The following is a 127,589-nucleotide window of genomic DNA, read 5'->3' as shown; positions in this document are numbered from 1 at the left end:
AATAGACCAGATTACTCATATAACAGAACAGTAGCAGAATAGAATGGACGTAGAATAGCATGGGAGCAGAATTGAGTATACATGGAATAGAATCAATTTGTGTAGAACCTAGAATAGGAGCATAACAGAGAAGAATATAGAATATAAAAAGACTGTAACAAAAATAGAAAACAAGAAAAGAACAGAAAACAAATATAGCTGAATAGAAACAGTACACAATAAAGTTAATAATAAAGAGTAGAATAGAATAGAAGCAGAATAGGATAATGATCATAATAGAACATTTATAAGAAGAATAGAATAAAAATAGAACAGAAGAAGAATAGAAGAGAAATGGAGAGGAACAGAGTAGAATGGAGTGACACCAGTGCAGAACAGAATAGAAGAGAATAGATTAAATTAGAAACAAGCCAAACAAAGCAAAACAGAATACAGCAGAATAGAACATAAACCAAGTAGGAGCAGAATATGAGAAATCTGATTGGAACATAAGAGAACAGATTACTCCTATCATGGAACACAAGCAGAATAGAATAGAATCAATCTGTGATAGACCTAACCTAATAGAATCATAACAGAGCAGAATATAACCAGAACACAACATAAATAGAATACAAGAAGAATAGAATAGTTAATGAGATAATTAAGAAATTGATTAAGTGATGATGGACCATTAGTGATGACACCTCGTGATAACAAGCAGAATCACTGACGGAAAGAGTCACCATTATGGAGATCAGTGTTTGCTTTAGTTGGGCTCTTGACCATTGACTTTTTAACATTTGTTGTTTTTCTGGCTGCTTCATCTCTGTGTTTAGAACACACATTTTGGCAAAGAAAGCACAGAGAAAATCTGTTCAGGAGTTGATGTTTTGGTTAACATTGTTAACATAATCATAATTTAGTGGCTTGATGAACTAATATCGTTCTGAGACAAATTATAACAAACTATATGAGGCATGTGTTGATTTTACATTATTGATTACAACAGCTCTGTAAAATTAATAAAGTTCAGAAAAAAGCTCACACACAGACATCAGGAATCAACGTATGAATCTCAACAATGGTGATCAACAGCATATCAGATAAACAGATCAACTCTGAACATCGCAGTACAAGATACTAAAAAGTCTCATAAAACAACAAAAGTAAAATGAAAATGAATCAGTTTAGGAATCAAAAGAAAATAGTAAGAATAGAAAGAAATCACTAAATCAGTTCATCTTATAATTTATTCATGCTGCAATGCATGCTGGGAGCCATGGGTGAGTTTTGATTGGTGCACCCAGAATGCACTGCAAAAGCTTTTTGATGGGCACCAATGCTGAGATTTATACGCTGATTATTGATGTCTCTGTGTGTCTAAATGACAGAGATTCAACCTTTATTTTTTTTTTATTTTTTTTACAACAGAATAACTTTCCCTTTGATTATATTGAAAATACCAGATCTTATGCTGTAGAATCATGGCTGCTTTAACTAGAAAAGTAAACCTAACTCAAAGATTAGGCTCTAAATGACACCAGTGACTCAGCTCAGGATGATTATGTCAAAACATAACCAACAACACCTGATCACATTTTCTCTTTAAAGCAGCCAGACAAAAACTAATGTCAAGAGCCCAACTAAAGCAAACACTGATCTCCATCATGGTGACTTACAATTGTGACTCTTTCCTTCAGTGATGCTGCTTGTTATCATCAGGTGTCAGCACTAATAGTCCATCATCACTTAATTCATCTCTTAATTATCTCATTAACTTTAACACTTCTTCAGAGTTACTTTTAACACACTTGAGTGTGGAGCCAAATTAACTCTGAGGAGAGTTAATTTAACACTGAAGGTTTTTGCTGTGAACTTTAATAAGAACAGTATAAAGCTGAGTAGAGTAGAATAGAATAGAAGCAGAATATGATAGGAGCATAAAAGAACATGTATGAGCAGAATATAATAAAAACCGAACACAATATAAATAGAACAGTTGTCTGGCTATCAGCAGACCAAGCTCAATTTAAGATTAAACATTGGTCTGGGGAGTCTGCTCTGTATGTTCTACTGCACAACAGGTGTGATCAAAGGGCATTATTCAAATGATTCTGTTCGCAATTGGATAGTCCTTCAATCAATCAGACCGCAAGAGGTGTGATCAACAGGCAACGACCCATCGTTTCTCTATCTGCCATCGTGTTAAACCCGCCAGTAGCACGCCAGGTGGATAAGCAAGTCTGTGATTGGTTCCTGCAAAAGTGTAACAGAAGCAGTAGAAATGAATGTACAGGTTTCCAGACTGAGTTGCCGGGCGAAATCAAATCCCAGTCTAGTTTACCCAGTCTAATAGAACAGAACAATAGAAGAGAAACGGAGAGGAACAGAGTAGAATGGAATAAAAACTGTACAGAATAGAATAGGAGCCGAGCGGAATAGAACTGAGCAGAAAGTACAGTACAAAACAAATAGGAACCGAACTGAATAGAGTAAAGCGGAGCAGAATAGGACTTGAGGTAGAAAGCTTTTAAACTGCATCCGACATCACACATTTACAAGGTTTGTTTCTTATTACGCTGGAGACACGGTTCAGTTACGCTTCCATGTACAGTCCACTTTATATTTGTGTTAATACAAGTGTCTGTAATTATAATACCATAATTATTAAACAATAGCTATGACATTCTCATTCCATCATGCGGTAGTTAATAATGTATGTCCAGCAGCACACACGCAGAGTAAAGCGAACACTCACTGTCACCTTTATGCACACACTGCCTACATGTGTGACAAAGAGTGAGATCAGCATGCAAACTCATTTAAGCTCTATTCAGAGCTGCTGCCAAGGAAGCCAGCAGAGTTTGTTCTCCACTTCCCTTTTTTCCCTCAATGAACAAGTGACGTGCTTCTGCCTCTCTCCACCCAAACCCCCTCCCCACAGGGAACAGAGCGGCTCATTCATACGGCCGCTCAGCCAATGGGCTGCCAGGAGGAAGCGGGGGTGGTCTGTGACGAATAGGTCACCTGTATTACATCACTGGGCTCCAGGAGCAGCGAGCGAGAAAATCAGAATGAAGAGCGAGCCCTCCCCACTCGCTCTTTCTCTCAATTTCTCCGGCATGAGTCAGAGGCAGTCTGATTCCCTTGATGCACTGCGGAAGCGTAGCATGACGTCTCCTCGCTCTTTCTCTCTCTCTCTCTCTGTGTGTGTGTGTGTGTGTGTGTGTGTGTGTGTTTGGGGGGCGGGTGGTTGAATAAGTCCTCTTTAGCCAATCGCAGCATTCAATATCTCCCCTCATTCATAAAAATATGAAATGTGGATGAAGATGGCTGGATAATAAAGCTGGCCAGCATTTCAGCATCTCAAAGACTCTGTAGGACACTCGCATCACTTTATGACTCTATCCCCATAGAAGTATTTCCCGTCAGGGGTAAATTTTTTAATGTTTGTTAATGGAATAGCTCACGAAAAGATTAAAATGACATAATTTACTCTCATACCCTCATGTCCTTATTCTGGAACAGATAGGCCTATGATTAAAATCAGTGGCTTCTAATTTTGTTTTGGAACTAACTGAATTTCATTTCATGGACAAACAGTTGAAACATTCCAAATATCTTCAAAATTCAAAGTAAAAAAATAAAATTAAGTTGGGAACAACATGAGGGTAAATAACAGAATGTTTGGGAAAATTATTCCTTTGAATCTAGCCCGGATGCCAGCCGAACGTAGCCCCACCCACAACATTTTTAGGTCGGGCGGTTCGGTCTGGCCTTGCTCCATAGAGGAGTAATTATCCCCGAACAGAAACTGTTTGGACCAATGAAATCATCAGGGCGGGCTTTAGACGATTTAGACGAACACCGGCAAAGATTGTGTATTTCAGCGCGCGCGCAGACAGGGTTGCCAAGTTTTTACAACAAAACCCGCCAACTACTACTCCTAAACAATAGCTTCTCGGGGGGTTCTCCGGAAAAAAAAATGGCGTTTGGGGGGTAAAATGTGTGTTATTTTGGCAATGTTGCCTGCTAAAATTCACACTCATGGGTCTATATATCACATAATAGTCGCTTCAACCCGCGGACATAGAAAACAACCCGCGGAAAAACGCGGACTTGGCAACACAGTGCAGTTGAACTTTGTTGACATTTGACAATGCGTTGCTTCGTTGCTCTTTGTTGTAGCTCTGTCCAATTGAGGTCTTTCCTGGTTGGGTTGAAACACACCCCATAATCACAGCCCAATGGGGCAGTTTCAGACTCATATTCTGATTAGAATTGAGTATGACCACGTCAGGCTACTTTGAATCTGTAAAAAAATTGAAATTCATATAAAATATGGTATATTTGCTCGAATTCATACTTTCTTCTGGTATCCCTTGTCTAGCTATCACCAGACCAAGCTCATTTTAAGATTGTCTGGTGAGTCTGCTCTGCTACACAAGAGACGTGATAAACGAGCATAATTAAAATGACTCTGTATGCAATTGGATAGTCCTTCAACCAATCAGACCACAAGAGGCGTGATCAACGGGCAACGACCCCATAGACAGTAAAAGAAATGGACACAGCGACCCCATAGACAGTAAAAGAAATGGACACAGCGACCCCATAGACAGTAAAAGAAATGGACACAGCGACCCCATAGACAGTAAAAGAAATGGACACAGCGACCCCATAGACAGTAAAAGAAATGGACACAGCGACCCCATAGACAGTAAAAGAAATGGACACAGCGACCCCATAGACAGTAAAAGAAATGGACACAGCGACCCCATAGACAGTAAAAGAAATGGACACAGCGACCCCATAGACAGTAAAAGAAATGGACACAGCGACCCCATAGACTTCAACAGAGAAAAGTTAAGTCACTTTGAACCACTCACTTCCTGATGGCTGAGCATGGCGACGTAGATGTGATGTGAGCAACCTGTCTGACAGTTGTAAGTCTTGTAGTAGTTGTGCAAAATGTAATCTGAATCACCGAATCTTGCAGAGACGAGATATTTTGTCCTGTTGCTTATGGCTCTCTATGGGCTTCTCTCCTGACTTTATCAGACTTTATGCCTCCATTAATACTTTTAAATGTTCAGTTATGTTGGAATTATTAGAACATCTTTAAATACATTGGGTTAACATTTAAGATGTTAATGCGTGCTATTGTTAGCTTAAAGTTTGTCAACTTATAGTCTTATAATTCAGTGACATTAAAATATATAAAAGTGAACATTCCAAAAAGGAATAGCGCACTTCAATTGTCAAATAATGCTGTTATTTTACCTAAAAAAAAGTGTGGAATGTTCTCTTCATGCTCTCATCTGTCACAGCTTGAATTACTATGCTGTTGAATGACTTCATAACCTTATAAAATATAGAACAGGGGTTTTCAAATCTGTCTTGCAGCACCTTTTAGGTGCGATCACGCCATGTCGTAATTACGTAACGATTCGGAAGCCTTCACATGATTGTAGAACTTGTACATGTAAGTTTGTAATTTTCTGAGAGGTACGGCTGCTGTACCACCTGACTATAGAAGCATATGAGAGCAATATTCAAATTGAAATGTTATAGGAAAAATGGCTATGAATGTCTGCATTTAAAATGTACATTTTCCATACAAAATGTGCAACGCTTGGAGCAAAATGCTAATTTGAAATTGAATTATATCATTTAAAATGGCTAGTTCCTACACTAGTTTTAATATAATTTTAACACATATTATATTTGAACATTTTATAAGTTCCAAGATGAATTTTTTTACAGAAATGATTACATATATTTTAAATGTTCAAGCAAAAATTGTAGCAAAATGATCATTTAAATGTTTTTTTTCACTAAGACACAATTGCGATAGCATTTTCATTAAATGTACCACAATTAATGTGGCAAAATGTTTAGAAAAATATTTATATAAAAATAAGATTCTTATGTGTGTTTGCCAAATGGTAGACATTTGAACTTGGAAATAAATGTCAAATACTTTATAACAGTGTTAAATTTGATTTTCCATGTATATTTCCTTGTCAGGAAATATAGAGCGGGTTTCGGAGCACAAGCAAACGAGACGTTGCACATGTGAAGTATAACGTCGGCGCACATCCAAATAAGCTTATTTTAAATGCAAAATTGATTTTCGTTCGCTCAAAATATTTTCTTATTTGCGAGACGAACATATCTCCGCAAAACTCAGTTCAGTTGCGCAGAGTTGTGGCAGAATAGTAACCCCATACCCTTCTGGCACACTCGGGGCCCTATCACACACCTGGCGCAATGCAATGCCAGGCCCAAGTGTTTTTTGCAAGTTTTCACCATAATTTTCACGCACTCGCGGCCATCTCGGCCAGGGTCTGAAAATGAGGTGTGTTCAGGCGCATTGCAATTTTGAGGAGCTGAAAACGACTGCGCCATTGACCAACAAAAACCTGCTCTAAAGTCAAGAGCACAGTATTTTTTGTGTTATTTATAGAGTGCCTTAGTAATGTGTGCCTATAGGCGGAACACAACACATGTACACTCTGATTATTACACACACAGGGATGCGCAGCAGCGCACAAACATTTTGAAATATTACAACTAAAATAATTCCTCTCTGGAAGAGCGTGCAGGCTTTCCGAGCGCAACTGGCTTTTAAAGGGAATGGGAGATAAGACTCTGATTGGTTTATTGCACATTACGCCTAAAACACACCAATGGCTCATTAAGACACTAGGGACAACCTCTTCGGACCATGTGCCTGGCGCCGAACGTTGTTAAACTAGCAAAAGTGGATTCGGAAACGTCCTAAATGCACCTGCGCTTCAGACCATGCGCTCAGATTGGGCCCTCAGTGTCTGAATTCATCACTTGTTTTCATTCACTTCTTCAACTGGACCAATGTATGGAATAGTGAATGAGGGTGTAAGGGTAATTTCGGACACAGCCCTGAATTGGGCGTCAGATAAAATGCTGTGGTGCTCCAGGACAGGTTTGAAAACCCCTGCACTATGTAGTAGAGTACATAGTGTATTTGGGACACAATAATAATAATTATGATGCTATATTGATATCCCATATAATATGACTCAAAAGTTGCATATTTTTGGTTCAGTGTCGATGAAGTGATTCTTGAGCTTTATTTATGGTGCTGTGGTGCCTCATAAAACCAAAAAGGTAAGGAAGCGCTGATCTATAGTCACGGCAGCAGTTTATATGACGGTCATTGACTGCTGGAGTGGAATTCAGGTGATATAAGATTAGCAAAAATAGAGAGTGTGAATGAACACCATTCACAAACAGAGGAATGACAGAGAGAGGTGCCGAAAGCAAGTGTGAGCAGAATACATTAGACTCATCAGCGCCAGCAGCAGCATCAGCCGCCGATGAGTCACCGATCACTTGGCCGTCACTCCCGGTAACTGGTCCGCCCTCGCCACGGTAACCAGTCAGAGAGAGTCCTTGCGCCGTTCGATTGACTTTATCAGCACAGAGGCAGAGACAGAGACACACACCAACAAAACATCTATGCCAAATGTGTGTTTATGGGGAGGGGGTGGGGGGCTGTATGAGTCATAAGTGACTAAATCCCCCGCCCCCACCTTTTCTAAGTGCTGAGGCGGTGCCATGGTACAGTGATTGTGTCTGATTGTAATAGCATGGTTCTTTCATTTTTATATCACGGTACTAGATGATTACCATAATATATCAGTGCATTTACATTGATAACAATTACTGTATACATGTAATTCAATAAGAAACATTGTATGTACATGTAACTTAAAGGGTTAGTTCACCCAAAAATTACATTTATGTCATTAATGACTTACCCTAATGTCGTTCCACACCCGTAAGACCTCCGTTCATCTTCAGAACACAGTTTAAGATCTTTTATATTTAGTCAGACAGCGTATGCAAGTGAATGCACACTATACTGTCCATGTCCAGAAAGGGAATAAAAACATCATCAAAGTAGTCCATATGTGACATCAGTTAGTTAGTTAGAATCTCTTGAAGCATCGAAAATACATTTTGGTCCAAAAATAACAAAAACTACGACTTGATTCAGCATTGTCTTCTATTATGCATTTGTGTTCAAATCTCAAATAAAGATTCAAATGGTTGTGACTCAGTGAATCGATCAATGATTCGGATCGCATGCCAAACTGCTGAAGTCACGTGAAACTGACGATCCGAATCATTGAGCGATTCACTGAGTCACAACCATTTGAATCTTTATTTGACGTTTGAACTAAATAAAAAGTTCGGACTAAATATAAAATATCTTGAACTGTGTCTGAAGATGAACGGTGGTCTTACGGGTGTGGAACGACATTAGGGTGAGTCATTAATGACATCAATTTCATTTTTGATGAAATAAGAATATGTGTAAAAAATAGTATAACAACAATAAATGTGTAAAAAAAAAAACAGTGCTGTCATAGTACGTTCAAAATAAATCTTGGCATTACCATGTACGTTCTAAAATTACCATGGTATGTGTATGTACCTTAGGTTGCGTCCGAAATCGCGTACTTCCATACTATATAGTATGCGAAAAACAGTACGCGAGCAGAGTAGTATGTCCGAATTCATAGAATTCGAAAAACAGTATGCGAAAAGTACCCGGATGGCATACTACTTCCGGCGAGATTATGAAGTGCGCATACGATGGACACTTTACTATCCCATGATGCCACGGGAGAGAGGAGCTGGCGTTATATTTGAAAATGGCGGAAAACGGAGATGCAGCTGTTTTCAAGTGTAAGTACTTTATAAACAACTTTTTGTTTATTTGTGGTTAAATTGTATTTGTTTAACATCATATAAGTAAACGACTGTCTTGTTAGAAGTTTATATGATGTAAAGTAAGGGTTTCCTTTTCCAGCCAATTCAGAAAAATTATAGTTTTATCATTAGTAGACTAATGTAAATCAGCTACCGATAGCACTGTTTTCACAAAACAAAGACGTTCGTTGTTTAGCAGTTTAATGAGATAATTACACAACTTCAGTAAATTAAAACGATGTATTTCTCCTTTACCAGTGTTGATATTATCAAAATGTTGTTGGTTACACAGCAAACTGCTGTTAACAAGTTTAAGTTACCTCAGCTTGTCCATGTACGTTACCGTTAGCATTAATAGACTGACCATGGCTCATCACATGTTAATCTCTGTGTTGATTTTGCAGGGGCTGATGAACACACCCACCCGTGTTTTAACCAAGAAGTGAGAGAAAGAAAAGATTCCTTCGGCTACTAGAAATAATTGCTAAACAATGATGTTAATAAAGAAATCAAATGATACAGTGTCTCCTTTCATTTGTTTGTAAATTCACCGTCATGCTGTTTAGCAAGTTATATTACAAAACACTTAATTCCTAGGGCTTTATAGTAGCTAGATTGTCAGTGGTAAATTGCTAATATATGGCCTTGAGTATTTTTTTTAAAGCGTTCTGTATGTGTTGCTGGTTTTTGAAACAAGCTAATTGCACGTTTATCTGAAAAATATGCTGTCTAACTCTGAATACGAGTGCTGCACTATAGAGAAAAACACACTCCAGACACCATTAAAATGTATTTGCTTTATTTTTGTGTATTTAACTTTCAAATGGATACGTAGGATACAAAGCTTAAAATAAAATCACATAATTTTGCCGTACATAGCGTAAAACACCACCAAAAGGAAAGGTATTAAAATGTTTTTTATTATAGTGTCATCACGAGGAAAGAAGTTTAACTTAAGCAGCTTCGGTAAGTAACTTTCACAGGTTTCAAAAAGATCTAAAAGGACTTTGATAACTAGTAATCTCATTTATAGGGCATCACTTTAAAATAGTTCAATAACGGTAAAGTTATGTTTCTTTTAAAACGTGTACAAGATGAAGACTTTACGATCTCGGTAATTTTTGGATTTACTCTTGAAGTAAATAATTTGTAAAACATGAAGCTCAAATATGTGATATGTAACTATAATTTCAAATGTTTGGCACACAAATTCACACTCAGCTTAAGCCATTGTGCCAGTGGTTGGTGGGTGTCGCCTCTAGGGACCACTGTAGTTCCATTAATAGAGACACGCACACACATTTGTTTCTGAGGTAATATTTAAAAGCTAAATACATTATAATACTTGCATTATTTGAGAAATTCCGCACAAGCTCTCGACGTAGGCGTGACCTGCGAGGAGCTGACCGACGCCTCCTCTGGATTGTGAGCTCGAACGATGTAAAAACGCAGATAAAAGCGAAGCAGATCTAAAAACATCGCTGGCGAATGTGTGCAGTCGGTGGAATGGGCTCTTTAAATCTCCGCGCTGTCATGACGGCGTCTATCACGTGACAATTCCATCATGGCGCATGTAGTACGTCCGACTCCATTCATACTACCCGTATTCATACTATATAGAACGTACTTTTTTTAACGGTCGTGAAGTACGTTCTAATTCAAATGTAGTACCTACTCACATAGTACGCGATTTCGGACGCACCCTTAACTTATGCCGTGTTCCAGGCAACCCGTAACCCGTGTTTTTCCATCTACCCGCAGTGCACTGGAACGGCCGTTAAACCCGTGACTTCCCACTCGTGAACTCGTACTAGATCGATGTACTCCCAGTTTCGAGTTCTGACGTCACATAGCCCGCAAAACAACAATGGCAGCCCTTATAGATGCAACGTTTATGGAAGTCGTATGGGTGTCATTTTTCTCCTCTGATTCCCTCAAATTAGCAAGGAGTAAGCACCTTTGGCGATAGAAATTATTGTAAATGAGCATAAGCCCCTACAGTATGCTTTGTTTACATCTAGCTACCGCAATTATTGCTCGCGTTCAGGCAGTTTGCCGCGACTTTGGCTGGAACGCTACAAAGTCGTGAGTCGTGACTTATACCGACTCAAAAACCTGCCTGGAATACAGCATATTTCATATTTCTACAGCATATTTACTGTGGTATTTACATGTAATTCAATGAATATGTGTAAAAATGGTTTTACAACAATATATGTCTAAAAAAAAAGTACTGACATGGTACATCATGGTAATTCCTGGGTTTACCATGATCCATGTGATGGTAAAAGTGTGGTAAATACTATTATTCAAAGAATTGTGTCTTAAAACATAGATGTACAAAAATAGCATGTTCTACAATGTATGGCATAATTTGGTTACAAAGCAAAAACGATCACTTACATCGAACATCTTAAAACAAACAAACAAACAAGTGTGGTACTACCATGTTTTCTTTGGATATGTACTATTCCTCAAATGGAAATGAAAACTAAATATTAACAAAAAAAATAAAAGTCTATCAATGACAATAAAATAACACAAAATGTTCATTATAGTAAAAAAAAAAGTTATTTCGATTATTAAAGTGCCCCTATTACGCATTTCCGAGTTATTGTCTCCTAAAAGAAAGAATCGATTCTGAACGTCACTTAAACGTCACTCTGTGTATATGTCTGAGGGGTTTCAACCGCACCAGGAAAGAAAATGCCTCTGCACTCAACTGGATAGACCTACAACCCATCAGAGCAATGGAGTAAGTGACTTATGTTGAGTTGAGCGACATATAGTTGTCAACAGAACTCAACTGCACGCACACTGGAGGAAGTAGAAGAAGAAGATGAGTGTAAACGATCTTTGACGGTGTTGTAAAAGAATTTCAGGATACACGATACTTACCAACACGATCATCATTTTTTGGAGAAATAGTTAAGGTGAATGGATATCCGAACAAGTTCTCTATTTAGTAAATTAATAATCGTCTGTCCATCATCATCTAAATCCCGCCCTGACAATTGAATTGGTCTAAACAGCTCTGGTTCGAGCATAGTTTTTGCACAACGGATCAAGTCTAGATCGAACTTCCCGACCTCAAATGTTGGGGGTGGGGCTAAATTCGGCTGGCATCCAGGCTAACATCTAGCTTGAATTGACTTAGGTTTGTGACTAATTTTCATAATGCCAGCCTATGGTCTTCACTGGCTCACGAACAACATTGACCCGCCCTCAGTTATAGACGGAAATAGATCTGAAAGAGATCGTGTTCTGGAAGAGATTTGTGTTGTCGACATGTTGAGAAGATGCTGTTTTCTCAATTATTTCTTACAGTTTCATTATCGGACTTGGGCTCGAATTGATATGGAAAACGCCGCCATCATTACTGTTCATATCACTATCCACGTTTCCATTACCCTTCAAACTGAATTTTGCGAATTAAATATATGCCCAATGGAAATGTCTATTTCGCTAAAACTTTCATATATCGCTAAAGAAAAGTTGTTATGCTTGCATGAGGTGGTGGAATATTTCACAAAACTGCAATGGAAACAGTTTTTCCGCCTTTACAGGTCATCTGGCGTATGTAAAAGTCAATTATTCTTTAAAGATGACGCACCATATTTTCTTTAAAAGTTCTTTATTAAACTCATAAAAGACAAAAGAATTAAGGGAATACTGGATTCTAAAAGAAATGCCATAACTTATTAAGACCTGGAAGCAGAAAATGCTCATAGATGGCCCCTCCAAAGCTTTCCTTGCCATTAATACTTGGATAACGGCTAGTGATAATGGCTAGCGGTGGCTGGGTTATACTTAATTCTACTAACATCTGTTGGCATGATTTCTGGAATGACTTATCGATAGAAGAAAAAAACATGTTTTAGTCGCATTACATCGGTTAATGTAAACGCATCAGTTTAGAAAATATCGCAAATGTTGAATCAATGTACAAATCTGTAATGGAAACAAGGGGACTGTTGAAATTCAGATAATGTTATAGGAGTTTTCGGTAGTAGACCAATCACAACAGACTGGGCCATCTGACCAATCAGAGCAAAGCAGGCTCTCATTAAGGAGGGGTTTAAAGAGATTGAATCCAAATCTGAGGAAAACGGCAATGCTGCAATGTACATTACGAGAAAATGTAAGTTTTTTGACATTGGATGTATGTAAATTGCAGGAGACCTCCCAGACAAAACTGGGAACCTTTAAAATGGCACTTTAAAAATGGTGTTCATGCAAATAAAAAAGGTTCTTTTTAGTAGGGTTCACTGAACCAAAATTGGTTTTATATGCTATAGCTGCAAAACCCCCTTATAGTGAGTGTAGCCTACGTTCCGACAAAAAAAAAAAATATATATACATATTGCCATGAAGATGTGGAGGAAATGTGTTAATTTTTGCAAATACACACAATTGTCACAGTCCCTCCAAACACCTCCCTCAAAATTCAAATGGGACTCTGGTCACCTTCTTGGAAAGCTATCCTGGGATATATTTAGGACCTCAGAGCATGAGCGTGTTTGTGTTTGCGGAGATGATTGTCAGTGGTAGGAGAGTGTTAGGTTATTAAATGCTGTGCGCTTCCCCCAGGAAGTCACACCAGAAGGAGGAATGAGAGCTGTTGGCTTCACACCTCAAATGGACGGCACAAACAGGCAATAACAGGAGACAGCCTGTGCCTGCTCCTCAAACCCACACTCACATACTCAACTATACTGCATTCACGAGCTATTAGATAGGCATCGGCGAATATCACCGATGCGCAGGCCACAAAAAATATCATTGTATTCGAAACCAGCTGTTTATATTCTACATTCCACATGATTCATTACTTTCATTTCGCTGACATGATATATTGCCTGTCAATAGCCTCCAGCTGCAACCACAACAGAAATTTGCCCTTGTTGACATGAATATTTTTCCTCCACATCCGACCAAGGAAATCAGGTCAGACTAGTTTTATAGGTTCAGCAACTCTGGCTAACAGCTGAAAAACAAACCTTTGCTAACAGATAATTCTTTCCAACGTTTGCAGAGGCTTTTGCTGTTGGAAAATGGTCAATGACAGATAAGGTTGTGCAAAACTCTAGTTTAATATGCTGGTGCCAGGTATTTAGGGGTTTGTTAATTTGATTCATATGGGATTGAAGAGCTTTCATACCACTTTTAGCAAAAGTTTCATTTAATGAGTCTAAACGTCAGGCAAAAAGTAATAAATTAAATACTACTAATAATTAAATATTTTGTAGACATTAAATTTTTTTTTAGAAATAAGTACCGATTCACTAATACCATGCCACCTTATATCTAACATAAAAGTTTGTGCTTATGTTTATATATTGTGTATATATAATAGACACATACCTGTGTGTGTGTATATATCTATATCTATATCTATATATATATATATATATATATATATATATATATATATATATATATATATATATATATATACATACATACACACACACACACACACACACACAGAGGTAAATATGTGTGCGTATGTGCATATTTTATACACGGTAGTCTACTGGTCAAAAATGGAAACACTACAAGTGTTAACGTTTAAAAAAAGTGTTTCTCTTTAAAAAATACAGAAAAAACTCTACTGTAATATTGTGAAACATTATAACAATTTAAAATAATGGTTTTCCAAGTTTTTTTATATACTTTAAAATATCATTTATTTGTGCTGAATTTATCAGACATTATTCCAGTCGTCACGAGTTGTCAATAATTTAAAAATGTTAGTTTATTATAAAAGGATTCTCTGATGAATAAAAAGTTTTACAAGAACAGCATTTATTTATAATATAAATGTTTATAACAATATACACTACTGTTCAAAAGTTTGGGGTAAGTCTTTTTTTTTATTTTTATAATTAATATTTCATTTAGCAAGGCTATGTTAAATTGATAAAAAGTTATAGTAAAGATATGTATTGTTTGAAAATCTTTCTATTTTGAATACATAATGTTCTTTTTAACATTTTATTCATCAATGAATCCTGAAAAAGTATCACAGGTTATAAAAACAATTAAGCAGCACAACTGTTCCCAACATTGATAATAACCGACTACAGATTATCAAATCCTCATATTAGAATGATTTCTGAAGGATCATGTGACACTGAAAACTGGAGCAATGACGCAGAAAACTTAGCTTTGCATCACAGAAATAAATGATATTTTAAAGTATATTACAATAGAAAACACTATTTCACTATATTACTATATTTTCCATCAAATAAATGCAGGCTTGATGAGCATAAGAGACTTCTTTCAAAAGCATACAAATAGTAATGTTTCCAAACATTTTAGTTTTTATAATAAGTTCTAAGTTTTGCATTTAATTTATGCTTCTCAAAGCTGACTGTAAATGTTTAATCGTATTTGTACTCATACCCTATGACAAAGACGCACCAAAAACATTACCACCAAACATTGAACACCAGAGACATTTAATAGCAGTATCTTATTTACAAGCAAATACATGTGCACATCCACTGGAATTCAAAGGGTGACCGCAAAGCTGCATGGAAAACAGAGCACAAAAGAGTAACTTCCTGTGTCATGGACGAGACCCAAGGTGACAAGAGCAGACAAGCCAAAGCAAAATCATGCATGATTAGACAGAGAGAGATCAAACGGGCCCCTATCATGGCCACTGCGCAAGGTGGGGGAGAGGCATCCGGCTAAATGTATATTCAAAGGAAAAATGTGCAGTGCCATCAGCCTCATAGTATAAAAGGAGAAAGGTTTGAATGCTTGAACAGCCACGCAGATAATATCAGGGGTTTTGTCTTTGCAAAAAGTTGCAAGTACTCAAACATGGTGCTCTTGCAGACGCCAAATGTTCAGTGTAAAAACAGAATTTGCTTTCGCTGATGCAAAATGCTATTCATATGCCTTCTGGATCTTAATAAGCTATTTCAAATAACTACACAGCCAATAAAACATGTCTAAACCACATCAAAAGCGACAACCTAAAAACAGTAACTTTAATTTCATGTCATGTAGGGAGGCAGAGAGAGAAAGAAAGAGAAACAGTAGAAGAGAATAGAAGAAAAGAAAAGCATTGACTGTTTTAGATTCAATTCATTTCACTGCCATTCACAAAGAGAAAAGCTCTTCATGAATGGTGACCAGCAGTGACTGGTTGCCTTCTTGTCAAACGTGACTGAATGAGGGAAGAAAAAAAAGAAAAGAAAAAAAAAACAGACTGAAATAAAAAAAGCAAGACTTCCCCCTACTGGTTAACAGGGAGCACAGCACATGTCGTTACTACAAACAAGATCTCATACATAAGGCTTTTCTTAAATACATTAGACTTGAAAATAGCCAGTAGCACTCAACATCAACCCACGAATGATTTCAGAACAGGTACAAAGCTGTTAGCGTCCACTACTTTACATTAAGAAACAGAAAAAGAGTATCTTGCTATCTGACAGCATTTCCAAAAGCAGAGGGTGGAAAATAAAAGTTCTTCCTCCATCGCTCTGGAATTCCGCGGTCCTCCGTTCAGATGAGTAGATTATAGATGGAAGGTTTTTTTTTTAAAATAAATTTTCCCTGCTGGGTCAATGGCTCAACACAGGCCCATACATGTGGTTTCTTTTCCAGCAAGAGACTAGAGCAGATAAAAAAAACAAAAAAAAAATTGATTTTTTTTTTTTTTGATATCTCATTATGGGTTTACTTTACTTTACTGACCAATCATTATTTTCAACTTATGAAGTCTAAAATTTACATACATATACACACACACACACACACACACACACACACACACACACACACACACACACACACACACACACACACACACACACACACACACACACACACACACACACAAATATAAATAAAAGGGCTGTCACCTTTATTAATCACATCTATAATATATGAGTGTGTATTTTTTATATACATATATAGGGCTTGACATTAACTTTGTAAAATTAGCCAGTGGCTGGTGACCAAAAAGTTACTAGCCACTCTAGCCCCATTTTCACAGGTCACATTTTTGACATCGTACCATTGGGAAAAACGTCCATGTAGATATTTTTTTTAATATTAATATTATCTTAATTTTGACATCAGGTAAATTAGGCTGTAATTAAGACAGAGAGATGTTTTATAGTTATACATGTGTTTTCTTTCTGTTTACAGGAATACTCACCAAGACGAGCATATTGATTTTATTTTGTGCGTATTTGACTGTTTAAAATCGAAACTAAATTTAATAGTGAGAAGCTGCTTAGGAGGTGAGCACAAAAATCTACGGGACAGCTTCACCCAACGGCTCTGTGTAAACACCCTTAACAACCACTCTTATCGACGTAAACATTATAGTTCTCAACTGATATTGTTCATTGAAGCTTACTGTATTATGTAGAGTATTGTGAGAGATCGAATGACCGAGTGTGTTGTTACGTGTATTATTTAGCCTTTTCCTTCAGGTCATTCCTATGTTCATTTAAAAAAAAATCAGTTTGAATGTCCGCTGCAATATCTTGTCCTTTTAACAAGGGGTTTTCCTGCTTCCTGACAGTGCTAGTCAAAGCATTTGTCAGATGCTTCTTGTTCTTACTCCATGTTCACAAGTTTCAGTCCTTTTAATATAAAAGTATTTGTCTTTGCCGTCGACCGTCTTTGCCGTCATCTAATGGCATAATGCTATAACTTCTGTTGCCGTTCATGGTCAGGGAGGGACTATTTTTTGCTTTAGTGATTTTACTTCAAGAATTTTTTATTGATACATATTTTGTGGTTTTAATATTTGAATTGTGTGGTAACCTTTTTAAAAGCAATAAGGCATTCGAGGCTAGTGATGTAAGTCAGCATAGCCTCTCTTACTTATAAACATATTATATAAACACAAACTTTTATTTTAGATGCAATTGATCAATTGACAGCCTGTATTACTATAATTATATAAGGGGAAATACTTCATCAGGAATTCATTAGACACTGAAAAGAGGGTTCATAACAGAATAGGAAAAAGGGCTTTTAATTTAGTACATTTTTAAATATTAATATACACACACACATACGTATGATAAAAATGAACCTAGATGAAGAGAACTCTGGTCCGTGGATGAGAAGAAAAGGAGTCGGCCATTTTTCTGATCTTTGCATAGTTGATAAAGCCTCTGAGGAAGAGCAGGAAGCCTGTAGGTCATGGAAACTCAAATCAACACCTCTTGCTCCTTTTAATTACTCCAACAATGTAATTTTTTTTTGGATGCTTAAAGGGTTAGTTCACCCAAAAATGACATTTCTGTCATTAATGACTTACCCCAATGTCGTTCCACACCCGTAAGACCTCTGTTCATCTTCAGACACAGTTAAAGATATTTTATATTTAGTCCGACAGCGTATCTAAGTGTATGCACACTATACTGTCCATGTCCAGAAAGGGAATAAAAACATCATCAAAGTAGTCCATATGTGACGTCAGTTGGTTGATTAGTCTCTTGAAGCATCGAAAATACATTTTGGTCCAAAAATATCAAAAACCAAAAAAAAAAGATTCGGGTCGCCAATGTCACGTGATTTCAGCAGTTCTGAACTGCCAAACTGCTCTAATCACATGACATTGGCGACCCGAATCTTTGATCGATTCACTGATTCATTAACCGTTTGATTCTTTTTGGAGGCACATGGAGGAGAAGACAATGCTGAATAAAAGTAGTTTTTGATATTTTTGGACCAAAATGTATTTTCGATGCTTCAAGAGACTCTAATCAACCAACTGACGTCACATATGGACTACTTTGATGATGTTTTTATTAGCTTTCTGGACATGGACAGTAAAGTGGGCATTGACTGCATTATGCTCTGGGACTAAAATATAAAATATCTCAAACTGTGTTCCGATGATGAACGGAGGTCTTACGGGTGAGGAACGACATTAATGACTCACCCTAATGACATCAATTTCATTTTTGGGTGTACTAACCCTTTAAGCGGCGCTTACATTTTTAAAATGTCATTATACTAAATAAACTTCAATAATACGTTTTATTGAAATTGAAACTTAAAGGGTTTGTTCATCCAAAAATTAAAATTCTGTCATTAATTCCTTTCCCTCATGTCAATCCAAACCCTTAACACCTACATTCATCTTCAGAACAAAAATTAAGATATTTTTAATGAGAGCTTTCTGACCCCTCCATAGACAGCAATTTAATTAACACTTTCAAGGTCCAGTAAGGTAGTAAAGACATTGTTAAAATTGTTCATGTGACTCCAGTAGGGTTGGGTACCGTTCTCATTTTAACTGGTACCTTTTTTTCTTTACTTTAGGGATACATCAACGACTGTAAAGAAACTAAGTCATTTATAGGAGTGTTATTGACATTATGGCAGAGCTGCCTCGGTCAGCCAATGTCTGTAATGTTTATTCACTGTAATATTTGCCAGTAAATAGTACGCTACTAGCTACTTAATTGAGTTAATAAAAACAACCATATTATTATATTTTCTTTTTAATTAAATTTCTATGAAAAGATTTCCCACTAATTCTGTGTTGAGTATTTTGTGGTGATAAAATGAAGATATAAATATTCATTTATCTTTTAATTTAATTAAACTTTTTTGTCAAATAAAGCAGCACAACTGAGCTTTTATACTGCTAAAATTAAAACATGGAAGAAAAATTGCAATATATTACTTAAAAGATAAAGTTTTGCTAAGTTATTATTACTACATTAGTGTTAGTATTATTATTACACTGAGACATATCTAAATTCTACTGTACAACAGTAATATAGTTGTCAAGTTAAACCAAACTTTTATTTTGAGGTTGTCATGAAGACCTTTGAGTTTCTGTGTGTGTTTATGACACAAAGGTAGTTTCTCTCAAATGAAACCGTAAAATGATCATGAAGTGACTCTCAGAGCGGCTCTGGAGATGACGGACATGCATTCATATCCTCGTATGAGATGGAAACACGTGACTGTCACGCGCAATTCAGTGTGTGTGTGTGTGTGAGAGAGTGTGTGGTAAATAAACTGCAGGTCAGTGCCCATTCATTCATATAAACACGCAGTAAACGTATTTAAATAGTCTTTTTGGTGTTAATATTCACAGACACTAGTCTACAATCACCAGATACGTTCTCAGGTACCAAAATTTGGTACTGATTAATTTAATGTGAATGGGTACTCGGCCGGCGCTGTTCAAGTGAGCACCACGCAGCATGTGCACAAGTCGCTCTGCTCTGCGAAGTTTACACTACGTCAACAGTGCAAGAATTTAAACAAGTTAGAAGAAATTATTGAATCAAATCAATTTTTTATTTTGTATTCTCGTCGTCGCTTTATAAAATTAAGGTTGAACCACTGGAGTGGTTCCAGTGTGTGTGTGTGTGTGTGTGTGTGTGTTTGTGATGTCTTTACTACCTTTCTGGGCCTTGAAATTGTTAATTAAATTGCGGTCTATGGAGGAATCTGAGATCTCTCGGATTTCATCCAAAATATCTTCATTCGTGTTCCGAAGATGAACGAAGGTCTTACGGATTTGAAACGACATGAGGGTGAGGAATTAATGACAGAATTTTCATTGTTGGGTGAACTCTAAACCTACTTTACAACCAAAACATTTCACACAAAGACAATCAACTGATATCATTCATGTCTTTCAACTGGAAAGCAGGAAAAACGAAACAAAAAAAGTTGTGTTTACTTACCAAGCACCAGAAACACCCACCACAACCAGTACTGTCCATCGAAGTAACCAGGGAAATAAGTGGAAAACTAAGAATGCAAAGAGTGAGAAAGAGGAGCATGAATAAAACACCAGTCATGTTCAGGCTTGTAATGTCATGAAGACGTAAAGAAAAAAACAAACATTACAATACATCACAGCCTGATTAACTCATTTACGCCCCTTTCACACTGCGATTCTGGCAAATACATGGATAATGCGACCCGGCATTTGTTCCCAGGTCTGTGGTCTCGACTTGTGTCCAGTTTGCGCACATTTCTGCTTGTTTAATTTTAGTTTCTTTTGTATACGAACACTCTCTGCGTTTAAAACACCGACTAAAACACCGATAGTTCTTCTGGCACTGCAGGGTTGCATTATTGAAAAAAACAAGCTCTATTGGGATCTAAGGGGTCGCACGATAACCACGGAAACGTTGCGGCATTAGTTTTGGCTTTTGTTCACACAGCGCTCGTCCCGGGTGAATCCCGCAATGTTACTAGGTCCCCGACCCGGGTTCAATTCGGTAATCAATTCCGGGACGTGGTTGCTTTCACACAGAAGGTGACCCGGCAACGTTCCGGGAATATTGCGGGTCCGACGTGCAGTGTGAAAGGGGCTTTAGTCAGATAAGCAGTGTAATGTTCTCAGAAACCCAACCAAGCCAAAATGGTTAACCAATAGATGTGTTAATTAGCTGGTTGGGGGTAGCATACCCGTACGATGAGGATCCATTTGATAAGTGACAGACCAAACCCAGATATGGCGCCATAACGCCCAGCTGCTGAGGTTGTAAGGCAGAATGACAGAAAGAAGCCAATCCAGTTGAAGAGGAATGCCACTGAGGAAATATAATGTATATAAAATTGTAATTATATCGGATTTTCTAAATGTCATGTGTAATTGTTTATTCTAGAAATCTTTCCTGCAGCATAATTACATTCCCAGAACTGAAACCAAAAAATAAAAATAAACATGACCCTCATCACCATCATTATTTCCTTTTAGTGTCTTTATTTGGCTGTCAACATTCATGCCTCAACTTATGTTTGGAAAGTCCCGCTTGATCGTAACGAGATAAAAGAACAAAAAGAACTGCAAAAACTTTTCTGAATCCTCCATCATCCCTGAAAATACTTACTAAAAAATGTCAACATGAAAATGCCATCGTTGCCTATCCGCAGCTGGTCAGCATCTTCAAAGTCATCTCTGGCCACAAAGTCATCATCCTGGAGGAAAACACAGACGGAGATGTGTATCACCTCTGAATGTACAACAGCGAAGGGAACGAGACTAAAACAACACAATGAGCAAAATATCTTTAAATAAGAAAGCAGAATTTCATAATGACAGAAAAGAAATGTGACTGGATGCACTGTGCAGACAATTCACAGAAACAAAAACCACAGACACACATAAACATACATGACCCTTGAGCAGCATTTTAACACTGAACTGGGTAGAAAGGCCCAGATATATTTTAAGCCAAATAGAAGAATGATCTGGTGTGACGTCATTTCGAAATTAAATCAGGCCAAAACAAAGTTCATTTGGAGTTTGTTTCTAGATTAAACATTTATTTAGAATTTTCTTGAAAAGTTTAGTTGGCCCCTTGTAAACACCTTTGTACTACAGGGTTCATACACATTTTTACCAATCAATTTCCATGACTTTTCCATGACTTTTAGACAAATATTCATGACCTAAGCTTCCATGAAACGTCTGTGTATACATGTAAAATAAGAAAAATCCATGTTTAAATGTCAAATCACAGCATATCTTTAACTAATTAATTAACGACAAGCTATGTGTTTTAATACAAAATACAAAAGATGCTTAGAAAAAAAATCGGACCCTAGCAATGAATTAAAGGGATAGTTCACACAAAAATGAAAATGTGATGTTTATCTGTGTGAGAAATCAATCCGTATTTATATAATTTTTTACCTCAAATACAACGCTATATCCAACAGCCTTCATGCACTTCACTTCCGTCAATAATACACACTCGGACTCATATACCCAGAGCGTGTATATTGACCTTACTGGAAGTGAAGTGCATGAAGGCTGTTGGATATAGCGTTGTGTTTGAAGTAAAAAAAAAAAAAAGTAAAATACGGCTCGATTTCTCACACAAACTGATCGTTTTGTGTCTTAAGATATCAGTGTGTCATCATGAGCCATAGGGCTCTTTGTGCATGTTGACTAAGCATGTTCTTTTTTTTGTTGCTATCATAGAATTGTAACCTATTCACATGATTATACGACCTACACACAGCAACAGTTGAGTTAAAAATCTTAATTTGTGTTCTACTGAAGAAACAAACACACCTACATGTTGGACGTACTGGGGGTCAGCAGATAAACATCACATTTTCATTTTTGGGTGAACTATCCCTTTAACACGCATCAATGGGAGGCAACAATGTTAAATAAGTGTCCAGTAACACTGACAGTAACTTTACAAGGTGGCAGGAGTGCCAGAGACAAACTCTTGGAACACAACATTTAATGAGATGAGAATTTAAAAAGATTTTAAAACAGCTTTGGCTCCTATTTACCATTCATCTCATTGGAAACCCATCAATCAATCATTGCAAATCATCATCCCTGGCTGAATTTTTTATTTTAAATTTCTGTAATTTACACCTAGGCCAATAACGTTACAAACTAAAAATGCTAGACGTTCCCCCATGCAAGGATCAGAAATTACATTTTCCATTAAAGGGGTCCTTGCAATTCATTTCCAGGAGCATATGTACAATTTTAATGATTACTTGTGTTGTCATTTGTCAAATACTCAAATTAAACAATTACTTAAATCAATCAGAATACTATATAGACTGTTATCAATAAAATATTATCATTTACAAAAGCCTGAAATCTAAAATAGCATAAATGTTTATTTACACAGACTGTTTAATGTTACTCAAATGATAAAAATTAATTAACTCTTTACAGAGTCATTATTGTCAGGTAATGCTCTTGATATTGTAATGATTATTAATGTCGTCGATTAATAGATACATAAAATGTTTTTTTGTGTATTTGGGGAAACTACACGTCATATAGGTGATTCTGACTACAAAGATAAAGGAATCTTACAACCTTTACGAGTTATATTAATGCTTTTTATGCATTAGAAAATTAATATGATCTTACCAGCAAGATGAATAAATTATATTAACCAGGAAAAATAACGTTATAAAGAAACAGGGTATCTGCAGGTTTCACCAAGTCAAATTTAAGACTTTTTAAGACCTTTTTAAGACCATTATGAATAAAATTTAAGACCTATATCACGCAATAAAAAAACGCATAGGAAATGCAGAATCACTCAATTAGGCTACTTAAAATTATATTATTTAATTTATTTAAATTGAACAAAGTATTAGTAAACGTATTATTCATAGCTCAATCCCACTAGGATTAGCTCAATTGACCAAAATTAGTTTTTATTTTGTGGTGGTCACTTCCATAGATTTGCAAACATTTTTTTTTTTTTTTTATAATTAGGATGCAACATTAACCATATTATTAAGTTAGATGCACAATAGTCACACATTGCAATAAAACTGACAAAATGCATGAATCTTGTTTTGTTATTATCAAAAAAGACTGGTCCAGTAGTGCACTATCTATCTTTAATAACACGATCGCTTGGGGTGGGAAATATGACCAACATCTTAAAAGTAAACCACAGCAATAATTGCTTAATATAAGTAAAACGTTTTCAAGTGATTACGTAATCAAGTAATCGGTCATTAATAAAATTTATTATAAACAAATGACAATAGGACAAATAAATACAATATAAAGATGCATATCTACAAAGAGCAACACCCATCCGTTTTTAGAAATAGGGCTTATTCAACTTCTTTAGACATTTAGATATGTGGGCAAATGCATTCGTCTCAGTACATGCATTGTTTTAGTTTGGCAGGGTCGCCGCTAGCTTACCTTAAAATGCATTTCCCCACATATCTAAATGTAGCAAAGTAGCTAAGTTGAATAAGCCCTATTTCTAAAACAGTTGGAGTGTTCCTTTAAGTGTAAGTGCTGTTTCCCCGTTTGTGTTGTGGTTATACTATATTAGTTTGCTTTCACTTTGAGAACATACTAATGCGCAGATCCAGCGCTTACTTACACGTCCCAAACTTTTTAACTCAAATCAGGATATAGACATATGGATAATGTGTATATTTGATCGTTCAAGAGTAAGCTTAGGCTAATGAGCCTAGAAATAACACATTCAATACACTCGCGCGAGCGCTGACAGGCAGCAAACACACGCAGCCTGACATCGGAGTTCAGAGTTTACATCACTGTTATTAACTCTATTAGTGCAATCGGGTATATTATACTTTTATTTGGTCATTAAGCAAGATGATGAGAAAGATTAGTCTTTGCGTTCACGATCGCGGAACTGGAACAACCGTCAGACTCAGCTGAAGAATAAAATCCGTTTTATGCGTCTGTAGGTACGATCAGAAAGAGGCTCGTGCCAATAACACGAAAGCTGATTGGCTGCAATACACGTGGCATGCTTCTCTAATTTGTAGTTGTAATAGAGCGAACAATAGTTGGTCTAGCGAAAGAAAGAACTACAAACACCACAGAACAAACACACACACACACACACGTGCGCGCGTGCTGCGGGAGGCGAGAGCATTTCAATGAGGTAGCGTTACATGGACGTAGGAAAATTAAGACCTGTTTAACATTATTTAAGACCTAGAACGCAATGCTTCCGCGAATTTAAGACTTTTTAAGGCCTTATATTTTGATTTAGAAATTTAATACTTTTAAGACTTTTTAAGACTCCGCGGGGACCCTGAGAAAGGGAGCAGAGACTGTGACCGATTGCGAGTCTATCCATAACTTGGGTCTCGCTTTAAAATCACGGAAGCTGACGATACTGCGACATTCATCTCTTACATCAATCTGGATTTTTTTTACCTTGATGATGACGGGAGAATTCGCGAGTTTCAGTCAGAATTCAGAGTGCGCGCGCACTGAACACAACGTTTGGTTTCAGCGTTGACTAATCTGAACGCTTCTGATTGGCCATCATGCTCGACAGAAACGCGTGTGATTGGTTGTAATACTCAACGCTGCAAAAGGATATCTGACAGAACGCAGCAGTCGGGTGGATCGAAGAAACGGCTCCGTACTCGTGTATGTTTACAAAGTTTGTTTAACCAATATTATCACATAAACATATCTTCTATTACATACATATTTTCAAATAAATTTCCTTGACTTTTCCAAAACTTTCAGGCTTATTTGTTTTTCCAAAACTTTTCCAGGCCTGGAAATTGCTATTTTAAAATTCCATGACTTTTCCAGGTTTTTCGTGACCGTACGAACCCTGGTACTACCATTGATCTGTTGCGATTATGTAATAGCCAGGTGTAGCTCTGAGGCTCCGCCTTTTTTGACATGGGAATTTTTTTTTTGGATTCACACGGGTTGTCTGAAGCTTGATGCTGAAGCGACTGCCATGTAGCCTAGAAATCTAGACGCACCCTAGCAGCAGCAAATTTAATCTGCCCGCAAGTGTCGTCTAGGAACTCTATGAGTTATACCTCTATGAGGTATACCCTTCTGAGCTGTATTTCCCTAACTCTTGCCGGACCAATCACATCGTGTATAGAGTCGGCGGGCGGGGCCATAATGACGACGGCCGAGTTGCGTTTGCGTGCTTCTAGTAAACACAGAAACTGGCAAACGGCGGTCTTTCGAATCAGCTTTGACTGCGATTCTGGAAGACTTGGAGTTAAGCTTTTCTCTGAGAAAAGAACAAAGAGCGGCACTGAAGTCATTCTTGAGAAGGGAAGATGTGTTCGGGGTTTTGCTGACCGGATACGGCGAATGTTTAATCTGTCAACAAGCTCCGTTTCACCTTCAATGCTCTGGTTGGTTGTAGCGCTATCCTATCGCGTGCAGAGGGAGTTTGAAAGACAACCGTTTATCCCGCCCCTCGGATTGAGCCCTGTCTATGGTGAGTTTCCAGACCAAACATCTTGATGTGGGTCTGTCTTGTCAGGCTAACTGCCATGGTGACAGCAGCCAATAATATTACTTTTCTGGTGTTGCATGAACACTATTGGCTAGCGTCTGCGCTAGGGTATATGCATAGGCGATCAGATTGGCTAATGCCTGTGCTTGAAAACTTTTTAACTTCTGTGCATGAGAAGGGTTAGAGCTGACGCACTGCGTGAATGCAGCGTTGAAGCCATATTGTATAAAGCGGTATAAACGTGACTTAATTGGAGAGCCAATTTGTAGCGCTTGTGCAAACGTATCCACATAGCTATGATCAGATGCTTTCTTATCTGCCGTTTTCTCACCTCTATCATTTTTGTTCTGTTTATTTTATTATCAATAAAAAAGTGTTCAGCACATGTTTACAAATACATCTAAATGCTGCTCCAAGCGGCGTTAGGATGATCGCTAACAGTATACCACTGCAAAAGTATTTTGAAGCAAAAACAAAATAGTATATCAGGGCCTTAATGGTGCTTTCATACTTGTTTGATTGCTTGACTAAAACCAGAGTTTGATTGCTCACTCCTTCCTCTGCCCTATATCGATTCTGTTTACACTCCATTTAATGGCTCAGTGGCACATTTGCATCAAAGTTAGTTTGCTCCCGTTGTGAGGTAATGCCTATAGAAAAGTCAGCAAAATAAAGTGTTGCTCATCTCACTTTTGTAATTGGGTTTAGTTTCAAAAACAGTCTATAGGGCTGCAATAACTAATAGATAAAAACTACTTATCTATAATGAAAGTAAAAAACAACAAATTTGAATATTAAACAATCCCATCTGCGCAATACACACAGAAAACAACTCCCAGTCCCGTCACTTTACAAATACAAAAAAAAACAGTAATATTGTGAAATATTATTGCAATTTAAAATAGCTGTTTTCTATGAGAATATATAGTAAAGTGTAATTTATTTCTGTGATCAAAACCATTTTCAGCATCATTACTTTAGTCTTCAATGTCCCTTGATCATTCAGAAATCTTTCTAATATGATGATTTGCTGCTCAAGAAACATTTATAATGATTAGCAATGTTGAAAACAGTTGTGAAAATCTTTTTGGGGGATTCTTTGAAAGCTTTCTATTTCAGATAAATGCTGTTCTTTTTAACTTTCTAATTATCAAAGAATCCTGGGCAAAGAATTTGCATATTGTGAAGATTTTCAGCATAAGAGACTTCTTTTTTATTTTATTTTTTTAAATCTTACATATCCCAGTTTGAACTGTAGTACTTTGAATATTAAAGTTTATATTAACACCTGACCACTCGTGGGTTTGCAACTGTTACAATTCAAAACCAGATAAGGGTAAAAACATGACAGGCAGACATGATGTAAGCAACACAGGTACAACTAGTACAATTAATAATGAGTGTGCAAATTAAAAATTCTGCCCAAATAAAATTCTGCTTAGAGCCCCAAAATGGCTTGGGACGGCCCTGACCTGCACCATCACACTTTACAATCTCACACACTCTGTTACTGTACCTCTAGCGCACAGCGAGTTACATCATCAAATGTGTCCAGTCGTTCCCTGTGCTGTACGCAAGCAGTGTGTGGCAGAGAAACAGAGCAGTGAACAGGGGAAACTACATCACATTAAAACAGTACTTCATGTAGTGATGTTAAGGACTTTAGTCCCAGAGCTGGTCCGATTCGTGGTACTTACTCGACCTGACACCAGTGGGACGGTAACCTCTGCTTTGGTTCTCTCAGCCTCATCGTACGATGGAAGCGAGGTGGCGACATTGTAAGATGGGGGCTTGGGAAATGCTGCATCGTCTTTGTAATCGAAATATGCTGAGAAGGGGAAGAAATATGAAGTGATTACTTAATACAGTGCACAGTGATGAAAAAATATGCAGAAAGTTTACAGGTCTCTTTTAATCAGGGCACTATGATTACAACAATGTGGATTCTTTTTTATATGGAAAAAAAAATAAAACAATTTTTTTTTTTCTTCAAAAGGGTTGTACACTTAAAGGGTCATGAAACCCTACAACATGTTAACATATGTACAGTTTGCACATCACTGAAAACAACAATAGAACCCGTTATGATAATCACAGTGAAAAGTGGTTATTTTTATTTTTCCTGAGGCCTCATTTATCGCTCCAGTCTTCAGTGTCACATGATCTTTCAGAAATCATTCTAATATGATGAGTTGCTGCTCAAGAAACATTTATGATTATTATCAATGTGGAAAGCCGCGTAAACAATTTTTTTAGGATTCTTTGATGAATAGAAAGTTCAAAAGTACAGCATTTATCTGAAATAGAAAGTTTTTGCAACATTATACTACTGTTCAAAAGTTTTGGGACAGCTTTGTATTTTTTGGGGGAAAGAACACAAAAATGAATACATTTATTCTGCAAGGATGCATTAAATTGATCAAAAGGGACTATATACATGTACAATGTTACAAAATAATTGATTTAAAAAAAATGTTGTTCTTTTGAACTTTCTATCCATCAAAGAATCCTAAAAAAAAATGTTTACACGCCTGTTTTCAACATTGATAATACATTTTTTTCTTTCCCAATCTTTTGCCATTAGTCTGATGGTCTGGTATGTTTTAGCTAAACCGTTAAATCGGAATCGAAAAAATGTAAACAGAAAACACGTAATTTGGGGAAAAAATTCAACAGATTTCATACAGCCATACAGATTTCAAAAGATCCATACCTGCATTGTCAGCTGCAATACTGCTGTAAGGGGGCGGAGCATCACTGGCCACCTGAGGCCCCTCCTCTGGCTCCTCCTCATTGGGCAGCTGGGGACACAAGAGACGTCTGCATGAAATCCTAAACTTTGCCTTCCAAGTTAGATTGTGACATGGTTGCACTGTAAACACAATCCTGGTGTAAAGGCGGGCGAGTGACCATTTTTGGTACAAGTCAAGCCTAAATGAATCGGTTTAATTTAGGACCGTCAATAAATTAAAATATTTAATCGCATGATTGTTATGAGTTAACTCGTGATCTTAAATTAAGTTTATATTAAGTTTTTAAATACTCTAATCAACATGGGTATGAACAAATATGCATGCTTTATGGAAATGTACATTTATTATTAGTGAAACCATACTTATTCAGTAATAATCAATAATACAGAGTGAAGACTAGACATGTATCGAAGGTCACAGGTGTTTATTAAAGAACTTTTTCATGTCTCTTAAGCCTAAGCATTTCTCTCATTTTAAGATAAAGAAAGTTTGCACTGGCAGTTTAGTTCAGAACAGGGCACAGTTCGTATGGAAAATTGGTCATGTGAAAGCTGTCATGCGGACCTGGGAGCGCACCAGTACCGCACCATACCTGGAGGAGGAATATAGCGTGGCCCCTTTAAGAGATGCGCGTTCCCTATTGAACTGCCGGTATTTTGTGTGTGTGTGCGCCAAACTGTGCCGCGATTCATGTGAACAGTGTGAGAAACACGAACTCAGGAGAGCTCTTGTTCATAAAAGTAACCTGCGTATTTGTTTTAGCCGACTGTAATGGATTTAGTTCAGTAAAACACGTACTGTAAGCGGTGATGGTGTTAATGATTTTCCATTTTGCAGAGAATGTGCTCAGTGTAAAAACGCACTTTTCTTTCGACCTGGAGTCTAATAAAAGTTAAGCCGAAAACATGGTAGCTTATAACTGCACTTGTTTCAGTATAGTAATGTTAATGTTAAAGTCCCTGTAAAGTAGGGCTAATATGCATTCGAAGATGACGTGAAATATCCATAATCGAACTATAAATAAACCATCCGGTTTTTAAAGTGCCATGTAGCGCAATTTTAACTGTCTGTGCTTTAACATGGAGCACTGTAATCGGTTTAAAAGTCCAATCTGAAGGAAAATGCTCCATATAAACACCTCAATCGTAATAAAAATGCCCAAACTGAATGAAATTGTAATCGTTTTGAGATAGGTGGGATAAACCTTTTCCTGAATCGATCAAACGAAACATATCACCATGTAAACGACCTGACCGGATTACTTTTGAGTGTGTGTCCTTATGTGACGTACACAGCGCACGCCTTCACCACTGAAGACCACGCATCGCGCTCATGCACCAAGCATGCTGACAAGAGAGGAAAGTACATTTTCCTGAGGGATAAACTTTTTATTTCATAAGAAGTTATGAAGATAATGTTGGCATAATGACACTGTCCCTAAACCTATGTAAGCAAACAATCAACCACTTCAACTGCGCCTGACATTAGAATTTATTTTTTCTGAGATGATTATTACACTTTACAACAAATAAAACCGTATAAATCCTGGTGGCCGTTGAGAGCTGCTATGGCATCCGTAAACACATTCCAGCTGCTGGAGAGATATTCGAATATATTCGAATGCATTGCTTGATATTTGATATCCATTCGAATTAGATTTTTTTCAAAAAAGACAGCCCTACTGTAAAGTCAAAATTAAGTATGTGTTCTGAGTTTGTCACACCACAGAAAAATATGTTTTGGATCACCCAGCCAAATTTGAATGATAAAAATGCCGCAAAGTAAATAAAATAAGAGATCAAAATCTTGAAAAAATTAGCAGTATTCTCTGTTCTCTTCTTACAGGGGGTGTTGTCTACTGGCTGTGCTGAAACCACGCCCACTCGCGGGTAGTGTTGTCACGATACCAAAATTATGACTACGATACGATACCAGACCAAAATACCTCGATAACGATACTAGATCGATACCCCGGTTAAAAACCCCAACAACAAAACAAAAAACCCAGATAATATGAATATGACAACAGAACTTATTATTCATTGTTTTATTTTTTTTACTAAAAAAATCACTTGGCCAGCATGTTCCTGCCCTGGTTTTTGCCCATTCCCTATTCTTATTGCTATAATAACTACATGCCAGTGTGAACATCATTACAGAGATCACATTATCAGTCATTATCATTCACTAACCTTTCACTTCTGTTGGGATAACAGGTTGGGATTACAAAAATCTTGGTAAGTGTAATTTTATAATTATAATATAGATTTTTAATTGTATCTTTGTTTGTAAAAATAATCAAAAAACCCAACTTACAAACAATATGACAAATGCAGTGCTTTATTTTTCAGTTACATTAGGTCTATTTAAAGGGTAACTAAACCCTAAACCAACTTTTTTTAGTTAATGATCTGCAAGACTGGGGCTTTATTAATGCTGTTTATTGATTAGAGTAAATATTTTGACATTTGGGTATAAAGTGTTTTAATTCTATAATATATGGTGTAAAAACGTCTTAGTGCTGCCCTCTTAAGGTTGAACGGTGGCTACTGCAGTTGAATTTTCCTATTGGACGTTGTGGTACTTCGTGACGTGGGCAATCCGAATCTGTGGTTTGTCTCATTTGCAAATGAATTGTGTTGCTTTAAAAATCTAATGTGAATACAGATTACAAAGCGTTCACCAAAACCATGTTTTGTATTGATTTACCATCTAACGAAGTTATCATTAATAGTTAAATGAAGTCGGTGTGCCATCTACAGGCCTTTTGGGTGAAGTGTAGGTTGGTAAACAACATTACCCTTTTTGAGCAAAACAATCGTGATTATCATTTTTACCATTATCGTGCAGCCCTAGTACCAACACACACACACACACATGCACGAATTCTTCACACTCGCTGTATTTTAGCTTGCCGTGTAACTTCATGAGAATACCGTTTCATTTGAGAAAACATGATATTGTCATATCATGAACACAAGATACTCAAAGCTCTTTACGTCAACCCGTTAAAATAAAAGTTCAGTTTAACTTAAAGAAATTGACCGAAATATATGAAGCCCCTCACATGACAAATTTTCGTCTGTTGTGTAGTGAATGGATTCAAAATGTTCATGCGTCCAACTTTGCGCAAATAACGCAATTTATTTGGGGCATTCACGTCCAGTGTGAACGCTACATTAGTCCTAGCCCAATTTTTTCCCACCAGCTTTGAGGTGAAGTGGTCTTGACGTGGTCCAAGATTCTGTGCTCAAACTTGGCATCGTCAAACTACGCCTTTGTTTTGAATAGGTGACGGAAAAGTTTCATAGTTCACCTTTAAAGGGGGGGTGAAATGCTGTTTCATGCACACTGAGCTTTTGACACTGGTAAAGACTTGGATTCCCATCCTAAACATAGACAAAGTTTCAAAACCTAAGTTGGACGTTTGATGGAGTATTTCGGTGTCAAAAATACTCCTTCCGGTTTCTCACAAGTTTCTGAGAGTTTTTTTCGAGTATGGGTCGGCTTGACGTCAACAGGGCGGAATGTCCTTGTATGGGCCGTAGGGGCTCTTCTCCCGGAAGGGTGCACGCGCGCGACCAGAGCAAGAGAGGGAATGCACGTCCATAAACGCTGCTCTCAAGGTGCAGATCCACTCGTCCGAGCAACACTTCTGTCCCGCCGCGGTCCACTTTATTCCCATGGGTGACGTCAAGAGACTTTAACGCGTCCGCATAGCATTCCAGGAAGGCTGCATTTGAACCGATTTTAACCCGCAAAAGACGGGAAGCTTCACAACATCACGCTTCAGTCGTGTCACAAAAGTGGATCTCAACGGTCACTGCTGTCACAGGAATTCACGAAATGAACAATGTCACCAAAGAAGTGTGTTTTTGACGGAGCAGTCCCAGCCATAAAGGTTCACGGTCCTGCTTAGGAAGCAGGCGGTGAGTAAAACTGCTTCAAATGTCTCTGTTGTTGGCTATCGTCGCATAAGTAAAGAACATGATCGTGTATAGTTAATTTATCAATGGAGCATGCGATGTATGGTGTGCGTTTAACATTTGTTTAGCTGACCACTATGTGTCTGTTTGTTTATTGTAAAACCACCCAAACATAAACCTAGAAGGACGCTCACAAAGCGTGCTTCTTCATTCAAATGCGCTAACTTACTCCATTGGTTTTCTATACACTAGTCTGACGTGCAAAACTGTTTTGCTTGCTACTGCTTAGGTTTAGTTGCATACAATAGTCCATAAACCACGAGTAAACCCACATTTATGTTGACAGGCCACTAAATACAGTACATATCACAGAGGCGGACGTCCTGGTGTTGCTGCTTCTCCTGTTCAATTTATTTCAGCCTCCGGATCTGATTGTAGTTGAATCTGATTGATAGCCATGGTTTATTTAGGGTAACGTTTTCTTTTCCACGCTTGAGGATGTCACAGCTTTCAGACGCTCTCATGCAATAGCTGTGCGCGCTGGTTATTCTTTAGCTCCGCCCACACGATACACCTCCATCCGCTCTGTTTTTTTCAAGAAAGACTCGGTACAGCCTATCTTTCTTTCATAAATATAATAAAACTAAAGACTTTTCGGAGATATGAATGATGCAATACTACTCTATAGGTACTCAAGATCGACATGAGATTGACTGAAACTGAGTGCCCCCCCCCCAACCCAACCCTGAAAACCTTACTGTACCAAATGCGATGCATTTATTTTTAAGATTTTTAAATTATCAACATGATCAAAACTTTGATCGGTCAATATCGTTTAACATAATTCAAAACAAACACACACACACACACACACACACACACACACACAAAAACATTTTGCAGTGACATTTTAATGTTTTATTAAATAATGTAGGACTAACCTTATTGTTAGTAATATTTCAAGATAGACATTTAAGAAACTTAGGACCTTTAAGTAGCTTTTATAATCATACTTTAGAAAAAAAAAACATTACATTGGTTTTCACTACAAGTGATATAACCAAATATATTGTCAACTTGTCAAAACTGGTTCTTTCTACATAAATATGAGCCAATTTGAAGTAACGGCAATAATTGTATTTGCTTGCATGGTAAATGAGATACGTGGCTTATATTACATGAATGAAAACTCTGACGTACGAAAGAAAGTAGTATTACCAAATATTTTAAAATAACGAAATGGTTAAACACTATGTTTTCAAATGTGCTCAATCTTCAGTGTTGTCATGTCGCAGTCATTTAAATGGCCCCGTTACTGATTTCAAAAGGCAGCGGCCTGCATTCTGTCAGAGCCTCGGTGTTTCATGAAAACACTGCCCGCCGTGCAAGCGCCTGCCGCTGGCCTGCTTTAAAAACAACCGCGTCGAGCTCACTCACCTGCTGATATCTCCCACTTGGCTCAGCCATCCTCAGCGAGCTTGAGAAGATAACGAAAATCCCCGTGTAGACACAATTCACGCAGCAAACTGTCTAAATGAAAATGTATAACTAGTTAATGGCAAAGCCACAACCCTCATCAGATCAGATTCGCCTTTGAGTTTGAGCTTCCTGTGATGTCAGTCAGATGGTTGTGATCTTTAGCGCCATCACAGGACAAAACGAGCATAAATCACCCCAAATTACTACAGATCCTTCTAAAAAAATTAGCATATTTTGATAAAGTTATTTTCCATAATGTAATGATAACAATTTAACTTTCATATATTTTAGATTCATTGCACACCAACTGAAATATTTCAGGTCTTTTATTGTTTTAATACTGATGATTTTGGCATACTGCTCATGAAAACCCAAAATTTCTGTCTCAAAAAATTAGCATATTTCATCCGACCAATAAAATAAACGTTTTTTTAATATAAAAAAGTCAACCTTCAAATAATTATGTTCAGTTATGCACTCAATACTTGGTCGGTAATCCTTTTGCAGAAATGACTGCTTCAATGCGGCGTGGCATGGAGGCGATCAGCCTGTGGCACTGCTGAGGTGTTATGGAGGCCCAGGATGCTTCGATAGCAGCCTTAAGCTCATCCAATGTTGGGTCTTGCATCTCTCAACTTTCTCTTCACAATATCCCACAGATTCTCTATGGGGTTCAGGTCAGGAGATTTTGCAGGCCAATTGAGCACAGTAATATTTGAAATATTGGGGGGTTACCTCCCCATAAACTACGCCCCTGTCCCGTTCCAACACATCCCAAAGATGCTCTATTGGGTTGAGATCTGGTGACTGTGGGGGCCATTTTAGTAAAGTGAACTCATTGTCATGTTCAAGAAACCAATTTGAAATGATTCGAGCTTTGTGACATGGTGCATTATCCTGCTGGAAGCAGCCATCAGAGGATGGGTACATGGTGGTCATAAAGGGATGGATTAGGGCGACTAGAAGTCCCGAAAAATTCGGGACCGTCACGAAATCTACACTGTTGTCCAGAATCCCAAGTGTGGTTTTGTTTTAATTGTCCGGAAAAATATACGAAAGCAAAATCTTGAGTAGTTGTTGTCTGATAAACATTAAAAACTGTCTGCGGAGGTTGAGGCGTCCTGCAACCACCCCCCGCCGGCTGCTCATTGGCTGCAGCATCTTTTTTCTAAGTTCTTAAAAAAATATAGGCGGCATGTGCTGACGTCGGGCCTCCACAACCTAGGTAGGCTATAGCTGTGTGAATTTGAAGTTTTATTGTTTCTATACATGCATCTTATTATTCTATATGCACAAACACAATACGACCTTGTTGTCCCCATTTTGTTTTAATCCTTGATGAAGAGAGCACAAGTTGCTGCAGCCGTGAGGAGGACGGTGATGTGATGCACACGTAAAGGATTAATTGATTGCTTGTGGCACTGTGTAAGAAAAAATACTTCACTAGACAATTATTTCTTTATATTCGTTTAAGATTATTATTGTTAGGCTATACAGAAAGGTCTGATTCATGCACTGTTATTACTTACAACAGTCATTGTTTGTTTTTTCTTTTCACAATAACATTTGAGTTTAATGTAGTGTTTTTTTATGGCAGACTAAAGACTAACAGACTGTTGATCTTTTAATAAAAATATGTTTTATCTTTTATTATAGGCTAGATCGAAACTAATCAGACCAGGCAACATTTTTCCAGTCTTCAACTGTCCAATTTTGGTGAGCTTGTGCAAATTGTAGCCTCTTTTTCTTATTTGTAGTGGAGATGAGTGGTACCCGGTGGGGTCCTCTGCTGTTGTAGCCCATACGCCTCAAGGTTGTGTGTGTTGTGTCTTCACAAATGCTTTCCTGCATACCTTGGTTGTAACGAGTGGTTATTTCAGTCAAAGTTGCTCTTCTATCATCCCACAGTTGGCCCATTCTCCTCTGACCTCCAGCATCAACAAGACATTTTCGCCTACAAGACTGCTGCATACTGGATGTTTTTCCCTGTTCACACCATTCTTTGTAAACCCTAGAAATGGTTGTGTGTGAAAATCCCAGTAACTGATCAGTTTGTGAAATACTCAGATCTACCTGTCTGGCACCAACAACCATGCCACACCTAAAATTGCTTAAATCACCTTTCTTTCCCATTCTGACATTCAGTTTGGAGCTCAGGAGATGGTCTTGACCAGGACCACACCCCTGCACTAAAGCATCTGGCATGTGATTGGTTAATTAGATAATTGCATTCATGAGAAATTGAACAGGTGTTCCTAATAATCCTTTAGGTGAGTGTATATTAGGGCTGTCAAAATAACGCATTAATAACGCGTTAATGCAAAATCATTTTAACAACACTAATTTTATTAACGCGCGACCAGCTCGCATTCTGTTTGATCCATTGCCTGTAGTTGGAGAAATTGAGATCAGACGTAAAGGATGCAGCAGCAAACACACTGTACATTTTTTTGTTTGTTTGTTTAACTTAAAAAAGTAAGTAACCTCGATGCACTGCAAGCTCACTCTCGCTCATGTCCGAGGAAAATCATTAACACCATCACCGCTTACAGTACATGTGTTTTACTGAACTAAATCCATTACAGTCGGCTAAAACAAATACGCAGGTTACTTTTATGAACAAGAGCTCTCCTGAGTTCGTGTTTCTCACACTGTTCACATGAATCGCGGCACAGTTTGGCGCACACACACACACAATACCGGCAGTTCAATAGGGAACGCGCATCTCTTAAAGGGGCCACACTATATTCCTCCTCCAGGTATGGTGCGGTACTGGTGCGCTCCCAGGTCCAGGTATATATATATACATGCATCTCCTCCGACTCCAAGTAATACATCACCCAAACATCACCCAAACACCTAAACATGTAGACCTTGGACTGTTCTCACTCGGCCATTTACTACTTTTTACACATACTTTACCATTTTTACCTCATCTTTATATGGCAGAAAATGTAAGAGCTGTAGGCCTATGCTAGTAGGTGGATCTGAATTCAGCAAGTGCACTACACAATCTCGCTCATTATTCTCTATACTTCCATCTAGTGGTCAGTATAAATATGCTATATTCCCCACACCCCTTTGCTCTATGCCTGGTAAAGATTGTGTTGAATCTCTTTTGAAATGTTCAGTTTAACAAAAGCAGAATGCAAGGACGCTATAACTGCCACACTATATTCCTCCTCCAGGTATGGTGCGGTACTGGTGCGCTCCCAGGTCCAGGTATATATATATACATGCATCTCCTCCGACTCCAAGTAATACATCACCCAAACATCACCCAAACACCTAAACATGTAGACCTTGGACTGTTCTCACTCGGCCATTTACTACTTTTTACACATACTTTACCATTTTTACCTCATCTTTATATGGCAGAAAATGTAAGAGCTGTAGGCCTATGCTAGTAGGTGGATCTGAATTCAGCAAGTGCACTACACAATCTCGCTCATTATTCTCTATACTTCCATCTAGTGGTCAGTATAAATATGCTATATTCCCCACACCCCTTTGCTCTATGCCTGGTAAAGATTGTGTTGAATCTCTTTTGAAATGTTCAGTTTAACAAAAGCAGAATGCAAGGACGCTATAACTAATCTTTTACTAAAAGAGATGAATGAATTTGGGAAATGTAGATATTAAGGCCCCGTCCACGCGGAGACGCGTTTAGCTGTATACGTATACATTTTTTGTACCGTATCAGCGTTTCGTCCACACGGATCCGCCGTTTTGGAAGCATGAATCCGATATTTTCTGAAACCGGGTCCCAAAGCGGATAAATCTGAAAACGACCATCTTCCGTTTTCGTGTGTACAGCGAATCCGTATATTTTGTGAAACAGTGATGTCATCACACTACGTCCAGCACGGTGAAAGAGTTAAGGGATACAACTACGGGCACTGGGCATGCGCACATCAATATTGCATCATTTAATTACCATATTTGCATTATTGTAAGGGTAGGTTTAGGGTTGGGGTATAGACATTAATAAAACGCATCTGTTTAGTAGCAAATGTATTTATTGTTATTTTATTGTGAGATTGTGCCTCACTTCCAACTATTGCTTTACCCCTTTCTATCTATAACACTTCTTCTCCATTTTTAGTGTATTTCTGTGGGAGAATTACAGCGCCACACACTGGCCTGGCATATATACTACATCGTTTTGAGTCGTTTTCATAGCTCTCGTGTGTATGCAGATATTTTTTTGAAACAAGGAAAAAAAAAAAGATCGGATACGAAAAGCTCTGGCTTTGTGTGGCCGGAGCCTAAAGCTAAAGCTCCAACCACCTCCCGACAAAAGTCTGTTAGTGCCTCAGTGACAACTTCACTCAGAGAAGCCGTCAATCTAGCATCAAATAACTAACTATAACTAAACTTAAAAAAATTAACACTTGAAATGAAATCAGCGTGATAAAAAATGGCCTAAAATGACAGAAACCAACTTTGTGAAAAATGTGTGTAATTTGATTGTTTAGTGTGTCTCACGTCCATTAGAATACATGGATGGGTGGGTTATGAGCTATACTGGGACCAACCATCTGGGGGCGATCGAGGCGCGGAGGCTTCAGTTTTCAACATGAGTGCTGCAGGCTTGTAAGTATGGAGTTAGAAATATGACTAAATGATCTGAATTTGAATTGTATAAATCTGAATTATTAACAAGTGTAATATAACAAAATTGAATATTATGTTGCATTTTACACAGAACTGAATTAGATTTTTTTTTAAATGTAGAACCTTTGAAATTGAACACATCTGCAATGTTTGTATGTCGAAATTGAATAGACATGTATTGTCAAACAGCAGATATTTTGTTCTGAATTAATAAACTGTAAATATTCAGTTTTTGAAAATACAGATTCAAGATTTCAGATGAAGAAGAAATTCAGATCATCAAATTCTAAATTTTAAAATTCAGATGGCAGAAATTCAGATCATACAGAAAGTAGGCCAGAGGTCATCAGGGAAGAGTAAACGATGTCAGAAAAATCCAACGGAGCACCATCTGATCATTTCATTTCCTATTTGTAATGGAATAAAGAGAAAAGATCAAACAGCCCTTTTATACTTTTTTGTTTATTTTAGATTAATGCACGGGAAAAAATATTTTGGCTAGATTTCTCATTTTTCGTGCATGATTTACAAATCACTGATTAGTGAAAAAAATCTCAGCATTTGACGTCATCTGTCATTCTCCAGGGTTGAATCCAACGTCGCTCCCTAAACCCTCACTATTCCCTACTTTAGTCCACTAATACAGTTAACTTGAAGGAGTGAATGAATGTAGATCCGATGAGGTTTCTTTCGGGGTTGGGGGTGAAGTTGTTAACAATAATAAGGGGAAATGCTCTGATGTGGCGTGACCTATTTTTTAACAGTCTATGGCGTGACAGTCACAGATCACTGTAGCCCTCAGTTCAAGCAAATGGCGGCGCTCACGACATGAACCAATCACCTCTACAGCACGAGAGAAATCATGAATGAACACACAGGGCTGTCTGTAAGGGCTCCACATTATCTTTTTCTGGGACAAATCAAAGAGGGTTTTACTTTCCCGACCGGACAAAGTCGCGTTGAGGCTGGCGCTGCCTGTCTCTTTGTGAGACATTCGTGAAGAAATCAAAACAAGTGAGCAGTAATATAAACGGATCTGTTTTGCTGAACATTATCACGATTTCAAATACATTGCAATCGTGAATTGTGTAGCATAATTCATTATTAGGTACTTACATTTTAGACTCAAAAAACTTTTTTTGTTTTATTTCAACTACGATTTCACTGACGAAAATAGCTCCAAAGGAACAACACTCAGCGTGGTGTTTTGTACTGAATGATTCAGCGTTTTGAATGAATCATTTGAATGAACGACTCAATGACTCACTTATTAAGACGATCACTTGCTGCCACCTATTGGCGGTTTAGTTTCATGTTTAAAAGTATAATTGCATTTTTTTATTTGTATATTCAAACATTTAGAACATCAATCTCATAACATTATTTATTGTTGTTTTATTTTTGCAGTTTAAATTAATTCATTTGATTGGTAAAAGCCCTAGTGTCTTACTATTATAACTGCATTTATTAAGCAAATGTAAGAATTTAACACGAAATGTATACATTTAATAAGATTTAAAAAAAAATGGCCTTTATAAAATGACATAACGCCCTGGGGTAAATATCACAAATATGCAGATTTAAGTAGGCCTATAAAAGCTGATAGAACACTAATGAGAATATTACTTCAAAATCAATATATTTATACCACCAAAAATCCCCCCAATACACTCTACAGTACATACAATTTGCCATGTACTCTACCTGATAGGCCGGAAGTTAATCACTATCAAATCAAATTTTAAAACTTGTGACAATGCCCAGCACTATAGTGTAAATGTTTTTTACTTGAAGCAAATGCTACCTTTACCTTTATTTTCTTGTCAGAGTGCACCAAAATGCTTTGTTTATTAAAAACTACTGGGAGGCAATGTCCCAGAGAGCCCCCTAAATGTATTTCATTCGGAAACGAGTCACCTTTTTCACCACTTGTCAGTTTAGAGGTATTTATTTGAGGGTATAGGGGGCGATTTCAGATTCAGCCCAGGTCTGTTCAACAAAATAGTAGTCTTATAACAGTAGTAGACTACCGCTTCTTAAACTGTACAGGGCAGGTCCTAGATCAGGCAACTTTTCTGTGCAACTTAAGGCGTTTCACAGAAACAAATGTTTATCTGATATATAAAATATTAATCAGCACCCGGCCTGTCTTATTTAATTGTGCGGTAAACCACACGAAAAATTAGGAATCTCTTTTTCCGTGCATTAATCTAAAATAAACAAAAAAGTATAAAAGGGCTGTTTGATCTTCTCTTTATTCCATTACAAACAGGAAATGAAATGATCAGATGGTGCTCCGTTGGATTTTTCTGACATCCTTTACTCTTCCCTGATGATGACCTCTGGCCTACTTTCTGTATGATCTGAATTTCTGCCATCTGAATTTTAAAATTTAGAACTTGATGATGTGAATTTTAGAATTTTGAATTTGATGATCTGAATTTTAGAACATTGAATTTGATGATCTGAATTTAAGAACATTGAATTTGATGATCTGAATTTCTTCTTCATCTGAAATCTTGAATCTGTATTTTCAAAAACTGAATATTTACAGTCTATTAATTCAGAACAAAATATCTGCTGTTTGACAATACATGTCTATACAATTTCAACATACAAACATTTCAGATGTGTTCAATTTCAAAGGTTCTACATTTTAAAAAAATCAAATTCAGTTCTGTGTAAAATGCAACATAATATTACATTTTGTTAGATTACACTTGTCAATAATTCAGATTTATACAATTCAAATTCAGATCATTTTGTCATATTTCTAGCTCCATACCCAAATGGCACTTGTCATGTGCACTTTCAGTCTTGTAAGCATAGACCGCTGCGTGCGCGTTTAAGTCCATGAGACCACAGGGTGTTCCATTTGTCATTTTAGGTCTCAGAAGGTTGCTCGAAATTCTGTATCATTCGAAAGGTTAAAAACTCAAAAAACGAAAAAACTTGAAATTGGACATTGTGACCATGGAAAATGTAATTTAAATTATTTTAGCGGGCTCCTCCCCCTAGTGTCTGGTATCATGTTTCATATTATGAAATCTCAAGGTTACATTTTTGACTGATTTGTGATAGAAGTGAAATTTGGATAAAAATTTATACATTTTTACAGCATAATGCATAAAAAAATAAATGGAATACCCGGTGGCTATTTTTGGTACAGCGCCTAAGCAAAATCTCATAGGAACTTACATTTTTGTGATATCAACTTCAAGTTTGGAACACAACTTTTTTAGACATATGGCTTTAATTTTACAGCAATTTTATTGTAAAAAATGGTAAAGTATATTTTTTATATAAAATAAAAAAATGTTTAATATAATAAATGTTATTTACTGTAAATTAACATTTTCATAACTTTTTCATACTTTTAAGTGCTGTCACACAATAATCTTTGTGTCTTCTTTAAAAGGGTCCTATAATGCCACTTTTTACAATATATAAAATATGTCTCTGATGTCCCCAGGGTGTGTGTAAAGTTTTAGCTCAAAATACCACACAGAGAATCTTTTATAGTGTGTTAAAATGATCACTTTTTGAGGATGAGCAAAATGCACCGTTTTAGTGTGTCCCTTTAAATGCAAATGAGCTGCTTCTCTCAGCCTCCTTTCAAGAAGAGGGCGGAGCTCCAAGAGCTGGTGTTAGCAGCTCCGATTACACAGGCACGCACTGAAAAGGTCAGAAACTTTTCAGCCTTTTATGTTCAAACCCGAGTCTGACAATGATGGAGACACTCAAGAAGAAGTGACAACATGTAGCATGAGACAGGAAATGTCTGAATAGTTAATTGATGAATGTATGTCGCTGATGTGGAGTTAACTACCTTTGAAACATTGATTAGCATATTCAGTCATGATAATCTATAAATCACTCATGTGGGAACCGTTGTAAGAAGTTTTCAGAGACAGAGAATATATGCTGCATGAAGATTGAACAGTTATAGTTTAGTTTATTACAGTTATAACTTGCTTTTATGACACATGCTATTGCATTTGTGTTTGTACTGTATTGCAATAAATGTGAAAAGTCGAATGCGGCAGCTTGAGAAGACTTCCAAAATGTGCTCTACTACAACTCTTCCTCTTCTCAACATGGCCTCACCCCCTTTGTTGTGTGTTCCCGGAGGCTGGGTTTATGTCAATTTTAGGGTTTGTGACGTCACTAACCCATGAAGAAGCTTGTTGTAGTCCCTACCAGCCATTTGTTGTAGTCCTTAAAAAGTGATTTCCTTAAAATAATCTCCCTCTGCTTTAAACTTTGAGTGTCATAACTTTGCAGATGCTGTTTATACTCAAACAGCAACATTACAGGCTAACCTAACATAAAATCTTACATAAGCCTTCCCTTTAAAACAAGACCAACCTTAGTTTGTATTCCAAAGCATTCTTGAATTACAACCAATTAGGTTTAGAAACTTTGGATAGAGCATTTTTATATCTCTGCAGTCGGCCGCCTGTTTTGGTTGTTTTGATGCAGTGTTCGTCCAAAGTTATGTAAGTAACAGAGTCACAATTGAAGTATAGGGAGACGTTTATTCAGTTCTTTTAAAAGTGCCTTACATTATGACTTGAGGTAAATCCTTATATCATTATGAGAAACATTTCAGGACAAGACAAACCTGCTTTCAAATATAGATTGATACAATTTCCCTGTTTTATTTTAAAAAATTTTAATGTAATTATATTTAAGAAGAACACCATGGCACATGGTATAAAAACAATAAACTCCAGGGAAGATCAAAAACCAACAGACCTTTATGAACTGAGTGGCATTTAGAATCACAGTAGAGGTCCTTTTTGCATCGCTAACAATGTCATCGCTTAATGTTATACTGTATTGGTACAGTTACACCACTCTGGCATTTGAAAATCATTCACATAATAAAGAAAAAGAACAAACTTATTGCTTTTTTCAAACATTCTATAAACCACTTATTCATGTGCAAACTGTCTTGATGATCGTGTGAGTGTGGTTTACTCGTATGGTATTTCTGGAGGGGAGATTAGGGAAAGGGACTGGGGCTTTTAGTACACCCAGGAGATTGGTACCCACTGTGGGGTCGAGGAGGCTCTCTCGATGGCCTCCTCTACTGCCTTAACACTCTCATCTACATCATTGTTGACGAGCATTTCATCGAAGAAGTGGCGGTATGCACTGAGGATGCCATCGGATTCTTTCTGGATGTTCTGCAGTGCCTCCGACTGAAAAGTAGAATGAAACTTTTGATTACAAATCTTTAGTGTACAAAGGAAAGATAAACTTCGGGTCATAAGCATGGATAGGCTTGGGAACAGATTCACAAAGATTTTCATAAAGGGATCGTTCACCCAACGTGGGGGGTTAATAAAGGCCTTCTGAAGCAAAGTGGCGCATTTGTGTAAGAAAATATCCATATTTAAAACTTTAAAGACTAAAAAAACAAACAAATTTCCGGCGGTTGACTTTACAGTGAAAGAGTAACCCCTGACCCGATGTAAAGAATACTCTCACAGATAGGGCTAGGCAACAAACTCAAGCCCCTCTTCTATTATATCGAAATCCTCCGCCATTTCTCTTTAAAAAATTCTCATTTTAGACTCTTTATGTTAAAATTCTCATTTTAGACATATTTATGACTGCTGTTTTGTTTTGCTCTATCCTCTGCGCTTCTATATTAGTCAATACGCATGTTATACGCAATACGCAAGGGTTCAAGTTACTCATTCACTTGCGTACCACTGACTGCTGGAAACTAGTTATTCTAGTCTAGAGAGTATAAAGTATAAAAACTCTCTATATTTTTCTTACACAAACATTGCACTTCTCTTCAGAAGGCCTTTATTAACCCTTCCGGAGCCGTGCGGAGCAGTTATATGATGATAGATGAACTTTTATGGACTTCAAAAATGACCCAACAATTCACTGCCAATGCCATTATAAAGCTTGGATTAGCCAGAACATGTTTAATATAACTCCATTGTATGTGTCTGAAAGAAGAATGACATTTACACCTAGGATGACTTAAGGCTTGAGTAAATCATGGGCCCCTGGGACTTAAAGCCTGAATGAATTAGTGTCTAACCTGATTAGCAGTGTTAGTAGGTGCAATGAACATCACAAGAGGAGCAAACTCTGCCGTTCTGAGCACTTTCAGCGTCTGGAAAAAACAAAACAAAAAGAGTTTAGAGAGCAGTTAAAAAAGCTAAAAATAGTGATGTTCCTCAAAATAAAAACAAAATCGATTTTTAAGAAAATTTCTTTTTTTTTTTTTCCTCGCAAACCTCATCGCCACAATGTTAAGGATCTAATACTATGCTAATTTAATTGTCAGCTGACTCAACAGTGTGGCATTACCTGTGGTTCCACATCCAGCATAGCAATTTTCCCCTGTTCGTGAATCTTGTAGACAGTTTCGATCTTAGTCCCAAACATGTGTCCCTGGTAACTTCCGTATTCAAGTAGCTCATTCCCGACGATAGATTTGGTCATTTCATCGTTGGAAATAAAGTAATATTCTTTGCCATTCTCCTCATCCTTCTTTGGAGGTCTAGTGGTGTCTGCAAAGAAATTTTTTATTTATGATTCATTATTTCGTTATGCTTTCCAGTAAACATTATTAAAATAAGACATTTTATTCAAGAAACAAAACTTTAACTTGTTTTCAAGGAATATATAATAAATATATCATCTTTGAAAGATATCTCTTCTTATAGTCTTAAAGATCTTTTTCACTTTTGTTTCTCAAGTAACCCAAAAAGTTTGGAAAACAAAACAAAGATGCCAGGCCTGACGCAAGTGTTTTTTTTACTAGTTTCCACCCATCGCAGTTATCATGTTCACGTCCAGCCAATAGCAAATGCACTCGTGCCCATCTGTTTGCTCATGGTCTGAAAATGAGGTGTGTTGTGTTCACGTTCATTGTTGGTGTGTTGCTATTTTGAGGAAACTGAAAACGACTGTGCCATTGACCAACAAAAACCTGGCCTAAAGTCAAAGTCGCAGTGTTTTTGAGTTATTTAAAGAGCACATTTGTAACGTGTGCCTATTGGCGGTACACAACATGCGTATACTGTGCTTATTACACACACAGGAACCCGCAGCAGCACACAAACATTTTTAAATATAAAAAATAAAGGATTCCTCTCTGGAGAAGCGCTCAGTCTTTCCGCTCGTGAATTCGGCCATATACTGTAAATAGAGAATCTGCCATGGTGCACGCCCAACTGGCTTTTAAAGGGATTGGGAGATAAGACTCTGATTGGTTTATTGCATGTTACACCCAAAACACACCCATGACTCATTCAGAGACTAGGTACAACCTTTTTGGACCAGGCGTTTGCCGTGCCAATTGTTTTTTCCGTCGTTAAAGTAACGAAAGTGGATTCGGACACATCCTAAGTGCACTTGTGCTTCAGACCATGAGATCAGACTGTTAAAATAGGGCTTCAAAGAAAATATTTAGAAGAATGTCAGTAACCTGCAACATTAGTAACATTCTTCAAAATATCTTCTTTTGTGTTCAACAGAAGAAAGAAACTCATACAGGTTTGGAACAGCGTGAGAAAATGAATTTTCATTTTGGGTAAATTAAAAAATTTGGATGATGACATTTTAATTGTTTGGTGAAATCTCCATTTTTTTACCATTTCACTTGAAGTACATGAACAATAAAAATGGGTGAGTAATGAATGAAACATTTTAGGTGAACTAACGTACTGAAATTTCCAAAATAAACCTGCATGAATTCCACGTTGGTCCAGGATGTTTAGAGTTGGTATAGTGCTGGTCAAACAGTTGGACCAGATAACCATCAAGCTGTTCTTAAGCAAAACTAAGCTGGTCCACCAAGCACTCCTGCTTTCCATGCTAGGGACCAGCAAACCAGAAACCAGCATCCCATGCTGATCCAAGCATGCAAAACATATCTTATGCTGGTAAACAGCAATTCTAGATTTTTCCAACTAGGGCTTGCTGCATCCTGAGGGTGACATCCAACTCCACACACATCCAAAACGTAACCTAGTGACATACGGATAGGATTTGAGTGGTTTCAGGTGTAAGGTGTGTAAAAGTGGTTTTATATAGGTTCAAGATTAAAAGGGTTTTTAGGCATAAGGGTAAGTTTTGAGTAGGTTTTATTGCATCAGTCATAAAAAGAGAAATATAAGAAGTAAAAAATTCAAAAGAATTAGGTGTGAGGGTTAAGTCTTCTCGATGCTTCTTCCTGTTTCAAAGTTAATGAGTAAAATTTTTTTTTTGCCCAAACCACTTCACTAGAAATCCCTGCAGCTAATTAAGGTTAAGGTTACAGTGACGGGTAGGTTTGGGGGTCAGTGTTTGGTGTAGGCAATCAGTACTGTGATTGATATGGCCGATACAATCTTAAGAATCGGCTGCAGGGCGGAGTTTCTGCTGAACACATTTGGACATGACCGTGGCTTCTGACGTCACATTTGGATGTGGGCCAGGTTGGATGTCCACCGCAGGCTGCAGCGAGATGCTTCACGATTTTTCCGCAGGATATCCATACATGGATCTGTGACCGTATACATTTCAGTTTTGCTCTGTTTAAATATTAACATTCCTAAATACAGGTGGAAGATTTGGGGTTAAGAAATTAAAACAAGAAAGGATGCAGCTGGGCTGCACGTACGTGGTGCTGGGTAAGCAAACTTCTCAGGATATTTGCTCAGCAGTGAATTTTTAATATGGCTCCTTCCAACTCCAGGTGCACCTTTAAACAAGAGCAAAACATCAAATTACACATTTAAGCCAGTGCAATTAACTGCACAGGGATCTACGGCAATTTGTATTTTATAAATGAATTATCTTCAACATTCTGGGGTTTTCAGAAGTTTAAAGTCATATTTTGATATTATTTTAAATAAAATATATCAATAGACTGTTCAGAAGAGAGAACAATTACTCATCATTCCCTCAGCAGTTGTATTAGAAACACTCACATAGCAGCGTTAACTAGTTTTCTGGAATTTAATGTCAAGGTAATATAACGTACGTTTTTTATATTTGCTTTTATAACACTAAGTACAGTAAATGGTACTTTTACTTATAGAGATGATGCTTACCGATCAGAACCAGAGTTTTTCTGGTGAATGCAGGAAGTCTCACTACTTCTTCATAGGATATTACATCAAGCTGGTCAAAGACTAAGGAAGAAACAAATAACCAGTTAATGCTTGACAAGTGCTTTCTACAAGACCAGACTCATGTTGTTGTTTTAACTCAGACACCATTTGGGCTGTGTAACAGAGCTGCAGCTCTATAAAGAAAACATGATGATGTCTTAATTAATACATTGAGCGTTTTGTAGGATGATATAAGAGAATTATTAACTCATTGCGAAATCAAATTTACATTAGTAGTAGTGTCATCTTTACATCCAAAAAGAAAATGATTCTACATGGAATAGAAAACAAGCACAAAGTGCAGAATATTGCTTTATAAAAGCCTATTTTGCAAATAAAGATAAAGAGATAAAGATAAAGAGGTGAGATTCACTAACTTGAGCTGTGTTTGGCAAGGTATTTGTCTTTGCATTTCTTCTTCTTGCCAAAAGGGCTGCAGGACTGTCCGGCTTCCCTTGTCGCTTTGCTTTTGCTTGCTACACGCCTGAAGAAACATCAGAAATGTTAAGCTTTTGAAAGAAAGGGAGATCTTAAATGTACATTACTAATTACTTGCGAATGGTGATCTGTCATCAAATACAGGGAAAGAATGCAGGTCAGAACATACCATTCCTGAAGTTCTGGAGAAGGGATGAGTCCGGCAAAGTCTGTGGAGGAGCTTTCCACCTTTCCTTGCCACCAGTTTGGATCTTTCTTATTGATGATATGAAGGATGTCACCCGTTTGGAATTTCAGGCCAGCTTCTTTGCATGGGATCAGGTCGTCTTTGGCAGGGTCGTAGTCAAACTGTGCTCTCATAAACATCTGCAAAAACATTATCCAGAAAACATTACTCTCTCATAAAACCATCACAACTGCATCATAAAGATGATTTATCAGCCTTCAAATTTTAGGGGTCGGTTTCTTCAGGGTCAACAAAAGATGTTGATCCAGGAACATGTCCTACTTGTGTAATTCATATTGTGTATATAAATATTATCTGTAAAATGTATTTCAATTTAAGTTGAAGCTATAACTAGCATCTCCAAAAACAACAACAACAAAAGTATGTAATGCGTTCATTTTTGGTTAAACTATTCTTTTAAATAATTGTCATATACAATCAGTCAAAAGTTTGGAATAATTAAGATGTTTTAATGCAATCAAGGCTGCATTTATTTGATCAAAATACAGTAAAATATTAGCAATAATAAGCAAATATTATTACAATTTAAAATAACTGTTTTCTATTTTAATATATTTTGTAATTTACACCTACTCGTCTTCATTGTCACATGATTCTTCAGAAATAATTCTAATATGCTGATTTCATAAAAGACAGACAGACATACAGACAGACAGACAGACATACAGACAGACAGACATACAGACAGACATACAGACAGACATACAGACAGACATACATACATACAGACAGACAGACAGACAGAAAGGCAGACAAACAGACAGACAGACAGACAGACAGACAGAGAGACAGAAAGACAGACAGACAGACAGACAGATTTTAGTGCCAATATCTACAGCTAGTGCCAATACGGTCTAAAGATAAGCAAAACTCTAGATAGAACTAGACGTTATGACTTGAAAGTAGCACAATGGTTACTTGTATAGGTGAAAGAGGATTTAGAACAGTGCCATAGCTCATCACAACGTCAAACAATGTTTTTAAGAGGTTTCACAATCAACCGCAGTGCAGTTTGGCGCTGTGTGACCAGCAGATGGCAGAAGAGGGTTTGAAGTCTTTTAATCTAATGAGAAAAGTCATCTGCTACAGTTGATGCTTAAATAGTCACCTGTGTCTTTCATTGGTTTCCCATTCCCATGATAAACCCCAAACCTTAATTTAATCAAGGATACAGAATAGACAAAGAAAGATGTAATCAAATCACATATGAGCGCATATTTACAGATCAAAAGGTAAAGCGAGATCCGTTGATAGTTATAATAAAAAAAGAACAAAAGAAAGAAATAGGTATGAAGTGAGATTGATTTAGCTGCTGTTTTACTCTTACCTCACATGCCATATGGCGACTTTGCTGATTAGGGATGATTTTCATTGTGACAACACCGTTTGTGTCTTTCTGTAATGTTAAACAGCATCCAACAACATCAAATCAGTAACATGACCACAGACAAAAAACATCTCAAAGTGCCAGTACTTCTTAAAAACTGCTCAAAATAAAGTATTTTAATAAAGTAGCTTTTTATAATGCCTTTGATAACGTAATTACACAAAAACATTCTAAAAAACAGTAGCATTTTACATATAATGTTGTTTTCTTTGCTCAGTTTCACAGCAAGTTCTAATAGTAATGCAAAAACGCATTCAAGAAATGCATTCTTATTTATGTATTCAGTAATGAAAATCATTCATACACTGTCATACACAAATGCAGGTATTATATATGCTTTTATTTTTACAATGCATTTACAAAACACTGTGTAAAATTGTGAAAGACATTTTTTTATTATTATTAATGAGATTCATGTTCCACTGTGTACTGTCATGACATAATGTAACATTTAACTGTAATGTAACATGATTTTTTAATTTGATTTTTTAATGCTACTACTACTAACACTACTACTTGTGAGAAAATGTTATGAGTAACTGGAAAAGCCACACAGTTTAGGTAATGTAGGTAGGTCACTACATTCACATTTACTCCTCAACACCTTGTTAAAATAAAGTGTGCTTAGTTAAACTGAATGTGCACTTCAATTGTACCTCAAATCTACAAAGTCTTTTTTTTTTTTACTTTACTTGCCGATAATATAATATTATATATCAAATAAAAGGCTTTTCTTAACACACTGAAGTACACTTGCATTTTATTTCAAATTAAAATTTACTTTAAAGTTACAATAACACGCAATTAATTGTACGAAAACTAGGGCCGGAACTTTAACGCGTTAATTAAGATTAATTAATTACGTGACTTTAACGCGTTAATTAATTACGCAAAAAAAAAAATACAATAAATTTAACCACACTTATTTTTGCAGCGCGGAACGTTTTTCAATGAATGAGTTTCGACGGACCGATTATACTGGAACACCAACTAGCGCTCCGGAGTCACGACAATAACAAACCATGTGCGCGTCTCAATCAGCTCCCTAGTTCAGTAGTCAGGGCACTGATCAGGGAGTCAGCCCATTGACTTATGTCCTGATCAGTGCCCTGACTAGTGAACTAGGGAGCTGATTGAGACGCAGGGCATGAGCGAACATGAACGAAGAAGCTGATGAGACCATGGATGAGACCGCTTTGCTCGGCCCCGTTGATGGGAAATTTTGTTTTAAAAAACGAAAGGATGTAAGCGTCGACAAGAGCATGGTTGTGTGCAAGCTATACAACAAGGAATTTGCGTATCACCGCAGCACATCGAGCCTCAAATATCACAAGTATGCTTTTGCTACACTTAATGGCAAACATTGCGCTGGTCTGCTGGACTGAAATAAATAAACAATATTTTGTTGATTAAGCTTATGTATTCAGTCATTATTCAATGGTATACTAAAAATACATGTGAAAAATTACTTCTCATTGTTCTCAGGTCAAATATTTATATGCAATTAAAATGCGATTAATTTCGATTAATTAATTACAAAGCCTCTAATTAATTAGATTAATTTTTTTAATCGAGTCCCGCCCCTAACGAAAACATAACATTCAGTTCCCACTTTAGTATTTTCTTTAAAAAAAGTTATTTTTGTAATAAGCGCACTTTTATAAAGAATGCCAAATTGTACTTCTTTTTCAGTGTGCATTCACCAATGACAAAACAACCTACCAGAATCTTCTGCAGTTGGTCTACAGTTTCATTAGCAACATTTTTCCCATTGATCTCTGCAATTTCATCACCTTCATGTAAAGAACCTGTTAAAAACAAGAACAAACAGTGTCAGGCAGTTATCCATCGAGCTGTATGGAAACTAGGGATGTCCCGATAAAGTTTTTTTTTTTTTGCCCGTGGTCTGATCTGATCCTTGTATTTTCCTAGTGTTTAGTAAAATGTACAGGCCTGTAAGTTTTGGGACACCTGCCTTTACATGCACATGAAGTTTAATAACATCCCATTCTTAATCTGTAGGGTTTAATATATCCATGTCTTTATGGACCTTGCTTTGTGCACTGGTGTGCAGTCATGATGGAACAGCAAGGGGCCATGCCCAAACTGTTCACACAAAGTTGGGAGCGTGAATTTGTCTAAAATGTCTTGGTATGCTGAAGAATTAAAGGTTCCAGCCAACCTCTGAAAAACATTTTTTAGTTATTTTATTATTTAACAATATTTAGTAGTGAGGAAATTTCACGAATGGACTTATTGCACAGGTGTCAACCTATCACAGTACCACACTTGAGTTCACTGAGCTCCTGAGAGTGACCTATTCTTTCACAAATGTTTGTAGAAGTGTCTGCATACCTAGGGGCTTGATTTTATACACCTTGGCTTAGACCATGGAAGTGATTGGAACTCCTGAATTCAATTATTTGCAGGGGTGTCCCAAAACTTTTGCCAACATATTGTACATAACCCACGGCTAGCTGTGCATTAAACAATTTTAATGAAGCTGAGTGAATTGAAATCCTTTAAAACAGGCCAATATTTGACCCAAAGGGGAAACATTATGATTCTTTTTGTAATTTACGGCTCATTAGATATTGCATTCTGCCCGCTTTGAATCAGACACAGAGGTATGTAGGGCGATTTTGCCTTTTTCAAGTGTTTTGTTATTTTTTATCATTCTGTTAATGCCAACTGCATACATTTTGGCCCAGGTGTGGATTTGTATTGGAATTTTACTATTTCACCCCCATTTCCTTTAAAAAATCTATTTTGCACAAGGTACACAAAATAGTTCATTTTAGAACCTTTTGAACAAAAATGTCCCCATTGAAACCCATTTAAACTGCTTATTTTCTTTTTGTTTTGTTTTTACCAGATGTTTTTCTCAGGTTTGGTTATAACGCAAATACTCGCTTTATTCCTGTTTTCTGCTTCTGCATATTATAGAACCAATTAAATAAATTATGCAGCTATAATTGTGTGAGTATGTCTCTTTAATATTTACTTCAATAATAATCTGCCAACTTTAAAATGAGACCAAATTTAAGTCTGTGCTCCCAAGACAGTTTTTTGACATGGACATTTGTGTCCTCTATGGGCCTAAGTGTAACTTTTTTTATTGACACAAGTGTTGAATGAATTATAGCATTTTTTTATTCATTATCGAGAGAGAGAGTGAGATCGAGAGATGAGAGTTACACGTGTGAATTACCTGTGTCTGTTCAGCGTTTGTTGCTGAGAAAAATAATAGAGGGATTAAGTAAAAAAGCTATTTTAGTAATACCTTAAAGTTTTGTCAGTGTTAATACCAAGTTTCTGTGCTTCTGAATGTCTTTGTGTGCATGCAGATATAACACGTAATACACGTTCGGATGTGTGTTTGTGTTATCCCCTGGAGCAGACCTAATTTGTTCAATTGAGCTGCTTCTTTTCCTTTTAAGCACATTTGGCGAACTTACTTGAAGGTGCATACCGCCACCTACTGCACGACACCTTCGTGACAGCTGACATAAAATAAAGGATCTGCCTTAGGATAGCCGATACCAATCAGTTGAAAAAAAAGAAGAAGCTTAATCAGCCCCAACACCGATCCTTGAGACTGGTTCAGGACATCCCTAATTGAAACTGCATAATTATTCCCCAACAAACCAAGAATCCACTGTACCTTGTCTGTGTATCATCCCTCCATGCAATATTCTCGCCACTGTACACCTCTGCTTTTCATTCAGCTTAAGAGTTACACCCTGCATAGACACAGAACACAATATTACACTTCGGCTGTTTAGAGACTTTAAAACTGCTTTTTATTTCAAAGTTTAGCGGACATGTAGCCAGATTTACTAACAGCTTGCACCAGCGCAAAATCTTCTTTTGGCATTAAAAATCTACTGTCAGGATTTACTAAATACATGAAAAAGCATAGGCACAGATATTTCTGAAGAAAATGTGGTAGGAGAGTATTTAAATGAACAATGCGAGGTGATTTATTAAGGTTAGCGCTAGTCAATTTACTGGTATTTGCACCATTATTTATTGCCCACAAAAAGCATGTCTTAAACCAGAAGCTAATTTGTGCTGCTGTAGGTAGATTACACTAGCCTAGATGCCAGCCGAATTTAGCCCCGCCCACAAATGTTTTAGGTCGAGCAGTTCAGGCTGGCCTCGCACCATAGAGGAGTAATTATCCCCGAACAGAAACTGTAACATAACGTAACAGTAACGTAATCATGCACGTCATCAAAGGGGCTTGGATTATATTTGTTCAATCCAAAACGGAGAGCATGTTTGTATATGCATTCACCTTCACAATTTCTCTCAGAAATGATGATCATGTTGGGTAAGTACTCTGCGTATTATTAAATTATGTTATTTTTTTACAACACCGGCAAAGACCGTGTATTCCAGCGTGCGTGCAGACAGGGTTGCCAAGTTTTTACAACAAAACCCCCCAACTACTAGCCCTAAACAATAGCTTCTCGGGGGGTTCTCCGGGGAAAAAATGGCGTTTGGGGGGTAAAATGTGTGTTATTTTGGGAAAGTTGCCTGCTAGAATTCGCACTCATGGGTCTATATATCACATAATAGTCGCTTCAACCCGTGGAAAAAACGCGGACTTGGCAACACAGTTGAGCTCTGTTGACGTCGCTTCGTTGCTCTGATTGGTTGTAGCTCTATCTAATTGAGGTCTTTCCTGGTTCGGTTGAAACACGCCTCATAATCACAGCCCAATGAAGCGATTTCAGACTCTAGTCTAGACTCTAGAGCTTCTAGACTATTCTGTCTAGAATTGAGTACTAGTATGACCACGTCAGGCTAAGTTTACACTGGTCATTATGGAAATGATCCGGCTGTGTCTGTGTTCTTTAATTTATGTGTTGTCAGTAGATCATGCAGACTTGTTTTCAACTATTTGTAAATTCTCTTTATTATGCTTATTAGTGTCAACAAGTGTCATAGAAGCCGCCGAGTGAACGCACAGAGTAACATCATAACATCATAACATAATTTTTAAAACACTCATATGTGTCTAATAAGATAAACACAGCTGCATTACTTCATACTCATGACCGGAAAAACAGAAATGGTGGCGGCGACTGTGGCATAATAAAAGTCCCGCTGCTCGTGAGGCGTGTGCTGTTCATCTTATTAACAATTGCTCCAGTGGCCTTGCTCAGCTCCCACAACACACTTTCCTGCTCTGCTTTATACTACAGTAACGTTAATAATCGTATCCATGAAAATGATTTCTGCCCGAGTCCTATCCTGATTCTTTCCCACCGGCTGTGAGGTAAAGACCACATGTTCCAAGCTCAAACTTGGCGTCATCAAACTACACCTTTGTTTTGAAAAGGCGGCCTCTAGCGGACGGAAAAATTACATAGTGCACCTTCAGTGGTGATGTACGTAAGAATGACAGCTAGTGTTTGAAATGGGTACTGCAGTTCAAATTCAAAATATTGTTTGCCTTGCTCTCTCCTCCTCAGACTTGACACTCGATTTGCCAGTTTGAGGACATGCAACAGGGGTGAGCTCAATTGACAATGGAAGATAAGGAGACTTACACATTGTACGTTGATGAGGTGATTTATTGATTTGTGATGAGTTCATATCGCGTTTAATATACTCCCATATACCCCCGTTCAAAGAGATTGTTTAAATGCATGTTGAGGCTTTTGAGGTCGGGTAGAATCTGTGATCTCTGACCCAGTTGGTTTGCTAGCTTCCATGGCAGCTATACGCTGTGGAAGTCAACTGGCAACCCAGGGGTTCAAAAACTATTGGGTAAACTGGCAGTGGGCTGAATCACACAGACCAAAAACAAAAACAGACATTCTGACATGGAACACACATTTCAAAGTAGAATAACTGACTGTAGCATTTGCAAACATATTATAGTATTTTTATGCTTTACTACAGTCAAAAACTTACATACAGCACCTTTAAATATATTTCAGTAATTTAATGAGTTAAAATGATTTCATAAATACAAAATACATGAAACACATGAAAATAAAAGATATAATACCAGTGGCTCAGAGGGGTTCTTCTCAAAGGCCACTTCTCTCATCTTGGTTGCGTCTTTGCCGTTAATATGGCCGGCGCTGCCGTTGCTGAAGACTTCCTGTCCTTTGCTGTCGTATGTCTGCATGGCGGCCTGGGAATGCAAGCACGGAGCACATTAAGCTTTGTATTACAGAAATCTTTGAAATCCAAATGATTATCTTTGTCATGTATCTGTGACAAATATTAGGAAGGAAACATAACATTCACGACTGACATCCTTGAGTAATCTCTGAAATGTTTTATACTGTAAACTAAAACAAAAAAACATACGTTAACACTATTTTTACAGTGTTTTAGGAATAAATGTTACATGTACTTACTATAGAATTAATAGTAATCCTAATCCTAACCCTATAATAGTGAATACATGCTTATTACTATACTTTTATTTAAGTCAATACTTAAATGTATAACTACACTGCAACAAGGGCACCTTAAAATAAAGTGTAACCAAACATATACATCATGTCTAGGCATAAAATAAAGTGGTATGATGAAGGAGGAGAATTAAGGAGTCATTGTGGACATCTGTCCTGGGTTAACGATTAAACGGTCACATCTTTACACTTCATTAAATCCTGCAATCATGGGAACTGGTTGGCATGGTTATGTTGTCTGATGAGGGGGCTTGATTTCAACTAGCATGACTAAACAAACTTCATCAGAAGGTAAAAATGGTACCTTATATTGTGCTCTGTTATTAATATGTTTTATTAAAGGGATAGTTCACATTGAAATGAAATTTTGATATGTTTTAGCTTACCTCATGGGCATCCGAGATGTAGGAGTATTTGTTTCCCCAGTAGTTTCAATTTTGATCATTTTAGGTCAAACCGGTCAGGGAGGTAAAAACAATATAAATACTGTTCGTTTTCTTACACAAACCACTTGTTTCGTGTCTTAGGCCATCACTGTGAACTTATGATGGGGGATTGTTTAATTTGGACTCTCTCTGTGTATGCTCTTTAAGGTGGTGACCATAGACCTGCATTATGTGAGGCACAGACAAGAACGGTTTGACCTAAAATGATCAAAATTGAAACTACTGGGGAAACAAATACTCCTACATCTCGGATGCCCATGAGGTAAGCTAAAACATATCAAAATTTAATTTCAAAGTGAACTATCCCTTTAAACGATACTTTATCATTAGAGGTTCAACACTCCAATCTTTATACATTTTTATTCACATAAGAATAAAGTTGCAAATCTTTTGTTCATACATTTGAATTATTATAATCCTCTCTGTATACTTTACACCAGTTAGTCAGGTTTTTAACAAACTGGACTGTTTTTAAGCAGAAAATGGCAAGTTCATTACTTTGAGATCAGTGAAATCACAAATGAAAATCACATTTTGAAGTTCCGATTTTATGTGACTTAAAAAGAGATTCATTAATTTGGTAACACTTTTAGGTTTTAATTCTCACTATTAACTAGTTGCTTATTAGCATGCATATTAATAGGACATTGTCTGTTTATTAGTACTTATAAAGCACATATTAATGCCTTATTCTGCATGACCATATTCTACATCCCTTAATTCTACCCTATACATAAACTTAAACGCTACAAAAACTACATTACTAACTATCAATAAGTAGTAAATTAGGAGTTTATTGAGGCTAAAGTCATAGCCTCAATAATGAATGTGTTCTCCATACTAATGTGTTACCATTATTTATTCCAGTGGAGAAAATAATAAAGTAAACAGTACTATTTTTTCCTCTTCACTAAATAGATGCTACCTATGGTGCCTGAGATCATGCTTATAATTAAAATATTGTGTAATAATGAAGCTTCTGTTTTCTATTCACTATATTTCTGAAAACATTATTTACTTGATTTTACTAGCGCACACACTAAGAAAACAATCTGAGGAGAACATAGGCTCGGTGTATATTTTCTCCTTTTACTCCGTCAGATAAAATGAATGACTTTATTTTCAATTAACCCATTTATTAAAAACGAAACACTTAAACCTGCTAAATACAACACCGCACAGAGATGAAGGACATCTCTTTATTTCCATTGAAAACCAATTATACCTATGTGAATGCAAGAGACTGAAATGCAAGCTTAAAAAAAATCAGAAATAAAACGGGGCATCAGTTTACTGTCCGGATTTGTCATGTCGTGCCACATCCAGTGTAGACAGCATCACTGATTATAATGGGTCACACCGATTAAGTCTGGTGTAAACACAGTGTTAGCTAAATTAGAAGAACACAAACGTTACTGCATTGCAGGAAAGTGGAGTAGAGTAGATTGTGTGCTTTTACATCTTGTATTTATTAAATTTTTGTTGTTGAATTTACAAAAGGGGCCACAGAGCGTGACATGATATCTCAGTTATTGCCGTGTCAGAAGAAATTTCACATGCTCAAAGGATAGTGTGATTCAAGCTTTAGGCTTGAATATTTTTAAGTACATAAACACAAACACTCTTATTTACAAAAGCGTGATTGTATGTATTGGTGCACAGATGCAATTCATAACAAGTGTTGCAATCTCAGTATCAAGTTTTCTTTTTTGGACAGTTGTCTTTCATTTCAATACTGTCATGCTGTAATTATTTATCCTTCAGGACTAGAGTAAACCCTCAAGCATTATTTTTGGGCAAAACAATTTTTAGTTTATTATCCTTTAGTTTAGTTTATTAATAATCTGTAAAATCATCTGCTTTCACAGACACAGCATTGGACTTAGGGGGCAGCAGTCAGTCATTTTAATCATACACATGCCATGTCTTACTTTTACAACCCTTCAAGCAGTGATATGACGATATGACGATGCATGAATGGCCCGAGCTCGGGGGCAAAGTTTACAATACTAGTATTACATGATAGGACTTTGGAACTTGGCTTTCAAGACATGAAGTTTGAAGACTGGCTGATGTCAGGTTTGATGACCAGCGTAATCTGGTGTCAGCTAGATATTCTGATGAAGTACGTTTTTTTCCCCACATTGTGAAATCCACTGTCTTTATGGAGTTTTCACATGAGGGACAGCGGGGAAAGATGTGACACTTTTTATTTAAAGGCATAGTTCATCCAAATTAATTACTTTCTTAACGATTTTTTACTTCTTTTCTTACTGTGGAAATCAAAAGAAGAAACTATTTTGAAGAATGTTTGTAGCCAAACAGAATTGGTGCCAATTGACTTCCACGAACTCCGATTAAAGTGCCCTTTTTCGCTTCATCAGTAATTCCAGTCTCAAATGCTCAAACGTATGTAGGTTTTTAATACATTTGCATAAATCTCGCCTATGGTCTATATTGGATGCCAGTGAGCAATGTCTACTTTGACCCGACCCCGGGAACTCAGTAGTTGTTGCTGAGACTGGAGAGTGATATTGACGAGTAAAGAAGACAGTGTTTACTGCGCTGTGAAATCAAATCCACTTCCAAAGGATGAGAACTTGCCCTAAAATTAATATGCTAAAACCAGTTCTATTATTACTGTTCATATTACTGTGTATCAACAAAGATCAGAAATTAAAATTGGTTATTCGTTTTAGTGGTGGACCAAGGCCAAGGCCAATATATCTGTCGATATTTGGCATTTATTTAAATATCGGTGTGACAAATAGGGACCAAGACTGGATTTTCTCCCGTCCTTCATTATTGTCACTCCTGATTATATGTTCCGTTACTCCTCAGTGAGAGATCCGACACCGATGTGATGCGCAGCTGGCACTCATCATCCCATTACTCACCGGCCTCGGCCTCATCCTGGTGGTCACAACTGGCAAAGGGTGCGTCTCAATCAGCTCCCTAGTTCAGTAGTTAGGGCACTGATCAGGGAATCAGCCCATTGACTTATTTCCTGATCAGTACCCTGACTACTGAACTAGGGAGCTGATTGAGACAGACCCTACGTTTTTCTATTTGACCAATATGTTCGAAGTGGGACTTTTATTTTGACAGCGTGCCAGAATCTTATTTTGACAGGAGGCGCTGAAAATGGCAGTGCCTGAGAACAGCTGTGCCTTCCTCAGCAGTGTTTTCGGTCTTCATTAGTTAACGGCCGTTGTTAAGCAGTCATATCTAATACGTTAATCATTTATGGCTATAATTTGGCAAAAATAATAGCATGGCTTAATGAATTAGCAATTCATCAACATTTATTATAGCTGGCCCCTTCCATTCACCCAGTGATCTTAAGTTTTAGATTAGATTACTACATTAGATTACTGCAGCCGTGCACAATTTTTTTTAGCATTCTTTAACATGTTTGTTGAAAGAGGTTGTTTTCGAAAGCCAAGAATGAGACAATTCTTGCTTGTCATAAGTCATGAATCATTCAGTTTTATCTTGACACACCTGAAGTTTTAGTGCAAAACAGTAGAGTAAAAAAATGAAATCCCTGAAACATGCAAGTTTTGGCTGTAAACTGTTTAACAAAAGAAAAAAAAAATTTGTATTCATCTGTGATCTATCATCACAATTTGTAATCTACATTATCAACCAGTTCTCATCTGCTAAATGCAACTATATGCATGAAGATGTTAAGCTGTTAAAATATTAACATCATGGTTTTCTTAAAACTACTAAAATAAAATTGAGTTGACATTTAGATCATAATCAACTATCAAAAGATGCTTATGTCTAACCAATGATAATGATACAAGTACTTTAAGTCAGTAATTGTAGCCGAAACAGGATAGTGACAGTGAAAGTAACAGGGTATTATGACTGGGTCCATTAGTGTAAGTGAGATAACAGGACAAAAGGGAGTCCCAAGTCTGGGAGACTAAATTAAGGAAATCAAATCCGTGCTCTAGTGTTTCCTGATCGAATGGATTCTCTGCAGAAACCCATTTATACACATAACACACACATACTGTATGATCATTTACACACATGTACTGTATGGCAATCTTGAAACGTGTGCTTACTCATATATGTTTACACTTAATTAAATTCAGCATAAATGTAGCATAGGCCTGAACACTTTAAGAACAGAGGCAGGTGCAATGTAATACTCAATGCCCTTAAACAGACAAGTTTTGTCATGTTTTTTGAAAGTTTTTTGTCAAGTTTTTTTGAAAAAGAAATGTCAGTGCACACTGCTGTGGACACTCTAGTCAAACCTGTTTAGGGTACAAAACACTGCTTTCTGGTGGTGTACTTAGCATACAACAAACAAAGATACTTCCAAGGTTTTTCAAGTGATTAGATGTATATTGAAGGCTTTGAATGTAATTTATGAGTCATACAGACTTTTTTTAATTAATGCCTGTATGGAAAAGAGCAGCTTTTTTGTATGCCACTTAAAAAAAGTCATACAGGTTTGGAACGACATTCAAGACAAAATGAGCTATGCAGTATGTGTCCCTTTCCAGTTTAATTCAGCTCAAGGAACCACCTTACTAGGGGTGTAACGATATATCATCAAACGAAAAATGTAACGATATGTATCGTTGATGGAAACGATATGATTCGCAATATAGAGTTGTTTACCCAAGGCACAACTTGCTGTAGTAGGCCTATTTATAAGGTATAATTCAGAATTAATATTCTTGGACAAGCTAAACATTTACAGTTTGAGTGGTCATTTTAAAGGTGCACTATGTAGTATTTTTGCAGTAAAATATCCAAAAACCACTAGGCCAGTGTTATATATTTTGTTCAGTTGAGTACCTACAGCATCCCAAATGTTTTCAACTATTTGTAAATTGTGAGAAATTTGCTATTTTAACTAAGGACCCAGGACGTTTCTGCATAGCGTTTGAGGGAGTCGTCTGTCAATTGTGTCATATCTACACTATCCTCGGTTTCGGGGTTTATTTGGCAGGAGCGCTTTACTCTTAGCAGTGTGAACAAAGTGAACGCACAAAGTAACATCATAACATCATTTTCAACACCCTTAAATGTATCTAATATGATAAACAGAGTTGCATTATCTCATAATCACAACCGGAAGAGCGGATCAGTGCGGGTGCCCGGCGAATGTGTCCTGTCCCGTCATAATAAAAGTCCCAGTGTTCATGAGTTGTGCGTTTTTATAACAATCTCTCCAGCAGCCGTGCTCAGCTCCACAACACTCGGTCCTGCTCTGCTTCACACTACAGTAATGTTAATAACCGCATCCATGAAAATGATTTCTCCCCGAGTCCTATCCTGATTCTTTCCCATCGGCTGTGAGGTGAAGACCACATGTCCCAAGATACTACGCTCAAACTCTGCGTCATCAAACTACACATTTGTTTTGAATAGGCGCCCTCCAGTGGACGGAAAGTTGCATAGTGCACCTTTAACACGCTTTCTTGCGATTTGAGCTGTGATGGATTGCATTGATCATCTGAAGTGTGCACGCTGCCGGAATGACGCGCCTCAAAGTGAAAGCGCAAACATCAGTTTAAAGTGACAATCCTCCAAGCGCAAACATCAGTTAAATCACCAGATCACATTTAGTTTTAGTAGTATGATTGTTCAAAGAATTTTAGATGGTTAATTCTTGTATAGTGCATTAATAGTGGGAGAGGCAGGACACTACGAGCACCAGGAGAGAATGCGGCCTGCATTGGAAGCATGAGTAATGCCTGAGGGAAAATAATGAAAGTTTACAGAGTTTCAGTGACATTATTACATTAAACTACTATAATGTTGAATATAATGTTTAATGATGCAATGGGGGAATATTTGTTGGTCCTAATAATACACAAATAATAATATTATTTTAATAATAAATAAATAAATAAATAAAAACCTCTTTTTTATGTTGGCTTAAAATATCGGGATACATATCGTATCGTGAATTCAGTATCGTGATATATATATCTTCATTTCACCATTTCACTACAACAACCCATCAAAATAAAAGTTAAATTTAAGATTGGTTTTGAAGGAATTGTGATGGAAATATATTAATATTATTAATAATAACTTGTTACATTTATATAGCACTTTTCAAGGCACTCCAAGCACTTCACATGGAGAGGGGAATCTCGGCACGGCAGCCATATTGCGCCAGTACTCATAATATTACTATTGTACAGTAACTAGAATGCACTTTCAAAGTAACAATAATAATATTAATACAAATGATTAATTTGCAATAGTCTTTTCTTTATTATGTACGTATATGATAATATCTTGATCGTTGGCTGTTTGTGGTTTGCAACTGGTCAATCTCATGTGAGTGACAGCTTGGCCCCGCCCTTGTGCCAGTAAACACATCATCAGAGAAGAGACGTCCTTGCAAGAGAGTGGGGAAGTTATTTTTGATGGATTTGTTTTTAAATATAGTGAAGAGCCCTGATAAATCACTTATAATAAGATCTAGCACCTAATTGTGGAGGGTAGACATATTTGATTGCCAACTAATTTAGCAAGCTTTCATTTAAGCAGAAGCTATAGTACAAATTAAAAAGGAAGGAACACCCAAGCCTATGCTGGACATAACACGGACATATAAACGTAAAGTAGGATAGATTTCCTGTGTGGCCAAAAAAAGTTGTTTTAAAGGTCAGTTCACTCCAAGGACAACAACTATAACAATAACTAAAAACAACTATAACAATAACTTTTTTTTTTATCTTTCCAATTTTCTAAAAATAGATAGATAATAGATAAAAAAAACACTACAACTACAGTAATAATGAGGAACTATATCATTGGTTAAACGTCACTACATTTCTAGCTCAAAAATTATACAAATATTAACAGCCAATCAGAATACAGCAGACTTTATAAAGCTCAAGCATTTAAAGTGGCAAACAGCATAACTACATGCACATTAGTGCACTACAGTACATTAATATATTTATCATCGTTATAGTAATCAAGGAGTGAACGGGCCTTAAAGCAGTTACTCTGGATCCCAAGTCCACTAAAATTAAGTATGCTTCCACTATTTTAAAATCTCACAGAGCTTTCACTTCCAACTAATACCAACCTGGAGACCAATGGTAAAGCCTCCCGTAAACTCAAACCGCTGACAAAGCTGTCGTCATTAGAGGGAAGTCACATGTTGATAGGAAACAGCCAAACATCCTGAGCAAAGGTTGCATGCCATGATTTGCCTGATAAAACGTCAATGCATGTGTCAGCTAAAGAGAACCTACTAATGCATGTCCATGCTGAGAAACATGTTGACTCAGGTCTTGAGAAATCAACACTTCAAGTAGAATTCAGTGTTGGAATAACTACAGCCATAGCTATATTTATATACACTAAAGTGCAGTTTACAGCAGCCAGAGGTCATATTCTCTCCATATCCAACCACTGACTGAAATACTAAGTGGTTGCTTCATTTGTACACTTGCAGTGCATATGAGGCCGATGACAATCTGTGGCAGGCCCTAACACATCCTCATTCCCAATGGCAAAATTGTGGTCTGCGACGTGATCTCCTTATTCAGCTCGCTACACTTCCTACTTTAGAGTTTCACTGTGTCAGGACTGTCATGTGAGCTGCCCCCAAAAACTCTCTTTGACTCAACAGACATAGAAAACCCCCACTCGGTTTTTAGACGTTTAGCAGTCAAGCTGAACACAAAAAGGAACAGCAATGATAACCAAGATGATCCTAAATATTTTAAATCATGTATCATGTAAATAATCACTTCAAACCCTGTTAAAAAACAGCATATGCTGTTATAGGTATATTTTGAAGCATGGCAGCTGGTTTGAGCTGGTTTATGCTGGTCTAAGCTTGTCCTAAGCAACTAGCTCCAGCTCAGGACCAGCTTAAACCAGCTCATGACCAACTAAGGACCAGAATAAACCAGCTCAAACCAGCTGTCATGCTTCAAAACATAACCTGAAACTCCAGTCTTTTATTCTGAAGCAAGCAAACAAATCTAAAACAAATAAGAGCTCTGCAATACTGTACTAACTGCAGCAGGGCACGGCACAGACATTTTGAGGGGCACTGGCCCAAACCAAAAAAGGGGGCACTATAAGGGGGTTGAGTCATCTTAATGTAGAGAATTAATATCAATCCATTTACAATCATATTGTAAATACAATTGTTAGGCTTTAGTGCTAATTTATTTTATGTTGTTGTAATTATGCTTTCAAAAAGTTGATTCTGCGCTAATATTATCTATTTTTATTTCTATTGGAGATTTAAGTAGCAAATGAGAATCAATAAAATTATTGAATATATTTTGAGACAAAGGTCTTGTTTATGATTTTTGTTCAAAGTAAATAAAGTAACAAAGTAGTAATAAAGTAGTTTTTCAATAACAGAATATGTACAAGTATTTAACATGATAATGAACAGCCACTGACTAACATTTGTTGACATGACATGGTTAAGATTCAGATGGTTAATATCATATATTAAGTTGGGTGTCCATCTTAGAGCTAATCATCATATTTATAATAAAAATATGATAATAATCATATCATATAATACAAATTTATTTAGTTGATACTACTGTAAAACTTTTTTAAATTATTATGGGATCTTATTCATTCTGTGTTTTTTAGGTTATTTTAAATATTTTTATGTTAACATTATAATATTTGCTGAACATACCTGCACCTCTCTAAAAGTAGCTACACTTAATTCCTCTTAAATTGATAAGTTGACCGAGCCACATTAAAAATCAAAATACTAATTAGCGTATGGGGAGAAACGATAACATTTGTCTGCTCAGCACTGGCACCATCATGTAAGTTAATATATATATATATATATTCTCAATCAAACATATTTGATCTCAATCAAAAGATTCATGAAGTGACCCTTTAAGGCAGGTTGGTACATGGTATGGAAGATGACACTAAAACTCAGTAGTGTTGTTTTGGCTTGTGTTCATTTAATGCAGTCTTCATGCTTTGTTCCCTAGGGCTTAAGACTGGAGAGTCAGCACACTGCAGGTCTATCAAACTTGTTCTGGTGAAGTGCACTGCAGTGTGTACAGTATTGCAGAGCTATTCATGGTTTTAGATAGAGTGGTGCAGGTATGCCATCACTTTGTAGGTCAAAACACGTGAGTGAGTTAGCATCCTAGCACTTCCGATTTCATCGTCCTGAAGTCAATGTGCTTTTTGAATGGGATTTTGGTTACATTGGCTGAAATAAGGTGGTGAACACAAGCTTAAGACACTTTCACGTTTTATTCTACACCATAAAATACACCAGTATTATGCCACTCATGATTTTTTAAGATGTTACATGCTTTGGAAAAGGCGGTTGCTAACAAGTGGCTAAATGGACTACAGAGGCAGTCAGGGACATTAAATGTCATCACGCTGAACAGGTAAGCGCAGACTGCTTTTACATTCTCAATATGCTCATAATTGTGCTCTTATAAACTATTCTAACTCAAACATTCTGGAATTTTTTTTTTTTTAAAGACTTAAAGAGTATTAAAAGAGTAATAAAAACTTAACTTTTATGAGTATTTAGAATTCTCTTTTTCTTCTGAGGTCACAAAACTGACATATTTTAAGTAATTTGAACTGTTTCATTGTTTTGAGGATTTCTATTTCCCAGCATGCTTTGTCATGACACTCAAAATGAAGAGTAAATGCCAAATTAAGTGTTATAAAATGTTTTTGGTGCAAGATTAAAGATAAGTGGGATATTTTGTAGTGTTTAATGTTTTATGTTAGTTTAGAAGAGTTTTATTAGCTATTTTTTGTACCATGTTTACCATGGTGATGAGTGGAACATGAGCTTAGTTTGAGAACAGATATGTGAAAATATTTAAATTGAGATTCAATTGTAATATTAATTTAAATGTATGAATTAGCTTACTCAAATATTTCAAGTTAAGAACAATTCATGTACAAGTACAAAATAAAAATCTTCAAGTTATGCTTACTTAAACTTAAAATTTCTCAACATAAAAAAGTTATAAAAAGTAACTGATTACCTCAAATTTGTTGAGTTATGCCAACTTATTAAGGTTTACAGTGTAGCTTACCTTTAGCTTTTTACTTCTGGTGACTGCATTTAGGCTTCATATTTCATAAAAGTTGTGTTCATCTGTGACAATTATCTTGCTGGACAAAATATGTAAGTATCAAATAACTCTTGTTGATCACAGAGCTTGTTTTTTTTTAGCAATAATTCAAAAGCTTATGGGAAAATCCATATGGGCTTTTCTCGAGGGAACCAGTGCGACGCCAACTGCCGATTGGCCTACAAAGTGGCGTCATACTTACACCACTCTATAACCAGATGCATTTATATATAGAATACTTTACACATAAAGCTTCCATAAACTCATTAAACCAACACTAACTTAAAAAAATGGTCCAGGTAGTCTATATTTATACAGTGTAAAGGTATTCACATTTTGGCAAAATTTTGCACAAAAAAGGAACATTGCCTACTGTCACAATGCATAAAACACAGCTCACACATAAGTCACTTTTAAATGAAGCAGTGTTTTCTGATGTTCAGCGCCGCAAACTTGCCAACTTGAACTTGAACACACTGTTTATGTCCGTTTACATGTGGAATATCCCCCTCTACTTCATAGATGTACTAGAGTCTCAGCACTTACAATCACCCATGTGTGAACAGGGAAGCTACATGTATTTTGCTTTTATCTAAAGCAAACACAATGCAGGGACACTGTGTTTTACACAAGCAGCTCCAGACTGTCCTCCAGATTTCCCCCCTTTTATCTGCAGAGAAAATGATGGCTTCTATTTATAGAAAGCTTGTGCTTCTTCAGTTTGACTAGTGAGGCATTGTAGATCTATGACTAAGAGGGTGATGCTGCCAGCAATCACATAAGCGCATAATCTGAGCTGAATAGACACCCCTGTCAGCAATACTAATGTGCAGGTTTAGCATTCTGATGAGATGTTGGTTAAACAATGCTGGGTAGATTTGCAACAAACTGCGTTGTTTTTTAATCTCCATGATTCTCTATAAAAAAAATAATTCATGTTTTCTAGGTGGTATATGCTATAGCTTATTTGTCCAGTCAAAAGCTCCACTTAAAAGTGTTGTTGGGGCACTGTAAAAATTGTGAATAAAAAAGGAATGCAACAACTTACAAATCTCATAAACGTATGTGTTATTCACAATAGAAATGTCAAATATTGGTTAATTTTGATGAGAGCTACACGTTCCAAAAAAGTTGGGACAGGTACCAATAAGAGGCCCGAAAATGTTAAATGTACATATAAGCAACAGCTGGAGGACCAATTTGCAACTTACTAGATATATTGGCAGCATGATTGGGTATAAAAAGAACCTCTCAGAGTGGCAGTGTCTCTCAGAAGTCAAGATGGGCACAGGATCCCCAGTCCCTCAATGCTGCGGCGAAGAATTGTGGAGCAATATCAGAAAGGAGTTTCTCAGAGAAAAATTGCAAAGAGTTTGAAGTTATAATCATCTACAATGCAAAATATACTCTAAATATTCAGAGAATCTGAAACAATCTCTGTGTGTAAGGGTCAAGGCCGGAAAACCGTACTGGATGCCCAAATTTTTAGGGACGCCATGTCATCTGGACTAAACAGGACAGAGACAACCCAAGTTGTTATCAGGGCTCAGTTCAGAAGCCTGCATCTCTGATAGTATGTGATTGCATGAGTGTGTGTGGCATGGGCAGCTTACACATCTGGAAAGGCACCATCAGTGCTGAAAGGTATATCCAAGTTCTAGAGCAACATATGCTCCCATCCAGACCTTATCTATTTCAGGGAAGACCTTGTATTTTCCAACATGACAATGCCAGACCACATACTGCATCAATTAAAACATCATGGCTGCGTAGAAGAAGGATCCGGGTACTGACATGGCGAGCCTGCAGTCCAGATCTTTCACCCATAAAAAACATTTGGCGCATCATAAAAAGGAAGATGCGACAAAGAAGACCTAAGATAGTTGAGCAACAAGAAGCCTGTATTAGACAAGAATGGGACAACATTCCTATTCCTAAACGTGAGCAACTTGTCTCCTCAGTCCCCAGACGTTTGCAGACTGTTATAAAAAGAAGAGGGGATGCCACACAGTGGTAAACATGGCCTTGTCCAAACTTTTTTGAGATGTGTTGATGCCATGAAAATTAAATTCAACTTATTTTTTCCATTAAAATTATACATTTTCTTAGTTTAAACATTTAATATGTCATCTATGTTGTATTCTGAACAAAATGTTATTGGCTTTGTAAGCATATAAGCATATAATATCAGGACAGGCAGCCTACAAATCTATTTTTTCCATCTTTTCTTGTTCTTTAAAAAAACATTTGAATTAAATTTAATATAAAATTTTACATAAAATTACACAGAGGAGCTTTATTGTAAACATACGATTTTGGTGACTATTACATTCAAAGATTTATAGGCTGTTGCTACACCAATGTATCTAAAAAAACAAGAAAGTGGTCTGACCCGTTCTGGTAAAATTGATCGCAATAAGCAAAATAACGACGCTATCATAGATTTGTTTACATAGAGCCTGCATTCCACCGTTCCGCACTAAAACCGACAGGCACTAAAATGAATTCTATATACAGTATATCTATGATCGCGCTGGGATTTTGACCTTATCTGATGGAAGAAATGGCACTGGGAATACAAGATGAGATTTGTCTGCTATGAGGTAAAAAACAACATAAATACTGTTTTTCGTTTCATGTCTTAAGACAGCCTTTCTCAAACTTTTTTTAGTCAGGGCACCTTTCAAAAGTGCATACAATTTCAAGGCACCCCAGTTTAAAATATAATTTAAAAACACTGCATAACCCAAATTTAAATGCAAATGTCCTGTTTATTTAGACAGGACAGTAATGAACAGAGCATAATCCACTCATATGTTTAACCCTTTCACACGTAAATTTAAAACATTCTGGCTGACCCCCAGCGTGAGTTTTTCAAAGTGACCGTTATTAATGTGTCACTTTATGGTTTCCATGGTGACGCGTCATTGCTTGTCACCTGACACACCGCAGCAACAACAGAGAATGAATGATGATCTGCTTTTATGTTGTTTTTCCTTTTTTATTCAAAATATTCACAAATTTTTTAGATATGACCTGAAATATCTGATATTCCGATTGTCAAATATATACAAGTGGCAGTGTTTTGTCGTTTAAACAACTGTATAATGATCGCGTTAGTTGAGCTGTATGCACGATGGGCACCGCCATCGCCGCCGCAGGCGCAGTTCAGAAAATCGGATCTGTTAGATTTAAGTTACAAGACGTGAATTCTCCCAAAATACATAAAAGTAAGTGGCAGGTGAACTGGTAGAAGAATAGAGTAGACTTTAAAGTTACTTACACAATGTGTATCTGATATGAATAAAACTAATTATAATGCAAATGATTATTGTTGCCTCTTCATTTTTCATCATTGTGCATTTTACAAACTCTAAATGTATTGTTTTTTTAGTACGTATATGTTTGAAACCTAAAATCAACATTATGTGGCTGAAAACACTGAAAATATATGACAGCTCTGAGCGTGCCTGTCTCTGGCTCAGTGCAAGCCAACGCGAAAGCACATTTGAATGAACGTGATGCACTGACCGTTTTAATCACATGCGTGAATGTGTGATCGTACGTGCGAAAGGGTTTAAAAGAACAAGAATGCATTTATGTAAATTCAAATATATTCTATATATGAAATTTCAGATTATTATTATAATTTATTTTTAGCCAACGTAATTTTTTGGCGGCACCCCTGACACAGTCACGGGGCACCCCAGTGTGCCGCGGCACCCACTTTGAGAAAGGCTGTCTTAAGACATCAATGTGTCGCCATGAGCCACAGGTTTTAATATGGATTCATATGTCAGTGTGTTTTTTACTCTCATAGTTGGTTCTAATAGAAATACACCCCATTGGCATGCATTATACGAGCAATGGTTGGAGTTAAAAATCTTAATTTGTGTTCAGCTAAAGAAACACAACTACATATTGGATGCCCTGGGGTAATAAGATAAACATCCATTTTTTCATTTTTGGGTGAACTATCCCTTTAAGACAATCAAAGTCTTTTTCACACCTGGAATTACAATGCATTTTTGTTGATCCAATCACAAGTGGACAACGCTAAATACAAGTGTAAACAGTGTCTAAAATGTTTTAACCAAGTCCACTTTTGACCACTTTTAGAGGTAGTTGAAAATGCATACAACGGAATTGCTTTCATAGTGTTTCATGTGGTTGAACAGACACAAAAGACTGCCTGCCCTCCGTCTACTGACCTAATAATACATAATCATTGTGGGACGGGTTGCTGGGAAGTGAGCTGGTCAGGTCGGGTTTTAAACTTTGCAGAGCTAAAGCAAAACATTTCATTTTTTACTGAAACACAAAAGGGGAAGCATTGGATCCTCGTAGATGGACGTCATGCCGAGCCCAACGTCCAGTGCTAACTTATAGCGTGAACCCAGATTTCGGCAAGGTCTTGCGACTATTATTGCATAAACGAAAGCGGCTGCTCTCCTCGTCTTTTTCTGTTGTCTTGTTTTGCAAGGCAAGCATATGAAAGTTGTGTGAGCTTATTTCATCCATTGCATTGGAAAATATATCTGAAAAAGCACATATATGCACATGCAGCATCTTTGTTTGCAAACAACACAAGCAGCAGAAATCTAACGTAATATTAATGCGCATCGACATGTAACCTTCCTGCTGGTGTTTTGACAAAAACAGAGGGACCCGGCCATAGACCTCCCCTTGAAGTAATCAGGACAGACAAGCAGTCAAAACTGGACAAATGAGATGGATTAAAACACCAGGGGCCGGTTGCATAAACCGCTAAGATTAGTCTTAAAAGTAAGACTGATTGCCCCTTGACTAATCGCTAGTTGGTCATACCAGTAAAGTCACAGTCTTAACATAATGGCTATGTTTATGAAATTGGCCCCAGATGTAAACAGGAATGTGTCTTCCTTGTCAATTTGTGATAGCAGAGCTGTAAACAGGGCCAAAGGGATATGTGCAACATTTTCCTGCTAGTGAGGCCCAAAGAAAGACATAAACATCAGATGTTTATTTCAGTTTAAAGAAGTACAGGGGAAAACAATCATAATCATGCATTCATGAGAAGCTTCAGTTGGTCCCCCTCAAACTATTAGACAACACACACTGGACTAAGAAGACTAACTAATATGATTTATTATGGTTATATAAAAGTTATTGGTTATAAAAGTTTTGGGACGCCTGCCTTTACATATGCACATTAACTTTCACTAACTTTAAGAAACATCCCATTCTTAATCCAAAGGGTTATGGAGTTGGCCCACACTTTGCAATAATAGCTTCAATTCTTCTGGGAAGGATTTCTTGGCTCGCAGTCTCCGCTCTAATTCATCCCAAAAGTGTTCTATCGGTTTGAGGTCAGGACTCGGTGCAGGCCAGTCAAGTTCCTCCACCCCAAACCGCCTCATCCACGTCTTTATGGACCTTGCTTTGCGCACTTGTGCTCAGTCATGTTGGAATAGGAATGGGGCAACCTAAAACTGTTCCCAAAGCTGGGAGCATGAAATTGTCCAAAATGCCTTGGTATGTTGAATCATTAAGAGTTCCTTTCACTGGAACAAAGGGCCAAGCCAACCTCTGAAAAACCTACCCCACACCAAAATCCCCCCTCCACCAAACTTTACACTCGGGAAAATGCAGTCCAAAGTCCAGAATGCTCTAGAGTCCAGTGGCGGCGTGCTTTACACCACTGCATCAGACACTTTGCATTGCATTTGGTAATTTAAGGCTTGGATGAGCTGTTTGGCCATGGAAACCCATTCCATGAAGCTCTCGACACACTGTTATTAAGCTAATACAAGAGTTTGGAGGTCTGTAGCTATTGACTCTGCTATTGACTATTGATACACTGTGTACCTCAGTATGCGCTGACCCCGCTCTGTGATTTTACATGGCCTACAAATTTGTGGCTGAGTATGTTATAATACCACTAACTATGGACTTAATGCACAGGTGGCAACCTATCGCAGTACCACGCTTGAATTCACTGAGCTCCTGAGAGCGACCCATTCTTTCACAAGTGTTTGGCCATGGAAGTGATTAAACACCTGAATTCAATGATTTGGAGGGGTGTCCCAATACTTTTGGCAATAAAGTGTATCTATTGTGCCTCTGTCACTAATCCTATCCTCACCATGAGTACTATTGTCATATCATCAGTGACTTGAACATTTTGTCTCAGGAAATAATCATTAACCTTGCTACTTCACTAGACCTTCAAAACTGGAAATGTTTTAATAGCATAATGTCCCAGGTCGAGATGCACAATGTCCCAGGTCAAGATGCACCAGTTGACTGGCCATTAGTTCCGGAAGTACACCCATGCACACAAACTTCATTGGAATAATTTTCCCATAATGTCTGTGAATAGTTGTTTAGATTGCAAGCTGTAAAAATGACTGCAAATGGACAAAGAAAAAGATTAATCGCAGAATAATTACTCTGAGGACATTCTGACAATAAATTGAATCTGACATTTGGAAGTCCATCACCTGAAAGAAGACAATGTGTATTTTAAATGTGACAAGCACACACAGATACTAAGAAGAGAACAAGATTTGGTCTACTGCAGCTGCTTTCCTGCGCTTTCTGAAGTTATTTGAGCGTACCTGTCTCCACCAAGCACGAGACAGTGAATGTTTGTTCAGCTTGGCTTAACGTGGTGGACGAGAAAAGAAACAGACTAGCTTGTGACAAAGCTGAAATGCTTGTTTTAGTTTAAATAAGAAAAGATTATATAAGCTGTAGAAGGAAAAGCCACAAATAAGGGCAATATAACCCATTCTGTGTAGGAATGTAATTTGTTTTATCCTAAATTTACATTGTGTGATAATTTGATTCCATAACAATGTTTTAAAATATTTTATATTGGTTTTATGTAATTTTACAAAGCTACAATAAAGTCAGACCATTATGTTTTTTTCCTCAAAAAGACACAAAAAAGAAAGAAAAGGTACTAATGCTATATCGTTATTTCATTTCAATTTCATGTTCATGTACCATTTTAAATCTTTCTTGTCTGTTAATTAAATAAATAAATAAATAAATCTGCCACTAGTATTGAAAATGAATCAGCTTATTTGGTTGTAAAAAAACAAACAAAAAAACACACAATCTGATCATCCGTATTCACAGGATGAATTTCTTTTGAACAATCATCAGCACTGCTGTTAACAAAAGGATAAGCAGTTAACGGCATTAGCTCATAAACAATCCTAAAGAGTAGAGATGATGATGATAATGATGAGTTAACGTTTCAATCTGAGACATTACTATGATGATTGATTAAATTATCAATACAGTCAAAGTATGATTGTTTTTAGGCTAAATGTTATTGGTGTGATTATTATCTCTGCCAGCCCATTGGAATGATAAATAAGATATCACTCTATTGTTTCTCCTAGAAAGGAATACAATTAAATCAGGAACTGGAGTTTCCAAGTTCTCTATTCTCCAGGGGGAAAAAAGGCCCCAGACCCACCGCTAACGAAATTCTCTCAAATCATCTGAGGTATTATATCTACATTGAATATTAAAACTTATAGGCCTACTCTAATTTTATGTCCACAACTTAAGAAAAATCAGACAACATTCATACTAAACTCTATTGGGCGTCCTGAGCTATAAAAGAAAAACATTTAAGCAATACAAATTCCTTTTACTTATTTTTATTAGTTTATGAATTACTTATAAATTACTATAAACTACTAATTTAATTTTGAAATGTGATTTGAGTATGACATCAGCAAAAAGTAGAAACAGTGGACTGTCTTAAATTATCTGAGAGCATAAGAATGTTTCCAGAAACAGAGTAAAACAATCCTCACTAGCATTAAACGACATACTAATAATTTGTTTCAGAGAGAAACGACGGGCTGTCATGCGAAAATGAATCGTTTCTTTTCAATGAATCGGTGAACCGGTTCACTAAAACGATCTGAAAGATTTGTTCACAAAGCAGACTAATTCATCAAACCATTCCCTCCGGTGAATAAAAGTAAGACCTTAATAGCTAAACAGAAAAGATTTAACACGCAAAACGTACTGGAAATACTTACTCGCATGCAATTTAAGCAAACAAGCGTATTAATAAAAGTTATACAAAAACAAACAAGCAAACAAGCGTATTAATAAAAGTTATACAAAAACAAATGTTCTTACACATGACTATATATATGTTTTTTTTTAAATAGATTTTAAAATAGATTTTGTAATATCTATGCACTGATTTAACGGACCGCGTGACCACGACAAAACGTCATGGCATTAAAAGAATCACTGAATCTATTTTCGCTTAATAGAGTTCGAACGAACCGATTCTTTAAAAAAAAGTGACTTCCCAGCCACTTTCAACGTGACATCACGATGCGTCATGCAACATAATATTCAATAATGTATTAAAAGCCTGTATATGTGAGTCCTGTACATTTTCGGATAGTTATGCTGCGAATATTTCAGCTAAAATCAGTCTAATGGTCTGAAGAGGAAAGTTGTTCTGAGCAGCAATGATGCTGATGTCAAACCGGGCTGCACCAGTCTAAACCAGCACATCCTCATCCCTTATGTACATACGAATCTGTGACACTGATAAAACACTATCGATAGACGTGGTCGACATCCGATTGTCAAGTGTAAATGCTGAAAAGGGAAACGAGTCGCATTCTCTTGTTTAAAGCGATTCGTCTTACCTTGTCAGACTTGGGTTTGTTCTGCAGCAGCTGTTCCAGATAGAGATCGGAGAGAGCCGTTCGCGCGCTGTTGACACGCTCCAGAATGACAGCAGGTTCGTTTTTATTGGAATTTAATGTCATGTTTCACAGTTAGAGGGGGAGGGGATAGGAAAAAAAGGAAAATTAGTCTGGACCGAGTTGGGTCTGCTCAAGGTCCGAAAGGGGTGGGTCAGTAGAGCGACACGACGTGATAAGAAAGCTTGAGATAGTTGAAGATAAAGCTTGAGATTCGGGCTCGAAGTCCGGAGTTTGCGCAAGAGACAAGACACAGCTGACAAAAGCACATAAACATTGGTGTGAGGAGGGGGCTGGCACACTGCAGCTTCCCCTTAGAGTGCGTACTTGCGTAGTTAATATCACTGACAAGAACGTAGCGAGGAACGGCAAGTGATTCCTACTATGGTAAAGACTAAACTCATGAATATTAATTACGTAACGGGAACGCTCCAAATTAATTGGCTAAACAAACAGCGTCGGTAGGCGGGCGTCAGTTCTCTGGCGAATCACGTTATTGAAGGACTGGCTCATTATTATTAAATAGGCAATGTGACTGGATTATCCATGACGGTTCGATAAATATTAATGAGCAAAACCTTCTCCTTGGTAGATTTTTAAAATTAGCAGACGATGTTTCGAAATACGTGTTTACCACTTGCTGATCGGAGTTGTTTCGTTTCCCTATGGAACTGAAATTGTCATACACGAATATGTTGAATTTTCAGCTTATTGTTTAATGGTTCCAAGTACCAATATGAACAATAAAAAGAAAAACAGCGTGAAAGAAAACTAAGTTTCCTAACAATTTCTACAGTTGCATGTGCATAGAAAGTCATTGTGTCAAATTCAGTCAATTACAACCAGCCAATATGACATCAGCTTGAGTGAAATCGAATTTTAAACCACGTACGCCCCCTTGCGTCAGGCACACGAAAACAAAAATCGTAATAGTTACACTGCATGGGGACTGGTTACAATAGAATCAAAATGGATTATTCGTGTGTATTAGTTATTTAATTTTAATTAACACGCCATTGTAATCTTTATTATATTACATTTCTCTTTTCTTCTCTTCTCTTCTCTTCTCTTCTCTTCTCTTCTCTTCTCTTCTCTTCTCTTCTCTTCTCTTCTCTTCTCTTCTCTGTAAAAGACTAGCCTACACACACAAAAAAAAAAAAACTATACAAAAAACCCTAACACATTTTAACCACTTTTTAAACAAATACAAGAACCACAACTATTTAACCCTTTTTCTTATTTATCTATAGTATTTATTGTAGGCCTACTTGTTTATTTTACAACATTGAAATTTTCACAAGAATGACAAATGAAACTCAGATTATACTTACAGCATTTTTAAAGAAGAAACTAGATTTTGATAATAATAATAATAATAATAGATTTTATTTATAATGCACTTTTCATTCCGAAGAATCTCAAAGTGCAACAAAGGGAAAAAAAAAAAAAAAAAAAGAATAACAAGTTAAAATATAGAATACTACAAACAATCAACCAACACAGAAAACAGAACAGAAAGAGCTGATGGTGAACAGAAACAGAGCTGATGGTGAACAGAAACAGAGCTGATGGTGAACAGAAAACAGCTGATGGTGGAAGTCTCTGTTAGCTCCGCAGCACACTGTGGTCCACTCCATGTTTTAAATTTCTCCCAGCGGCAGTCCTGATGACATCGCCGAGGCACGACAGCTGAAGACCAGATGATGGGTCTTCATGACGATTCAAACGATGGGGATCGCCGCAGCACCATGCAGGAGGCAGAACATTTTTCCGGGCACTTCTGTGGACACACCGGGGTCGGCGCAGAAGTCCAAGCCGCTCCACGGCCGCAATGCAGGACGGAACAGCGGCGCAGCCGAGAAGCGGAACATCCCAACATCATGCCGGACGCCGATTACGATGGCCCAGATGACGCTAGCCCGGTGCAAACTTCAGCCACCATGCAGCTTAAGCCCAAGGGAGACCACCAGTGAGCAGTCGCGGCTAGAAACATCAAATGTCCTCCAAACCAGAACCAACAGCAGCAATTCAAACATAAGCATCAGAGAAGCGGTGGAAAACAGCGAAACGACGAACAACGTCCTCTCAGTGGCTGCCAGCAATCAGCAACAGCCCCAATTGTAGCTCTGACTGTTAGACTAGTCACAAACATAAGAAAATAAAATAAAATCTAAATCTAATAGTACATTAACATGATTTGTGGGTGGAGAAGCGGCGAACAGACAACGCCAGCGTCCTCTCCCCAATAGTATATCCGATATCCGATAGTGGGTTAGTTCACCCAAAAATGAAATTTAGGTCATTAATGACTCACCCTAATGTCGTTCCACACCCGTAAGTCCTTCGTTCATCTTCATAACACAGTTTAAGATTTATTTAGTTAAGATATTTTATATTTAGTCCGAGAGCGTATGCAAGTGTATGCACACTATGTTAAGAAAGGGAATAAAAACATCATCAAAGTAGTCAATATGTGACTTCAGTTGGTTTTATAATCTTTTAAAGCATCGAAAATACATTTTGGTCCAAAAATAGCAAAAACTACGACTTTATTCAGCATTGTCTTCTCTTCCGCGTTTGTTTTCAAACCTCAAATAAAGATTCAAACGGTCATGAATCAGCGTATTGATTCATGATTCGGATCGCCAATGTCACGTGATTACAGCAGTTTGCCACGCAAGCCTAATCATGAATCATTACGCTGATTCATGACCATTTGATGCTTCAAGAGATTCTAATTAACTGATGTCACATATGGACTACTTTGATGATGTTTTTATTCCCTTTCCTGCAACAACCTGCACAAAATTCAAATGGAATCACAATCCCTTTTGCGTTTGCATTTCCGATGTCTAACACAGTCAACTGTCAATCAGGCTTGAAGGGCGGGGTTTATTGATGTAGTCAATAAACGCCCCCAAGTGGTGGAAAACTGGAAATTTAACTATTTTTGTAATAAAAACCAAAGTTCAAACTCTTTAGTTCAAAGTCAAAATGCAGAACTGATTGTATGTTCACCTGGCAACCAGGAAAAAACAGCAAGTAAGAAAACTGACATGACTGCATTCGGTAGGCTATTATATCAGACATATATATTCCAACTGACACAGTAAATTACCATGATGAGTTAAAATCAGCACATCTATAGAAACTTGACATGACGTGAGTGGTGTGTTGTCCATATGATTCTGGTGCTCAAGAGCCAAGCGATCAAAAAAGAAAATTACATTAGTGACATTCAATCGCAGTTCATGTTCGTTTCGTAGAGGATGGTCTGATTTTCTGCTTCATTAAAGCATTTTATTCAACATGTTTTTCATCATATGTAGCCTATACATATTCATTTAACTATATTTGTATCTTTATTTTGACAATTAAAACATTTTCAGACACACATGCTGCTTAGTTGTGGGTGTTACCGATGTATCTTCTGCTCAATTCTGTGAATTTTCCCGACCAATAACCGCCGCTCATTATCCAAAGGAAAATCTTAAACTTTTTTTGAAATAGCTTTTTATTATTTTCGAACAACAAAAATACGGGTAATGAATTTCATGCAACCATGGCTCGATACACAAGAGTGCGCTGCATTTTATTAGTTCTGCAAATAGGCAGCAAACTTTTTGTGTTAATGCTTTGTCATGTTCCATAATTATGAGTATCTATAAAAAAAAATATTTTTGTTGTAAATTATTTCAGAAATTTGGGTTGTAATGACATTTCTAATGAATGTTAGTAAATAATACTTAAGTCTACTTTTAACAGTTAACCAGGCCAACTCATTATGCATTATCATAACATTGGTTCTGTATCGCCGCATTCACACGGGGCGTAGGCGTTAACGCTTGACGGAGGGCGTGGCTGAAGCTGGGTGCTGACGCGATCGTCATAGTGACAACAGCCAATCACATTAACTTGCCGCTTGGACCAAAACACAACACAAAAAAGCGCCTTTTTTGGTTGTATGTGCGAGTGCGATTGCCCGTGTAGTTGTTGTCAGCGCACTGCACAGGTGCACGAAGCTGTTAAGTACATTAAATCCTGAAAAAGCGCCGACAGCGGGAAGAATATCACGTAGTGGTCCAGGAGCTGCGTCTGGATTTTTAACGGTCTATGGTCTGGATGGTTCACGGAGCAGTAATGAACGCAATTGGCTAGCGTCTGCTGTAGGATATTTGCATACGGTGATCTGATTGGATGACGCCTGCGCTGGCGCTTGAAAAGTTGAGAATTCTTCAACTTCTGCCGCTTGCAACGCGAGTGAAGCGCCGCGACGGAACCCACAATTCAGTTCGGCAACGGATGATGTCACCCATTCAAAGTAAATGGGAAGCGTTAACGCCGCATTCACACGGAGCGTAGGCGTTAACGCTTCCCATTTTTTTCCCGCTTTCCCATGAAGTTAACGCTTCACTCGCGTTGCAAGCGGCAGAAGTTGAAGAATTCTCAACTTTTCAAGCGCCAGCGCAGGCGTCATCCAATCAGATCGCCGTATGCAAATATCCTACAGCAGACGCTAGCCAATTGCGTTCATTACTGCTCCGTGAACCATCCAGACCATAGACCGTTAAAAATCCAGACGCAGCTCCTGGACCACTACGTGATATTCTTCCCGCTGTCGGCGCTTTTTCAGGATTTAATGTACTTAACAGCTTCGTGCACCTGTGCAGTGCGCTGACAACAACTACACGGGCAATCGCACTCGCACATACAACCAAAAAAGGCGCTTTTTTGTGTTGTGTTTTGGTCCAAGCGGCAAGTTAATGTGATTGGCTGTTGTCACTATGACGATCGCGTCAGCACCCAGCTTCAGCCACGCCCTCCGTCAAGCGTTAACGCCTACGCCCCGTGTGAATGCGGCGTAACGCCTACGCCCCGTGTGAATGCGCCGTATGGGCAGCCCAGAACTATTCGTGCTGCTTTATTCTGAGCGATCTGTAATCTATATAAATTAGTTTCATTTGTGTTTGACCAAACAACAGATGCATAATCCAACTGGGAAAGTACTAATGACTGAACAAGTTGTTTGGTCAACCATTGTGGAATACATTTCCAACAGTATCTGATCATACCCATACTCCGACCCATTTCCTACAGTATCTGATCATACCCATACTCCGACCCATTTCCTACAGTATCTGATCATACCCATACTCCGACCCATTTCCTACAGTATCTGATCATACCCATACTCCGACCCATACTCCTATGGACCCATACTCCCATACTCCCTATGTGCTGTGTATGACAACCAGTGTTTGGATCAACAAAGTTTTCTGAATGATTGACAGGAAAATGCCTGTATCCATGTCTAGGAAGAGCCTGACCCAGTGGCGTAACTTAGTAATGATGGGCCCCAGTGCAGGTTATTACGACGGGCCCCCTGGTCTGCACATTTATGAAGCACATACAAACACACACACACACACACACACACACACACACACACACACACACACACACACACACACACACACACACACACACTGCGTTCTAGAAGGGAATATATGCAAATTTGTGTGCCTAACGTACATAATTTAGACCAACACTTATCAGTTTCTTATATTTAGTTGAACAGTTCTCTTTGCGTACACCTCTCTCCAACACACGCTACAGTGGCTGTGCTCTTTGCACTTGGCCGTAGAAGCCAGATGTACCAAATCAGCACTATGGTTTTAAAATTACCGCAACCTTTTTGGTATTTTTAACACAGTAACCCCAGGAAACGCAGCAACTGCATTCCTCTAAGAGAGGCAAGAGACTAAATGAGACAAAAGAGGTCAGAAAAAACTTATCAACACCAAATAAGTCCCAAATGATGTCCCAAAATCTGGCTAGCTTTATAAGTAACTTTATTGTGTCATCCCTGACAGGAAATTTGTACAGCTGTGTATTACTTTATGTGTTAAATAAACTTAAACACACACAATTTAAAATCATACACACATATACACAATGAAACAGCCCTAAAACAAGAACAGCTTTTTAAATGGGGGCATGGCAGCTAATAAGATACGCCAAGTCCTTTAAAAAAGCATCTGTACTGTACTGTCACCTATTTGAGTTGCATCCGACGAGCCTTTCCCTGAGCAAAATCATCAACAATGTCCTTTATGTCCATTTCACAAGCTCTGATGCGCTCAATTGATAATATAGTCAGCCCATTCAACCTCTCCTGACTCATGCTGCTCCTCAGATAAGTCTTTATCAGTTTTAATTTGGAGAAGGAGCGCTCGGCTGCTGCCACTGACACAGGTAATGTCAAAAATAATAGCAGGGCAGTGTATAGTTCACCATAGGAGGAAGTTATGGAGTGATGATCAACAATCAACATCTTGGCAAGTTGGTGGATTGAGGACTGCTGAGCAATTTCTGCTTTAAAACAGGCCCTGAATGACAGTAGTTGTGCAGGAAATATAAATCTTATGTCCCTGTTGTAGTGGTCAGACAGACGTTTTGCCTTGACATACAGCTCGTCATCACCTGCGAGCTCAGGAGTCAAGGGCTGTAGGGCCTCAAACATGTCAGAGGTTGCTCGCATACGGTACTCTTGAACCTTTGAGAAAGCTGGTTGATTATTATGTCCAAATTAGAGTTAAAAATGTTGACTCTGAAATAACGTTCTGCGTTGGACAGGCGCTCATCTTCACACAATTCATCATAATGACGTTTCATTCTTCTGACTCTCATATTTTCGAAAGTTGTCTGAGATCCCCATTTTTCTGCGAGCGTCTGTGCTGTAAGCTTTGCCTGGTCAAAAGCACCACGATACTCAGACATGTTCTGAATGGCGTTGTCCAGCAATGTCACGGCTTTCTGTATGTCAGCGTTTGTAGCTTGAAGCATAGAAGATACAGCGTTCACATTCTCCAAAATTTTAGTCTGCAGAACCACTAGAAAAATGAAAGTGAATTTCTCCATTTTTTTCTTTATTCCTGCTGCTTCAACACACTCATCCTTCTTGTCACTTGTCAGAGATATTTTTGTCAGTGCTTTCATTACATCCACATATCTGTACCGTATAGCAAAAATGTATTCATATCTAGAGGACCAGCGGGCGGGACATAGTCGCGAGTTAGTCGCATACTCAGAGTTACACCTGAGTGAGCTGAAGGCTCTGTGGAGTTGATGCCAGTGAGCATGGCCCACCTTTTAATACTGTGGCCAAAAAACACATACAAATGTTCAATGGTGTCATAGAACTGTGCAACTTCTGGAATATTTTTTACAGCATCATTCACTAGGTTCAGGTTGTGTGCCGCACAGTGTACACACGTTGCAAGTGGCTCTTTTTCCCTGATCCTGGCCTGCACTCCTGCATAGACGCCACTCATATTGGCTGCTCCGTCGTATCCCTGCCCACGACATATAGAAATATCAAAGCCATTTGTTGTTATTTTGATGTCGATTGCTATGTCCATTGGGTTCCTCACTATGGTGACATATCTGTACACTTGACTAAGTTGCTCTCGCTTGGACAGGTCTTGTGTGGTGTCCATAATAATTGAAAAAAATGGTGCTTGGTTGATTTCAGCCGTAATCTCCTGCTGAACACGCTGTGACAAAATATAAATGAGCTCATTTTGGATGGAGGGGCTGAGGTATTTAATTGACCCTTTGGGCCGTTTGATCAGCTCTTGTAGCACAGGATTATAGTTTGCCAGCAGCTCAATAATGGCAAGGAAATTTGCACTGTTTGGCTGTCCCAAAATGTCTCTGTGTCCCCGGAACGCTAGGTTGCACGAAGCCAGTGTGAGCATCACATTCACAATGCGTTCCAGCACTTGTCTCCAAAAAAGTGCCGCATCACGCATGTCCCTCTCCAACTGCACATCAATGGTACCTTTAAGTTTCCACTGTTCATGCACCACACAGGCTTGAACATGAAACTGAGAGGACTCATGTAGTTCGATTTTTTCAGTCAAATGCTTTGACTCCCTTCACCCTTGCATTAGTGTAGTGGGGTGAACTGCGGTCTCCAAATAGCCAGCACGGTTCACAGTATGCACAGTCCAATCTGGGGAAATAGCAAAGCCAGCTGCGCGGCAGTTTAATGCCGGCTTTTGTTTTTTTTTGTAATAAAACACCTCTGAAAAACAACTGTTCTGCTGATTTATGGGGAAAGGACCTATGGGTCTACACAATCCTGTAGTAATTATGTAACGTTTTATTGTAGGATCTAGGATGTTTTCATCAAAATGTCCCCTATCTGTGGGGTAAAGCAGACGTGGTTGTGGCTGGTGCTCCTGCTCAATTTCTGTCTCGCTGTCACTAACTGCCGTCACCTTAACTTGGTCCGTATCACCACTAGTCCTGGCTTCTGTCCTCTCAGGTATTACACCTGAACTGCCTGGTTCTGACTCTTTGCCCTGTTGCTCTGTATCTGTCTGGCACAGCTTGAAACTGAAAATGAAAATATCAATACATTTATTATCTAAGGCTAGAAATAGGCAACATCTACAACCAGTGCTTGAAGTGGGTCACTATGCACCGGTACGCAGTACTGGCACTTCTAACATGTTGAGCGCCCACACCGAAACATATCACCCTGTAGCCCAAGACTGGTTTCACACTGAAGCTTTGCAGGGTTGAGCCTGGTCAGTACCTGGATGGGAGACCAACTGGGAAAAATAGGCTTCTGCTTGTAGAGGTGTTAGTGAGGCCTGCAGGGGGCGCTCACCCTGTGGTCTGTGTTGGTCCTAACACCAGTTATGGAGACACTATACTGTTACAAGCACCATCCTTCGGATGAGACATTAAACCGAGTTCCTGACTCTGTGGTCATAAAAAATCCCAGGATGTCCTTTAGAAAAAGAGTAGGGGTGTAACCCTGGCGTCCTGGCCAAATTTGCCCATTGACCCCTGTCTATCATGGCCTTGTCACCCCCTCTTCTGATTGGCTTAATCACTCCGTCTCCTCTCCACCAATCAGCTGGTGTGTGGTGAGTGTTCTGGCTCAATATGGCTGCCGTCACATCATCTAGGTGATGCTGCACATTGGTGGTGGTTGAGGAGATTCCCCCTTCAAACCTTCCTTGTAATCATGTCCTTCTCCCTAAAGCGCTTTGAGGACTCAAAAAAAGTGCTATATAAATGTCACAAATTATTATTATTATTATTAATATTATTATTATAGAGGCAGACAATTAATTAATTATATAAACTTCACGTCCTGAGCTTTTATAAGGTGTACGAACTGAACATAGACCCCAAACATTTACAGGGCGATTGCATAAAGAAATATAATTTTTTATAATACGTAATTATAATACTGCCATCTACAGGTTTGTAGCGAAACTTTAGGAAATATAGTTAAAGGGGGGGTGAAATGCTGTTTCATGCATACTGATCTTTTTACACTGTTAAAGACTTGGAATCCCATACTAAACATAGATAAAGTTTCAAAAGTTAAGTTGGACATTTGATGGGAGTATTTCTTTGTCAAAAATACTACTTCCGGTTAGTCATAAGGTTCGGCAATTTTTTTTCGATCATGGGTCCCCTTGACGTTAAAGTTTCGGAATTTCCTTGTATGGGCCGTACGGACAATTCTACCGGAAGAGCGTGAGAGAGAGAGGGAGAGTGTGAAAGCAACAGGCTACGCCCATCAAAGCGCTGGCTCGTAGGCTGCGCTGCACAGGTGATGTGACTTCAAGAAATTAACAATGTCACCAAAAAAGTGCGTTTTTGGTTGCCAGACCAAGACAGTCCTGTACAGATTGCCAAAAAAACCCGTGTTAAGGCAACAGTGGATGTAATTTGCTTTTCCGGATCAGCAACTGAGTTGCGCAAAGGTTTATGTCTGTTCACTGCATTTCGGTGCCGACTGTTTCATAAACAAGGCCCAGTTCGACGCCGGATTTTCTGATTGCCTAATGCTGAAGGATGGAGCAGTCCCAACGATAAAGGTACCAACGTTAGAACCGCAGGCGGTGAGTAAGACTGCTTCAAATGTCTGTGTTTTTGCCTATGCCCATCAAGTAGCCCAAACATGATCACGTATAGTTAATTGATCAATGGAGCATGCGATGTGTAGTGCGTGTACATTTGTTTATCTGGCCACTATATGTGTAACTTTATGTTTGTGTATTGTAAAAGCACTCCAAACAACAATACACAAAGAGTGGGGAAATATGTTGAACTAAATAAGCGCGCTTCTTCATTCAAATGCGCTACTGTTCCGTGTCTTTCTATGTAAACACTAGCCTGCCGTGCAAAACCAGTCCGCTTACTAACGTTACAATTGTCTACACAAACCACGCGTAAACACACACACACACACGTGCACAACTGCACTTCTTCCCACATGTACACCTTCAAAGACAAAAATACGACGATTTTATTCAAGTATAAATATGTAAATAACACAAGTCGCTAAGCATATTATATAGTTAGTGTATAAGTTGTACCACATAGAGACGTCCTGCTCTAGTCGTTTTTTGCTGCTGCTCCTGTTCAACTGCAGCCTCTGGGTCTGATTCCGGATCATAGATGTATGGCTGTATCTGATTAAAAGCCATATTTTTATTTTGAATAAAGTTTTTTCCCGCTGTTAGGGATGACACAGCTTTACGACGCACTCAACACAACAGCGGTGCACACACGTCATTATTTAGCTCCGCTCACACGATACGCCCCCACCCGCTCGGCTTTTTTCGGAAAGACTCGGAACAGCGCATCTTTCTTATATAATTATAAAAAAATAAAGACTTTTCGGAGATATGCAGGATGCAATGCTACTCTATAGGCACTCAAGATTGACATGACACTGACTGAAACTGAGTGTTTCACCCCCCCTTTAAATAGAGAAAGTGCAATGACCACATATATCCACTAGAGGACCATAGGGACTTTATTCATGACTCACTTCATTTTTCTTGATGCTTCAAATTATCATAAATGTATGATATATTATTTTGTGAATACATTTAAATATAATACAATTTAAAAAATTGTAATACATTCAAAATCTGTATTTTCATTGTAATTATTTTTGTTGATGTCTGATATGTTTTGAATTGTTTGCTTTTGCACATTATCATAGCAGAAATGTTACAAGTCACCACTAAAAGACATGATTGTAATCACATACTATTTATTTCAGAAAAGTATTTATCACAAATTAGAACCTGGAGATGACAAGAAAGAGATGAATTTTAAAAAGTAAATAAAACCAACACAATACAAAACAAAATAACAGATTATTTAGGAAAATTCACAGGCTGAATGCGAAATCGCCCCAAGTTTTGATACAAATTGATCAGAGGTTCGAATCCGCCTTTTGCCACACTCGCTCTTCTCCCTTTTCCCATCACATATCAGCTCGGAAAGGCATTTAGTTTCAATACAAATTGAGAAAATATTAGAAAAGTGAAAATAAAGCGTCTAACGTGTTTAATTAGGGGTTTGGGGTAGGTGAACAGACATGTGCAAAAAGTGGGTGGGACTTGTTCCAGTCCCACACACACACACACAATGGTTAAGACGCCCATAAGTACCGGCATTTTATTTCATCCACTTCAAGCACTGTCTACAACGCTGTTAATTAGCGCTATTATAAATTATTAATAATAATTTATTTAGGTCTACTAGAATCCTAGCCTCAACAAAACCTGACGTTGCACAATACATATCCATATCACTTCTCTTTAAATTTACACCTAACACAAAAGCTTAACGTTATGATTATTTACACCAACATTAGCTAGCTTGCTCCTATGACTAGACTGTCTACCTGCTAGAGCTACATGAGGGCAGCGTTGTAGTTAAATCATGCTGAACCGATGATGATGTAGTAGTACAAATATTGCTGCTGGGAGACTTGCGCTGGTTAGTGTTGGTAAAAAATCCAAAGGAATCTAATTTTGGAAGCTTTGCAGTCTACTCCTTCTGTTCTTTTCTCTCCTGTCTCTTTTTAGAACCACTTTTATGTTTGAATGGCATGGCTACTCTCGCACTTCAGTCTCAGCTAAGCCGTTTGATTTTTCCGCCGGAGTATTGTCGTCTTGTCACGTGATCAAATAGAGATTTATGAATGGACCATTTTCACGGACTGCGATGACATGTTTCCACAGCCGTCAACATTGCAGATCTAGTACATTTTCCTAGTTTTTGTTTTGTTTTTTATATTCTGTCATTACTTATGTATTGTTTTGAACACACGCACGCACGCATGCATATATATATATATATATATATATATATATATATATATATATATATATATATATATATATATATATATCTTATCTTTTATCATATGTTATAAATTAATTTAAAATGTGTTAGAGCCTATCTTGGAAGTAAAGTAAGTAAATGACAAAAACAGAATTAGCGCTGCTGGGTCTCTGGCTGAGACTGAGAGGGATAGCCTTCGGCAAATTGACATCTTACTTTCTTCATCTGCCAATCTCTTAATATTTCCCCCTCTTTTGGAAAGCCGTGGAAATTACATATAACAAATAAAACAAGACTAAGTTTCTGCCAGTGGGTGCCCAGTGCCTACACAGTAGATCTGGTGATCTGATAGTACTAGTTCACTAAATAAATAAATAAACACATCATAAGCACTTAACTCAAAAATAACTAGGCCTATTAAACAATAAAATAACTAGATAACTGGCTGACTAAAATCAGATTTCAAAGGAAGCAAAGGTGAAGTCCGTATAATTTATATAGGTAGCTTACCTACTGTGTTATTTATTTTATCAATTAATTGTGAAAAATTTGGTGGTCTAAAGTTTCTGGCAACATTAAATCCAGGATAGAAGACTGTAGCAAAGTTCGATAATAGAAGGAAGGAAGAGGACACGGGGGTCGGTTGGACTGTTGACGCTCTCTGTATTTATTTATAATTCTCAAAACACATCAGCACACTCAATGGTGTGCTTTTCTCTCAACACAACGATCACTTCCGGGTCGGCACTTCCGGCTTCCGGTTAACTCAGTCTCTGGGGTTCGCGTCAACAGTCCGGCTCTCTCTCTCCTCGATCTCCGGTTCCACCGATGTTTTATACCCTCTCCGCGCTCATTACTAGAACGAGAGACAGGTGTTATTAATCTGCTTCCAACCCACTCACTTACCGCTTGTCCCGCGGCTCTCTCTCCCGCTGCAGACCTCGCTGAACCACGCCCCCCTTGCCACATACCCCCACCGCCCGACTCAGGCCGGGGAGCCGTCCGGGCTGCAGCCCAACACCCCACCCCCCCCGAGCACCTCCACCCCTCCACCTCCTGGGCCAGGACTGCGCCCAGCCCCCTGTCCGACGCGTCAGTCTGCAACAGAAAAGGGAGAGAAAAGTCAGGGGAGTGTAAAAGCGGCCCGCCACATAGAGCAGCCTTAACTCGGGTGAAGGCCTGCTGGCACGGCTCCGTCCATTGGACCGTATCTGGTAGCCCCTTTCTAGTAAGGTCAGTCAGAGGGCTGGTGAGGTCCGAATAATTTGGTATAAACCGTCTATAATATCCCGCCAGCCCCAAGAACTTTGGATACGCGTCGAATTTCGACATTGCGTTCACCTTGCGGTAGTCCACACAGAACCTGACTGAGCCGTCGGTTTTAGGGACCAAAACGATCGGGCTCGCCCAGTCACTGTTGGACTCTATTACTCCCATATCGAGCATTGCCCCTAATTCTTCCTGAACTACTTTTTTCTTGTGTTCAGGTAAGCGATACGGCCGGCTGCGAACTACCACGCCCGGCTCGGTCTCGATATGGTGCTGAATTAAGTTGGTACGTCCCGGTAGGGGCGAAAACACGTCGGCGAACTCCGCCTTTAGTTTAGAGAGATCAGTGAGTTGGGACGGTGAGAGGTGATCTCCCCCAGGGGCCAGCGCGACCGATTGTGCTTTGATGCTCGCCTCTGGCCCGAGATCATCCTCTCCCCCGATCACCGTCGCCAACAACACTGATTCCACCTCATTCCATTTCTTAAGGAGATTGAGGTGGTATATTTGACGTGCCCCGTTCCTATCGGACCGTATCACTTCATAATCGAGGTCTCCAACCTGTCGTGCGACCTCAAACGGCCCCTGCCACTTCGACATTAATTTAGAGCTCGATGTAGGGAGTAATACGAGCACTTTCTCTCCCGGTGTAAATTTGCGTAGTCTCGTACCCCTGTTATACGACCGGCTTTGGCGGTCCTGGGCTTGCAACAAATTCTCCCTAGATAGCCACCCCAAGGTGTGGAGTTTTGTTCGCAAGTCCAGCACATATTGGATTTCGTTCTTGGCCAAAGAAGGCCCCTCCTCCCAAGTTTCTCGTAGGACGTCCAGCACCCCCCGGGGCTGCCGTCCGTAGAGAAGCTCGAAGGGGGAAAACCCCGTGGAGGCTTGCGGGACCTCTCGCACAGCGAATAAGAGGGGTTCTAACCACCGATCCCATTTTTTGGCGTCTTCCTGTACGAATTTACGGATCATGGATTTAAGAGTGCGATTAAATCGTTCGACCAAGCCGTCTGTTTGTGGGTGATAGACGCTTGTCCGAATAGATTTAATGCCCAATAATCCGTACAATTCGCTTAACGTGCGTGACATAAACGCCGTGCCTTGATCAGTGAGGATTTCTTTCGGAATCCCCACTCGGGAGATTAAACGAAACAGTGCGTCCGCAACACTCTTCGCAGAGATGTTGCGGAGAGCCACTGCTTCCGGATATCGTGTTGCGTAGTCCACGATAACTAGCGCAAAACGATGTCCGCGTGCGGATCGCTCTAATGGCCCGATGAGGTCCATCGCAATTCTCTCGAAGGGGACCTGCATTAATGGAAGGGGGCGCAATGACGCTTTTGGGGCGGCCAGTGGATTCACCAACTGACATTCAGGACAAGACGCGCACCACCTGCGCACATTGTCGTGAATGCCTGGCCAAAAAAATCGGGTCATTAAACGATTCAGCGTGGCCGCCTGTCCCAGGTGGCCCGCCATTGGGTTAGAGTGAGCCGCCTGGAAAAGCATTTCCCGGCGGCTCTTTGGCACTAACAACTGGGTTGTATCCACTTTTGTCTGAGCGTCTTGGGTCACTCGATACAACCTGTCCTTAATTATGGCAAAATAAGGATACGTGACGGGCAATGCAGGTTGAAGGGACTGACCGTCGATAGTGCGGACCTGCTGGAAAGCATGTTTTAGGGTCTCGTCTTGAGACTGCTCCAGAGGGAAGTCATCGCGGTCCGAGAGAATCAGTCTCTCGACCCCGCTCGGTTCCTCTGAGGCAGTTCCCGAGGGCCCCGTATCAGTCTCGCCAACCTGCACACGCACCGCCCCGTTCCTAGCCTTGTTCTCCCAAGCGGCATCCGCGCATAACGACCCCAATAACGCCGGAAAGGCGGGCCAATTCGTTCCCAGAATTAGCGGATGCCGGAGGTGGGGACTAACCGCCACCTCAACACTATGATTTTCTCCCCTAAACTGTATCGTGACTGGGACAACCGGATATTCCACCACATCCCCGTGCACACACCGCACCTTAACCATGCGGCTTGCACCCAATGCCCCAGGCTGCATCAGGCTTTGATGGATCGAGGTTTGGTTACATCCTGAATCCACCAAGGCCTGATATGTACCCCCCTTGATACTCACAGGAATTTGGTACTCTCCTGCTTGATCGGGGGTGGTCCGCTGGAAGTCCGGGACCCGGATCATTGTCCCGATGTCCATCATCGGACATCGGTCCACAAAATGGTCCGGGTCGCCGCACCGCCAGCAGGCCAGCCCAGGCCTGCCCGCCGCCCCTGCGGCGGGGAGTGGGTTGGAATATGAGCGCGGAGGGGGGGTGGAACCGGAACCGTTATCCCCGCCCGACCCCAGCAGCCCCGCCCCCCTGGGCGGGGCCCTCGAACTCCCGTACTGCCCTGGGCCCATTCCACCCCGGCCTCTGGGGGGAATGCGAGGGGGCCCTGGAGGGCGGGACCTAGGGAGAGGGACAGGGCGAGAAGGAGAGACAGAGGGGGGAGAGAGAGAGGGAGAGGTTAGTAGGGGCTCGCCGACCCCCGGGCACGCCACCAGATGGTCCTCCGCCAGGTTGATGGCCGTCGTCAGCGACGTAGGCTGGTGGCACTGGACCCACTCGGCGGTCTTCTTAGGTAGCCGAGCGATAAACTGCTCCAGTACCACCAGATCGACGATGTGGTCCACGTCGCTTCCACCGGCCAATAGCCATTTGCGGCACGCGTCCCGGAGCTGGTGGGCCATCGCGAAGGGTCGGCCGGCCTCACCCCACTCCAGCGAGCGGAACCGCTGACGATGCTGCTCGGGGGTCCGGCCGACCCGCTGGATGATGGCCCTCTTCAGGTCTTCATAATCCAGGAGGTTCGCCACCGGCAGTTGTTGGGCGGCCGCCTGGGCTTCTCCGGTGAGCAGTGGTATGAGGCGCACCGGCCACTGTGCCCGGGGCCACCCGCAGGCCTCCGCTGCCTTCTGAAAGAGGTCGATGAAGGCCTCGGGATCGTCCTGTGGCCCCATCTTGTGTAGGGGCACGTGGACCGGTGCGCTGGCGAGCCCGGCGGCTTCGGTGCGAACCTCCCGGTCTACCCAGCTCCGGAACCTCTCGCGGTCCTCTTGCTGGCCGCGGACGATGGCCTCGAAGCGGCGCTCCTGGTCCGCCCGCAGGTCCAGCATGGACTGGTGTTGTTCCTGGTGGAGGGCCGCGAGAGAGGTGATGATGTCCGCAAACGGCGAGGCGGAGGGCGTTGGTGTTGTCATGGCGGCGGCGCGGTCCTACTTCCTTCCCGGGTTTCGGCACCACTGTAGCAAAGTTCGATAATAGAAGGAAGGAAGAGGACACGGGGGTCGGTTGGACTGTTGACGCTCTCTGTATTTATTTATAATTCTCAAAACACATCAGCACACTCAATGGTGTGCTTTTCTCTCAACACAACGATCACTTCCGGGTCGGCACTTCCGGCTTCCGGTTAACTCAGTCTCTGGGGTTCGCGTCAACAGTCCGGCTCTCTCTCTCCTCGATCTCCGGTTCCACCGATGTTTTATACCCTCTCCGCGCTCATTACTAGAACGAGAGACAGGTGTTATTAATCTGCTTCCAACCCACTCACTTACCGCTTGTCCCGCGGCTCTCTCTCCCGCTGCAGACCTCGCTGAACCACGCCCCCCTTGCCACAAAGACAATTCTAGAGAAAGAGCAATAGATTCACAAGTGCACAGAACACAGTTTGAGCACGCACACGTAATATGCGGGCAAGAGCAGAGCCGTGAGACCACATTTGAGAGCGCACGTTGATTTTGTGCTAGAGAGCGGAGAGATTCGTAATATGAATGCGCGTTAATGCCCTCGCATTTGTCATTAAAATAAGGCAATAGAAGCGGCCTCAAATTAACTATACAACGAGATGAAAGTCGTGTCTGAAAGCTGCAATCAATTTTATTATTGGTTAAAATGAATGGGGAATATTTAGCCTTTTTTCCCGAGGGTGCTCGAGCCCCCGCGAACCCACGGTATTGGCGCATCCTGTCGGGACACTTCATCGCCAGGGCCCCGCTTGCGATGTAGGCTGGTCACGGGCCCTACCGGCCGCACAGGCCCCAGTGCGGCTGCACTGCCTGCACTGTCTGTAGTTACGCCCCTGGCCTGACCATATGCTCTCCAACAGTCACCGAAAATGGTGGATCCTCTTCTCACATGCCTTCGTATAATGGGTATATGAGAGTTTGTCTTGAGCGGTTTTTGACAGTCTTCAGAATGGGCAAACGTCTATGTCTCTTCATTTCCAGTATTAAAAAAAACAAGTTGTTTCTTCTCCATGTAGTTCGAAAACAACCACGGTTATACTAGAAGAAAAGAATGCAACTTTAGATACATTGGAGATGGAGACCCAAAATGTCACCAAATATTTAAAATTTGTAAAGAAAAGACTGCTGTTTAAATCCTGCACTTTTATTTCACTATATATATATATATATATATATATATATATATATATATATATATATATATATATATATATATATATATATATATATATATATACATACAGGTCCTTCTAAAAAAAATTAGCATATAGTGATAAAGTTCATTATTTTCCATAATGTAATGATAAAAATTAAACTTTCATATATTTTAGATTCATGGCACACCAACTGAAATATTTCAGGCTTTTTATTGTTTTAATACTGATGATTTTGGCATACACCTCATGAAAACCCAAAATTCCAATCTCAAAAAATTAGCATATCATGAAAAGGTTCTCTAAACGAGCTATTAACCTAATCATCTGAATCAACTAATTAACTCTAAACACCTGCAAAAGATTCCTGAGGCTTTTAAAAACTCCCAGCCTGGTTCATTACTTAAAACCGCAATCATGGGTAAGACTGCCGAACTGACTGCTGTCCAGAAGGCCATCACTGACACCCTCAACGAGAAGAGGTGACTGGACCCTGAGGAAGATTGTGGAGAAGGATCGATTCCAGACCTTGGGGGACCTGCGGAAGCAGTGGACTGAGTCTGGAGTAGAAACATCCAGAGCCACTGTGCACAGGCGTGTGCAGGAAATGGGCTACAGGTGCCGCATTCCCCAGGTCAAGCCACTTTGGGCTACAGAGAAGCAGCACTGGACTGTTCAGTGGTTCAGTACTTTTTTCGGATGAAAGCAAATTTTGCTTGTCATTTGGAAATCAAGGTGCCAGAGTCTGGAGGAAGACTGGGGAGAAGAAAATGTCAAAATGCCTGAAGTCCAGTGTCAAGTAAGCACAGTCAGTGATGGTCTGGGGTGCCATGTCAGCTGCTGGTGTTGGTCCACTGTGTTTTATCAAGGGCAGGGTCAATGCAGCTAGCTATCAGGAGATTTTGGAGCACTTCATGCTTCCATCTGCTGAAAAGCTTTATGGAGATGAAGATTTGGTTTTTCAGCACGACCTGGCACCTGCTCACAGTGCCAAAACCACTGGTAAATGGTTTACTGACCATGGTATTACTGTGCTCAATTGGCCTGCCAACTCTCCTGACCTGAACACCATAGAGAATCTGTGGGATATTGTGAAGAGAAAGTTGAGAGATGCAAGACCCAACACTCTGGATGAGCTTAAGGCCGCTATCGAAGCATCCTGGGCCTCCATAACACCTCAGCAGTGCCTCAGGCTGATCGCCTCCATGTCACGCCGCATTGAAGCAGTCATTTCTGCAAAAAGATTCTCAACCAAGTATTGAGTGCATAACTGAACATAATTATTTGAAGGTTGACTTTTTTTGTATTAAAAACACTTTTCTTTTATTGGTCGGATGAAATGCTAATTTTTTTGAGGAATTTTGGGTTTTCATGAGCTGTATGCCAAAATCATCCGTATTAAAACAATAAAAGACCTGAAATATTTCAGTTGGTGTGCAATGAATATAAAATATATGAAAGTTTAATTTTTATCATTACATTATGGAAAATAATGAACTTTATCACAATATGCTAATTTTTTGAGAAGGACCTATACACCCAAACACACAGTACACTCTCTGTGGCATCTTTGTACCTTACTCACCCCTAAAGGGTACCTATTAGTATCTTAAATGGTACATATCAGTACTTTAAGAGTGCGTATTAGTACCTTAAAGGTACATATTAGTACCTTTTCGGTTTTGTGCCTTAGGGTACTGCCCTAGTGACAACAATGTAGCTTTTTTCTGACAGTGTACCAGTCAAAAGTTTGGAAACATTATTATTTTTTTACTGTTTTTGAAATAAGTCTCCTGCTCATCAAGCCTGCATTTAAAATGTATTACTTAAAAAGTATTTGATCAAAATACAGAAAAACATTAATCCATAAGTTTTTCTATTTTATATACTTTAAAATGATTTATTTCTGTAATCAAAGCTGAATTTTCAGCATCATTACTCCAGTCTTCAGTGTCACATGATTCTTCAGGAATCATTTTAATATGACATATTATCAATGTTGGAAACTGCTGTGTTTCTTAAAGGGTTACTTCACCGCTTTTTCATATTAAACTATGTTATTCCCTTAACTAAAACGAGTTGATACATACCTCTCTCGGCTGAGTGCATGCATTTAATCTCTCTGACGCGCGGTGATCATCTGATAGCATTTAGCTTAGCCCACTAAGCCCAGTTCATTCACTATGGAACCAAACAGAGATCAAGTTAGAAGTACCAAACACCTCCATCTTTTCCCTGTTTAAATACAGTTACACGAGTAGTTGAACGATCAAGTATGGTGACAAAATAAAACGTGGTGCGTTTCTAATCGGATTAAAAAGGAGAACTATAATGTATGGCGGATTAGCACTTCTGAGAGTACTTCGGCTCGGCGCAGTAAAAGTCCTGGCCGAAACATCTTTCCTCACATCTCCCCCTCACTCTCTCATTTCTGTCAATAGGGAGATGTGAGGGAAGATGTTTCGGCCGGGACTTTTTACTGCGCCGAGCCGAAGTACTCTCAGAAGTGCTATTCCGCCATACATTATAGTTCTCCTTTTTAATCCGATTAGAAACGCACCACGTTTTATTTTGTCACCATACTTGATCGTTCAACTACTCGTGTAACTGTATTTAAATAGGGGAAACGTGGAGGTGTTTGGTACTTCTAACTTGATCTCTGTTTGGTTCCATAGTGAATAGGGTTGGGATCCGAGAACCGGTTCTTATGCAGAACCGATACTGATTTTTGAAAAATACCGGAACCGCGGAAAATTCCTGAGTGTCGGTTCCGAAAACGGTTCTGGTGCAATGTGTGTGCGAAGCGCTGGGAGCATAGCTGCGAGCCGCACTCCCGCTCTCTCTCTCTCTCTCTCTCTCTCTCTCACACACACACACACACACACACACACACACACACACACACACACACACACACTGTCTTAGCGCTGCTGCCTCCCTTCCCCTCACGTCACTTTTTTAAAATCCCCCACAGCGCGAGTCAAGCAACGCGCCACTGAGGAGCTTGTTTGTAATCCTCTTTGTAATGACCTCGCCCCAAATGTTTTTATTGGTTTATTAAGTACAAACAGGAGAGTTATGAAAAATTGAGTGCGAGGGATATTTTCACTTCACACAAAAAGATTTTGTAATGAGACGGCTAACTGTAGTAGTGTTTAGTCCACTGTCTATAATAGCCTAATTTAGAGATTTTTTTTAACCGACAACTTTGATCAGTTAACGTTGATACGGTCAACCATCGGTCAAACGGTCATCGGTTAATATCCCTAAAACAGAGAGAGAAAATGTAATAGGACAATTTCAGAGGTGTAAATTTGAACATGTTTATTTTAATTTCCATAAATTCCATATGGCTCGATTAATCCTGTAATATATGTATAGTACAGGACTTTTTTTTGACATTGCCAACCAGTAAATTCATTTGAGAGCAAGTAATGAAACACAAAAAAGGATTGTTTAAAGTTGCGTATTGTGCCTTTTTCCTTTACCACTATTTGTTTAATAATTTTAATGGAATCGGAACCGGAATCGTTAGGCGGAATCGGAATCGGAACCGGAACTGGAACCGAAAAATTTCTCACGATTCCCAACCCTAATAATGAATGAACTGGTCTTAGGGAGCTAAGCTAAATGCTATCAGAGCGTCACTGCGTGTCAGAGAGATTAAGGGTGCGTTCACACTTGTCATGTTTGGTTCGATTAAAACGAACCCTGGTGCGATTGCTCGTTTAGTGCGGTTCATTTGAACATATGTGAACGCTGCCATCCAAACCCTGGTGCGCACCAAACAAGCGGACCGAGACCGCTAAAAAGATGGGTCTCGGTCCGCTTCCAAACGAACTCTGGTGCGGTTCGATTGATATATGAACGCAACACGGACCAAACACATGTAAACGGACCAAAAACCAGACGTAATGTCACAAGATGCCACGCATAATGCAGCTGATTTGACGACGCGGAAAGATCGGTGTACGTTATCCAAAATGAGTAACTTTAACGTTAGAGGGCAAACGTAGAGCAACGAGGAAGAGCCTCATCAATACTTGGTCTGACGAGCATGTTTCGAAAATGCTAGAAAAAACACAAAAAGCATACCTGGCTCTTCTCATCAAAGTTCCTGTGTTGCCCATTATTAGCAGGTACAGACGACAGAACGGCCGTCTCTTTTCTGCACAACGGAGGAAATCCTGCTGCTGTTTTGAATGTTTTGAACATTTTATGAGCTCTTCATGAATTCTCAGCGGGTAAAAATAATGCCACATGTACACGCATAAAATGATCGCGTTTAATCCAGCACACAGCGTTGTTTTGAATGTTGTGAACATTTCATGAGCTCTTCATGAGTTCTCTGGTAAAAAATAATGCCATATGTACACGCATAAAATGCCCGCGCGTGTAATCCGCACACAGCATTGTTTTGCATGTTCGGTAAACGAGCTCCTACGTCATATAAACCGACCAATCAGGTTGTGAGCGTCTCCCCGTGCCTTTGGTTCGGTAACTTTAGGTTCGCTGTTAAAAATGCCATGTGTGAACGCTAAGCGGACCAGGACTATTATGTTTGTTTTTGTTTTTTGGTCCGGACCAAACTAACCAAACGAACCGAACTACAAGTGTGAACGCACCCTAAGTGCAAGCACTGAGACGAGAGAGTTATGTATTAACTTGTTTAAGTTAAGGGAATAACATTGTTTAATATGAAAAGGCAGTGAAGTATCCCTTTAATAATTTTTATAACCTGTGATACCTTTTTCAGGATTCTTGGATGGATGAATAAAAAGAAAAAAAAAAGAAAAGAAAAAAAAGATTGATTTATATTTATTTAAAAAATAAACAATATTTTGTGACAATATATACCACTGTTGAAAAGTTTGGGGCCAGTAGTTTATTTTCTTTCTTTCTTTTTATTCAGCAAGGGTGTGTTAAATACATAGAAAGTGATAGTAAAGATTTATATTGTTAGAAAAGATTCATAATTTGAATAAATGCTATTCTTTTTAACTTTTTATTCTTTAACACTAATAATAATCATACATGTTTCTTGGGCATCAAATCATCATATCAGAATGATTTCTGAAGAATCATGTGACACTGAAGACTGGAGTAATGATGCTGAAAATTCAGCTTTGCATAAGAGAAATACATTATATTTTAAAGTATATTAAAAAAAGAAAACCCTCAATTTACTGCGAAAACATTTCAGTGCAGACTATAAAAAGAACACTCAAGCATTGACTAAATGCCCAGACACATTGATGAATCCCAATCTTGTCCAAGAGAACATGTAAGGCTGACTTAAAGAGTTAGTTCACCCCAAAAAATGTAAATTATGTCATTACTTACCCTCATGTCATTCCAAACCCATAAGACTTTCGTTCATCTTCAGAACACAAATGAAGATATTTTTTGATGAAAGCTCTGTCTAATGCCATTTCCATGCATTATGACTTTTACACTGTTAAAGAGTTGAAGTTGATTCTCATGCTAAACATGAAAAAAAAAAAAAAAAAAAAAAATTCCTCCAAGTATAGCCGTGTATGACGACATCCTCAACCAGGGGTGCGTTTCCCGAAAGCGTTGTTAACCAACTATGGTCGCAAGTTTCGTTGTTATCACCATAGTTCAACGAGTCAGGTGTTTCCCGAAACTATAGTTTCAACGAATATCAGAAACTTGTGTGGATGCAATGACAACTCATGTGGTTTCATAGTCAAGCATATGTGACGTTCAGTACAGAAAAGGAGAGAGAAGAGAAAGAGTAAAGAGAAAACAGCTGACTACACCACCCTGGTCACTAAACCAGGGAAATATCCTAATAAGGACACAGGTTCAATTTCCCCATTGACAGAGACTCAGAGACGTGGAGTTACAAAAATCTTTATTAAGCCAAGGTAAAATCGTTAGAGTTAATAACTTGTATCTTGTTCCCAAAAAGGCGAATCACTGCTGGCACAGACACGCCACAAGAGTGACACTGACGATAACTCACAGGGCTCGTGGTTACCAGAAGCAGGACGAGCTAGTGCCATGCATCGCTAGAGTCGACGATGGTCAGGAAACACCCACACGTGCACAGCACTTCACACACACACACACACACACACTGCAACCAATGGTCAATCACTTTAGGTTGTAAACCATGCTGTGTCTCAGAAGGACCCACCACCAAAAGAGTAACTAGCCCTCCTGCTCCGGACCCACGGCAACTGGAACACAAATTACCAAACAAAATAAAAGTTCAAAAGAACTCCAAACGGTTCAAGACATAAATTGGAAATGGAAATAATACAGACAACAAAATGAATCCAACGTAACAAGAGAAAACCACAAACCACTCAACCTGCAACCATTGGTTTGAGAGAGAATATATGGAGCGCTGCCGGGTAAAATTACCGTGCTACTACCTGCGCAGTGACACACCAAAGAGGGTTACAGTGGTAAAAAGAAAGAAAACAAAAACACTAAAATGAACAACAAAATGAGAAACCTACTCCAACCTGGGGTTCAGTAATTATTAGAGTGATGCCACATGCCTCAAATAACAACAGGATCACTCATGACGACTTAACCACCAGGAAGGTCGAGAAGTTGTCATTGTGGAATAAAATGAGAAATGTAATTCAAATACGTATAGCAGAAACATAAAATGACCACAAGACAGAAACCCAGTAAAATAAACAAAATTGTCAAAATTACAATTCCAAACAAACTCAATTACAACAAACAAAAGAACTTAACTAAAGCAACAAATAAACTTAACAAGAGAAAAAAAAAAACACAGACATGCAGACAAACACACATGGGCATGCTGAGCAAACAAACAAAAACATTAACGAAACAATATTAAAGTAAATAGGAACAAAACATTAAATAGGGACAAGACAGCAGCAATAATTGTCCTAAGCCAGGCAGCAGTCCTCGAATGCCCTTAAAACAGGTGAGCCAATTTACCATGCACGTGAAGATCACGTCATTCATCCGGCAGCCACAGATAATGAGATCACAGATGAGCATGAAGTCAAGCAGCAATTTCATCAGCGTCGTTCACTGATTGTTAGACGGAGACTCGCTACAGCGAAAGCAAACCTTCTACACGTTGTGCACTTTACCAGCACACCGCGGGTAGCTCTACAACGGAGGAAGCCAGGGCACCGCAAAGACGGTCACACAATGACGCCACCCTTGGCAGCACTACAGCCACCGTTATATACTGTTGGGAATGAGACGCTGATTACCTGAGCCTAGGGAAGAGCAATCAATCCCAGAGAGGATGGATATCACTAGTGGCACTTCACTACACATAGTTTCTTGTTTGCATAACATGTGGACTTAATAAATCCTTATCTTGAGCAAAATAAGCAAGCTAACATTTAGTGCAATCTATATCTTTTATTTACAATACAAAAAAATGCTTTAGTACGTAAGAACGAGCCTATTTGAATCTGGAAAAAAAGGAAATAACAGAAAAATTATTAGTCCTCAGATGCCATGTCCATAATTTAAAGCAATGGGGTGTTTTTCTATGAGCGTCACTATGAGAGTAAAAAACATGAATTCGTATGTCTGTGTGTTTTTTACTGGTAATCGCCGCCTGCAGCGTGTTGTTTTTGTTTTCCTCTTGGCCTGTGTTCTTCCTAGGGACGCCATGGAAGGACATTTAATATCTGGACCTTGGGAGGTTTAATTTAGTGTTTTTCAGTTTAAATGTACTGATTTGAGTATTTGTTAATCTTTAATATTCTCTTCTTGATTAATTTGTGACTTGATTTGAACTAATTGTTTTTGCTTTGTTTTATTTTCATTTAGCTCTTGTTTTCTCAAGATTTGTTATTGTGATAGGTTCATGAGCTTTTGGTTCAAACCGAACTGGTTCTACCGTCGTTTGAACCATTGTGGCCAGCGACTTGTCCATATTCATCATCTATGGTTTGAACTTGATCCAATGCAAATTGTGAAATTGTGTTGCTCAATTGTTGTTTGTTTCTTTTGTTTATTTCAGGAGCTGTCGGCCTCCAGTGAGGGAAGCTAGCTGTTTGACCCTGTGGTGGTGGTGTTTCTCTCACAGAGTGTTTTTGCTGTGACCATTGCATTTCCCTCACTTTGTGTGTGTGTGTGGTGTGAGTGTTTTGTGTGGAGCATACTTGGGCGAGTGGTGTGCCCTAAGATACTCACTGTGCAGCTAGCCGCCCTACATGTAAGCCTCAGCCTGAAAAGTTTGATTCTCTCGATTTCATTTCTGTCTGGTCAGCCGTTTTTCTACATTTTTAACTATTACAAAATAAGTGTTTTGTATTTATACCCCCGTCTCTTGTGTTTAGTGGAAACCAACCTGTGTGCTTTATATTTGGGTCTAAATTTCCCCATTCATAGGGAATCACATTCATGGTTCAGTTGAGCTGGGGAAAAAAGATGGTGTCCAGAAGTTGCATTTTCGGGTCAGTTTGTGTGTAAATGTACGATTTTTACCAACATATTACACTTCTGATGTCATTTCTAGCGAGAAATCACTACTGTAGTAATTAAATATGTGTTTAGTTATCACCAAAGCTCTATCTATTTTGCAGTAGCTCATTTAAACTGTTACACTGCCTTAGAAGTCTGTCCGAAATTAGTTTCATGAGATGCCTTCATGCACAAACCGCTGCCTTATAAGTCATTGTCTGATGAGGCAACGAGTCAGCAGCCTAGGTTTTCGGCCGCAGCCCACGTCTGATCCCTCCCCCCTTGTTATCTGATTTCTCCCACCTGTGTTCCCTCATTCCCTGCCTCATTTTGTTCCCTTTTATAAGCTCCTGGTCTTTGTCAGATTGTTGCAATGTCTACGTCTCTCGTGTTCCCCGTGATTCCTTTCTGGTATGTTTTAGTTGTGTTCTGTTATTTCTAGTTTATGTTTTGCCCCCTTGTGGGTTTTGTTTCGTGTTTCTTTTATTTTTTGCTAATCTTCATTTATCTGCACTTGAGTCCTCGCACCTTTTTCCCTTATCTGTCACATTAGTGAAAAGCGCAGGTGGTGAGTAAAACTGCATCAAATCTGTTCTTTGTTGGCAATTGGCGCGTAAGTGCATATAATTTGAACCACACCAACATATAGTGAATTAAAAGTTATCCAGGGAGTGTGTGTGTGTGTGTGTGTGTCTCCGCCCACTGCACGCCTCCATGAGCTTGGCTGTTTTCTGAAAGAATCAGTACAGTGCATCTCTTATAAATATGATCAAACTAAAGACTCTTTGGAGATATGAAGGATCAATACTATTCTATATAGCCCATGCTCTACCCTGTTTTTGATAAGTTAAATCAGAAAGCTATACATTATTGTCCTGTGTTTAAGTTTGACTTGATAATAGCTTGTTAATTATTTCAGTCACTCATTAAGTTACTTGATTCGCTAACTTTAGATAAGGTTATATAACTAACATTACTAAGTTTCAGACGAGGAAAATGAGTTAGCTGAGCACTGTGATAAGGAAAATAACCCAGGTAAGTTAGGTAGAGAATTAATCTTTTATGACATTTCTTTTGTACACATCATGTTAAGCTCGGTGTAACGTTAACCTGTATTGATTACATGATGTAACCAACTTGATGAACACATTTTCAACTAAATATCCACATGAATCGAATTAGTAAACTAAACTATATATAATATATATTAGGGCTGTCAACGTTAACGCATGCGATTAATTCAAAGTCGTTAACGCGTTAAAATAATTGTATTATAATTAACGTAATTATCACGCAGTCGATCATAGAAGTCGGGAGTTTATCAATCACACTGAGCATCTGCACCTGTAACCCTGGTAGGAGGAAATTTCAATTCTAACTATTTAACCTGATTCTCTTTGTGAGAGGAAGCCATTAAAGGGGGGGTGAAACACTCAGTTTCAGTCAATCTCATGTCAATCTTGAGTACCTATAGAGTAGTATTGCATCCTTCATATCTCCGAAAAGTCTTTAGTTTTATCATATTTATAAAAGAAATATAGGCTGTACCGAGTCTTTCCGGAAAAAACCGAGCGCCTGGAGGCGTATCGTGTGGGCGGAGCTAAAGAATGACGTCCTCAAGCGTGGAGAAACCCATCTATCTCAGCTAATACAGATAATGATCCACAATCAAAACTGAGGGAGAAATAAATTGAACAGGAGAAACGGCAACAGCAGGACGTCCGTCTCTGTGGTATGTAAGTTACTGTATTTAGTGGCCTCTCCACATTTCTGTGTCTTTACTCGCAGTGTATGAGGACATGATTCGGTTTATGGACTATTGTATGCGACTAGACCTTAGAAGTAGCAAGCAAAACGGTTTTGCACGTCAGAATACTGTAACGTTATACAGAGAACAACAATGGAGTAACCGTTAGCGCATTTGAATGACGAAGCACGCGATCGTATCGTTTACTGATGTTTACTCATGCGACGGTAGCCAATAGCAGAGACATTTGAAGCAGTTTAAGTTAACTCACCGTCGAAGCTTTATCGCTGGGACCGCTCCGTCAGAAACACACTTCTTTGGTATGATTTGGTAAAGTCCCGTGACAGCAGTGGCGTGTAAATCCATTTTGAGACGCAACTGAAACGATGTTGTCAAGCTTCCCGTCATTTCTGCGTTCAAATCGGTTCAAATGCAGCGCTGCCTTCCCGGAATGCTGTGCTGAGGCGTTGAAGTCGCTCGACGTCACCCATAGGAATAAAGTGGAGCGCGGCGCCGTTCACGGACGACTGGATCTGCAGCTGAGAGACTGTTTACAGTGTGCTCTAGTCACGCGCGCGCGCACCCTACCGGGAGAAGAGCCCGTACGGCCCATACAAGGACCTTCCGCTCTTATTAACGTCAAATAGACCCATACTCGAAAAAAACTCGCCGAAACTTGTGAGAAACCGGAAGGAGTATTTTTAACACAGAAATACTCCATCAAACGTCCAACATTAGTTTTTGAAACTTTGTCTATGTTTAGGATGGGAATCCAAGTCTTTAACAGTGTAAAAAGCTCAGTATGCATGAAACAGCATTTCACCCCCCCTTTAAATTCTGGGAAAGTGTTAAGTGATCCAGTAACGTTACTCTAATTCATCCAAACAGCCCCAAAACAGTGCTAATGTAAGGCCAGGCTGATACATCAGAGAGAATGGAGACTCGCAGCGTGTTTTTAGGGAATTGTTCATTCCAGTGTTTGCTTTGCTTTAAAACACGAGTTCTGTCGTATTCTGCGATCGTTTCTGAAGAGCACAATTGTGGTGTCGTACAAGTAAGCGCGTGAGATTCCACTGATGCACCGAGAACGTGCGCGCACTCTCGATCACTGATCTCACGCAGCATTCATGTACATTCATGTTGTTTCCACACACACTCAGGAAGGATAATGTTTGATTTATCATGTGCGAACGTAAGTGATGACCGGTTCGCGAACAAATCGTTCATTTGAACCGGTTCTTTTTAGTGAATCAGTTCACCAAATCGGACTGAACCGTTCCAAACAGTTTGCATCTCTAGTAAGCACACTATAACAAATTTCTGCAGTTTTCACAGCATACTGTAAAATGAGCAAATACTTACTGTAGAACCTGTATACAACATGTTGCTGTAGATCTGCAAAGTATCATGGTCTTTTTTTCAACACCGGGTAAATTCTACAGTAATTTTACTTTTCCTGTGAATCACAATACAGCATATCACAGATAGGCTGTGACCTATGACTTTTATTTTTGAGGACTGCTGAAGTGCATGGACGCACATGAACAGTTTACACCAATATACCCACACACAATCTAGAAGCCGCCAAAATAACATCAGTTATGCTAGATCTGTGGTTACTTTTCAGTTATGCTAGATCTGTGGTACACCATATGTGGTGTCATATGCCATTTGTTTCCCTCTAATTGTTTGTTATATAATTTTATTTTGTTGTTTGTTTGTTGTTTTGTCTCAACTAATAATGCTGTTATATTATCAACTATTCAAAGAATACACACCAAACTCGTTTACAAACATTAAGTTTATTTTCCATTTAACAAACTAACTTGTACATATAAAACACAGTGGTACTTACATTGGGTGTCACTGCTCAATTGCCAAACCCATGTGCAGTAGAAGCCACCATTTTTAAAGCTTCCCTTTGCCCAATAGAGGGAATGAATCGACGTCAATTTCCCGCCGTAACACGCCCCCTCAGCCGGGGCTGAGTGGCAGAAGAGCAGCTGCGTGACTGGAGTTAGTGGAGGAAAACACGAGTAGAGCAAACGATCCTTACAACTTACCAAAGATTCAGTGATCCATGGATAACGATATGCAGCCAGGAATCGTGTTTTCCTGACATTTTTAGGAGCCTCATTTCGACAAGAATGTTCATAACTGTCATTCATCACATTTTTCGAGTGAATTTCGCATGTATATGTGGATGGGTCCGTGTTTTGAAGTGTTTAGTGGTGGTAATATAATTTATATTCACTAAAAGCTGTCACTCATTCAATAAACGCAATCTCAAAAAGTTCTGCAGTGACGTTGGTATACAATGAATGTCTGCACTTACAGAGGATTGCTGTGCGTGTTTAACTGAACTCAGCGCCTGGACAAACTCTCGAGCGGTGAGTGATTCCAAATTCAACACCTGTGATTGGCCAATTCCGTTGTAGAAGTCCACAAACATGTCTGTGATTGGCTACATTACTCACCGAGGCGAAAACACGTTGGAAATGTAATCATTTGACGAGTGCAAATATAGATACACACTGGATCTTTTGCTATCTCCTTTTCGCTGATAATATGCAATTATTACAGAGGATTACATATCCTAGACAAGCAGTTATGTGCAGCGTTTCACTCTAAAAGCAGAAGCTGCAGCAGTTGGCAGTGGTTTGAGTGAGAAAATTACACGCTATTATCAAGTCCGTCTCAAGCTCAGAACGGCGACGACTATGCGGTCCGTGGACAAGCCTCCCCTTCTGGCGCCGGGCCTGGTTTTGTGAGTTTTCGCTGCATTCGCGCTGTAAACCAATGCTGCCTCTCAGTCTTTCTGCCACTCAGCGAGGCTAATCAGTCACTCCAGCTGACGATGACGTCACGTGCATTCCCTCTATAAGGAAGGTCTCTACCATTTTCAGGTGACATCACGGGGGAAATCAACTAAACTAGAATTTCCCATGCATTTTTATTTGCAATGTTTGAATGAATTACTTTAATCAATAGTGTGATTCGTATGTTGCATGTTAAAGCCATGTGTTATGTGTATTTGTATAGTTTTATCTTGCTTTTGAACTGCTACACATGGTATGTTCTAAGTGGGAGGGGCCTAACGCTATAAAAGGGCTCCTGGTAGCCATTTTGAAAAGTTTTTGTGTGGCAGTACCTGCTGTATTTCTGGGCCTGGATAAAAGCATAGCCAGAATACATACGTGAACACATATATATACAGTGTTGTGCAAGTTACTTCCAAACTGTAATATATTATAGATTACTTACTACTGCTATTTAAAAGTAATTCATTACATTACAATATTACTGTCTCAGAATTGTAATGCGTTACATTACTCCTGTATTACTTTTGAGTTACTTTCACCAAAATAACTACAGAAGTAGCTCTTAACATTCTAAGATGTAGACAGAGAGCATTTTACATCCAGTAGAAGGCGATATGATGAAGCATAATGACATGGGCTATCCAGGCTAACAGTAGAGAATTGGCAAAAAAGTGAATGCTCAAGACAATGCAAGAAATCATGACGATCCAACTCTGTTATAAGTATTATTTTAGAGGTAAAGTTATTATCTGGCAATATCTGGGAATAGCTTCTGTTCATAGACACAACAGAACTGTGTAAACTCTAAGTTATGACAATATGCGCATTTGTTATTTTCTTATTGTTGCGACATAGTTGCGAGATAGCCTAGTTATTTCGGTTTTAGAAAAAGGTTGTATTTGACTGCATTTGCATTTGACTAGCCTACGTTCTTGTCCTCATCTCTGATAAACTAAGCAATACGCATCCATCTCGCGAATGTACAGTAGGGATGAGACGGTGGGGACATTTTCCCACCGGTTAATCAAAGTGTGATGACATCACCGGTATTCTGGGCTTTTAAATCACTATTCTATTTAACCGAAAGGAACATGCGCACTGCCGCTTGGTTATTAATATCGGGCGCGGAGGCAAAGCGAGTGCTTTCAATGAATTCCTATAAAAGTTAAGCTTCCATATGAACTGAAAACGCGCCAGTGCGCGCACACCGTGAATGACAGCTCGTAAGTAAATGCGCGCTCTGTGTGCGGCCAAGCAGATTTTTAGTTTAAAATTAGCCTATTATTCTTAATGAAATACACAACACAATGACAAACCCCCTTTAATAGGCGCTTTTACATTTTACTTTGAAACCAAATCTTCCGCGATCATCTGTCAGCTCAAGATCACATTTTCGGTTCATGCTTCCGTTTTTATTTGAACGGCCTGTTCTCTAACTGAACTAAATGACTGTATTACTATAAAAATTCTAAACGACGGTGTCACGGTGTGTAGTAGTCTTATTCCGTCATCTTCACCCAAGTGTTGTTTATAGGCATTAGGCCTATAGTTTGGCTCTGCAGCGCGCACCTTGTCTCTCGTCCGTTCTTCGACGCGCTCGCCGTTGTGCTATTCTTTGAAACGACAGAGCCTTTAAACCTTCTTTAGCCACTTTTCCACTGGCCAGTGCGAGCACAGAGACTGAGATCATGCCTGCGGCACTTCTGTAAAATCCGCAATAAACACGTACGCCTTCACTGGACTATGTCACACCATATCCAAAAGTACACCAGCAAGAGGGAGATGAATTGAAGTATTGAATTGAAGGAAAATGAAGTAAATCGCTATACAAAAATATATCAGAAGCTGTCATTTAGTATTTAATTACTAACCTGGACACCACACGCGGCTATTGAATGACCACGAACAGGTAATAACTTGCATTTTTCATGCGTTAATGTATCACGCCTTTTTTTTCCTTTTCCTTTTTCGTTTTATTGTATTTCTTTCTTTTGGGGGGGGGGGGGGGGGGCGGTAACGCACGCGTTACTGGAAATGTACCGAGTAAAATATTACTGAAAATTGATTAGTAATGCCTTACACTACTGCGTTACAGCAAAAAGTAATAAGTTACTGTAATGTATTACTTTTGTAATGCGTTACTCCCAACACTGTATATATATATATATATATATATATATATATATATATATATATATATATATACAGTGTTGGGAGTAACGGACGATTTTTGCTTGGGAACCACGATTTTTGCACCAAAATAATCACCCTGGATTTTATATTCCTGTTCATCGTCATTTGAGTTTACACCTTCACCACCGGTACACCCTAACACAGCAATTTCTGGAAGATTTTTTTTTCAGCCAAGGAAATGCAACGAGATTCCCCATTAATCTGAATTTTTACTTCAGAAAGGTAACATCATTTATTTCCAAAGTTTACTCCCTGTTTGTTCAACTTTAAGAGTGCACTGAGAGAGAAAATAGTAATGAGCAGCACACTTCCTAGTAAACTCGTCTCATGTTGTGTGTGCATTTTATAATTTTATTTCCACAAATATATTTCTGTATGATTTCAATATATTTTCTAGTCTGGCAACATTTGATAATGTCATTCGTTTATAGAAGGATAGCATTGTTAAATAAAAATTAAATTGGAATTGTGTGTGATCTCTTGCTGCAGATACGTCACATAATGTGATCACTTTTTTTGTCACCACTTGAGCGTGAGGCAGTGAGCCAAGCCTGCCGACTCTTGATCTCTCGTTTTTCTTTTCTTTTGCTTGCTGTTGCCGCCTGAAGAATCCGACATTGAAGTTAAGCGGGCCGAGAAAACGCAGCTAGAGGTAGCAGCTATCTGTTAAGCTACATTATATATTTTTTAATAATTTCATGAGTTTTCTGAACTTCATTGCCTTCAAGCTGCAGAAACTATAACGTTAGATTATTAATAGCCTAATTTGAAGTGCCATACCCGACATTTGGGAGTGCACATTGTATTACGAAAATAAATTTACAGCTATTATTTAAGCTATAAAAAAATATCAGCCCCAGGGCGATGCTACGCCACAAACTACCAAGAAAGCATATAAAAAAATACTAATATTTATTTAAAACTTTTATGTACTGTATATGCTATCAACCCATCTGTCTTGCTTTTAAATTTTTACATTAATAATGAATTTCTTCCTCTACAGGGTAGAAGACTCCAGCCCAGGAAGTCCAGGTCAAGTTTGAAAAGAATATTAGTTATGAAAAAAAAAACTTTTTTTGGTTTGAAATCCTGCTGTTTTTCGGTCTTTTCGGTCAAATTGTCAGATTAAAACTGCCTAATAATCCTGGCCCCGACCCCCTAACACAATCTGAATTGACCATTTGAAAGTCTTTCAACAACATCGCATGTTGCATTTCAAATAAAGCGCACGCCTAACGACTATAATATAGATCTAAACCACGAACTATAGAGAGACGTTTCAAATATGGCCAGGCCCAGGCAGACTAGCCTTAAAAGTTTTTTCAAAGCCCAGACACGAAGGAGGATACTGAATCAGGAACGCCTGAAGCCTCAGATGTCCAGAGCCAGACAGCTCCGCCACCACCGGAGAAAAAGCCGAAGTGTTGGGCATATTGGTCAAAATGGAGTGACAAGTTCCCATGGCTAAGATGTGAGGTAGTTGATGGTAACAAAAAAAATTTCTGTTCGCGCTGCGAAAAGGCAGGACGACGCAACGGATTCACAAGAGGGTCAAATAATTTGAGAATGTCTGCTCTCATTGAACATAGTCAGAGCAATGACCATGTTGCCGCGCACAATTTAATGCCACAGCAGGTTGCGATGAAAGGCCACTGTGACAAGGCCTTGGAAACTTCGAAGAAAAAAACTATGCTCTCAGCTCAAAATTGTATTCCACATGGCAAAACACAATGTCTAACCATTCTAAGGAATCTAACCATTTTGTAGCACAGACTGAGCTACTGCAAGCTCTCAAGGCTCCAGATTTTGTCACTACTGATGGCATTTATTGCCACAGCAACTCTGTGTTGTGTGACTTCAGTGACTTCATTGGAATAATAATTGATGAAACTGTAAATACAGCGAGTGCAGAATTATTAGGCAAGTTGTATTTTTGAGGATTCATTTTATTATTGAACAACAACCAAGTTCTCAATGAACACAAACTCATTAATATCAAAGCTGAATATTTTTGGAAGTTTTAGTTTTAGCTATTTTAGGGGGATATCTGTGTGTGCAACTGACTATTACTGTGCATAATTATTAGGCAACTTAACAAAAAACAAATTTATACCCATTTCAATTATTTATTTTTACCAGTGAAACCAATATAACATCTCAACATTCACAAATATACATTTCTGACATTCAAAAACCAAACAAAAACAAATCAGTGACCAATATAGCCACCTTTCTTTGCAAGGACACTCAAAAGCCTGCCATCCATGGATTCTGTCAGTGTTCTGATCTGTTCACCATCAACATTGCGTGCAGCAGCAACCACAGCCTCCCAGACACTGTTCAGAGAGGTGTACTGTTTTCCCTCCTTGTAAATCGCACATTTGATGATGGCATTCTCAATGGGGTTCAGATCAGGTGAACAAGGAGGCCATATCATTAGATTTTCTTCTTTTATACCCTTTCTTGCCAGCCACACTGTGGAGTACTTGGACGCGTGTGATGGAGCATTGTCCTGCATGAAAATCATGTTTTTCTTGAAGGATGCAGACTTCTTCCTGTACCACTGCTTGAAGAAGGTGTCTTCCAGAAACTGGCAGTAGGACTGGGAGTTGAGCTTGACTCCATCCTCAACCCGAAAAGGCCCCACAAGCTCATCTTTGATGATACCAGCCCAAACCAGTACTCCACCTCCACCTTGCTGGCGTCTGAGTCGGACTGGAGCTCTCTGCCCTTTACCAATCCAGCCACGGGCCCATCCATCTGGCCCAGTCTTGACGTTTCAGCTTGTGTGTCTTGTTCAGTGATGGTCGACTTTCTGCCTTTCCTTCCTTGGCCATGTCTCTGAGTATTGCACACCTTTGGCTTTTGGGCACTCCAGTGATGTTGCAGCTCTGAAATATGGCCAAACTGGTGGCAAGTGACATCTTGGCAGCTGCACGCTTGACTTTTCTCAGTTCACGGGCAGTTATTTTGCGCCTTGGTTTTTCCACACGCTTCTTGCGACCCTGTTGACTATTTTGAATGAAACGCTTGATTGTTCGATGATCACGCTTCAGAAGCTTGGCTATTTTAAGACTGCTGCATCCCTCTGAAATATATCTCACTATTTTTGACTTTTCTGAGCCTGTCAAGTCCTTCTTTTGACCCATTTTGCCAAAGGAAAGGAAGTTGCCTAATAATTATGCACACCTGATATAGGGTGTTGATGTCATTAGACCACACCCCTTCTCATTACAGAGATGCACATCACCTAATATGCTTAATTGGTAGTAGGCTTTCCAGCCTATACAGCTTGGAGTAAGACAACATGCATAACGAGGATGATGTGGTCAAAATACTCATTTGCCTAATAATTCTGCACTCCCTGTATCACTGTGAACAAAGAGTAAATCATATATCTAAAGCTGGAAATAAAAGGAAAGGTGGAGACATGCTTTCTTGGAAATTATGATGTGGACTCCGGGACAGCAAGATGCATTTATGATTGTGTTGTTGCGGTGCTTCGCAAAATGGATATACCACTGTCCCGTGTCATTGGCCTGGGTTCAGATGGTGCAAGTGTAATGATGGGAAGGCATGGTGGGGTGGGTGCTTTGTTTAAGCAAGCAAATCCCTTTTCTATCCAGGTGCACTACGTTGCCCACAGGGCTGAACTTGCTGCGCTGGATGCAGAGAAAGCTGTGGAAAACATCAGAGCTTACAAAAACACATTCTCCTCGGTGTACATCTTCTACAGACACTCTGCCACCAGAACAGCCCGGCTCCGCCAATTAGGAGCTGCTCTCAGTGATGAGGACATGGTCAGCCTCAAGCAGTAGTGTGCAGTCCGCTGGCTATCCCTACACAGGGCTGTGGAGGCCATCAAGCACGAACTGGGCAGCTGTGGCCATGGAAATAAATGAAGAGGCAGTGGGAGGAACTACCCAAGCACAAGGGATGCTTGGTCAAATCCAGACCTACAGCTTCATAGCCCTGACTCACACACTGGCCGATCTACTACCAGTGATGACAAAACTGAATTTAGTTTTTCAGAAAGACAACGTCAATCTTTCCAGCATCCGACCAATAGTGCAAGCATCTGTCGCGGCATTTACACACTTACAAGATGTCCCTGGTCCCGAAGAGGAAACATTCCAGGCGGGATTTAAAGACAACCAGTACAATTATGTCAAAGTGACCAATTCAAGCGACCGCTCCATTCAAGCTTTCAAAAAAGCCAGAGAACGCTATGTTCAACATCTGATAGATGCCTTGCTAGATCGGTTCCCAGAGGATTGCATGGATCTACTTCACTGCCTCGATGCCCTTCGGAACCCCTCTAGATATCCGCAGACACATAGTGGTAAGTAGGTGATGTTGATATGGGTCATTCTACAGAAATGTCCACTTTTGGTATGTCAACTGGCAAGGTGTCTTAAAATGTATTTGTTTTTCTAACATTTAAACTTACACCACATTATTAGATTAATAAAAATATATAATATTTAAAATAAAATCTATAAATAAAACATTTTTTTCTGCATTTATTTAAAGGTGGCATGTAACTTGTCACTGGTGTTACCATACTTTGGCAATTTCAAAGGTTTTTATTTAATATTATTTTTCTTTTTTTTTCAGCATAATGTAGTCAGAGTTAACGAAAAATAATAATACAACAAATATGGAAAAAAAAGGTGTATTTATTTTAATCAGGGTTGTTAAAAGTGTGCTTAAATGAGGTTAGTTTGTTTGCACAACCATGTAACAATGAAACTATTTGAAAACCGGTTAAAATTAATGATGCAATCCTTTAAATCTTAACTTCTGAGTGTAGCAGAATTAAATGGATGTAAAATTATTATGTCACATGTCGCATTGTATTTAATGTGACAGAAAATGTTTTTATTTTATAGTTTAAATATGGGATATAATGAGAATTCTGTAGAATTAATAAAAATCAAATATCCTATTGATGGCTCAAGAAGGTGTACATTTTCAAATAACATTGTTTTATTTTAAAATATAAAGAAATTGTAACTAAAGTGTTTTTAAGTGTGATATTTTTGTAAATGCTAGGGACAGAAAAATGAACATTTTCACAGAATGACCCATACAGGCCTATTTATAATAAATGCAGCATTCTTTTGTAGGCCTATAATTCTAATATCGTTCTCACCTATTATATTATCTAATAGCTCTCCAAGAATATGCAGAACCAGTGATCAGAAGGATTGTTTGCCATTTTACAAGCCTTAAGTCTGCGGACACCTCTCCTCTTATTGATACCATAAGCCTGCGACGTGATGCCCTCGCTGTCATGACAGCGCTCCGTAGCTATGGAGGATTGCCTTTCTGCAATCCGAACCGATCTAGCAAGGCATCTATCAGATGTTGAACATAGCGTTCTCTGGCTTTTTTGAAAGCTTGAATGGAGCGGTCGCTTGAATTGGTCACTTTGACATCCTTGTACTGGTTGTCTTTAAATCCCGCCTGGAAGTCAATAAGTGTTCATCAACTTTCTGGTTACTGACATTCTTCAAAATATCATTTATGCATTTATGCAGTTCCACTGCATCAATAACATGGCTGCCCGCGGAAGTGTCTGACTTTAAATTGGCGCTACTGAACGTGGATATTTGACGATATATAAAAAAAATAACATATCAGTTGGTTTCGACCTCTAGTTCTTTTATCAGTCCTAATCTAGTTCTTTTATCAGACTCCAGTCAGCTGTTGCGGAATCAACGATGGACAACCTGTTCAAATGGATAGACGCATTAGAGACAGAAGGTGACTTTCTTAGGCACACTCTTGCATCCGTCTGTGGTGAGTGACGTAAAATATAATCAGGCTTCATATGTGATGTTTCCTATTATACATGGTTATATTTGACAAGACTACAGGACTAAACATTGTATAAAATGAATACACTGCTTTGAGTGGTTTCTTTCATTTCACTTGTATTAAAGTGTTTTTTATTTTTTATTCAAGAGCAGTGAGTGATTTTTCTCTGTCTTTTGTTGTTTTATTAACATCATTTTATAGGTGAACTGTCCCTTTAAGGAAAGGTGTTCCCTGTAGGCTGAGCTGCTATCACTTTAAGACCTGCTTGCATCTCATATACAGACACGTGCGATTTTACTTTCACTTTAGACATAACCGACTGTTTATATGTTAACCTTGTGTGTATTTGACAGTATTAGCGCAGTAAGACACTTAGTCCAGTAATGACGTGTTTGACAGGCTTTAGTGCGCGCACTCAACGCAAAAGTGCATAAGCACATCAAGGAAATGTTTAACCGGAAAGGCTTTAAAACGCATGCAAATAATGAACTTTGGTGATTGTGAATAACTATACTGTTCTGAGTATAACTCTCTGACACCAGCATTTCAAGCATGGCTAATACCCCCCTAACTTTAGTGCATATGATTAGGTATTTGCTCATATCAGCAAATTTCAGAGAGAAATAGAAATAATAATTAAATGCAAAACCAAGAAGAAGAAAACGCAATTCACAAGTGCGTATTGAACCGTGAATGCTGTACTGAACGGTTCAATATTATATTGAGAATTGTGGCATCCTTAATAATTACAATACTTACTAAAATATAATTCATATTATTTTTATAGCTTTTTTATTAGTTGTTTGAAGAGTTAAAAAAAAGAAAGTAATTGGTCAGTCTTAAAGCAAATTTACAACCGGCAAGTCGGTCGGACTAAAAGCTAAAACATTTAATAAAAATTGAGTCAGTCCTAAATTGACAGGGTTGGTCAGGTTACGGCAAACAAGAATATTTTTAAAGATGGCCTGATGCCCTGTTCTAACATGAGTTTTTCTGAGCGCATTCACCCAAAGCATACAGGCACTAAAGCCTGTCAAACACTTCCTGATTACTGGAGTTGTCTTTAGTCTTATTGTGTTAATAATGTCAAATACACACAAAGTTTAAATGAGCACAGTTGGTTATGTATGAAGTTAAAGAAAACATTTGAGAGAAAATAGAATGTCTGTTTGTAGATGCGTGCAGGTCTTAAAATGACTGCAGCCTAATAGTAAACGCGCTTGTAAAGGGTTCCCTTTCTAGGGAACTCCCATTGCATCGATTGACACTGTAGGAACGCTTTGCGTGATGACGTCTTGAAGCACATGTAAAATCAGTACAATGGTGAGACGGGACGTCAGAGCCGGGGACGTCATGAACCAGGAAGCTATAAAGCCAGCCCAAACAAAGCCGTGCTAGCTTCTGTGTCTTCAGTAGCGCTCTGTGTCTATATCTGTTCAGTGGTTTTTCAAGTGTTTTTTATAGTTCAGTAAAGTAACGATAACTAACACTATGGCGAATAAGCAGCAGTTTAGAGTGTGTGTGCATCCCTGCCCGCGTTTCCTTAGGAGTGGACACAGACACACATTATGTGTTGCTTGTTTGGGAAAGGAGCATGCACAGCTAGCATTTGAGGGCGCTGGCTGTGGGCACTGTGAAGTGCTTCCATTGCGGACACTCCAGTCCCGCCTGGCGTTCTTTCGCGAGGACGTTCAGGTTGTGCTCCCCAGGGCTCCGGTCCCGCTACTACCGAGGCATAGCGGCGATTGCAGTCTTGGGGTTTGCAAGTGGATCTATCAGCAGGGTTTTAGATGGGCCCAGTCTTATCTCTACCCTCATCCGATAGATCCAGTGTCTTCTCTCTGGGTTTGGAAGCACGCGCTGCGGTTACTTCCGCCCCGATTTTAGGCACCTTTGATGCAGCTCTCCAGTTCTGAGGATCTGGAGAGTGTTCGTGTCAGAGAAATTGAGGATTCGCCCCCTCAGTCACACATTAATAAAGAGCTGGTTGAGGTTGTGACACGGGCAGCTGAAAGATTGAGCATTGACTGGCCCGTTGATAAGCAGGACATTCACTCTAAAAGCAAACTAGATGAACGTTTCCTGCCATCTCGATCACAACCTCAGTGTTGGGGCCTGCCTTTTTTTACTGATCACCACACCGAGGTGTCAAGATCATGGGAAAAAACGGTCTCTTATAGAGTATACAGTGCAAAAAATTCACACTATTCCTCTATAATGAACTATACACTAGCTAGTTCTTACTCCTGATCTGGCATCTTCCCTAAAGGCCCCGACGTTACCCACTAAGCCAGTAAGAATGACGTCGGCATTAGTTGGTAAAGCTTACTCAGTGGCTGGTCAGGCTGCAGCATGCCTTCACACTGTCGCTGCTGCAGGCCTACCAGGCTGAGTTGCTTGGTGATATGGATGAGGGCGGGGGTATTAGATATAAAATATAAAATTAGGCCAGTCAGTCATGGTGAAACAATTTCAGAGATTGTTGGGTTTGATGGCAGCAGCATCCAATGTGATAGCGTTTGGACTGCTGTACATGAGACCCCTACAGTGGTGGCTCGGGACAAAGGGGTTTTCCCAGAGGGGCAACCCTTTTCGCATGATCAGGGTCTCTCGGCGATGCTTGCGTACCCTGGTTATATGGAAGAAACCTTGGTTCCTGTCCCAGGGGCCCATGCTGGGGGCTTTGAGTTGTGAATGATGACGACGGATGCTTCTCTCATGGGCTGGGGAGCGGAGGGACACTCGGCTCGGGGTCTGTGGAGAGACCACCATCTCTCATGGTACATCAACCGTCTGGAGATGTTGGCAGTGTTTCTTGCTCTGTAGAACTTCATTACAGATCTCAGTTTGGTCAGACAACACATTGGTGGTCGCCTATTTAAATCATCAGGGGGGTTTGCGCTCGAGTCCGCTGTGCAAACTGTCGCACCAGATCCTCTTGTGGTCCCAGGGGAAGTTGCTTTCCCTCACAGCAGCTTACATTCCTGGGGTTCAGAATATAGGAGCGGACATTCTGTCGAGACAGGGGCGGAGGCCCGGGGAATGGAGGCTCCACTCAGAAGTAGTGGAGCAAATTTGGAGGGTGTTCGGCCAGGCTCAAGTGGATTTGCTTGCGTCTCGAGAGACGACTCACTGTCCTCTCTGGTTCTCCCTCACGCATCCAGCTCCCCTGGGGTTGGATGCGATAGCTCAGACGTGGCCGAGGCTACGTCAATATGCTTTTCCCCCAGTTGCTCTGCTCCTGGGAGTTCTGGAGATAGTGCGCAGGGACCAGTTGTACCTTAGTCTGATAGCCCCGCTTTGGCCGGGACGAGTATTGTTCTCCAATCTAATATCTCTCTTTGATGGGCCTCTACTGGAGTCTAATATCTCTTCTCGACGGGCCTCCACTGGAGTTACCCGTCAGGAGGGACCTTGTGTCCCAAGCAGGGGGCACGTTACTGCACCCCCCCACCCAGAACTGTGGAACCTGTGGGCTCTGCCTCTGAGGGGGCCCACCTCATAGGAGCAGGTCTCTCAACTGAGGTGGTGGAGACCATTCTTCACTCCAGAGCTCCCTCCATGAGGAAACTTCATGCTCTTAAGTGGAAAGTATTCACTTCATGATGTAGTGGGATTCAGTTAATTGCCCAGTTGGGACAGTGCTAGATTTCCTACAGGACCAGTTTACTACAGGTCTATCCCCTTCCACCTTGAAGGTTTACGTGGCGGCCATAGGTGCTTACCACATTCCTGTGGGTGGTATGTCTGTGGGTGAAGACCCATTGGTATCTCGTTTTCTCTGTGGTACTTTGAGGCTTAGGCCTGTAGTTCACGCTAGGGTACCTACTTGGGATCTGGCTGCCATACTTCGGGCCCTGTCCTTGGCTCCCTTTGAGCCATTAGAGGAGGTTCCTGATAAGTATTTGACCTTAAAAGCTTTGTTCCTCCTCGCTATCTCTTCTATTAAAAGGATAGGGGATTTGCAAGCACTGTCGGTTGCTCCCTCGTGCCTGGAATTTGCACCTGGTATGGTTAAGGCATTCCTTCATCCTAGGCCAGGTTATATTCCCATGGTCCCTTACGAATGCAGCAAGATCTATAATACTGCAGGCCTTCTGTCCTCCACCGTTTCAAGATACGGACCAGGAAAATAATAAATCTGCTGTGCCCTGTTAGGGCTTTAGATGCTTACGTCCACGGAGCTGCCCTGTGGTGTAAATCTGAGCAATTGTTTGTGTGCTTTGGGCCCCCTAACAAAGGGTCCCCTGCATCTAAGAAAAGAATGAGCAAGTGGGTGGTTGAGACTATCTCACTTGCTTATGAGGCGGTCGGACAGCTTTCTCCTATGGCTGTCCGGTCCCACTCTACTAGGAGTATGGTGGCCTCTAAGGCCCTTATGTCAGGAGTTGCTCTTCAAGATATTTGTGATGCGGCAGAGTGATCCTCACCGCACACATTTGTGAGGTTCTACGCTTTGGACTTGGACTCCACTTCAGGGTCCCAGGTGCTTTCGTCCTAGTGCTGCACCCTCTGATTCAAACTGGACAGTCACTTCTTGCTATGGGGGTGTTGGTATAGACATTCCCATAGTGTCAATCGATGCAACAGGATTTCCCTAGAAAGGGAACGCCTAGGTTACGACTGTAACCTCGGTTCCCTGAAGAGGGAACGAACGTTGCATTGTCCCACCATATCTCCTACGTGCCTGTCAAAGCGACTACTTCAGACTTACGAAGCTAGCGCGGCTTTGTTTGGGCTGGCTTTAAAGCTTTCTGGTTCATGACATCACCGGCTCTGACGTCCCGTCTCACCATTGGACTGATTTTAAATGTGCTTCAAGACGCCATCACGCAAAGTGTTTTCATAGTGTCAATAAATGCAACGCTCGTTCCCTCTTCAGGGAACTGAGGTTACAGTCGTAACCTAGGCGTTTTCCTTGTAAAGGATAATGGGTTAGTTCACCCAAAAATTCTAATTTTGTCATTTATTACTCACCCTCATGTCATTCCAAACCCATGAGACCTATTTTCTAGGGGTGTAACTGATCGCAGTTGATCCGTCATCCGTACGGATTACGACCCACGGTTCGGCACGCACGTGACCCGCGGATTTATTGCAATTTTTTTTTTAACTTGCGGATTAATCTTAATTTTTTAGCGATTGCAGAGTAAAAGAGTTTCAGTGAAACTACACACAGCATACATGTGTTCACGTGAATCTGCCAACAATGGCTAGAGGAGCAAAATAACTTGAAATTACATGAGAGCATTTTGGCTCTCATAAAACATAATAATGGAAGAAGGGTGGACAAAACTGTAACCGTATGTATGCACTGTGGCCCGAGAAAGCCGTGGCAATACATTGAGCATTGCTATCTGAAGCTACACCTGCTGACGCCTGTTTCACACAATCTGTTTGCAGTGCGCATGTTTTTCCTACAGCTTTCACACTGCATGTGATTTCGGTCAGGCAAATGTTTTCATGTAATAAATGGAGAACAAATAAAAATAGCCTACTCCCCTTTTTTTCTGATCCGAAAAAGGATACGATCCATGACTCATGATCCGAACTGTGAGTTTTGTGATCCATTACACCACTACTATTATCATCTTCTAAACACAAATAAAGATCAAATAATGATATCTGTCTGACCCCTCCATATGCATGTGTGTAAATCGGCTGTACAGTCGTTATTGCGATGCAATGTGAGATTAAAGGAGTGTGCTCAGTAATGCCCACAATGGTTTTGGTCACCACTACAAATAGCTGTTCCCTCAAATAATGCCCTATTTGAGGTTATAGGGGGCAATTTTTTTTTTTATAAAAACAAATAAAGACTTTATTCAACAATCTCTTCTCTTTAATGTTATTCTCCTATGCAAATTATGTTGTAAGCGATTCGTGTTCTACAGCAGAATGGCAGCTCACCATTAGCTGACGCTGTTCATGTGAACACCACAACGCATGTGTTTAATGATGACGCAGGAGCTGGCCAATAATGAGGTGGCACTCTTTCATACAACCAGAAAGCTGCATGTGTCGACTGCATAATAGAATGACATACATTGAAGAGAAGAAATAAAAAAATAGCAATGACTTTGCTCTCTATGGATGGTCCAGAGTGCTCTCGAATTTCATAAAAAATTGGGTCTTCAACTGACAAAGTTTAAATCCCACCTTGCTAGTGCATTTCCAGTAATGTTTATGTGTTAGGTCAGTAGGTTAAGAGTAGGTAGATGTTATGTCTCTTGTAGATGTTTGAACTGTTTAACCACATCAGCCTCTTCACTACGAAAGTAGCGACCACATTAAAGGTGATAGCCACTTCTCTGAAAAATATAATTTAATTGAAAATCTATTTTTTTAGGCAAGGAAAAGAAAAATAATAAGAAAAATAAAGACTATAGTGAGAGTGATGAGCCAAACTCTTCATCCTCTTCCTCATCCCCCTCCCTCCCTTCATCTTCTTTGGAGGATGAAAGATACAGGGGGAAAAAATCTAAAAAGAAGAGAACCCCAAAAAACTGGTCAAAATCTGCATTCTCGAGTGCAACACTGAGAGGTAAATTCAAGAGGCATATGTTAATGTGAATTTATTCTTGATCAAGATTATTTTACCTGATGTTTCCATAGAGTATGTGTAAGGCTTAGCCTTCCCCTGGCCATGGGCCAAAAATGGGGGCTAGGGTCAAAAATGCACCTGCACATTTAAACTAAATATTGCAGTAAATTGTAAAGAGAAGTTCTTTTGTCAATTGCATCATTAAATTTAGATTTGCTCACGTGTTATCATTTACACTTACATTCAGTTTTATTAATCACATGAGTCTATTGAGTTTAGGAATGCAGTGGCCAATCAGAGGCTTTAAAGGGATACACCCAAAATGTTTAATTCTGTCATCATTTACTCACCCAAGTTAATCCAAACCTTTCTTTTGTACACAAAAAGTGAAAACACTTTTAAATAGAATGTCATTAAATAGTTATGATCTCGTTCCCCATTGACTAAAATAGTGTGGGGCGGTATGAATTATGCATAATTACATGCAACTGATTCTAACCATAATAGTAAGTACATATATTTATTTGTTCAACAGCCAAGTTTCCAGATGACGTCTTGAAGAGATACAAAAAAGTTCTTCGAGCATACAAAAAGGAAGGGAGCATGACGAGCTTTCATTCAAGTCGGAGTGGACAGAAACCCCCTTACCCTCACTGCAGTTGTGGCTGCGATACAGATTATGAACCCAGATTTTTTTTTTGCTCTATCCCCCAGTTCCAGCCTCAGAAAGAGAAGCTATTTGAAAAAAGCTATTTGATTTTTCTCAGAGGTGCTCAGAGGCCTTGGCCCCCGAGATAAAAGCCTCGATTAGTGCAGGAAAAAGAGGCACATTTTGTCCCTTTCTCTTTCTTTTCTTTTCTTGTTCCTCTTCTTCATTTTCGTTATTTCCATTGATGGATGTTAGGATGAATCCCATGTCTTTTACATTTTTATTATTATTATTTATTAAAGAAAAAGTAGTACACCAAGAAATGCTGTCATAATTTAGTAATCGTTTTATGTCCGATCAGCTGTTACCAGCACGTGCATGAGGTGCTTCTAGCTTCCATGACGCTCATGCACTTTTCATCTGAAACAGTCTCTTTTCTTTTTATTCTTGTTTGTTTCTAATTGATATCATCATATATTATGTTGTATACTTATAGTTGTGAGCATTAAAAAATCATTTAAACCGACAGCATCAGACATCCGCAGGTGCCCCCCCCAACTCTAGAACCCCAACACCCCCCTAACTTTGATGATCCAAAAACAACCCACCAGTATGTCTAATAAATGTACCAAAAGTAAACCATTTAATTTTTAATTTTAAATGTATTAAAATTAAAATACATAAAATACCCCTCCCCCCACCCCTTAAATACTATACGTCCCTGATTCAAATGTGCAGAGCACTCAGTCTGCCTCACACACAGCGAGTCTCCTGCGGTGGGGTGGCCCTACAAACCAACTGGAGAGACTGAGCTGCCCCAGAGCCCCTGAAGGTGAAGTGAGTTTCCCCAGGTAGTTTAAACACACGTTTAACTTACAATACATTCATTACAAATGTAATTTTATGCTAAAGACGGTTCGGCATCAGCATCATAATCATAAAGCATCATAAAACAGCGAGTCTATTACGTTAGCCTAAATCAGCAGTTGTGATTCGTAAGAGCGCTATTTTTTTGATTAGCCTAATTTAGATTTTAGTAAAGACAGCAACAGCTTAATACAAAATATTGTATCCATAACTGCCAACTCTCACGCATTCACCGTGAGACACATGCAATTGACACTTTTCACGCTCTCACGCCACATACATTTTCTCACGCAAAGAAAAATCGCGAAGCAAAGAGGACACGGAGACCAACAGACTAGACAGAGGTTAGGCTATTATGATATTAAAAAAATATCTCAGCTCTCAGGTTCTGTCACTTTTATTACGAAATGCAAACAATAAATGCCGTTTTGGTGCTTTTAAATGTTACGTGACAGATCCCTAGCTGCACGTGGAGCGATCATCTCTACTAGCTAATAGTAGGCTAAATAAACAATGTTGAAAGAAACAGTAGCCTACAACTTACCTAAATGTATATTCCTCATACAAAATAGACCTATCAATCTAACAAAGGGGTCAATAAAACAACTGGAGAATAATTGTGTCACATAACATTTACCTCAGGAAAGCCATTAAATGACCATAATGGTATAGCACATTAGTTGGATAAAAAAAAAAAAAACTTAGAGTATTTTGCTAAATATGTGTAGTGTACCATATTAGATATTTCTTACATTTTTATTTATATAATTAAATAAAGTTGTTATTATAATTAAAAAAAATGCATTATATGTAATTGGAGTTATTTTTAACCTTAAATAACACTGCCAGCTGATAGGGCTCTCTGTATGCTTACAGCATAAGGTGAGTTGTTTTTTCTTGAAATTAGGTACATCTTGTGTTCCTAATATTTATCCAAATGAGTCAATATTAAATCAAATCACAAAAATGTAATTAGGGGTGTCCCCGACTAAGGATTTACACATTAGAATCAGAATTTTCGAATCTCTCTATGGTCGACCGATAGTCGAATCATCTGTGTGTGTGTGTAAACCATAGACCGGGAAGAAAAAAAAAACCGGTATAAACGGGTTGGGAAGGGCAGGACACCAGTCAGCAGGAGTCTATGACTATTTTTATTTTACTTTACACAAGGCACACAGCCACCACTTTTAATAAAGTGATCAAAACTAGGCTACACTACACATTCGTAAATTAACCGTTCTCATTAAACATTTAAACATTAACATTTAAAGGCCGCGATCGAAACACAGAACATCACACAAATATATAAAAGAACATTTTGATAAATAAACCTAAAAAAATACCTGATTAGAGAGGAAAAGAACACTTTGAGTGCGTTTATATGCACGTTCTTAAGCCGATTGTGCCTATAGGTGGTCGCACACCGGACTGAAGCTCAGCGCTGTGTCTCAGGTATCTCACACCAGGCAGACGTGAACATTACGCGCCGCGCGCGAGCTCAATTTTGAAACGACTTCTGACAGAAGAGCTGCACGATGAGTGTATCTTGTAGTACCGGGTGAAATCAGTATACATTCACGATTTGAGGGAAATATACATTTATCGCCGCGGACAGGTGTCGAATGCCGCCGTCGGTATATGTGTTAGAATTATAAAGGCACGGCGCATCCGGTGCGAAGCTCAGTGCCCTTAAAGGGGCGATCGCTCAGCGCCGCGACACGTCTTAATAACACTAATATTGAGCACACCCATATTGCCAAAATGGTATAATCCTCGTTTCATAACACCCGCGAAGATTCGACCATGAGATCAGTGGTCGAATCCGGTCCTGCAGATGCATCCAATCTTCGACTATTAGGGGTTACCCCTAAATTTAATTTAATTGAAATAAAGCGTAGCTTACCAGAAATTGTACCATCTAAGCACTGTAACATGTCACTAAACCTAATAAATTCAGTTGTTACTAAAATGTTAGTGACAGTCACAATGCACTTATTGTGATAAGTGCATTGTGTACTTAGCACAAATAATTTTTTTTTTTTTTTTTTTTTTACATTTCATTTGGCTAAGCAGTCCCATTAAATCCAATTCCTCTCAGATTTCACAGCAATGAAACCAGGTTACAACAGGGGAAATAACACATACAATATGATTAAGTAGTCTAAACATAACTAGTGTGTGCATGTGATAAATCTTTCTGATATTATATTTGTTATATAGGCTACTTATTAGCTACATGGCCCTACAGTGTAATGTAATACAATATGGACTGTAATAAGTTTTTAATTATAATAAGAACTTGAGTATTGTCCACTGTTGTATATTTTTAGTACACAGCATCTTGGACACAATTACTGCAGCCTACTTTTTTATATTTTCATTTAGCCTTTTATACTGTTTTGTTTGAACACTGGGCTTATTCCTTTGTAGTGTGTAAGGGCATGATTTAACAATAAGTATTGTAGTTTAAAAGTGGATTTGTGTTTTGTTTTGTTAAAGCAATTCACATATAGGGATTTCCATGTACCGTCTACCCCTGCCACCCTGCCAAGACCTCTTGCCACCCCTTGTAAAAATTTCTATATCTGCCACTGTGCAGAGCGCTCAGCACTTGAGTGTGAAATACTCAAGCCTCTACTAAGCGCCTCATTACTCTCATGGCCTTCTAAAAATGTGACGCTCTATGTGCCCTAGAATTAAATATTTTTATTAACCTTGCCATAGTGAAATAATAAGAGTTCAGTAAATAGACATCACATACTGTGAGTCTCAAACACCATTGCTTCTTCCTTCTTATGTAAACCTTGGGCATGAAAAACACCACAGAAAAAGTTGAATCTCAACATAACACCAACTGTGACGCAATCGCTGGGATCATTAATATGCGCATCATATGCATACGCTGGCACATGTTCAGATAAAAAAAGTCATGGTTGATGGTTAGTATAATCGGATACTGCAACAATTTGCAAAAAATCGTTTGTTTGCTCGGCCCATTTTACAACGGACAGTTTTTCTAACCTAGGACAATATCAAGCAAGCTTCGCTCAGTGTCTAAAACTGAAGAAAGGGGCAATTGTATAACTATATAGCAATTATATAACTATATTCCTGCAAGCAATAAGTAGTGATTTATCCACTTATTGACTGTCTAAACAATTTCTGATTAAATTGAAAGAGACAGAATTGTCTAGATAATGCAAGATGCTAGTACAGTAACAAAAGAAAAACTCCAAGTACCATATAAAATTAGTGCTCTAATGACAAACGTTAACATTATTTGATATGACAATATACAACCGTACATACATACTATGTTAGTTTAGTTGCTTACAGATCTCTCACTCTATCCTTCTAGCTAACATCACCTTCTCCACCATATAAGTTAAAACAATAGCCATTTTACAAGACTTCTATTCGTTTTGTAAAAAATATATATTTATATTTTTGAGAACTGAAGTATGATGTTTTTGCATGCTTGTATTTCAGAGTACATCACAGTCACTGCGTAGCCTACATTGTGACTAATGTTTTATAACATGCAATATAAATTCTAAAATGTAGTTTAAAAAATTAAAATTTTAACCAAAAGCACTAGTTTTGGTTTTGTCGGGGGAAAAAGAGGGGCGTTCGAGTGTTCCAGGTTTCGGTTGCCAGATTTCAGTAAATTATATCCCCAATCAGAGCTTACTGTGAAAAGAACACGTATACTATCTGGCGTTTTATCTAAACGTATGCAGTAAGGCAACCATATGCACGCAAGCTCTGTGGACCTGTAAAACTGTATTTGGACAATTTTGCTCTTAAGCCACACACCCTATATGTCAGAGAACAATTTAACATATTGTTTCAACTCATTCTAGGGCACCTTTAATATGTCAACCAGCCACGTGAAAAAAATGCTTTGGTGGACATACCAAAAATCTCAATTATATTTGGTGATCATATAATGTAACGCTAGCCAAAGGATGAAGGGCTTTCATTTTGTAGTTAAGCTCATATGTCTCATGAATTAGAACTGTCAAAATTAATTTGTTAACAAGATTAATTTTTTAAAAGGCGCTAAACTAAAAAAATGAATCGCATTAATTTTGACAGCCTTAATTTATACCAGTGTTTACAAATAACGAGACATACTTGTTTAAAATCTTCTCCGTGTATTGCATGTGATGAATCTGTCGCCATCTAACATATGCTGAAAAAATTAGGTACACTGATCTGCGTGCACAGGCATGTCCTCGGTTAGCATGATCCCAAGTTGCAGTAAACCATATACATTTTTTATTTTTTATTTAAACTTTATTTATCCAGGTAAACTGTTTGAGAACCACTTCTCATTTACAAACATGACCTGGCCAAGAGGCTACAAAAATAAATTAGAAACAATTTACAACTGTACATAGTACAG

The 127,589-nt window shown here is 39.0% G+C and overlaps 2 protein-coding genes across 4 annotated transcripts; both read right to left on the bottom strand.

Annotated features, from left to right (window-relative positions):
• Positions 1-15,191: 15,191 nt before the first annotated feature.
• On the bottom strand, positions 15,192-34,786 carry ndfip1l (Nedd4 family interacting protein 1, like). 3 transcript variants are annotated; one of them, XM_067422952.1, is made up of 9 exons: positions 34,600-34,786; positions 29,197-29,284; positions 28,181-28,311; positions 28,000-28,050; positions 21,603-21,690; positions 21,178-21,302; positions 20,445-20,511; positions 17,805-17,922; positions 15,192-16,381 (listed from the first exon to the last, which is right to left on the bottom strand). In XM_067422952.1, exons 1-8 carry the CDS (start codon positions 34,627-34,629, stop codon positions 17,822-17,824), a joined length of 681 nt encoding a protein of 226 aa, XP_067279053.1. In that variant the 5' UTR covers positions 34,630-34,786; the 3' UTR covers positions 15,192-16,381; positions 17,805-17,821. The 3 variants fall into 3 exon arrangements, with proteins under 3 accessions (XP_067279053.1, XP_067279054.1, XP_067279055.1); XM_067422953.1 differs by having other exon boundaries at positions 17,822-17,922; XM_067422954.1 differs by lacking the exon at positions 28,000-28,050 and having other exon boundaries at positions 34,600-34,785.
• A 9,145-nt stretch (positions 34,787-43,931) lies between these two features.
• mpp1 (MAGUK p55 scaffold protein 1) lies at positions 43,932-76,525 on the bottom strand. The gene is made up of 12 exons (XM_067423290.1): positions 76,132-76,525; positions 56,487-56,615; positions 54,126-54,204; positions 52,184-52,269; positions 50,402-50,470; positions 48,997-49,193; positions 48,767-48,873; positions 48,330-48,410; positions 47,897-47,977; positions 45,598-45,800; positions 45,326-45,400; positions 43,932-44,465 (listed from the first exon to the last, which is right to left on the bottom strand). The coding sequence occupies exons 1-12, from the start codon at positions 76,252-76,254 to the stop codon at positions 44,289-44,291; spliced, it is 1,407 nt and encodes a 468-aa protein (XP_067279391.1). The 5' UTR covers positions 76,255-76,525; the 3' UTR covers positions 43,932-44,288.
• Positions 76,526-127,589: the final 51,064 nt, after the last annotated feature.

The sequence above is a fragment of the Pseudorasbora parva genome, chromosome 18 (genome assembly GCF_024679245.1).
Source record: "Pseudorasbora parva isolate DD20220531a chromosome 18, ASM2467924v1, whole genome shotgun sequence".
Lineage (NCBI taxonomy): Eukaryota > Metazoa > Chordata > Actinopteri > Cypriniformes > Gobionidae > Pseudorasbora > Pseudorasbora parva.
This window is presented reverse-complemented; position numbering and strand designations above follow the sequence as displayed.

Coding starts and splice junctions, on each gene's coding strand:
- ndfip1l (XM_067422952.1), bottom strand. CDS start 34,629: ATGGCTGAGCCAAGTGGGAGATATCAGCAG. Junction 28,051..28,180: donor TCCCACTGGTGTCAGGTCGA/GTAAGTACCACG, acceptor GCTTGCGTACAG/CACAGGGAACGACTGGACAC. Junction 17,923..20,444: donor GTGGGTGTTTCTGGTGCTTG/GTAAGTAAACAC, acceptor CATGACCTACAG/GCTTCCTGCTCTTCCTCAGA.
- mpp1 (XM_067423290.1), bottom strand. CDS start 76,254: ATGACATTAAATTCCAATAAAAACGAACCTGCTGTCATTCTGGAGCGT. Junction 50,471..52,183: donor ACCAACTGCAGAAGATTCTG/GTAGGTTGTTTT, acceptor TTAACATTACAG/AAAGACACAAACGGTGTTGT. Junction 44,466..45,325: donor CTACTAACACTGCTAATCAG/GTTAGACACTAA, acceptor TCTACTTTTCAG/TCGGAGGCACTGCAGAACAT.